Genomic DNA, 144,179 nt, shown 5'->3' with positions numbered 1-144,179 from the left:
ATGACTGTGGAAATGGTTGACATTAGAAAGATAACTGAACAAAGAAAATAAAATTGGAAATTCTAGTAGAGACAAACAAGAATTATATTTTTAAACTGTGATATAAATATAATTCGAGTTTAAATGTGGCATAATTTAAAGAAGTTTCTGAAAGTATGACATTTGATTCACTTAAGTTGGATATCAAAGGAATGTTCTCAGAACAAAAGAGTCCAGAGGTTATGACTTTGAACTTATAAAATATAAAAATGTAATATTTTTATAAAATATAAAATGTAATAAAAATATAAAAATGTAACTTTCAAATCAATCTACACAAAAGACATAGGAAAGATGAATTACAATGAAGAACGAACTTGGCCTTAACCTTGAAAATTTTTATTTGAAAGTGTATAGTTAAGTAGAACATAAGGCAGAATAAAAACAAAAACCAAGAGCCTCAAGAAAGTTTTTGCAAAAACTAAATACTTCTCACCAATTCTGTAAGTATTCCTGTCACAACTACCATCATCATTATCGAAGCTACTTTGACAAGCCTCACAAGTATCCACCTTGCTTCTACCAGTGTCTTCCCTACACTTACTTACTCTTGACATAAACACTATACAAATCCTTCACCATCAACTCAGATCTTACCACTTCTCTGCACTGCATCTTGCAATGCTTCACATCGAAGCTAGAGTAAAAACAAAAAGGTTCTTATGGTGGTCCAATGACTTACGTCTTCTCACCCTCTTATCTCTGCTCTCACTGCCTACCAGACAGCCTTTGCTCACTCCATTCCAGCCATGATTGCCAATCCTGGAAGTACAGCACAATTGCTTTGTGAGTCCTTATCAGTCCCACAGTCTAGAATTCTCTTCTCTAAAATACCTATAGTCACTCATTCCCTGCCTTGATATCACTTCTCAATGAAGTCAAATATGACCGTCTAGTTTAAAATCAATACTCCCATGAGGCCAAAGAGATAGTTCAGGGGCTAAGGTGTAGGTTTCATGTGGCCTGCCTTGTTTGGTCCCCCAAATAATCCCCAGCACTTCAGGACCCCAGCAGCACCACATAATCAGACCCTTACACTGAATTACTATTCACTAAATATCAATAGATAATATATAAGTTGATGAGACAAAAATATAGACTCAAGTATATTACATAGAAATATATAAGCAACCTAGAAAAAAACTTTTATAAGTTCTTCAAGTATCAAAAACTAAGAAAATATAGAAGTGGAATCCTTATTCTTATTTTAGGCGGTGAATAGATAATAGATCATGGGTTTTTTCCTTTTTTTGATTGAATCGCTGTAATACAGTTACAAAGCTTTCATGACTGAGTTTCAGTCGTAAACGATTGATCACCCATCACTCCACCAGTGTACATTTCCCACCAGCAATGTACCCAGTATTCCTTCTGCCACCCCCACCTCACTACATTTATGGCAGGCACTTTCCTTTTCACTCTCTCTATTTTGGGACCATTATTGTTTGCAATACAGATACTGAGAGACCATCATGTTTGGTCCTTTGTCTACTTTCAGCACACATATCCATTCCCAGTGATCCCTCCAACCATCATTGACTTAGTGGACCCCTCTCCATCCTAGCTGCCTTCTCCCCCAGCACATGAGACAGGCTTTCAAACAGCAGAGCGACCCTCCTGGCCCTTGTCACTACTATCCTTAGGTGTTAGTCTCATACTATGTTATTTTATATTCCACAAATGAGTGCTGTCATTCTATGTATGTCCCTATCTTTCTGATTATTTTCCCTTAGCAAGATTTTAAATTTTGAGATGAAGAAATGGGAACAACAGCATGTAATTAAAAGTTTAGACATAATTACTGAAATAAAAAAGAGAAAAAGTTATTTAAAAGAGGCCATTACAATTATATGTATGCATATTGTTATAAACACAGAAATAGCATCTTGAAGTATAAATACCCACGTTCTTTCTATCACAACTTCTCAGAAAAGGCTTAAAGGGACTGGAGCAATAGTATAGCAGGTAGGTAATTTGTTTTGCTTGTGGCCAACCTGGGTTCGATTCCCAGCATCCCATAGGGTCCCTATGGGTATCACCAGGAGTAATTCCTGAATCCCAGAGTAATTCTTGAGTCCCATAGTAACTCCCAAGTATGACCAAAAAAACCATGGAAGAAATAAAGAGAAAGAAAAGGTTTGAAGTAATAAATGAATAAAACCAGTAATTATTCTAAAAATGAATGTAATCTATTTACTAAATAAAAACAGGTGTTTGCCTCTGGAAAATAAGACTCAAAAGTAGAGCAGAGGGGCTGGAGTGATAGCATAGCAGGTAGGGCGTTTGTCTTGCATGCGGCCGACCCGGGTTCAAATCCCAGCATCCCATATGGTCCCCTGAGCACCGCCAGGAGTAATTCCTGAGTGCAGAGCCAGGAGTAACCCCTGTGCATTGCCAGGTGTGACCCAAAAACAAAAAAAAAGTAGAGTAGAGAGGTATGATTTCTTTTTTGTGTAAATTCTTCAGTACTATTTTACTTTTAGCATGCATTTGTATTACTTTTGGTGAATGTTAAAAACAGAAAAACACAATTGAGTAAAGGAAAAGAACAAACAGCTCTAGGTTCAACCTAGCACATAACTGATATTCAGTAGATCCCCTAAAGCATCCTGTCATCATGGCCAAAATGATGCTGGCTGTGGAAATTTCCCCTGGGTGTTACCAGATGTCACCATGGCAATAACAAGCAAGATAAGGTGAAATAGCTAAACATTTGATTCAAAACACTGTACTTTCCTGATACATACTTGTATGGATTTCAAAATGTTCCTCTATTATCTAAAATAGTCTCTGTGACAGCCATGTCTTCCTCTCCAGTCCAGCTGGCAGCTGTTAGAAAATCTGTCCAGTATTTTAGCTTTTAACCCTGTTTTCTCCTCTCTGGAATCTGTGGACTGTCTTGGCCTTTTTATGAGTTCACCAAATGCAAAAGGGACATGCCAAACCAAACATCATTATTAAGAACTGTGAGATTTATGCTTTATCTTAAAAGAATGTTGGTTACAACATGAATACTCATTATTAAAGCCAGCTGAGGCCCCAGTCATTGTTGGGTGGTGTAACTATACGCCCCCAAGGTCTCCCCGAGCAGGGAACAACCTACTTCTTCCATTTCACACAGTTCCCTGCAGGACTTACCCTTGCCTTGTGGATTGGTAAGAAAGGGAACAGGGAGGAACGTTCTGATAGAAAGAAATAAGCTACACAAAGATCTCTGAGGCTTTTTTTATAATTTTCACAAAAGTCAAGGATTGAAACTAAAAGTGCTGCTTAGACTTGTTCATGGATCAGACACAGCACCTTCCCATCCCTAGCAAACCCGAGAAGGGTATTGCAGAGTGCTTTTGGAAAGACCTCAGGGAAAAGAGAAATTCTTGTTGATTGCATCAGAGGCCACATAGAAAATAAAGTAAATACCAGAGAACAAAGGAAAGGGCTCATTTCTCTCCACAGTGGATCTCTAGGATGGGGATTATGCTGTTACCTCAGTTAAAAAGATCAACTTTCTACTGCAAAGGTAAATTGATCCATTCAGTGCATTTAAATCAGTAATTGATAAATTTTATCTTTGGTTGTATGTGCCTGTGTGTGCGTGTGTGTGCATGTGTGTGTGTGTGTTTGTGTGTGTTGATGTAGCAGCCCTCCATGGGTACATTTATTATGTATGGTATTTTTAATTTATTAAATATCTGACAATTAAAACATTAGAGGTCACCGATCAAGTTGACAATGTTAGTTTTAGAATCATTAATATTTTAATTTTTAAATTATTAACATTTTCTGAAAATGTTTATTTTATAAGGTTGAATTATCTATTGAGATCATTCCTGGCTCTTGAATAGAAAAAATGTTTCTATTACTGCCTCCCAATTTTCAAAAATAGTGGGACAACAGGTCATAGAGTAACTGATAAAGAGCACTTAAAAATTCCCAAAAAATGCAAATGTTTTTAAAGGGCTGTAACCAGAAAGCCACATCATGTCCTCCTCAATCTCAATTCCATCCAGATATCCAAACCAGAAACCTGGAAGCAATTCTTGTTCTCTTCTTCTGTTTCACTCTCCACACCCATTAATCCCTTACAAAAATCCTGTTGACTAGAATTCTAAAAGACATCATGAGCCTTTCTAGGCTCTCTGAGATGCTACATTATTTTGAGCTGCTGCAATCATTTTTAACGTGAAACTAATAAACACTTCATAATGCTTACTTTGGCTCAAACACTTCTCAAAATACTAGACTTAAGTCACTCCATCTTTCCCTTAAACAGCAGCATCATAGGCTGCTGGCTGGTGGCAATCCATTTCCAGGAATGAAATCATCATGTTCTGTAATTACTATAGAAAATATACAGATATATAAAACAACACAAAACAACAATTAATCTTGATAGCTCAAAAGGGCATATGAATAACATGCTTCTGATGATTTAGCATCAATCCCATTCTACAAATCATATTGTTCTCTGGATATTAAGCTAAATCATTGTTTTTTCTTTTTCTAGGGGCATCCTCAGAAGGCAATCAAAGAGACAGACAAGCAGGTGAGATAAATATTCAAGACTTGAAGAGTCATCAGCAGTTCTTTCTATTTTCAAATTTTTGTGGATAGATGGCAATTAAACCTTAATGGCTTTTAAAAACAGACACTTCTTCATCAGACAGCATATTGTTTATTCAACAACTTCTTTCCAATTAGGAGGTAACTAGAGTGTACTAAAAGATTTTCATTCTTTCTTTTCCTCCTTCCCTCCCTCCCTCCCTTCCTTCCTTCCTTCCTTCCTTCCTTCCTTCCTTCCTTCCTTCCTTCCTTTATTCTTTCATTCTTTCTTTCTTTTTCTTCCTTCCTTTCTTCCTTTCTTTCTTTTTTCTTTCTTTCTTTTCCTTTCTCTTTATTTCTCTCTTTCTTTCCTTCTTTCCTTATTCCTTTCTTTCTATTTTTCTTTTTTTCTTTCTCTCTCTCTTTTTCTTTCTTTCTTTCTTTCTTTCTTTCTTTCTTTCTTTCTTTCTTTCTTTCTTTCTTTCTTTCTTTCTTCCTCTCTCTTTTTAATTGAGCAAATGGAATAGTCTTTAATGCTCTCTGCTGCTTGAAATTAGGAGATCCTTATTCTCCCATTTGGTGCTCTTTCTCCTTGTCTTTTTTTGTAGTATGTTAGGGTAGATCTGGGAATGATCACTTCCTCATTATTTCTATCAAGCAGACTGGAGTTCTCTTTCCAAAACATTATGTCGTATGTTCAATGAAAAGACCACTAATTTTATAAACATATGCATTATCAAAGTTGTGGAAAATAAGCTCTTTCTCTAAATTTTTGAAGAATACTGATGCTCCACATCTAAAAGAACAAAAGCAACCACTGTTGGAGAGGATGTGGGGAGAAAGGGACCCTTCTACACTGCTGGTAGGAATGCCGACTAGTTCAGCCCTTTTGGAAAACAATATGGACGATTCTCAAAAAATTAGAGGTTGAGCTCCCATTTGACCCAGCAATACCGCTGCTGGGAATATATCCCAGAGGACAAAAAAGTATAGTCGAAATGACATCTGCACTTATATGTTAATCCCAGCACTGTTTACAATAGCCAGAATCTGGAAAAAACCTGAGTGCCCGAGAACAGATGACTGGTTGAAGAAACTTTGGTACATCTATACAATGGAATACTATGCAGCTGTTAGAAAAAATGAGGTCATGAAGTTTGCATATAAGTGGATCAGCCTGGAAAGTATCATGCTAAGTGAAATGAGTCAGAAAGAGAGAGACAGACATAGAAAGATTGCACTCATCTGTGGAATATAGAATAATAGACTAGGAGACTAACACCCAAGAATAGTAGAAATATGTACCAGGAGGTTGACTCCATGGCTTGGAGGCTGATCTCTCATTCTGGGCAACTCAGAGAAGGGAACACCAAGTAAAATGTGGTTGGAGGTCATGCGGGGGAAGGGTGATGTGTGCCGAATGTAGACTAGAGACTGAACGCAATGGCCACGCAACACCTTTATTGCAAACCACAACACCTAATCAGAGAGAGAGAACAAAAGGGAATACCCTGCCATAGTGGCAGTGTGTGGGGGGGGTGGGGAGACGGGACTGGGGAGGGTGGGAGGGATGCTGGGTTTACTGGTGGTAGAGAATGGGCACTGGTGAAGGGATGGGTTCTCGAACTTTGTATGGGGAAAACATGAGCACAAAAATGTATAAGTCTGTAACTGTACCCTCACGGTGATTCACTAATTAAAAATAAATAAATTATAAAAAATAAATAAAATTATTGATAAAGCAGTAAAAAAAAAGAATACTGATGCTCTAAAAAAGACTGAGGAAAAGAATTCAAACCAGAGCAACCTTAAGTTTTTTCTCTGAGCAGATCTTAACTTGTTGATTTAGATCAATGGGCTCAGAGTAGTAAATAATACGGCAGGTAGGGTCGTTGCCTTGCATATATCCAATTGGGGTTTGATCCATGGCACCCCATATGGTCTCCCAGCTCCCTAGAGTGACCCCTAAGCTCAGTGTCTAGAGTAAACCCTGAGCACTGCTTTCCACCCCCCTTTTGAATTTATTTAAATTGAGAGCAAGTGAAAAATCCAGGTTACATTTTTCTATCAACAGTACATTGTAAGATCACATGGAAACAGTGATGCCTCTAACTTTTATATATTTCCCAATTTTAATTATCAAGGAACAAATCATCACCAGATATATATTTACATAACAGTTTCAAGAAACAAATAATAAGAAAACCCAAACACCTTTAGGTTTGCAAGTCTATGTGGGAAAAAAAAGATTAGTGTGAGGAAATCCATTGCTTAAAGGTGGTTGAGTTTCTCAAAGAAGAAATCCAAGTGGCCAAAAGGCACATGAAAAAATTCTCTTCATCACTAAATATCAGGGAGATGCAGATTAAAACAACAATGAGATATCACCTCACACCAGAGACTGGCACACATCCAAAAGAACAAAAGCAACTCATGTTGGTGTGGATGTGGGGAGAGAGGGACTCTCCTTCATTGCTAGTGGGAATGCCTACTGATTCAGCCATTTTGCAAAACAGTATGGATGATTCTCAAAAGATTAGAAATTGGCTCCCATTTGACCCAGCAATACCACTTCTGGGAATATATCCCAGAGACGCAAAAAAGTATAGTAGAAATGACATCTGCACTTGTATGTTAATCCCAGCACTGTTTACAATAGCCAGAATCTGGAAAAAACCTGAGTGCCCGAGAACAGATGACTGGCTAAAGGAACTCTGGTATATCTACACAATGGAGTACTATGCAGATGTTAAAAAAAGATGAAGTCATGAAATTCTCATATGGATGCATCAACATGGAAATTATCATGTTTAGCGAAATGAGTCAGAAAGAGAGGGACGGACATAGAAAATTGCACTCATTTGTGGAATATAAAGTAACAGAATGGGAGACTAGCAACCAAGATTATTAAAGATAAGTACTGGAAGGATTACTCCACAGCTTAGAAACTGGCCTCACATACTGAGGGAAAAGTTAGAGAAGGGATCACCAAGGAAATGGTGTTAGGAGGATCTGCTCAGGATGGGAGATGCGCCCTGAAAGCAGACTATAAACTGAACATGATAACCACTCAATACCTCTATTGCAAGCCACAACACCCAAAAGGAGAGAGAGAGAGAGAGAGAGAGAGAGAGAGAGAGAGAGAGAGCAAAAAAGGAATGCCCTGCCCCAAAGGCAGGGTGGAGGGAAGAGCTGGTGGGGATGGTGGGAGGGATGCAGGGACCATTGGTGGTGGAAAATGGGCACTGGTGGAGGGATGGATACTTGACCATTGTATGACTGAAATGTAAGCATGGAAGTTTGTAAGTCTGTAACTGTACCTTATGGTGATTCACTAATAGAAAAAAAAGGTGGTTGAGTCTGTATTTTTTTTCTTAAAAGGGGGAGTTTTTATTATTTAATAATCTTAACAGTGGAGACCCTGAACAAGTCCCTATTTTTTAAAAATCACTCTATCACTGTATCACTGTCATCCCGTTGAGCATTGATTTGCTCGAGCGGGCACCAGTAACTTCTCTGTTCGTCCTAGCCCTGAGATTTTAGCAGCCTCTCTTTACGGTTATTCCCAGTGGTGCCATATTGGAGACTCTTTCAAGGTAAAGGGAATGAGACCTATCATTGTTACTGTATTTGGCATATCAAATAGGCCATGGAGAGCTTGCCTGGCTCTGCCATGCAGGCAGGATGCTCTTGATACCTTGCAGGTTCTCTGAGAGGGAGAACTAGGTTATAAGAGGTCGTATGGCTGCAAATGTGGCCGCGTGCTTCCAGGAGTGTTGTTTCTGAATCTTGGCCATTGATGGGATTATATGGCAGTTTGTGGGTGTGGCTGCCAAGCTACTGGAAAATGGGGGGTCTGGGTGGAGGAGGCCCAGTCCCAATCCAAGGAGGCTTGGAGATCTCAGTCCCGGGTTGGGTCCCACACACCTGGGTTCCTCTGCCAGTTCCTTCATGTATGAGGCTCATCTGAATGTGTGGAGAGAGGCCTTGAGCATGGCTGTGGCTGGGTACCGGAGGTCTTCAGTTGCCAGGGCTCTGCTGGGGTGGGGAGAGAAGCTCAACCTGCCTGCTCCAAGGGGCCCCTGTGAAGACAGCTAGGCACGGGGACAAGAGACTCTGTGTCACTCTCTTCCGGGAGCATTGTTTTTTTTAAAGAGTCACTTTAATTTTTACAACTTGAAGTCACATAAATAAGTGGTTCTGGGATACCAGAATAAGTGGTACCTAGGGATACCCCAGATGGTGAAAATGAGCTTCACTTCCTCTGTGTTAGGAGCCATGTACATTTCTGAATATGAAGAGGATCACAACTCAACAAAATCTCAAAAACAAAAACAAACAAAAAAATAGATCCAAGTAATTCTTATATGCTAGCAGACAGAAGAATGCTTTAAAGAAACCAAAACAAAAAAAGCAATGATTAAACAGAATATGGTTTCTGAGGCCTAATTAAATTGGCACAAGTCCAGAATATTTTGTTTAGCTAGTTACCCAGAAATCATCTTTTAAATTAACGTTATTTTCTTCTTTTATTCCAGAGACAGAACTTCCACAAACATTTTTGTTTTACTGGTGATATGTTTTGTTTATAAAATTTGAAAAAGGATCAATTATAATATAAAAAATAAAATAGCTTCTATGGAAATCAATAGAAAAGACCAAGCTGCCCTTCATATTACTAGCTCACAAGCAACAGGAAAACTGAAATGAATGAGAGTTATGGCAACAAAAATGGACGTTAATTTAGAAGTTTCAAGTTTTTAATCCTAGATTTTCTTTTTATGGTTTTCGTTTAGATCAAGTGACAACCTCCCTTAGCTGATTTTGTTACACAAAATGAAGGAAATTGGTGTCCAGTATTATTATTACTAAATACTTAAGACGTGGCTTGTGTGACAGATGAATTTAATTAAATCTTTTATTTAATTTTAATTGATTTATTTTGATGTTTGGTCTATACCCAATAGCGTTCAGGAATTACTTCTAGCTCAGAAATGCTTGGTACTGGGGATCCAACCCACAGCTCCTTCCTGTGAAGCATGTCCTTCTGTCCTTGAGTCGTCTCCTTAGCCATAAATACTAACTAAATTAAGCAATCATATGTGGCTACTGACTGTCCTATTGGAGAAGCCTTGCATTCATATATGCAGGTGCTGAGTGCTTGTGCTGAAATAATTGAAGGAGGTAGGCTATCACAATCTTCTTAACATCAAAGAATTAACATGAAAAAAGTTCAATAAATAATTGCTAATTCACGTGCTTCAATAAGCACAAGTAAAAATCACTCCACACAGGAGGGAGAAACTGCCAACTGAATCACTTCTGAGATTTTCTCAGCTTTGAATTTTTATAAACTTGCCAAATACTTAGAGCGCTAATTTATTGTCCAGCTCATTTTCAGTTCTTAGTATATCATTATAATTCAGAGAGTAGTTAACAAATATTATCAGTATTCTTACTCAGTAGATTGATTCATCCCAGTTTCAAATTCAACTTAGCTAGAAACATGATGTATGAAAAAAAGTGAACTTGATGTCTTAAAGGTGATCACAAAAATTGATAGTAAGTCTAAAATAGATTTTGGTTTTGTCTTCAGGAAGTAATTACCAGTTGGTGGGCTTGGTCAGATAGAATTGATAGTGTTTCTCATGTTATTTCAACTATCTAGATCCAAATCAGTAATACTGACTAAATAATTCAAAAGGGCAACAAAAGAACTAGACTTACTTGTCTTTTAAAAATTACTCATGAGATTTGTGGAATATAAAGTAACAGAATGGGAGACTAACACCCAAGAACAGTAGAGACAGTAGAGATATGTAACAGGAGGATTACGCCACAACTTAGAAACTGGCCTCGCATGCTGGGGGAAAAGGCAGCTCAGATAGAGAAGGGACCACCAAGTAAAGGGTGCTAGGAGGGACGGGAGATTCGGGTTGAAAGTAAACTATAGACTGGACATGATGGCCACTTAATACCTCTACTGAAAATCACAATGCCCAAAAGAAGAGAGAGAGAGAGAGAGAGAGAGAGAGAGAGAGAGAGAGAGAGAGAGAGCAAAAGAGAATGCCATGCCACAGAGGCAGGGTGGGGTGGGGGGGAGAATGGTGGGAGGGATGCTGAGACCACTGGGTAGAAAATGGGCTGGTGAAGGGATGGTCACTCAACCATTGTATGACTGAAATGCAAGCACGAAAAGTTTGTAAGTCTGTAACTGTACCTCACGGTGATTCATTAAAAAAAATTACTCATGAGGACTGTAGAGATATTTCACATAATCTTGTCTCCCAAGTCTATCAGGAGTGCGGAACCAGGAAAAAATCCTGAACACAGCTGGAGTAACCTAAAAACAAAAACAAAAACAAAAACAAAACAAACTAGCAAACAAAAACTACTCACACTATACTATAGAATTGTTCAGTTAGAAAAAAATACTTTGAAGAGATTTTCTTAGAAAATAACTTTGTGTCTCCAGAAATAAATACTTTTCCTTCTCAAAGTTTTTTTTATTGGTATTTAGCTACATTATTTTTACACTATTGCAAGAATAATTTATTTCAGTACTGTGCACTATTTTTCTGTGTATTAGCTCATGCCTTCTTTTATATTAAAGTCTTGTTTGCCTCCGTTATTTAATTGACCACATGCTTATTTATTCTTCTGCTCTTATTTATTGAATTGCTTACAGTTCCATGAGAGAATATACAAGCAAACGAATTGGATCTTGTCAAGAAGGTGAGGGTAGGAAAAATTAAAACATGTAAGAAAACTAAGACGTATTTATTGAACTGCTAAAGTACTTCAAAGGAGAAAGAAATTGCTCTTGGTGAAAATACTAGGGCACTGTGGAGAGTATGACCTTGACTTAAACCTTAATCCCTGAAGGAAATGTAGAATCTGTGAATGCAGGGAAGGAAGGAAAGGCTATTTCTGACTTGAACCAAAGAAGAGAGGCCAGAAAGTATGAGTTAAAAAGGGGAAAAGATTTTCTGAATTGAAACAAAGCCAAGAATTTCTGAGTTGAAACTTTGGAAAGTTGAGAAAACCATGTTGGAATTAGGCTGTGTCCAGAGATGAGTTTTATAAGCTAGGTTGGCAATCTTTGAGGGAAATATTTTCTTTATACTTTATAGACTTGTAGAAGGGCTTAATGCCCACTGGGTGAATACGACAATCTTCACACTCTTTCCTCTAAGGATACATTTTGGTAGCATTTTCAGTGGTTTTCCATACCAGAAAATACAAAATATATTATTTCAGTTCTGCCTTGGGGCAGGGATTGGCGTTCAGGAAGGAAACATTCACATTGTGGTGGTGGGAAGGTGTAAAGGTGGTGGGATTGTGTTTGAACATTAAATGTAATCAAATATTGTGAACTACTCTGTAAAATAAAAAAATTAAAATAAAATAAAATAAAAGCTAGGTTGGGTGTCTCAACTTTATTTTGTATACTATGAGACATAGGCTGGAGTGATAGCACAGAGGTAGAGCGTTTGCCTTGCACACGGCCGACCTGGGTTTGATTCCTCTGCCCTCTCAGAGAGGTACCAAGAGCTACTGAGAGTATCTCGCCTGCATGGCAGAGCCTGGCAAGCTTTCTGTGGCACATTCTATGTGCCCAAAACAGTAACAACAAGTATCACAATGGAGACGTTACTGATGCCCACTCAAGCAAATCGATGAGCAACGGGATGACAGTGACAGTGACTACGAGACATCTGAGAAATGTAACGAAAATCCAGAGTTTTCATTAAATCATTAATCTGACAGGGACATTTGGGATATAGTAGGCTGGGGAAGGGCTCTCTGCAGGAGTCAGTTAGAAGGCTGGTTATACAGCTGTGTAGTCAAGAGGACATGAGCCTCTGAATTAGGAGACAGACTAGCAGGTGTTAGAGAAGAAATGACTCCAGTGACTCTGGAGAGGTCACTGTAAAAACAAATCAATAGTTCCTGGAAACCTTTTGCATATGGTGATGGTATAGAGGAGGAATTTTTAAAAAAAATTATTCCAATATAACCTCTATGACAGTGAGCAAATTTCCTTTCAGCAAATGTAGGGAATGCTGGAGGAGAGATAAATTGATACTGATAGATATTTGTGCTCATGTAAAGAAGACACACTATATCAAGGATATCTATATATAAATATGTTAAGTTTATTTTAATTTATACCAGTGATAAAAGTATGAACTATATTGGGGAATGTCTCAGATTCTGTAGTAAGGAAATAATAAGATAACAATTAGTATCCAGATCGCTTGTATTCAAGATTTTTCCCTTTGCAACTTAAATATATTTATGTACTTAGATGGATGAGTTGGAGAAATGTCTCTTTTAACCTTAGTCTGACCTTCTTGGTTAGCCAAGTGTCTGTGGTATATAGATTTTTAAACTGCATTCAAAATTTTTAGCACAAGAAGACTCTTAAAATAGCACAAAAAATCTTCAATAGCAATACAAAAAAAAAAAAAACCCAGGACTTATGCCTTATCCATAGATGGACTTCATTTAAGATTTTAGCTTACATAATTGAAAACTTAAACTCAAGAAATTTCTGGATAATGGGGCTCGAGTGATAGCACAGCGGGTGGGGTGTTTGCCTTGCATGCGGCCGACCCGGGTTCGATTCCCAGCAACCCATATGGTCCCCTGAGCACGGCCAGGGGTAATTCCTGAGTACAGAGCCAGGAGTGACCCCTGAGCATGGCTGGGTGTGACCCAAAAAGCAAAAAAAAAGAAATTTCTAGATAATATCTAACATATTTAATATACTTTTAATAAATAGCCATTGACACTATCACTATTGGTATTAATGGAATCAAGTATAATCTCACAATTGGAAAGCATAATCTTTATTCAAACAATCTTAAGAAGGAATATTCAGGTTTCAGTAGAATTTTTTAAGACAAAAAAGAGGGGTTTAACAGCTATTTTCTTAGTACTTTTAAAGAGATGGAGAGAGAATGTTATGACAAATTAGTCCATTTGTAACAGAAACTGTTTTAAGCAGTGCTTTATATCTTTATATGCTTTATATCAGGTAGTTTAGGTTTATTGGGAACTTTCCTCTGTGTTTATTTGTAACTTCTTTCTTTGTGTTCTGTTGACTTGTAAATATTGTTTTTCCCTTCTCCTTGGGCATAGTTTGTTTATTCAGAGCCATGTCCTTTTGTATGGGCACAGGAAGACTAGCAAATGCTATGCTTTGTAACCTGGGAGTCACCCAAAGCAGGGTCCCTATGAGGGTCAGGATGGACCCAGGGCAAGCAGTGAGTTATGTGCTACCCTGGCATTGAGATGGGCCTAGCCAAAGTGCCTAATGCTTAACTGTAAGTCAAGAGCTTGGTCATGGACAGATGCTGTCATGATCCAAAAAGTAATAACTAGATTCGGACCCTACTAGAGTTAGGGTCCAAATCTGGCCTGAGCACTGTAGTCCAAGTCTGCAAGATGTTCCCAGGAGAGCTGCCCTGCAAGCCTCAATGTATCTCTTACTGGGTCCATACAAAAATAGCTAGTATAAAGATGTTGATGGAGTTTTTGGACTGAGGAAAGGAGAAAAACACCTTAATAAGTATTTTGCCTGTGGGGAGACAGGAAGGGCTCTGGAATGCCCCTCAGTGGTGTTTCCTTTGAAACTGGTGGGCCCTTAGAAAGGGCTTTCTTATGTTGATTTTACTACCAGACTGTGTGTAGCCCAAAGGGCAAGGTGAAGAGAGACAATTGGGGGTGGGGTGGGGGGCGAAGAGGAATGAAGGAGGAGAATCCAGAGAAGAGAGAATCCAGAGAGCAGGAATGGAGGAATGAGGAGCTAGGAAGGAAGAGTGCTGGGGGAGAGAGAGGAGAGAAGAGAAATAGGGAGCGCAGAGAGACTGGAACAGGCTCGTGGAGAGAATGGAATGAACGGCATCTGATTAATCAACCGGTTTGGCCCTTGTTTCCTCCTCCATCTGCCCCATGGCCCGGGCCCAGGACCGACCCCTGGCCCCCACTCCCCGCCCCCTCGGACCTGGGGTCGGCTGACAGGGAGAGCCGCCAGGGCTCTTCCCACCACACCCTCCCCACCCCCCCTTTCCCCCGCCAGATGTTTTTAACATCTTTCAATTTTAATTTTAAATCTGGAAAAGAATTGTCACAGTCATCCCGTTGCTCATCGGTTTACTTGAGTGGGCACCAGTAACGTCTCCATTGTGAGACTTGTTACTGTTTTTGGCATATCAAATACGCTACGGGTCGCTTACCAGGCTCTGTCGTGTGGGTGAGATACTCTTGGTAGCTTGCCAGACTCTGCGGCGAGAAGGGCAGAGGAATCGAACCCGGGTTGGCTGCATGCAAGGCAAACCCCCTACCGCTGTGCTATTGCTCCAGCCCCTGAGAAAGAATTATTATAGTAATATTAATATATTTAGTAGGACAATTTTGTCTGATTGATTTAGTGACACCTTCAACTTTATTCACGTAGTTAATTTTTTTGTGTGTGCAGCGGTACACCTGGCATATTTAGGAACCATGTGGTATTAGGAAAAAATCCGAGTGATGCCAGTGCAAAGCATTTGCTTCAGATATTTGAGTCATCTCTCCAGCTTCGGACTTGGTTTTCTTTGAAAGCCTTTATTCTTTTTTTTTCTTTTTTTAAATTTTTATTGAATCACCATGTGGAAAGTTACAAAGTTCTCAGGTTTATGTCTCAGTTATACAATATTCAAACACCCATCCCTTCACCAGTGCCCATATTCCACCACCAAAAACCCCAGTATACCCCCCTACCCCCAACTGTATAACTGATGAATTTCACTTCATTTTCTCTTTACCTTGATTACGTTCCATATTTCAACACAAAACTCACTATTGTTGTTGGAGTTTCCCCCCAAGAAAGAGCCCTACTACCAAGGAAGCATTTGATAATTAGTTTTCCATTGCTGAGAATGAAGAGATATGTAGCCCCACTGCTCCAAGTACATAACTCTTTTTTTTTCCTTTTTCCTTTCCCTTTTTCCCCCCCCCATCCCCCTTCCCGCACCTCATAGTATGGCGGACGCCACACCGTGTTTCTCCCCGAAAATGGGAAACAACCGGGAAAGAGGGATATTTCCTCTTCTTGGCCGGCATGGGGCTGTTGCTTAGTTCACAGTCCAGAGAAATGGCTGCTACTTTAATAACCTTCAATATTTCAACAAAAGTTCACTGTTATTATTTGGAGTTTCCCCCCCAAGTCAGACCTGTTAAACAGGAACCATTTCACATTGCTGACAATTAAGAGATGTTAAGTTTTGGATTTCTGTATAAAGTCCAGGGAAAATTCTGCCAGAAGTTGCATAGTCCAGCTCACAGTCCCATAAAGTCTTTAGGTGCAGAGGGTCCGTTTCACTCTTAGCAGCTCTGAATTTATCTGGGCCGAGGGCATGCCGGTTACACCCACTCCCCATGATTCCCTAGAAGCCCCAAGTGTAAAAATCGTATACCTCTGGGTTAGGAGTCTTAGAAGATGGCTCCTGCCATGTGGATGTTGCTGCCACTGCCATTTTCCGTGCAGGAAGACAGGGTGGGGAGGAAAGATCCACCCCTGAGCAGCACGGAGTTGTAGCCCAGTTCACAGTCCCAGTGCACTGCTATAAGAAGCTGCGCTGGATGCCCAAATGTGTTAGGTCTGGAATCAAAGTCTTTAGGTGCAGAGGGTCCAAAAGCCTTTATTCTTATCTCAGTAATACTAATACACACACAAAAAAATGTAATGTATGTCAGTATTTAGATATGAATAATGTCACTGTGTAAAACCTCAGGACTAAAGAAGGAAGGTGTACTTTATGGCAATATTTTCTTTAATGGGAAATTTTATGTTTTGCTTTCCAGGGAATTTTAGTTTTCAAACTACTACATCATGCTCTTTTATAACCATTCTTCCATAACTGCCATCTCATTTGATTTCATGTGATACAAAATTAAGGTAATTATTTTATTTAACACTCTTAGAATATGCCTTTCAAACAGTAATTACTGTAATATTTTCTGAATATTTAAACTTAGATCTACTTTACATAGCGATAAAACAATTCATATCTATGGCATCCGCCATATTATGGGACTTTTAAACAGGTATGAACTTGGTGGCGCAGGAAGGAGGAAAAAAAAATGTGTTTTGAACTTGAAACATTGGGACGCTTGGGCAGTCTCGGGCCGGGGCCGATACTGGCTCGAGCTCCGCCAAGATTCGACCCGGGTGACCATGCTTTTGCACAGCCGCTTTGCTGCTGAACGACCAAGATCCAGAGCCAGCTACATTACTTCTGGTCCCAGCAAGTGCTTGCAGCCATGTCTCCAGACTGTGAACTAAGCTTCTGCTCCATGTTGCCCCAGGAAGGGAAATGATGCAATTTCCAACATAAATCTCCCTGGACTTAATTACTAAAATACAGAAATCCTAAACTTTATATCTCTTCATTCTCATCAGTGGAAACTAATTATCAAATGTTTCCTTGTCAGTACAGCCGTATTTTGGGGGGATAAACTCCAACAAGGATAATGAGTTCTGTGTTGAAACTCCAACAACAATAGTGAGTTTTGTATTGAAATATGGAATGTAATCAAGGTAAAGAGAAAATGAAGTGAAATTTATCATTTATGCAGGCGGGGATAGGGGGTTTGGGCGGTGGGGGTGGGAGGTATACTGGGATTGCTTTTGGTGGTGGAATATGGGCGTTGGTGAAAGGACAGGTGTTTGAGCATTGTATAACTGAGACATAAGCCTGAGAACTTTGTAACTTTCCACACGGTGATTCAATAAAATAAATTAAAAAATAGATAAATAAATAAATAAATAATAATTAATATCTACAAATAGAATACAATGTGTCATAAACAAATGTTTCAAATTAATAACAATGCTTGAGTATTATTTCATACGGCAAATATTTTTGAGAATCATTTCTGTTCCAACTTCATAGTATAAAAATTCTTCTTTGGAAGACCTGGAATACCTGAATAGACCCATCAATGTTAAGGAAATTGAAACGGTAATCAAAAACCTCCCCAAAAACAAAAGCCCAGGCCCAGATGGTTTCACTGGCGAATTCTTCCAAACATTTAAAGAAGACCTATTGCCTGTTTTCCTCAAACTTTTCCAGGAAATTGAAAAAACAGGAACGCTCCCAAACAGTTTCTATGAAGCACATATCTCCCTAATACCAAAAGCAAACAAAGACACCACTAAGAAAGAAAATTACAGACCAATTTCCCTGATAAACACCGATGCGAAGATCCTCAACAAAATACTAGCAAATAGGATCCAACAACTCATCAAAAAGATCATACATCACGACCAAGTGGGATTCATCCCAGGGATGCAAGGATGGTTTAACATTCGGAAATCAATCAACATAATCCAGCATATCAACAAAAGTAAAGATAAAAACCATATGATCATATCAATAGATGCAGAGAAAGCATTTGACAAGATCCAACATCCTTTCATGATGAAAACCCTTGCCAAAATGGGGTTTGGAGGAACTTTCCTCAAGATAGTCGAAGCCATCTATCACAAGCCTACGGCAAGCATTATCCTCAACGGGGAAAAACTAAGGGCCTTTCCTCTGAGATCAGGCACAAGACAAGGATGCCCACTCTCACCACTCCTCTTCAATATAGTACTGGAAGTACTTGCGATAGCTATTAGACAAGAAAAAGAGATTAAGGGCATCCAGATAGGAAGGGAAGAAATCAAACTCTCACTATTTGCAGACGACATGATACTATATCTAGAGAAGCCTAAAACCTCTACTAAGAAACTCTTAGAAACAATAGACTTATACAGTAAAGTTGCAGGCTACAAAATCAATACCCAAAAATCCATGGCCTTCATATATGCAAACAATGAGGCAGAGGAAAGGGACATGAAAAAAGCAATCCCATTCACAATCGTGCCCCAGAAAATCAGGTACCTCGGAATCAGCTTAACCAAGGAAGTAAAAGACCTTTACAAAGAAAACTACATAACGCTACTCCATGAAATCAAAGAGGACATGAGGAAATGGAAACATATACCCTGCTCGTGGATAGGGAGAATCAATGTTGTCAAAATGGCAATACTCCCTAAAGCATTATACAGATTCAATGCGATCCCTATAAGTATACCCATGACATTCTTCAAAGAAATGGATCAAGCAATCCTAAAATTCATATGGAATAACAAACGTCCAAGGATAGCTAAAACAATTCTTGGGAAAAAGATGATGGGAGGCATCACCATCCCCAACCTCAAACTTTACTACAAAGCAGTAACAATTAAAACAGCATGGTACTGGAACAAAGGCAGAGCCGTAGACCAATGGAACAGGGTGGAATATCCCTACACACAACCCCAAATGTATGACCATCTAATCTTTGATAAGGGAGCAAGAGATGTGAAGTGGAGCAAGGAAAGCCTCTTTAACAAATGGTGCTGGCACAACTGGACAACCACATGCAAAAAAATGGGTTTAGACCTTGACCTGACACCATGCACAAAAGTCAGATCAAAATGGATTAAAGACCTCAACATTAGACCACAAACCATAAGGTACATTGAAGACAAGGTCGGCGAAACCCTCCACGATATTGAAGATAAACGTATCTTCAAAGGTGACACGGAACTAAGCAATCTAGTAAAAACAGAGATCAACAAATGGGACTACATTAAACTAAAAAGCTTCTGCACCGCAAGAGATACAGTGACCAGAATACAAAGACTATCCACAGAATGGGAAAGGATATTTACACAATACCCATCAGATAAGGGGTTGATATCAATGGTATATAAAGCACTGGTTGAACTCTACAAGAAGAAAACATCCAACCCCATCAAAAAATGGGGCGAAGAAATGAACAGAAACTTTACCAAGGAAGAAATACGAATGGCCAAAAGGCACATGAAAAAGTGCTCTGCATCACTAATCATCAGAGAGATGCAGATCAAAACAACTTTGAGATACCACCTCACACCACAGAGACTAGCACACATCCAAAAGAACAAAAGCAACCGCTGTTGGAGAGGATGTGGGGAGAAAGGGACCCTTCTTCACTGCTGGTGGGAATGCCGACTGGTTCAGCCCTTCTGGAAAACAATTTGGACGACTCTCAAAAAATTAGATATTGAATTCCCATTTGACCCAGCAATACCACTGCTGGGAATATATCCCAGAGAGGCAAAAAAGTACAATCGAAACAACATCTGCACATGTATGTTCATCGCAGCACTGTTTACAATAGCCAGAATCTGGAAAAAACCCGAATGCCCCAGAACGGATGACTGGTTGAGGAAACTTTGGTACATCTATACAATGGAATACTATGCAGCTGTTAGAAAAAAGGAGGTCAAGAATTTTGTAGTCAAGTGGATGGGCATGAAAAGTTTCATGCTGAGTGAAATGAGTCAGAAAGAGAGAGACAGACATAGAAAGATTGCACTCATCTATGGTATATAGAATAACAGAGTGGGAGACTAACACTCAAGAACTGTAGAAATAAGTACCAGGAGGTTGACTCCATGGCTTCGAGGCTGGCCTCACGTTCCGGGGAAAGGTCAACTCAGAGAAGCGATCACCAACTACATTGTAGTCGAAGGCCATGTGGGGGAAGGGAGTTGCGGGCTGAATGAGGGCTAGAGACTGAGCACAGCGGCCACTCAACACCTTTATTGCAAACCACAACAGCTAATTAGAGAGAGAAAACAGAAGGGAATGCCTTGCCACAGTGGCAGGGTGGGGTGGGGAGGAGATGGGATTGGGGAGGGTGGGAGGGACACTGGTTTTACGGGTGGTGGAGAATGGGCACTGGTGAAGGGATGGGTTCCAAACTTTGTATGAGGGAAGTATAAGCACAAAAGTGTATAAATCTGTAACTGTACCCTCACGGTGATTCTCTAATTAAAAATAAATAAATTTAAAAAAAAAAAATAAAAAATAAAATAAAATTCTGAGTTAAGTATGAATGCTCTATATTAAAGTACATTGAATTCAGAATTTTAAACTGGCTACTAATTTTCTAATAAAGGAAAATATGAACTACCATTTCATAACTAACTGAAAAAAAAATCACAAATAACCAAATTTGACATGAACTTTGGTTGATCTTAGACTCACCCTCCAAAATTATGAAAAAATAAATTTCTGTTCAGCTAAAAAAAAAAAAAATTCTTCTTTGGTACAACATATACATTTCAAGTTTCAGTGGCTTTAAAATTGTAATGCTTAAGTGAAATAAATTATACACAAAAGGTCAAATACTCTGTCGTTCATTTAAATGAAGTGCCTAGAGTATTCCATATGCCAAAAACAGTAATAACAAATCTCACAATGGAGACGTTATTGGTGCCCACTCGAGCAAATTGATGAACAACGGGACAACAATGCAACAGTGCTACCTAGAGTACTAATGGGAACAGAATTTTTATTTGGGTTGATATATAAGTTCTGTACATGGATGGTGATAATTGTGACATAACAATGTACTTAATGCCCCCAAACTGCACACTTAAAAATAATTCAGGTGATAAATTTTACATTGTATATATTTTACTATATTTTTTTATAAATACATTTACATTTTAGGACTAGAAATGGATCGCAGAGATGAAGTAGATCCTCAGCATCACAAAGATAAAAATATTTGAGAAAAAAAGGAAAAAACTAACCCCTGCTGCTAATTGCTTACTTACTTCACAGACCAGTCTCCCAGTCGGTGGCTTGGCAAGGGAATGAGGAGCTTTTCCACAAGCTGTCAGTGGCAGACCCTCTTTTTTATTTTCTTTTTGTCATCCTGGTGATGCATAGGAGTTACTCCTGGTTCTGCACTCAGGAATTACTCCTGTCGGTGCTCAGGGGACCATATGGGATGCTGGAAATCGAACCCAGGTTGGCCACATGCAAGGCAAACACCCTACCCACTGTGCTATCACTCCAGGCCCCGAGTGGCAGACCCTCTTATTCAAAACATGCTTCTCAAATTGTCTCAATAGCAACTATCCATTATCAGAAGGGGGAAAAGTGAAAAGATCATTGTCAGTGGTTTTTATGGCCCAGAACTGAAAGTCACAGATATCACAACCAATGAAATTCAGTCTTGCAGCAATTTTTATTCTCATGGGAGGCTGGAAAATAGAATTGGTAGAGTCATGAAAAGAAACACAGTGTGGTGATGACTTAGTTCTCTATGCCAAGGTGCTTCTCCCGGGACAGCCCCCATCCATTTCACTCATCCCCCCACTGGTGATGTGCTTGCTCAGTCCCCAAGCCACAAAAACCTCACCCAGTCACTTTAAACCGTGCTATGAACAGGCTCCAAGTGAAGATTAGACTGTATCACATATGTATATAGATCTACATCCTCCTGTGGCGTGGCCATTCACAACCCGGAATGATTTTTGCCCTCCAGGAAACATTTGGCAGTATCTGGAGATGTTATTGATTGTGAGTGGCAATTGGAAAGCAGGGAATGCTACTGGCATCTAGGGAGATGAAGCCAGGGTTGCTGCTACACCATGTGCAATGCCCGGGACAGCCCTCCACAACTAAGAATGATTTGCTCCAACAAGGCTCAGTGAGTGCCAAGAGAGAGAAGATCACCTATGAATTAATAAGGTATCTTTCCAGATCACACCCAGTGTATAATGAAGGAACAAATGCACAAATGCATTGCAGTTAAACACAAGTAGGAAGGGAGCAAAGGGGGATGTGGGGGACACTGCCTCTATGCCAGTGGAAATTTTTTTTGACTTGAGGCATTTGATAGCCCCAGATTGTCAGAGCGAGAAATTTCTAGGTTGCACCCTACTTCCATTCTTTGAAAGAAATCCACTGTGCTCTGTGATCACTGACCCTGCACTCTCAAACTATACTTGAAGTATAGTGCCAGGAACTGTCTCTTGTGGAGAGAACAGCTTTCATACACGTTCTTTGGAACTACAATTGCTCACAACTAAAAGATGCTCTCTGAGCCCTTTGCTTCTGGTCAGCACCATACACCAGTGACTCCAAAGTTCTTTCCTAAATGGAGAAATAGTGACAATTCTCCATTCTAATTCATTTATTTACCTTTTCACTTCTATGCCTATCTTCCTTTTTATTTTAGGGACATCAGAATAAAAGGTGAAAGCCACACCCTACCTCTAATCTGTGCTAATGGATCTCCATTGCTCAAAGCTATTTCAATCTTATTTTCTATTCTTCAAAATATACCGCAGTTTGCCCAGGCTCCCACAGCTCCACGTTCCTAATTCTGTATTTTTAAATTTATTCTTGATAACATGCTTATTATCACATGAACTCAATTCATTTTTCTAGTATCTTGCAAAAGGCAGGCTGTAATATTTAACTTCCTAACATTCCACTTTCCAATCTCATTGGGATCCATGGGCTTTGTAACTACCTTATTTGCATTCCAAATTATCCCAGACAATTATATTACCAAGTGTTTTGCCACTGGTTTCTATTTTCCAGCCTCTAATAATCTTTCTCTGGGTAACAATTGCCTGACTAGTTTTTTTATGATAGCACAACCAGGACTGGAGCAATAGCAGAGTGGGTAGGGCATTTGCCTTGCATGTGGTTGACCCAGGTTTGATTCCTCCGCCCCTCTCAGAAAGCCCGGCAATCTACCAGTAACAGTGGGATGGTGGGATGAGTGTGGCATCCAGGCTTCATATGGGCTCACCAGATGTTTCCAGTTACCAGGTTTCCATCCTAACTACATTGAGCATTAGGCAGAACAAGTTTGCCTTACGTAGTAAAAGCAAGAAATCCCCTAAATCTCTGTAGCCTTATACTATTGCATCAAACACAATATAATATACTATTCTATTAAATACAATATAATATGCTATTTCCTTCTCACTGACAAAAACTTTAATCTAAATATGGACAGCTGTTCTCGATGTGTTAGCACAGTGATCTGGGTTCTTCAATTTTGTGGCTACTGCATCTTTTTTTTAAATTGAGTCACCGTGAGAACAGTTACAGGGATTTTAGGATCGAGTCTCAGTCATACTGTGCTCAAACACCCATCCCTTCACCAGTGCACATGTTCCACCACCAATAACCCCAGCATATCCCCCTCCCACTCCCCTTCTGCCTGTGTGGCAGATGATTTTCACTTTACTCTTTCCCTACTTTGATTACGTTCAATTTTGGACAAGAAACTCACTATAATTATTTGGAGTTTTTCCCTCAACAGTCAGACCTGTTGGAATGGCATCATTAGATTGTATGTTTTCTATTGTTGGTAACAAAAAGCATATGATGTTGCATGGTCACGAAAGCGGCCGCCCAAATTTGGAATTCTGGTATTAAGTCCAGAGGTATTTCTGCCAGCAGCCGCTGCATTACGAGATTCGTTTCTGTGGCGCTGGGATCATGGCTGTTCAGGAGCGGAGGAGCCGTACATGGGAGACCGTTCGGGGTTTTATTTGGGCAGAAGGCAGGGCCGGTTCTGCCTCCCCCATCGCAAGACTGCCCATGCATCCCATCCCATCACTGCAAACTCCTATCTCTCTGTCCAATTGGTTCTGAACATTGGTGGTTGCCATGCTGTCCAGGGGGGAAAAGGACAGAGACTCTTCCCCTCCTGGGGCTGCATGGGGCCATAGCCTAGTTCAGAGCCCAGGAGTATATCTGCCATCAGCCGCTGCATTTCTGAGATTGGTTTCTGTGCCTCTGAGATAATGGACGCTCAGGGGTGGCGGAGCCATTCCTGAGCATATATTCTGTACATCAGGGAAAGTCGTGCGTGGCTGCATAAGCGGCTTCGTGATTTGGAGATGTCCCAGTTCCGCATACCGGAGCCGTGTTAATAGAAGCTCAGTGTCACCGGGGCTCCATCTGGAGAAGGCGTGCTGGCTGTACCTTCTCCGTCTGGCACCCAGTGTTGTTGGCCTTGTCTGGGGTCCGGAGCGATCTCCAGCTTGTGGTGCTGCTGGAGCAGCCCTGATTCTTCACTGCTGATTGTGGCAAGATGACACCAAGGGTAGATCGAGGGCATGACTTCTGGCGGCCGGGGCAAATTGGAGACTAGGCTGGCGCTGTGTGGCTACTGCACCTTAACGCCGTGTCTCCTCCTTGGCTGTCGTGGTAAGGAAGAGACAATCTCAGTGTTTCTCAAAAGTTATTCACAAGCTCATCCTGGAAGTGAAACATTATTTCTCACCTTCTATTGACCAGAGCTACTTACTGCAAGGGGATTGGGAGATGAAATTCTTCTCTGCTCAGGAAGTAATAAGAGAAGCAGGTAACAGAGAATAATAGTAACGTTCAACACAAATGCTGTGACTTTGAATTCAGCAGTTTGTTAACTTCTACTCTTCCAGCATCCTGAAGGGCTTCAGAAGTACTCAATTACCTGATTGATAGCTTTTCATTTGGGTGGAGGGGAAGGGGATATCTAGAGTGATTTTGCATCCTCACGCTTTTACTATAAAGCTGAATAAGGTGATCATTTGCAAGCTTTCTATTCCCTCCATCCACTCTCTACCCTCTGTGGCCGAAGAAGCCATCCTCTCTGAACTGCATCTTCCAATCACCTTTGTCCACTGGCTTTGGTTTAGTTTGGGATTATGCAAGAGTTGAACTCAAATAAAAAATCAGTTATTCTACCAACAGAACTGGCTTATCGGAAATAATCACAGAGTAACTATATGCTTGGTCACCCTAAGTACCCAGCAAAGTATTTCATGGTTTTTTTTTTTACAAGCTGCACGTTTTAAAAATATGGAATGCACAATAGCCAGAATCTGGAAAAAAACAGAGTGCCCCAAAACAGATGACTAGTTAAAGAAACTCTGGTACATCTACACAATGGAATACTATGTAGCCATCAGAAAACATGAAGTCATGAAATTTGCATATAAATGGATCAACATGGAAAGTATCATGTTGAGTGAAATGAGTCAGAAAGAAAGAGACAGACATAGAAAGATTGCACTCATATGTGGAATATAATGTAACTGAGAAGTACAAGTTGGCAATGATGCAACTTCTGGCAGATATCTCTCTGGACTTAGTTACTAAAATACTAAAATACAGAAACCCAAAACCGAGAGGCCGCTAAGTGTGGTCACTCGACCTCATACCTCTTCATCCTCAGCAATGGAAAACAAATTATCTAATGCTTACTTTTCATCAGGTCTGACTTTAGGGGAGAGACTCTCCAAACAATAATAGTGAGTTTTGTTGAAATATTGAATGCAATCAAAGTGAAAGTAAAGTGAAATTTATTAGTTACACAGGCAGGGGGGCTAAGGATGGGGGGCTATGGTCGTGGGGGGTTAGGGGTGTGGGGGTGCGGGGTGGAGCTATACTGGGATTCTTGGTGGTGGAATATGTGCACTGGTGAAGGGATGGGTATTCGAGCATTGTATAACTGAGATTTAAACCTGAAAACTTTGTAACTTTCCACATGGTGACTCAATAAAAAAATTTAAAAAAAAAGAATAATTTATTGCTAACAAATTCAAGGCAAGTTTTGAAGTATAAATCTGCATAGATAAAATTTGTAAAAAAATTTAAAAACAATTTAGATGATATGAATAAATACTAATTTGCATTACATAGAAAAAAATATGGAATGCTTCATGAATTTGCGTGTCATAAAACATAAAAATATTTCATGTTTTTAATGACACTTCCTTTTCAGCTCCCCACTTATCGAACCTTAAAGAAGACCATATTCCCACAAGTACTCCACAGACTCAGAACCTGTAGCTTTGTGACTGCACGATAGGGCTTTGAGCTGTCTCTAAAGTACCTCATGACATGTCCCCTGACAGAACACCACCAAGTTCAAGAATGCTATTTTGCTCCATGAAAAGTAGAAAGAAACATCATCAATTACCTTGTGTGCACAATAAAAGCTGCAACCGTAGCTGATGTACTCTCCTAAGCCTCAACTTCTACCTTTCAGTCTCCCTGGACTGACTATTCGGGGGGGCGATATTTTGAGAAATTTCTCCTGTCCCAAGTCAGGAAGGATTCACATTCTTTGAAAAGGCAGTTGGGTAATGCAGCATCATGCTGAAACTCAAATACACGTTCTCTGATTAAAGGTCCCCTGGAGAGAAACTCTTGGGTACTGGAGCCTTCTTCCCTCTGCTGAGGCAAGCGTCTAACAGTTCTTGCTTTGGGAGATTCAGGGCAGTGTTAAGTCTTGGAGTTTACTGATCACACACGCCTGGCCACAACCTTTTGCTTCTCTAAACTCATTTAAATGAGTTTCTGTATATTCATTTTTTCTGTAGGTGCCAGCAGAATATCAGAATGCAGGGGATGAGAACTGTCAGGATATCTATCTCCTCTCCTTTCAACTCTGTACTAGGTGGTTCCTAACTTTGCTCATTTAAACACTCTAAGTACACTGTCTGCTTCATGCCTGGACCTTGACTCATGCAGGGAGTGGGGGTTAATAATTGAACTTGCGTCTAAGAGTCCTGGACTCTCTCCCTTTCACTGTTTTTACAGCTTTTAGATCCTTATGAACACACAAATCTAAATATATCATTGCTCTGCTTTCAAAATTCAGTGTCAGAGAAGGACAGTGGTTAAGGCATTTGCCTAGCATGCAGTGGGCATGGGATCAATCCTCAGCAGTGCCTGTGGTCCCCCAAGCCCACTCGGAGCACAGCAAGGTGGACCCAAATCCCCTTACCCCAAAGAAAGAAATATAGGACTAGTGGGCGTCGGGGGAAAACTGGGGACACTGGTGCTGAGAAATGTACACTGGTGGAGGGGCAGGTGTTGGAACACTATGTGTCTGAAACCTAATCATGAACAGTTTTGTAAGGGTCTATCTCACAATTATTCAATTAAAAATTTTAAAAAAGAAAAGAAATACAGGCCTAGAGAGCTAATACGGCAGGTAGGGCATTGCCCCGGGGTGAATACCTCACCCTGATCCATTCCCTGGCACCCCTGAGCCCCACCAGGAGTAAGTCCTGAACACTACTGGTTGTGACTCAGATAAAGCCCTCCAAAAAATAAATCAAAATAAAACTTCAGTGGCCCCCTATTATACCCGTCACCACTCCCCATGCTAAGCTACAGCCAGAGTGAACTGCTTTCACTTCCTCCTCTACATGATCTCTTCCTCCAAGCCTCTGCATAGCGGGCACCTTCTTCCTGGAAAGGCCTCCCCCCTCCCATTCTGATTATCAGATACCAGCTCAAGTGTCAGTCACCGCAGACAGTCTTCTAGAAACTCACTCCTGCCTAGAAATTATTGCACATGGTCAGCTGCTTTCAGTCCCCATTATAAGTAAATAGAACGCAGCACTTCATTGTAACTGCTGCTGTGTGCTTTCTCAGCTCTGTCCTCAGCAGGGAGTGGATGTCAGGTAGGTTCTCAATAAATCGGACAGTTCCTAAGTGTTATTGAAAAAGCTTGATTCCAACTCCCTTTTTACCCTCTGATCTTTCTCTTTTAATTAACTGACATTTTGGGAAATTTTTTAATTTTTACTCACCCATTCTTATGACTCTCTTCCATTTACTTCCCAGACCATTTGGTTCTTATTTCACTCTTGCCAAAGGTCTCTCTCCTTCTCCTCTCATATGCCCATTAGATGTTCTTCAGATTAATTCATTTTAATCATTGTTTAAAGTCAATCATAAGCAAGTACTCTAAATCCCAAATATTGTCACTTGTAACATTTCACCCCTTCTTCCTTTGGGGGCCACACTCATCTACACTCAGGCTCTGTGGGCAGGACTCATGTGTAGCAGAACCAAACACAGGTGTCAGGGGTTCAAACTGGGATCCATTGGATGCAAGGCAAGCACCTTACTCACTGTGTTATCTCTCTGACCCTCTTTCCTGCTTCCCTTCCTGGATGGCTTGCAGACAATTCCTATAAAGATGGTTCATCTCTTTCCTTCCCTGCCCTCATTCTCACTCCAAAGCTCATCTATCCATGTCATCATCCAAGTTATTAACCTCAAATTCCCCTGAACTCTTCCCACTGCTTTTCCCCTTTGTCCTATTGGGCAACAAGTTTATCCATTACAAGTCCACCAACCCTATCCCAACCTCCTAAACTCTGACTTTGGGTCTTTATATTTTTTCCACCTGGAAGATTCTTCCTTCTTCCCTCCCCCCACCCCCCACAATCTTACTTATTCTTTGAAAATCAGATCACTGCTTAACTTCAACTAACTTCAATTTTCTCCTAATTAACTCCTTGCTTCCTTTTTTGTTTTTAAATACAGAATGTCATATGTCAGTGCATGCAGTTATTAAAGTCTTAAAGGTAAGTGTGGTTTTTGTTTTATCAGTGGGTTTAGCCAAGTGACTAACATTTTAGGTAATTAAAAATATTTCAGGCCAGTTGGCCAAATCACCAGTAAGATAACCAGATTTCCTGAGCACCAATCAGGAGTACCTTTGCCCCCCTAAAAAAAGAACAGTTTTTAGAAACAGGAGATGGGACAGAGGGCTGGGGTGCTGCTTTGCAAATAGGAGCCCCTGATTCTGTCCTGAGCACAGTGTGGTCTTTTAACAGTTACAGCTCTGGAGCGCACTGCTGAGTGAGGTCCAAGTAATAGATATGAACATGTTTATGAATATGTGAAATGAGCAAACTGGATAAAAGAATCTCTTCAACCAAACACACATCAGAGATCAGCCCAAGAAATATTTACGTGAGAAGGAGGATTTCACTGGAATACACCAACATTATGTAACCAAGTAGACAACAGAAGCTGCAAAGGCAGGTCGTAGGGAGTTGCTAATGCATCTCGGGAGATTTTCTTTCTTCCCTGGCTTTTCAATCCTCATCGTGGACAGAGAACTTTCTCAACGGCGGTTAGTATTCGCAGAGAAGGCGCCTAGAAGGGCAGTTCAACCAGGCGGGCATGCCCTCCACACTTCAGGCCCTTTCCCCCGCCTGATCGCGCTCTTCTTTGCTACTTGTAGGCGCGTGGATTTCGAGTACCAGGCGGAAATGTGGCTTCAGAATTGCAATTTAGGAACAGCAGGGAGATTCTGAGAAACCCGATTCACCCAAGACTTCCAAACCCACGGCTCCAAGGCTATCACGGAGAACAGGGGAGGATAAAGGAGGCGGAGAAAAAAAAAATCTGTAGGAAAGGCCGGGAGGAAGGAAGCAAGCGCCTTTGGGGCAGAAGCGTCTCATTTCATCCCGGGAGGCGTGATGGCCGAAGTGCTGCGCGGGGCAGTTTCTCGGCGCCGCGCCCGCCCTCCCGCTTCCGCCCCGCTGCACTGCCGGCCGCGGCCACTGGGGGCTCTCGGGGGAGCGGCGGCGCGCGGAGGCGGCGGCTCGCGGCTGGGCTGCTCCCGGCTAGCAGACGCGCGGCGGCGGCGGTGGCGAGCGGGGCAGCGGCGGCGCTGGGCAGCCCGCGGACGCCCCCCGGTCCGGCGAGCTGCGGCGCGTGCGCTCCCCGCGGGCGGCCGGGGGTGGCGCGGCGGCGCCCGCGCTGCGGCGGGAGGCGGCGGCCGCGGCCCCGGGCGGCCCGCGGCACCCCCCAGCCGCGCCCCCGCGCGCCTCTCGCAGCCCCCGCCATGGGGCTGGGCGGGCCCGGGGTCCGGCCGAGCTGAAGCGGCGGCGCCGGCTCGCGCCCCCGGCTCGCCGGCGTCTGGCCGTCATGATGATGAAGAAGAAGAAGTTTAAGTTTAAGGTGGACTTCGAGCTCGAAGAGCTCTCCTCGGTGCCCTTCGTCAACGGGGTGCTCTTCTGCAAGATGCGGCTGCTGGACGGCGGCAGCTTCACGGCCGAGTCCCCCAGGTAACGCCCCGCAGGGACCCGGGGGGACGCGGCCCCCGGGGACACCCCCCACCCCGCAGTCAGCCCGGAATTCATCGATCCGGCCCCAGCGCCTGGCAAATGGATCCCATCTGGGACCCCCGTGGCTCCCGCCCTCCCCGCTCGCGGATGCTTTTCCCGGCAGCATCTGGCTCTCCCCTCCTAATTTCTCCAGGAACGGTCACCGGGGAGGGGATGCTTCTGGTTTCTCTTCGAGAGGTGTCCATGTTCGTGACATGCAAAATGGAACTTGAGCTGCGGCTGGAAGCACGAACAGAAAGAAGCCCGAGACGCCCGAGTGCCAAGAGCGGCCGGGGTGCAGGCTGACCCGCTCCTTCTCCCGGGCTGGGGGGCTCGCTGTGGGGGGTTCTGTCCTGCAGGGCCGTGGCCGGCGTCGCCCCTCCAGGCTGGTCGTTGGCGAGCCTGCGCCGCCGTGCATGGGAGATCTCGCTGAGCCTCCAGAGCGGCTCACTCCGAGTTACTCATCTGGAAGTGGCCGCTGCTGGGACACGACACCTGGAGCAGAGCCCGGGCCCTGCCCTGGCATTTTTTTTTTTTTTTGAAACGAGCCCCTGGGCACTCCCAGGCAGGCCCTTGGCAGGCTGCAGAATGAAGTAAGGAGTTCTCGGACTCCTTGAGTCATTTCAGGGTTATTCTTAGGCTGACGGATTTATCTGGTTTTTTAAAATTTAAATTGTATTTTAATTTTATTTAGGGGCTTTGGGATGCCACACAGGCTGGTGCTCCAGTGTTCCTTGGTCCCTGCTGCTTACAGGGAACTGTGGGGTGTTGGTGATCTTAGCTGGGTCTGCAGGGTGCAAGGCAAACGTCTTCCCACACTGTACTCACACTCCAGCTCCCTAAGTGTTCTTCAACAACATTTAACTATTTTTTGTTGATTTTATTTTGGGGTCCACACCCTGTGTGCCAGCTCTGGGATCACTGCTGTCAGCCCTTGGGGCTGTATGGGGTGTCAGGATGAGCCCTCATTGAGCACAGTGCAAGCTCCTCCAAGCGTCCTCCCTGCCAAATCGCACCAGTCCTTAACGTTTTTTAAAAAAGAAGAGCTCTCCTAGAGAAATATTAATGCTTTGATGTGAGTTGGGGAGGGCACAGTGTGGTGGTGTTTCATTTAGAAGGTTGTATCTCTAAAACATATACAGCCTTGTAAGACAGCATTACGTCAATTTGATGTATGCTTGGAACCCTAATAGCTCCTAATAGCTTTTCCACAATAAATAAAGTGGGCTTTAGAAAGCCCCTGGAATCCAGGAGGGAAGGACTAATAGTTAATGGTGATTTTGCCAACATTTATGGTTCCTATTGGGGAGGCCACACCCAGCAGTGCTCAGGGATCACTCCTGACAGGTTCAGGGAACCCCGGTCACCCCATGGAAATCTAACACCCTACCTACTATACTATCTCTCTGCACCCAATTTTTACCCTGAATGTTTTTTTCTTTTACCTACCTTTCCTATTAATGTAAAGAAAGTCATGTGAAGAAGTTGTGGTATTGGGACTAGAAGTCTGGCTTGGTAGTATTAAAGCCGGGAACCACATATGCTTTACTTAGTTCAAGAAGCACCGTTGAATCTCACAATTTTTAAAATGCACCTTCAAGAATAGTTTTAAAATGTAAATTGAGGATAGTAGTGCACTCATGTGGATATTCAGCGGATTTGTTATACAGCGGTCATTTTTAACTCATCGGTCAGATGATGGTGGTGCTGAAAATAGTGCAACAAATACTTTAGTGCTAGCTACAGTAGGTACTGCAGGTGCCGAAAACTGAAAACCCTTGGATGTCCTGTAGGTTCAAGTGACAGGGTTGCATCGACTCTGCACACAAACCTGTGCTCCTGGGCCAGTGGTGACACCTGCTGGTGGCTTCGCTGCCACCTACCTCTCTCAGATTGTTGGTTTTGCATGCTTCACACTAAATTACTCAATGCCTTTGCATATGTTGGTTAATTCTCCGAGGAAGTCTTGGAGGTCAGGAGTCCCATTTTTTTGGGCAAATAAACTGAGACCCAGAAAAGTATAACCAACTTTTCCAAGATCCCTACACCTGATAAGTGAAGTGCTGAGATTCTGAGATAAGTCTAACTTCAGATGCCAGGTAGAGGAGGAAGTTGTGCACCAAACTCAATAAGGCACTTTCTAATGGTTTTGACAAGCAAAGGAGAATCATTTTATATGTGCTCTGCAAGAGTTAGGTAGGAGAATGCAGAGTGATTTGACTTTAATCAAGGTCATTGGCTGAATCTTGGGGCCAGAGAGAGAGAGAATGCAGAGATTAAAGTGCTTGCCTTGCACATGACTGACCCTGGTTTTATCCCTAGACCCCATGTGGTTCCCTGAGCATTGCTGGGAGTGATCCCTGAGCACAGAGTCAGGAATAAGTCCACAGGGCCGCTAGGTGTAATCCCAAACAAAACAGTTTTAAAAAGAAGAGTGCTCTTGCGTGTGTGTGTGTGTGTGTGTGCGCGTGCTTGCGTGCTTGCACCTGAATCCTAGTTTTTACCACTGGTCTAACCTGTAGGTCATTAATCCTCTGGAAAGTTTTATCCACAAACTAGAAGCCATTGTTAATATGAAGTTGTTCTTAGAACAGCGGGTAGGGCGTTTGCCTTACACGCAGCCAACCCAGGTTCGATTCCTCCGTCCCTCTCAGAGAGCCGAGCAAGCTACCAAGAGTATCCCACCCGCACAACAGAGCCTGGCAAGCTACCCATGGCGTATTCGATATGCTAAAAACAGTAACAACAAGTTTCATAATGGAGATGTTATTGGTGCCCGTTCGAGCAAATCGATGAACTACGGGACTACAGTGCTACAATTAGAACTTTATTTGCTTTGGGGGAAGTTTGTTTTTGACGTAGGGGTACACCCCATAGTGCTAAGGGGCTTTGCGTGGCTCAGTGCCGAAGAGTAAGTTGGTGGTCCTGGGGGAACTATATGTGGTGTCAGGATTGAGGCAGTCTCTCCCACCTGCAAAGCATGCGTTAGGCCCAGTGAGCTCCCTCTGGCCCTGTTGTAATAATGGATTAATAAGATCTTTCCCAAACACATAACAATGCTTTGGCACCCAGTTGACATTTACAAAGAAAGCAAGCAACTTATTCAAGGAAATGTTTCTTTTAGATACTGTCCTTAATTCCTTTATGCAGTCAATGGCAAAAGAAAGATTTGTTGATTTAAGAAAGATATAAGGAAAAAGAAAATCTGAGGCGCCTTAAGATGTGAATATGCCATAAAGTTTCACTTTAGGGTGCAGATAGTGTGTCTCTAAATGTTAGATTTTAATTTTTTAGCGATAAACTTTGTGTCTCTTCTATAGTTAATGTGCTATAGCATTTCTCCCATTTGAAATAGGAAAAGATCTCTACATACAGAAAAAAGGTTAACATAGCAGGCTATGAGCCTACATAAAATAGAATTTATTTTGATAGAATAAAGCCTAGAAGTACATAGAAATTATAAATATACATGTCTTTGTACCAAAAATTAAATAGGAATTGAGTGATTGACAGGTTTCTAAGGACTGCCTGCCAGCTTTGCCAAGTCTGCCAGGAGCTATAAGAAGTTTTTAAAAAAAACAACTTAAAGACCCAGAGGGAATGATCTCAATTTAATGAAATTAGAGATATAATTGCTTGACAATAAGAGACAGTATGATATAGTGCTTAATCAATGGGTCAGGCATTATGTCAGCGTTGTTGAAATTCTGCTAGAAAAGGTTTATTGGGCTGGAGAGACTTGCCTTGTACACAGGGGCTAAAGCACTTGCCCTGTACACAGCCAATCCTGTTTTGATCCTGATACTTCTTATGGTCCCCCAAGCACTGCTAGGAGTCATCCCTGAACACAGAGTCAGGAGTGATCGAGAGCACCACCAGGTGTGGGGCACCCCACCTCCAAAAAAAAAAATTACTTACAGCTGTAATGGTTACTGGAAGCCACATTAGCGTTTTCAGCCGAACTAGTTGGGAGGAGGAATTTGCATTGACAAGAAAGGGAGTGGGAGGAAAGCCTGAGCAAGTCATCAGTAGGACTGGATGCTCCATCAGTCTGATTGGCTGCAGTTCACACTGAACACAGCAGACAATAAAGAGTTGAAAGCCTTTCAAGAGAATTTGCTTTCCACTGCTCATAGGATAATAATGCAATCTGAGATTGCTGCACAGTTATTAGATGTGGCAATTAAACTGGCTGGCGGGGTGATGCTGTTTGGGTTCAAGATATGAGATTTGTTCAAGGAGACGAATTAGGAGGCTATTAAAAATAAGCTGAATGCAGAGGTTTCTCAGGTAAGTGACTGATAATGTCATTGATGGTCACAGGGACATGACAGAGGCAAGTCAAGTTGAGAAGAAACTTTGTTCTGTTGAAGGGCATGTAGTAGATTGTGGAGAAGGAGAGGTATGTTACATGTTTACTATAAGGAGGAGATAGCCTGGTAAGCAGTTGGAAACACTATGAGTATTGTTTGTTTGAAGATTCTGGCCATTTCTAAATAAACCTGCTTACTAAAATATTCATCTAAAACGCCTTTGCACTGTTCAACTTTATTTATTAGTGAAAAATAAATGCTTCTCTTGTTTCTCCTGGAAAGATTTGTTCAGTGGAGGTGTTAGAAGAAAAAAAAATTTTAATTAGAAATAATTATTTGTAATATGGTATTAAACTGTTGGAGTAGAAGGTTGGATTTGACATGCTCATCCAATCCCTATATGACAAACTGAAATCAGGTTATTGCTGGTAAAATATTTTTGAAAACCAAACTAGAATTATCTAAATCTTTGTGGGACACTCTTGTCTTTGTAAAAGCATTAAGATGGCTTTTGAGATTTCACATGAACTTGTAGCAAAATGCCATGTGAGTTCAGGGAGTGTCCAGGAAACTAATGAGCACATCTGTGTATTGGATCATTTACTTGGTAAACAAGCCAAAGGGATTTCTTCTCTTTGGCCAAAGTACATCCTCATGTTTTCAAAATTTTAATTCCCTGCACATTGTGTACTTCTTTTCACAAATATTTTTCTTCTTGCAAAAGTAATGTAGATTTCTGTGGAAAACTTAGAAAACAAAAGAAAAAGGACTGCACAAAAATTGCTTATAAATGAACTTCCTGAACAGTTATTACTAACGTCTTTATTGATCTGTGAACATATATGCAATCTCCCAGATACTTTCTCTTAAATGCTTTTTTTAACTAGAAATGAATACTGCACTTATTTTTTTTCACTTAATGTATCTCCTCATATTAAATACTCAACGATCAATTTTTTTAGGAGAAGGATACCATTTCATTGTTCAACTTTCCATGATATATTGAACCAAGTCCCTTTTGGGAGTCTTTTTCCTTTCTTCTTTATTAAATGTCCTTTTTGATTTAGTTAGATATTTGTTTTGTTTTGTTTTGAGCCACACTCAGTGGTGCTTAGGGTTTACTCCTGGTTCTGCACTCAGGGATCACTCCTGGCATTGCTTGGAAACTGTCTGCGGTGCCAGGACTAAACTAAATCAGTTGTGTACAATGCAAGCAACCTATCCACTGTACTATCTCTCCAGCCCCTTATTAAAACTTTTATAAATAAACTACAGTAATCTTCCTTATGGAAAATTTTTGTGCACATCCTGATTGCTTATTTAAAATTAATAGAAGTGAAATTGAGTCAAGGAGCAAGTAGAGTTTTGCAGTTTTTGATACTATTATCCTTTTGATCTTCAAGGAATTAATGTTTTAAGATTAAAAAATTACCAATAGGCCACAAATATTAAAAAATAACACTACTAGAAAATGTTGTTTGAACATATATCACTTGATTTTTTTGGATCCTGAACAGAAATGAGGCCATTGATTCCAGCGGTTCTAATGGTAATTATATGATGATAAAGTAGGTAGCTAACCTGTAGTGAGCACTTTCCTCATGTGCCAGGAACTTTTCTAAGTCTTTATATTTAATTCTCAAATAATCATAAGAGGAAGGTACAATTACTACTGCTGCTTTTACTCTCATTTTTTACCTAAGGAAAGGGAAGTACAAAGAGGTACAGAAGTTTCACAGCTGGTAAAGGGCAGAGCTGGAAGGCTCACTGTCTCCAGCGTATATTCTTTTTTCTTCTTCAAAAAAATGGTTTTGGTGTTGAGGAGGCTCGGGGATGCTTTGGGGACCGCTCCTGCAGTTCTTGGCCAACTGGGTAAGTGGTTCAGTGCAAAGACCCAAGGAATGTGGTGCTGCTCAGACCTTGTAGTGCTGAAGGTGACTTGGGCCTCTGCAGCGGTGCAGGGGCTGCAGGGCTGCATACTGAATGCTCAGGAAAGCATGTCAGGGGACCCAGGATCTGACAGGAGTCAGCCACATGCAAGACAGAGTGTCTCAACCCCTCAACCAGCCTGCCAGGATATGCTCTTTTTTTTTTTTAATTTAATCACCGTGAGAACAGTTACAAAGCTTTCAGGATTAAGTCTCAGGCATACAATGATCAAACACCCATTTCTTCACCAGTGCACATGTTCCACCACCAAGAACCCCAGTATACCCCCCTTCCATCCCCCACACTGCCTGTGTGGCAGATGATTTTCACTTTACTCTCTCTTTACTTTACTCTCACTTTACTCTCTCTTTCACTTTACTCCTTTACTCTCTTTACTTTACTTTGATTACATTCAATTTTCGACAGAAAACCCACTTTTATTTAAAAAAAAAACTACTATTATTATTTGGAATTTTCCCCCAACAATCAGACCTGCCGAAAAGGAGTCATTAGATCATTTGTTTTCTGTTGCTGATAATGAAGAGCATATGAGGTTGCACGGCTGTGAAAGCAGCCGTGTGGTTTTGGAATTCTGGTGTTTTAGAATTAAGTCCAGAGGTGTCTCTGCCAACAGCCGCTGCGTTCCGAGATTGGTTTGTGTGCCTCGGGAATCATGGCTGGTAGGAGTGGAGGAGCCACTCATGGGTGGCCACTCGGGGTCTCATTTGGGCTGGGAGCAGGGCCGGTTCTGCCCCCCCCCATTGCGAGATTTTCCACGTGCCTCATCACTGCAGGCTCCTACCTCTCTGTCCAATTGGCTCTGAAAGGTGGCAGTCACCATGCTGCCACAAAGGGGAAAAGGCCAAGGGACAAAAACCCTTCCCCTCCCAGGGCAGCATGGGGCTGTAGCTTAGTTCACAGCCCAGGAGTATATCTGCCAGCAGCTGCTGCATTCTGAGAGTGATTTGTGTGCCTCTGGGATCATGGCTGCTCAGGGGCAGAGAAGCCGTTCCTGTGCATTTTTTGTATATCAGGAAAGGTTGGCGGCCACGCGGTTTGGAGAAATAGTCCTGGTCCCCACATACAAGAGCCATGTTAGTAGAAGCTCAGTATCGCTGGGATTCCATCTGGAGAAGGCGGGGAGACTGCACCCTCTCCATCTGGGGCACCCCAGTGTTATAGGCTCGGTTTGGGGTCCAGAGCATTCTCTGGTGTGTGATGCCTACCAGCCAGGATTCTTCACTGCTGAGTGAGGCAAGATGGCACCAGGGGAGTGTTGAACAAGGCGTGACTGCTGGGGTTATGGGTGGGCTGGAGCTGCCCAGCTCCAGTGCCCCCATGCAGTTTGGAGAAACAGTCCTGGTCCCCACATGCTGGAGCCATGTTAGTAGAAGCTCATTGTCGCCAGGATTCCATCTGAAGAAGGCGGGAAAACTGCACCTTCTCCATCTGGGGCGCCCTGGTGTTATTGGCTCACATTCTCCCAGGATATGCTCTTATAGCCCTAAATTGCTGCCTCTCAGAGCTTACATGTTTTCTCATTTTTATGTTTGAATAAAATCATTGACATATATGTAGTAGGAATTCTTCTGAAAACTGGTCTCAAAAAACTAGTTCTGGTAAGTGATACCACCATATAGATCACTAGACCTGGCCCCATTCAATTTGCCCCAAGGTTATTATTGACTAAGGAAAGATGCGTCTTTTTTCTCTCTGACAATGTAGGTTCCCCAGTCATAAATCTTCAACATGTATTCTTCAACATGTATTCTTATTGGGTAATTGTGCCATTTTTTTCTATTTTTAAAACCTGCGATTATAAAAATACTGCTAATGCCATTTTACACCACTAAGTTAATATTCAGCAAGCTGTGCACTGTAGCCAGTTTATAGTTACTGAAGAAATACATATAATTAAAGAAAATATGTGTCATAGCTTTACTAAGGATGACAAATGCACAGAGCTCTCCAGATTCAATATATGAGGAAGTTATGTAGGGAAGTGTATTCTGTTCTGTGTACACACTGATGATAAAGAATTAATGTTCTTTTTGGTGTGTCAGACTTTGAGAGCCATGGTCAAATAGAAATGTCACTGTCATCCCATTGCTCATCGATTTGCTCGAGCGGGCACCAGTAACATCTCCATTGTGAGACTTGTTGTTACTGTTTTTGGCATATCAAATATGCCACGGGAAGCTTGCCAGGCTCTGCCATATGGATGGGATACTCTCAGTAGCTTGCCGGGCTCTCTGAGAGGGACGGAGGAATCGAACCTGGGTCCAAGGCAAACCACCCTACCCGCTGTGCGGCCCCTCACCATGTTTTTTATTTGGGGGCATATTCAGTGGCACTCAGAGCTATATCACTGATGTCACCTTTAACCTTCCTTGCTCACCTTCTATACAGCGCTCATACAGACCTCACGACAGAATAGTCTTCATGTGTTTCTGAAGCAGCCCCCACTCTCTGCTCTAACCTGCAGCCCCCCACTAATCCAACAAAAGCTGACCTTGATCCCTGAGGATCATCCCACCCCCATCTCTCATTGCATTATGTGGTCGAGATTTTTGCCCTGTCCCTTTCTGCTCGATTCAGAAACAGTTGTTTCTTAAAACTTGACTCTCAGCCTCTGTAAACCTTGTCTCCACTTTACCTTCCACTTCTCTGGGGAAGTTACATGCGGACTTCTGACTCCACTGAATTCTCTTCTTGCTCACTCTTTATTCGGTAGACTATTTTTAGAGTGTATTTTCCCTCTAAAAATATTTTCTCCAGTTCAGTAGACTGTCTTTTCTTTGTGTGCATGGTTTTGTTTGCTGTGTGTGCTTAAGCCATGTAACTTGGTGTTATCTTGCTTGTTCTTGCTTTTGTTACCTTTGCTTTTGGTGCTAACTCCAAAAAACAGTTATTGCCACAGTCAATGTATATCACAAAACCTATGTTTTCTTTCTTTTTTTGTTTTGGTTTGGGGGGTGTGTGTGCAGCAGTGCTCTGAGTTTACTCCTGGCTCTTCCCTCAGGGATCACTCCTAGATCTCAGGGGACTGTACAGGGTGTTGGGGATTAAACCTGGGTCAGCTGTATGTTAGGCAAGTACCCTGCCTGCTGTACTATCTCTTCAGCCCCTAACACCTAAGTTTTCCTCTAGGAGTTTTATAGTTTGGGGTCTTAACATTGCAGTTTTTATTATATTGAGAGAGAGAGGGAGAGAGAGAGAGAGAGTTTTAATGTATGATGTAAAATAATGGACCAATTTTGGTTTATTTTGTATTTTTTAAATATGGAGGAAGGGCATGTGACTACTCAGTAGTAAACTGAAGATAAAAAGTACTTTTTTTAAATTTTGTTTTTTAATTGAGACACCGTTGAGAACAGTTACAGGGTTTTCAGGATCAAGTCTCAGTCATACAATGATCAAACACCCATCCCTTTACCAGTGCCCATGATCCACCACCAAGAACCCCAGACACCCTCCCTCCCTCTCCCCCTCTGCCTGTGTGGCAGATGATTTTCAATTGACTCTCTCATTGCTATAACGTTCAATTTTTGACCAAAAACTCACTATCATTATTTGGAATTTCCCCCCCAACAGTCAGACCTGTCAGAATGGCATCATTAAGGTCGTATGTTTTCTATTGTTGATAACAATGAGCATATGATGTTGCACGGTCATGAAATTGGCCACCCAGTTTTGGGATTCTGATATTAAATCCAGAGGTATTTCTGCCAGTGGCCGCTGCTTTCCAAGATTGGTTTGTGTGCCTCTGGGATCATGGCTGTTCAGGAGTGGGGGAGCTGTTCGTGGGAAGCCATTGGGGTCTCATTAGGGCAGGAAGCAAGGCCAGTTCTTCCCCCACCCCCATTGTGAGATTCCCCATGCGTCCCATCACTGCAAGCTCCTACCTCTCTGTCTAATTGGCACTAAACGGTGGTGGTTGCCATGCTGCCGAGAGAGGAAAAGGATGAGGACAAAAACCCTTTCCTTCCCAGGGCTGCACGGGACCTGAAGATAAAACGTTTTATTACAGGGACTGGAGCAAAGCACAGCAGGTAGAGCACTTGCCTTGCATGTGACTAACCCAGGTTCAATTCCCAGCACCCTGTATGGTCCCCCAAGCACCATCAAGAGTAATTCCTGAGTGCAGAGCCCGGAGTAACCACTGAGCATTGTTGAGTGTGGCCCCCAAAACAAAAGGTTTTACTAGAGGCATAAGCACAGAAACCAGAAGGTTGTGGAGTAAACAGGTAGGAAGCAACAAAGGCATGAAGTGTAACTGCTCTTCCCAGAAATTTGTTAATGAGGAAAAGGAGAAGTGAAAGAGGAGAAACAGAAACCAACGACCATTTTATTTTATGCATTCACTTTTAGGATGGATTACTTGGTAGTGGTTATAAACCTGGGCATTGACGTACAGTAAGATAAAAGAGGGATATAAGTATTTAAAAAAAAACCCTCCTCCATCTCCCCCCCCCCCAATTGAAAGTCCATCTTTCTTCTAAGACTTACTCCATCTTCATGAAATAAAAAACCGCTTACTATTCATAGTCATGATTTTGGACTTTCCTTGTTTCAGTTCGTTTGGGTGAGTCATCCCCCACATGCCACAAGAATAAACTCACTCAAATGACAGATTTTTTCCAGTTGAAATGTTGTAGATTTCCTTGTTGCTGTCTGCAGCTGCACAGCTGGTTTCAATAGCAGTTTCTGGAAATTCTCCGGAGCTGATCATCTAAACATAAAGCCATTAAGATTTTTATTTCCATTTGTTCTTTTTTTTTTTTAGGACAGCTTAGGGTCCCATAAGTTAATTTTTTGGTTGTTTTTGTTGTTGTTCTCAGGTCAGCCCCGGCAGTACTCAGGGTTTACTCCTGGCTCTGCACTCAGGAATCACCTCCTGGTGGTGCTCAGGGTACCATCATGGGATACAGGGGATTAAACTTGGGTTCGCCACATGCAAGGCAAACATCCTACCAGCTATACTATTGGTCCAGCCCCCAATATATTTTTTAAGTAAAACCTTTTCGCATCATCCTGAAAGTGAGTTCTCCTCACCTATGTCCACGTGGTAGAGTGACTTCAAGAAAGCTCCAGGGAATGTCGTACTGTGAGCATCACCATCTCAGCTGTGCCCAGATAGACACAGTAGGATAAATAACAACATCAGAAAAGTAGTTAGATTGTTCTGGGGGCCAGGTGTGGCCCAAAAAACAACCCCCCCAAAAAAAGATTCTTCCTAGTCCTCACACAAAAAAAAGAGAAAATGATATATTCCAAATTTTTTACTAGTAGGTCAAATTAATAAAGAATATTTCATAAACAACTGTAAATTATCTATTGATTTATATTAGTGACTTCTGTTAATAATATAAGAACACAGTTATTAAGTCACTAATATAGGTCTTATACATTTGTTATCTATTGAGATTATTATTGAGAACTATAACCTTCTCTTACTAATAAAGTGGATATAACCAGTAATAACTGAAGTCTTGGCACCTGCCACTTCCCAACCTGAAAGTCTGTAAATTAGTTTCAACTGATAGCAAGTCAGAATGAATCCGAGAGCCAGAAAGATAGGACAGCTGCTCTTTTGCCTTGCCTACAGCTAACCCCATGCACACATAATAGTCCCTGAGCCCTACCAGGAGTAAGCCCTGAGCACAGCCAGGTGTGGGGAACCTCCCCCCAAAAAATAAAAAAGACAAAAGGAAAAATGAATCAGAGCACTATCTTTGCTAAGGGAATCTATACAAGGCAGGCAATTATAAAATAATTGAGAAGCTGACTTTAAGACTCATTGCAGTTTCTCTAACTCAATTACACTCACCTCCAGGGTTTTAATCCATGGAAGGAATGGGGGGTCAGATGTGGCAAGCCAGTCGCCACTCGCAGTGATGCATAAAGCTGGGGTTTGCACTGGCTGTGATGGACCATTGGAAGCACCATAGCAGGACTGCCAGTCCAGGGCTCTCGCTGGGGTGTGGGTGCAGTCCTTCCACAAACAGCCCTGGTACTCTCTGGTGGCTGCCTGCATCTCTGCTGTAGAGCTCCCTTTGGGGTAGAGCGAGCTAGACTGTGTTGCAGTGCTTTTGGTTTTCATCGACTTCTTCCTCAGAATTTCTCCTTAGTATGGCATTTTCACTATTTTAAGAAGAACCATGACAACACCCTCACAGTAAAGCAGTAAAGCTTTAGTACAACTTTTAAGCTCTTTGTGCTATTTTGTTGCCTTACAACTGTGGCTTTGATTCTGTTAACCCTGCCACAAGAATGTAAATATTCTGGGGCTAGAGCAATAGTACAATGGGTAGGGCGTTTGCCTTGCACAGCAACCTGGGTTCGATTCCCAGCGTCCCATATGGCCCCCTGAGCACTGCCAATAACCCCTGATCATCGCCGAAAATAAAAATAAATAAATATTTTTCAGCCTTCTCTACAAATAGATCTGTCTCTGGAGGTCCTCTCCAGCTGGCGCTGAGGATTTCCTCCCTGCCATCTTAACCCCTGGGCCCTCACTGCAGACTGCTCTGACTGGTTGGTACTTACCGAGGGTCACGGGACCACACCTAGCAGTGCTCAGTGAGTCATGCAATGCAAGGCAGCAAACTTAGGACCATGTGTGTACAAAGCATAGCTCCATCCTTTTGAGCTATCTCCTGGGTCCTTTGGCTTTAGCTGCTTAGTGTCTTTACTAGAAAACTTACTTTGTTTCTGTTGAGTTCTTTTTGATCCACTTGTGAAAATACTGAAAGAGTACTAACACACAGCAAAGCGTCATTAAATTCCTCTTTGCCTTGCTTATTTTTTTTTTCTTTTTGGGTCACACCCAGCAATGCACAAGGGTTACTCCTGGCCCTGTGCTCAGGAATTAGTACCAGCAGTACTTGGGCGACCATATGGGATGATGGGAATTGAACCCGGGTCAGCTGTGTGCAAGGCAAATGCCCTACCCGCTGTGCTATTGCTCCAGCCCCCACCTTGCTTCTGAGTATCTGTCATTTGTATAGCAGCTGTGCTTTTGAGTGGCCCAGGACATTCTCACAGGAACAAGAGAATAGTTTTACTCAAGGGCTCATGAAATTCATCAAAGAAAAAACTTCCAGGTGTGATTAATAGACCTTATAGTCTAATAATTTACATAATGATGTATACACACGTACACATACTTAGATGTATAGACAAAAGTTTAATGTACCAAACTTTTTTTGTTTGGGGGCCATATCCAGCAATGCTCAGGGGTTACTCCTGGCTCTGCACTCAGGAATCACTCCTGGTGGTGCCTGCAATAACCATATGGAATGTTAGGGACCAAACCTGGGTTGGCTGCATGCAAGACAAGTGCTCTACCCACTTAAAGTGCCAAATGTGAGTTTTTATGCATTTGTAGATTCAGGCAACATATGTTTATCAGTTTATAACTATGAAACATTTCGTGAAAGAGGAAACTTATGTAGAGGGGTTTAATTCAGGTTTAATTTAATTAAACCTGAATGAAATTTTATTTAATCCCAGGTCTTCTGGATCTAATATTTGCTCCCCTCCTTTTTTATGCCATTTCGATGGAAGTTGGATGGCAGGAAAGGGGTAAAATGTGTTTGGGAGGGTTTCCCCACAATAGAGACTGGTGTGAAGTCATCAGAGGATAATGAGTCTGGGTAGAGACCAGTGAAATAAGGCAATGAAGAGTCAGCAAAGGAAAAATATATCATGAATCTGGGGTGGAGCAGTAGTACAGCAGGGAAGGTATTTGCCTTACACAATGCCAGTCCAGGTTCAGTCCCTGACATCCTATATGGTCCCCCAAGCCTGTCAGGAGTAATTCCTGAGTGCAGAGCTATGAGTAAGCCCTGAGCGACACTGGATATGATGCCAGAACCAAACATATATATGGGATCAAATATGGGAGGGTTAAAGGTTTATCATGGGCAGCTGAGTATGTGGATGATAAATTTGGCCTTCAGTCTACAGACCTAAAGGTACTGTACATTTATTGATTAAGTAAACTCATTGTTGGAATTCATGATGGAGGAAGCTTTTTATGACAGTTATTTCCACATGTTTGGGGACTTTTCAGAAACCATAAAAAATCCTATTGTTCAAAAGTAATATGTGAAAGAACATAAAGTAGACTGACTTGGTTTCTTGACTTTTCTTGATTCTTATGACCTTACTTGTTCATTTTTTGTATTCTTACAAAGTGTCCTGTTCAGAAACAGTGCCAGATGACCTTTTTTTGCATTGCTAGAAGTCTTCCTTTTGCCTTTGTCCAGGGCAGTTTGCTCTGCTCGTGGGATCCCTAGTTCATATCAGCTTCCAAAGCCTGTGAAGTTAAACCCACTGTCCTTTTGTCTCTTTGTCTCTAAGAAGTGTGAGGACATGTTTATTCCTGTGTACAAGGCCCAATTTTAATTTCCTATATTCTTGAAAGACTTCTCTTTTTTACACTATAGAAATTGGAAAGTTTATTTCTTTGGGCTTTTTTTTTAGTAAGCAGAGTGCGGGTGGATCATCTGTCCACTGCTTCAGCTTTGGTTCACCACCAGGGCCTGAGAGTGCAAAACTATTTGGCCCCTGCAGTGCCAGGGTCACTGGGCCAGGATGGTAGTGCCAGGACCTTCAGATGACACTGGCGGTGGTGGCAGTGTCTCACACACTGTCGGTGGTAGGGCAGGCTGGGAGGACACACCGAGTCACTGTGCTCACACATTTAGCTGTGATATCACAGCGGGTGAAGCATTTGCCTTGCACACAATTAACTTGGGTACCATCCCTGGAACCCCATATGGTCCCCTGATTACCACCATGAATGATCCCTGAGCACAAAGCCAGTAGTAAGCTCTGAGCACTGACAGTGTGCTCCTTCCAAAAAATTGATCTGTGACCAGAGGAGGCTGCTTAAAGAGTAAATATCTCTTGATGAACTGTTTTAAAAAGACCAGAAGGAATATATGTTGGTGAAGGCATGAAAAAAAGGAACCTGGTACACTGTTGTGGGATTATAAATTCTTCCACAGTCTGTGAGAAAATAGTAAGGACATTCATTGAAATAGTCAAAACAGACTTAATATGATCCAGTAATTCCTCTCATAGGTGTTTATCTGGAAAATACAAACTGTTAATTCCAAAAGATAAGGGGTCAGGGGATAGAATAGCAGGTAGGGTGGGTTCTTGGCATAGACCCGCACTACAGGGTCCCCTGAACATTGCTGGGTGCAGCATGGTGGTCCCCAAAGCTACTCCCTGTGGTACTTACAGAAAAATCTTTGAATTCTGACTGAGAATTGTGGTTCCCAGGGCCAGGGAGCAGGAGGGAGAGGAATCAGTAGATTGTGGTAGAGGGCTGTTGGCACTTTGGTGGTTGACATGTATGGTGTTTCAATAGGTATAAACCTGTATTCTTTTTTTTTTTTGCCTTTTGGGGTCACACTTGGTGATGCACAGGGGTCACTCCTGGTTCTACGCTCAGGAATTATCTCTGGCGGTGCTCAGGGAACCATATGGGATGCTGGGAATCAAACCTGGGTCAGCCATGTGCAAGGCAAACGCCCTACCCGCTATGCTATTGCTCCAGCCCCTAAACCTGTATTCTTAAAGCACTCATGGCAGTGTAAACCATTCCCTCAGATCACATTCAATGATCATACTGTTTAAAAGGCATAATTTAGCATACCTTTAGACATCTGAAATTAGAGCGCAAATGCCAAATTACCAAATGCCAATCTTTCTTACATGAGATGACAAAGATTTTTTAAATATACAACACATTGTTAATAAGCAAATATTTAGCAGACATTATTCAACAACCTGCCCAAGCTGTGTTTTATATCAATGAAATTCTACTTCTAGAGCAGTTCTGGGCAATGATGACGAACCTGCCTTCTTTAAATATACTAGGAGCCACCCTCCAGCCTGGGACCTGTAGATACTGTCTGGATCCCCTGCCCTTCACATTCTTAGGGACAGTACTTTCCAGTACCCTCCTTGAAATCCTCTCAGATCTTAGGCTTTTCCTCTTTACGGGTTCTTTCCTCTCAGCACTCTAGCAAGCCCTTACGTCTCTTGCATGTTAAGAGGAATCCTCCTCCTATTCCACATTCCCATCTGGCTGCCATCCATATTTTCTCCATTTCTAAAATATTTGGAAGCTTCTGACTATGTTTCCTGTCTCCACTTCCATAGTGATCAGCTTCCACTCCCACCTTTTTCTGAAACTACACTTAACAATGTTATCAGTGACCTCATTGTTGCTTCCTTTTTTCATCTTTATCTTATGTGCCCTCTCTACCATTGTTTGACATTGTTGAGCAATTTCTTCCTAAAAACAGGTTCCCTTGGTTTTGGTGATTACATGAGCTCTGCTTCTCTCTTTGCCGACTCTCTAGACGCCTGTGCCTGCTCCCCCTCCTATAATTGACAACATTCCCTAGAGTTCCATACTTTCCACCCCTCTTCTCCTCCTGTTCCACACACTTTCCCTGAATGTCTTCCTCCATCTCTAAGGAGCCAGTCACCACTTTCACATGCTACATTTGCTTTCAGTCCTGTCCTCTCATTATACTTCTAGATTTCTGTATTTTTTGCCCCTTTGGCAGTTTCCAGAGGAGGGCCTCTGTGACTCCTGTACCTCGCAGTGTTCAAAACTAGACCATTGGGGCTAGAGTAGGCAGTGGTCTACTCCCTGTAGGCTACTCCCTGTGGAGTAGCATGGGGGTAGGGCATTTGCCTTGCACACGGCCAAGCTGGGTTCAATTCCTAGGATCTCATATGGTCCCCTGTGCACTGCCAGGAATTAGAAGTAATTCCTGAGTGCATGAGCCAGGAGTAACCCCTGTGCATTACCGGGTGTGACCCCAAAAAAAGCAAAAAAAAACCCAAAAAAGCCCCCAAAACCTAGACCATTGTTTTTTTCACTGACCACATATGGCCCCCCTGAACACCTCCAGTATGTGGCCAACCCCTGGCCAGGGATCAAACCAGGGCCAACCACACACTAGTCAAGTGCCCTACCCACTGGACTGTCACTCTGGCCCTGTAGATTTTCTTGACCTCTTTTGAAACATAATGCCATGGCAATATCTTTTTAGTCTTGTGCTTATGTATTTCACAATCAGCCGCATTATCAATTTATCTTAGAAATACTTGGCTTTCTACACTACCAGCACAAATCATATTCTCTTGCTTTGTTTAGTGTAAGTGATTAGGCAACGTATAAAACTCATAGGAAATTAATGACTCATGTAACGGAAAGCATTTACTCATGTGACTTTTGTCTCAGTTGCCAAGTAGACTGTTTGTTTCTATGGCAACCAGTGAGCCTAACATACTGTCACGAACTAACTTCGCTGCCTTTGTTTGTATGATTTGGGCAAGCTTCTTAGAGCTGTGTGCATGTGGATGTGTGTAGATGTTTTTACAAACATTTTGAAGATCATCAAAAAGATTAAATATCGTAATCAAAAAAATGCTCTGAATGCCTTAGATGTGCACATTTTAATAGAAAATATGATGTTGTATTCTAGGGCTATTATTTTTATGTTGTGCAATAAAAATATAGTTCAGTTAGCATATTTTTCCACCTGACTTTTTGTTGTTGTTGTTTTGCATTTTGGGTCACACCTGGCAATGCACAGGGTTACTCCTGGCTTTGCACTCAGTAATTACTCCTGGAAATCATATGGGATGCTGGGAATTGAACCCAGGTTGTCCATGTGCAAAGCAAACATCCTACCTGCTGTACTATCGCTCTAGCCCCCCACCTGACTTTATTAAGAAAGTTCACAGTGGTCAATTTTTAATCTGGACCACTTCCAGTAGTGCCTGGAGGTAGGTACCCTGGGCCACCCCAAAGACACTAAGTCTGGTGATGAGAGCGTGCTGGTTCAGTACTTGGGCCTGGCAGTTCTTGTCCTTCAGGGCTATCCCAGTAGTAGGATTGAACTTGGGGCCTTACGCCTACTAGGTATGTGCTTGCTACCACTTAAGCTCTCTCTCTCTCTCTCCAGTCCAGTCAGTTTACTTATTTTAAGCTTACTAACCATCTTTGTCTGATTTTGTTTGGGACTGTAACAATGATCAGGTCTCCTCATTGAACTCAGGGATGACTCTTCTGGTGCCAGTGATCAAATCTGGGTCTGGCAATGGCCCCTACCCATTGTACTGTTTCTCTGACTTTAACCTAACAGAACGTAAACAGTTGTTCATAATACTGGTTCATTTGAAATATCAATCATAGAATCTTAGATCTTAGAATCTTAAAACTTAGATTATAGAATCTTCCAAAAGCAAGGTGAGAAATAAATAAAATTATGATCTTTTTCTGGGAGAGAGGCTGAGAGGCTGAGAAAGTCAACCCAGCCTGTCCTCACCTTGCCCTGGTGGCATTGTCCTGGGTACAGAATGGGAGACAACAGAGGCCAATCGGGTCGGGGGACAGCCGGGTCTCCCCGACAGCTAAATTGGATAAAGGTTCCTTCTAGAAGAAGTATTGACTAAACAAGTTAGTGGAAGTTGAAAGAGAAAGTAGATGATTGAAAGAAAACAAAGTAGCATGAACAGAGGCACAGCAAAGAGGAAAAGTGGGAAGCATTTGGGGAGCTGCAAACAGTGTGAGACAGCAGCAGGTAAGAGAGATGAGACTGAAGAGGCAAGGGCATGATGCTGGGAATGCGACCTACTCCTGCAAGATGCCAGGAAGCAGTCAAGGGTTCAAGCAGAGGAATAACATCACACTTGTGTTTTAGAAGCAGCTCTGATAGTAAGGAAGAAGGTAGATTTGAAGGAGGGCCTAAGGCAGCTGACATGTTTCAAGCAAGAACAATTAAGGGACTGAATTAAGATACTGTGCTGAACACAGAGAGGGATTGATTTAAGAATAGTCTTGAGGTAACATAAGCCAGAATTGGTAGCTGAGACTACTCATCTGATACCCATGCCTCACATTCATTCAGCAAATGCCCTTGCCGTTGTTTAGTTGGTTGGTTTTGGGTCACACCCGGCAATGCTCAGTGGTTACTCCTGGCTCTGCACTCAGGAATTACTCCAGCCAGTGCTCAGGGACTATATGGAATGTTCCAGCTCACCCTTGCTTTTTTATATCTCTACTCAAAATCTCTAGCAAATTTCAAGTATATGATATGGTATCATTAACTGCAGTTACCATGCTGTCCATTAGATCTCCAGAACCTAGTCATCTTCCATAATATAACATTGTACCCATTGACCAACATCATACCAGCTTTCCCCATTTCCCAGCTTGTGGCAGAGCAGGGCCCCTGCTCTGTGCTGCCCTGAGACTGATTGCTGTACAGGCCAGCTGGCAGGGAGCCAAGCCGTCTCTTCCTGTCTGGCCTGCTTCACTTAGCATGATGCCTTTCAGGGACTTCTCTATTGCCACATTTCCTCTTATCATATGACTGAATGACATTCCATTGTACATATCCCCCATGTTCTTCATCCATTCATCTGCTAACTTGGTTTTATATCTTAGACATTATAAATTAAGCTACAGTGAACACGGGCATGCAGGTATCTCTTCAAATTACTGGCTTCATCTTTTGGTATATATATTTAAGAGTGTGCTTGTTGATTCATATGGTGATTCTATTTTGTTCATTTTGTAAGAAACCTCCTACTGTTTTTCTGTGATGGCCATACCAATTTATATCCCTGCCAGTGGTATGCAGTGTTGCCTTTTCTCCACATTTTCACCAATATTTGATATATTGTATAGTAAGTCAGTCTAACAGGTCTGAGATGCTTTGATTTATATTTCCCCAGTGACTAGTGATGTTGAACTCTTTCACATGTACTTCACTTAAAAAAAGGTCCTTGCCCACTTCCTAATTGAGTTGTTTAATGTTTGGGTATTTTTATGTTTTCTTATAATTCTGTTGCTTATTTTTTATATCTGTCTTAAGTATATTTTAGTTGATTTGCATATATGGGTGAGGTAAAGGTCCAATTTCTTCTCTACATGGAGACACCAGCTTCACAGCTCAACTATCCTTTGTCATTTGTGTGTTCTTGCACCCTTGTCAAAGATCTGTAAATGGGTTTATTTCTATTCCACTGATCTGTATTTGCTTTTATGCCAATATCATAGTTTCAATTTCTATGAGCCCTACCAGGTTAGAAATCCTGTTATTCTTATATTCATATTTTCAATACCTGGTACATAACCAACACACCTAAAGCAATGTGTATTGTGTATTGAATGAATGAATAGTAAAATCTCAATTCATATTGATAAGTCAGTTCACTTTTTTCCAGTTTCCTATAGATAGTAAAAACCAAAGAATTTCATACCACAGTGGTAAGAATTTGTGGGGCCAGAATGATAGTACAGTGGGTCAGGTGTTTGCCTTGCACATGGCCACCTGGGTTTGATCCTCAGCATCCCATAGGGTCCCCCAAGCACCACAGGAGTAATTCTGAGTACAGATCCAGGAAAAACCCTTGAGCATTTCCAGGTGTAACACAAAAAAATAAAATTTTGCCTCCTGGTTACATATTAGTTTTTATATATCACATTTGCGTTATAGTCTTGAGTTAAAGAGTATGTTTTCTTTTTTAACATGTCATCAGTAATAGTTAATTAACCAAGTCTTTTAATTTTTTCCTATAGGGAGGTGGTGCAGGCAAACTGTGTTCACTGGAGGAAGAAGTTCTCATTTATGTGCAAAATGAGTGCAAGTGCCACCACAGGCATCCTGGACCCCTGTATCTACAGAGTATCTGTGAGAAAGGTATAAAAATAGCTGGTGACATCTCTACCTTCTGAAACCAAAATTAGTCCCGTCGTCACTTTGTTTAGCTCTACATTATCATTAGAGCTGTTAACCTATAATTCTACTTCTCACATGCACAGCAGTAATTTAACTTGCTGTGATAACTGTATTGAGGAATCTGAAGTTATAAATTAAAGCATTATTCAAGAACCTTCATGTTACTGTCACTAATCAGTGTTACCCTGACTTGTATTTGTTTGGGGACTGCAGAGGTCACTATGCCCTCATCATATCATTCCTTTTCTTTGTTAGGCATTGTTTTAGGGATTTTGCACATATTATTATATACAATAAACTGTAAATTTTACAACCATTTTCTTCCAAAACTTTTAGGATGAAGTATACAGACATGAAGTATAAATATGGGCAACAAGTTTAATGATAAAAATGATGTATGTTATATTTGGAAAAATAGTTATGTTTTCATTTTCAAGAAAATCAAAGTTATGAGAGGATTTTCCTTTCCTGTATTCACCTTCATCTAGCTATAGATGGCAGAGTAGGGAATCAAACCTTTCTGATTCAGGTACGTTTTCTTTTTTTTGGTTTGTTGGTTTTTGAACCACACTCTCAGTGCTCAGGGGCTTATTCCTGTCTCTGCACTCGGGGTTCACTACCAGTGGGCTCGAATCCCATATGGGATGTGGAGAATTGAACCCAGGTTTGGTGCATGCGAGGCAAGTGCCCTATCTGCTATTGTCTCTCCAGCCCTGTATTTTAATATATTTTCAAGTGTTACAGTGAAGCATATTACTAAAATTTTTTTTAAAAGAGGTAGTTATTCACCTTAATAAATATATGTATATGATCCTACGTTTTTTCCAAATAGAGGAATCCATTAGTTATCACTATTGTGAATTTAACTACTGGCTTGACAATGCAAACTTTATTCCTCAACTACAATAAAACAAACAAAAACCAGGGGCTTGAGAATTGTAGCAGATGAAAAGATTCTACTTTTTGGTTTCATGTTCTAGATTTTAGTAAACTGTTAGTGCTATGAAATGTATGTTTGTGTTTTACATTCCCTTATGTTGTTTAACTATCCTGGTAAAATCTGATATATATTTTTGTATTTGGTTTGTGTGGATTTTGGGGGAAGGGGAAGGGAGACGGAGAAGTGGTGGGCATAATCAGTGGTACTCAGGACTTACTTTTTGGCTCTGCACTCACAGATCTCTTGTAGCGGGGCCTTGAGGGGATCATATGTGGTTTCAGGGATTGAACCTGGGTCTGCATGAAAGGCAGGTGCTAGAGATAGCAAGTGCTATCTCTTTGGGCACTTTGCTTTTTCTAGGAATTTTTGTCTTACAGAAGTTTAGACCTGTAAAATAGCATTACTTGGAGGGGGGGGGAATCAAATAAAAGCTTCTGTAAAGGAAGTATACTGCAGTCAGAGTACATATGGCATTGTGAGTATGTAATGTGTTGTTTACTTTGAAAAATTAAGCAATTCTGATTTTTTTAAAATACCAATTTCCTTTTCCCAAGACAATTCTAGTAACTGCTTGCTTGTGGGATTGTAAGTGTTAGCTGAGATATAAATGAAGCTTCCTACCTTCTTTTCTTTCTAAATTGCCACTATAGCTCTTACATTGAAACCTTTCATAAGTGGAGTTCTAATCACAATCTTTGGAAGATGATGTGTTAGCCTTTGAATTTGAAGATAAGGAAAATTTATGCCCAGTCTAAAACATAACTAATAATTTAAAGGAATCCAGAGTCTGTTTTATAAAATACTCAAGTTGTTGTGCTACTGCCGTACATAGCAGGCCCCAAGAGCTGTGCTTCTAAGATGAATGGCCTGGCTTGAAACAGAGCACCCCTCTGTCTGAGACAGAAAATCTAGACCAAATATTTAAAAAGCACTTCTTGAAAGCATCAGAAGCTGCCAACGCAGTAAGGCCTTGGGAGACCTCAAACTCTAGACAAAGGCAGTGTAAAGAGACTAGCTGTCTTTGGGCACTGCCAGTACCTGCACAGTATTGGCTAGTGTGCAAGCAGCCATGCATAAGAGGCTAACTTGAAAGCAGTTGACTTAGAGACTAAGAAACTGATTTGATGTTCAACCAATTTTATAAGAGTAAGGAGACAAAAATAGGAATCTGGGGGCCCATCGGCAGATGGGTTTTTGCAAATGCACCAAGTGTTGGGACTGCTTAAGCGTTTCATCTTAGAAGGAGGATAAGATAGAAGATAGATATAAACTGGCCTTTATACAGACAAAAATTCAACTTACAATCAGCTCAGTCCTTATTTGGAGGTAGGTTGTCTGCCTTACTAACTTGCCTGATGCAAATGTATATCTTCTCTGACAAAAATAACAGCCTGAGCCTCAAGTTATTTCTTCAAGTTATCATGCACAAAATGACCAAATATGATAGACATGCTATGACTAGAATCAAATAGCAAGTAGGAGATAACAATGGAACCATGGACAATTAGGAGAAGATCCAAGATAAACTCAGAATCACAACCAATCACAATCACAATATCCCGTTAATCACCGATTTCTCGGGCAGGCTCAGTAACATCTCATTTCGTCCTTTCCCTGAGATCTTAGAAGTCTATTTGGACTTGACCCTCCTAACGATGTTGCACTGGGGGCTCTTCAGGGTCAAGGGAATGAGATCCAGCTTGTTACTGGATTTTGCATATGAATACACCATGGGGAGCTTGCAAAGCTGGAAACTCTCAGAAGATTGCCAGTTTCTCCCAGAGGGAGAAGAAGGCTAAAGATATCGCTTCTGAGAGCTTGCTTTTAAGTCTCTCTGGATGTTGGCCATTTATGGGATTACACACACCTGGGTTCCTCTGCCGGTACCTTCATGCATGAGGCCTGTCCGAACGTGTAGAGAGGAGCCTCCAGCATGGCTGCAGCTAGGTTCCAGTGGTCTTCAGCCGCTGGGAGCTCTGCTTGGGGTGGGGAGGGAAGCTGGAGCCCATCTCCTCCTAGGGGCCCCGGGGAAGACAGCCAGGTGTGGGGCAAGAGACCCTCTGCAAACTTTCAGAATAATTGAAATAAGTGAACATGTGAGGAATCTCATTAGAGAACTGGAATCTATTTTTTTCCTAAAGGAAGAAATTGAGTTCCAGAACTTTAAATTACAATAGCTGAAGTTTAAAAATAGATAAGAATAGGTCTCAGTTGATGGATTTAGTAATAGGTTTACCACAACTGAAGAGAACTTGGCTAAACGGGACAATATGATAAAATAAAAGGAGTCAGGGAGATGGTACAGAGATTAAGGCACGTGCCTTGCATACAGCTTGACTCCCATTTAATCCCCGGCACCCTGTGGTCCCTAGAGCATCACTGGGTAGCCCTGGAGGGCCTTGAGCACCATTGGGGTGGCACAGGTGATCCTCAGCACTGCAGGGCCCGAGCAGCACTGCATCCTGGAGCTCTTTCTTCGGTTGGCCAAGAATCGCCCTAGAGCACCCAAAATACCAAGACTGAATCACAGAAAAGATCATGGGAAGCAGGGAATAGTTTTAAAAGCTAGCATGGATGTAATTGAAACCTCGAAGAAGAAGAGAGAGAATGTGGCTGGGAATCTTCTAAAACAGATGAAAAAAGATTTTTTTTTTTTTTGCTTTTTGGGTCACACCCGGCGATGCACAGGGGTTACTCCTGGCTCTGCACTCAGGAACTACCCCTGGCGGTGCTCAGGGGACCATATGGGATGCTGGGAATCAACCCGGGTCGTCCGAGTGCAAAGCAAATGCCCTACCTGCTGTACTATCGCTCCAGCCCCTAAAAACAGATTTTCAAATATATGAGTTCCTTTTAGGGGAAGCAGCAAGGTTTAGCACATTTAAATGACAGTGCTCTGTGGAATGTGGAAAGTTTTGGTGATGTGGTTGGAGACACTGAACCAGTTAGGACCCGTTAGGTCATAGTTTGGTGTTTAGGTTTCATTCAAATGATAATTGAAATCTTTCATCTACCTAAGGATTGTACTGGGGTGGGGCTGTTTGCAGGAGGCCACTTCCGGTATACCCTCATGGTGCTGATCTCACGGTGATATGACCCGCAGTGTTAGGGCCACCATAAACCAAGTCTGTCCAATGCTGGTGAGAGATTCCGATAAAGATAGAGCCTTTAATTTCACTTAAACTGGAGCTGAAATTTGGTCATATGTAGCATATAAAAAGATAGAGAAAGGGAATAAACAATAGCCCATGATAACAGACCCTGAAAGTCTGTATGGGACTGAGTTTGCTACATGGAAGGAGGGTGAGGGACTGAGAGAAAGTGGTGGAGCAACACTGGCATCCTGATGGTGGATGTGGTGTAGTGATAACCATATTCCTGAAATTTCAGTATTAGTACTATTCTTAATCATGGTCCCTATATTAAAAAGAAATTGAAATGGAGATCTTTGGTAATCATAAGAGCCATTGCAGAGTGAGTGAGAACAGAAGCCCAATACGAGTAGTTTGACCAGAGCGGGGGATATGGCAAGTTTAGCTCCGTGCTCTGAGGACTGCAAGTGTTAGGGGAGGAAGAAATCATTAGCTAGAAGAGAAATGATCAGCTGGAGAAGAGTTCCATTTGTTTGTTCAATGAAGATGTTGAACAACAATCAAATTAACAATGACATAACAAAGAAGGAAAATTGTGAGCTCACCAGGGGCTCCCAGAGGCAGCAGAGTTTAAAGAGTAATAGGGTTTTCCACAGATTGTTCCTTAATTCACTGATGTTCACTACTTTAAAGATGGGAAAGGCAGATTGTGCTTTATGTATCTGGTTTTTGCACTGTTCAGCAAACACATTTTAAAAAGTGGGTGGAAAGAGAGGGATTTGGCACCATTTATAATAGCAAACACATAGAGTATATTGTCTGCTGGGCATTTTCTGACTATTGCTCACATAATTCTCCCATCTGTGAGATATCCAGAATTCAAGGAAATTATTAAATTAATGTACAGTTATGCATTTTAGCTAAAATGTTAAATTTTAATTTTTTATTATATTTTCCACTTCTGCCAGTCTTCATCACATGAAATTAAAAGGGTTTCTATTATACTGACATGGGATAATTCCTACTATAAGTGGGGGAAAGATAAGACTTAAAACATTTTGTGTAGTATGGCATTGAGTAAAAGGGTGAAATTTATATCTGTGTCAATATATATGGTCTCCTTAACAATGCCATAAAAATTTATAATAGTGATGTTCTTAGGGTCAGAGTTTAAAGTACTGAAATATTAATATAGTGTAACAGTGTGCTTCACTTGGGAAATGAAATAACCTTTCTTTTTTTGACAGATTTTTTTCTTAGAAAATAAATATTAGCCAGTCTTCTCACACATTACTTTTAATTTTATTTTAAATAAAAGTTCTGTGGGACATTAAAGTAGTTAGATTCACAGTCATCAGAATTTTACTGGCTATGATATTTGCCAGCATGTGAATATTTACTTCAGAATTATCTGACATATTTTCATTTTCAATCCTCAGTCATATAGTGTTTTCTGTCTTTGGCAGGAATTAAAAGGTGGAAAAGCTTATGCCAAGGTAAGTAGATATTCTTTAACTGGTTTTGAAATTTTTAACATCACTCCTTACACTGGATAAGCTTAAAATTAGTTTGCTTTTTCTCACTGCTGTTTCAGTTTGGCTGTTGTTAAAGCCACTTGAAAATTGAATAGTTGATTCAATAAAATTTTTTTAAAAAAGAAAATTGAGTAGTTGGATTCAGCAACAAAAAATCTATCAATGGCTTTTCTAAATACTGATTATGAGATGTTATTTTAAAATTTTACCTTCCCTGCTATATAGCTATTAATACAATCACAGGAGTTTCATCTTTTGTTCATGTATTATGAACCACATTAGTTGATTTGTAAATATTGAACCATTCCTGTGCGTCCTGGAATAGATTCCATGTGGTTTTGATCCTTTTAATGTTAAATTTGGTTCACTTAGGGCAGACAGCTAATACAATGGATAAAAGTGCTTGCCCTGACATGCCTGATTTGGGTTTGATTCCCAGCACCATATCCAGTCCCCGACACCAGACAGAAGAGATCCCTAGGTGCAGAGTCAATAGTAAGACCTGAGCTGAATACATGCAGTGTGACCCTAAAAGCAGCTTCACCACCCACCGACAAATAAAACTGAATTCACATAGACTTTTTGGAGGGTCTTTGCATCAGTATTCACCAGGGATATCAATTTGTAGTTTTTCTTCTTTTGGGGAGGTGGGGAGACGGGGGATAATGTCTCTACTTTTATTATCAGTATAATGTTGACCTCATAAAAAATTCTTGGAAGAATTTCCTTTTTTTCCTTTTGGAAGGTCTTGAGAAGAAAATGTTAATGGGTTATCTTGGGAGTTTTAGTAAAACTCACTAGTAAAATCAAATGGACCAGGGCTTTTGCTTATAGTGAGTTTCTTCCTTGTATTGGCCTGTTCAGGATTTTTGTTTCCCTTGGTGCCATCTGAGAAAGTGTAAACTTCTAAATGTGCCTGCTGCATCTGTTTGTGGCATGAAGTTGTTCACGGTCATTTCTCATTCATTTTTGTACTTCTGTATATCTGTAAATTCTCCCCTTCCATTTTCGATCCTATTTATTAACATTCTCACTCTCACTCTTCCCCTTTCTCTCTCCTCCACTCCCTTCTCCCTCTCTCTCCCCCATTCCTTTCTCCCCCCTTTCGCCTCTCCTCTCTCTCTCCCTCCTTCCCTCTTAACCTCCCTCCCTCCCTATCTAAGGGTATGTCATTCTGGCTTACCCATTCTGTGAACCAGCTCTTGGTTCATTGATCTTTTGTGTTGTCATCTAGGAGATTTTTTGAGTGAGAAAACTTTCTAGATGCCCCCTTTCTAGATGGCCCTCTGAGGGTTTCCTGTATCTTTTTTTGAATTCCTGAACCAGCTATGAGCAATAGGAATGGAGCCCATGGTTAGACTAAGTACAGTTTAACAATGAATTAAAGGTTGGGTTTCCTTTCTTGAATGGAAGAGTGGACCCTTGAATCAAGGTTTAAGGTTCTACCAGCAGGGAATAGCAGGACATAGAATAGTAGGTGTTCATGCAGCAGGGCCTGCTCTGATGGGCAGAGCACCGCCCCCCCCCCACCTCTACCACATCCCTGCCCCATTTCCTCCTTCTAAAAGGCTTTTGAGCCCCTCCCTTCTCTCCAGTCCCAAGACCAATCCTTAGGTTTTGCCTTCATTATTTCCTGTTTGAGATATATCTCCTGCTTGTACATCCATCTTATGGCCAGAGTGATGGTTCTAAAATTCAGATTTGACTATATAGTTGCCCCAGCTTTAGTGCTGTTGCCTATAAAGTAAAAGTAAGTGTTTAATATACCATATCTAGGTTTGCAAGTTCTTCTCTATTTCATTTCCTCCAGCAGTTAAGGTGTTCTCCCCCCTAACCCCCATCCCTCCCTCCATTCTGCTCAGTCCTTTTGCTTTCTTACACTGCCTGAAGGGCTGTGCTATTTTAGCTTCTCTCCCTTGTGACTTGATGTTTTCCTTGCCATGCAAATGCAAAATTCTTTTTGTCCTGCCAACTCCTGTATCATTAAAGACAGCTTAGTTATCCCTCCCCACTGAAACCTTTCCCTCTTTCTTGCTCTACTTACTCTACCATACTTTTCCTAAGAAATTTGTTTTCTAGGTTTTCATTGTAAACTAGGCATTTCTTGAGAATAGAAGATAACTTAGTGTCCCAGAGTAAAATTTTCAAGGTCTAACAAGATGCTCAGAAATTTTTACCAAATGATATAGCATCAGCCACAGAGGGGGAAATAAAAAAGCTAGTGTTCTGTCTGAATGTCATTTTCAAGAACAGTTAGTGTGGCCAAACAGTTAGTGTGAGTTACTCTCTGGTAACTCACAAAAATATAAGATAGTCTCACCTCTCCTGTTCATTACTGTTCTGCAGTGCTGAGAACAGAATCTGGTACATTAGAAGGTACTTAAGAAATGCGGACCTTGGCCATTAGTGTCCTTTAGCCTAAAATATCACATTGTTATATACCCTATCATTGGATATGCTTTCTTTCCAACTCTTTTCTTTCATTTACCTTATTCTTTTTAAATTTTGTTAGTTTTTTTTTTAATTTAACCAATGTGAGATACAGTTACAAGGTTGTTCATGATTGGGTTTCAGTCATACAATATTCCAATACCTATCCTTCACCAGTGTTCATTTCCCATCACCAGTGTCCCCAATTTCCTTCCTACCACCCCCCACAACTGCCCTACCCCACTCCAGCCTCTATGACACACACTTTGCTTCTTTCTCTCTCTCACTCATATAGTAGGACAATGATAATCAGAAATGATCACTCTGGACAAGAACTGAATGCTAGAAGTAGATAAAGGGACATACATGAACCTCTCAGTACCTATATTGCAAACCATAATTCTCTTCTTTTTGAATTGCGTAGGAGAATTTATAATAATGAAGATGTCTATGCATTAGGCATATAGTGATCCTGTCCTACACTCTCCACCAAAGTGCTAATATTCCTTGGTCCCTTGCCCCCTTCTTGCTGTCCCACCCCTCTTAGATTGGTAGCCAGAGTTCTGTTGTCAGAGTTGTAGATCTTGTTTTTGTTGGACATCATCTGTTCTTGCTTTGTTTCTTTAAGTACTGCATGTGAATCAGACCATCCAGGTTTTGCCTTTCTCCCTTAATCAGGATGCTTTCTGAAAGGGGACTGATCAGATGGTTACATGATGTTTAGTGACACTCCAGTATCAGCATTCCAACCATGGAAAGGCCAGTGGACTTTTTTTTTATTATTATTTTTAAAAGACATACATACATTTTTGTCACTTGTAGAAGCCATTCTTGGCCATGCTTGAGGTCACCCAGGCAAAAAATGAAGGTGCTCAAGGGATCATGTGGTGCCAGGTATTGAACCCAGGGCCATGCACATACCCGCCTCGAGTCCCGTCTTGTCTATGCAGCAAATGTTTTATTAACTTCCTACTTGTACTTGGTATTTTTTCTAGAATTATTTCAAGTGTGGATATACACCAGTGAATACAGCAAACAAAAACACTTGCATTTTGTGACTTACATTAAAATGGATGGTTTGGAAGAGAGACAGTCAATAAAACAAATAAGAAATGTATAGTGGGGGTTGGGGGGGAATGGAGACAGATGGTACAGCAGGTAAGCGCTTGCCTACATGATTTCCAGCTCTCCGTATGGTCCCCTAAGCCCACCAGGAGTGATCCCTGAGCACAAAACCAGAAATAAGCCCTGCACACAGTTGGGTGTGGCCCAAAAGCAAAATTGAAATTAAAATAAATGTGTATACATGTCATACAGTGATAACTGCTAAGAAGAAAAATCAAGCAGGTGAGGAAAGAAAGAGCTCCAGGAGAGAAGAGTGAGGAGGAGAGGAGAATTTTCGAATGGTCTAGAAAGGCACATTTAGAGGAATACTTAAGCAAGCCCCTCACCACTTATAAGTTTGCCTTGCATATTATCCCGGAGCTGAATCTCACCTTTTCAAATCTACTTCCTTGATTTCCCAAAGCTGTATCCATACCAGCTCTCTCTCTGGCTACCCAGAAGTACAGCTCAAACTTGTTCCTCCCCTTCATTATTACCCAATTGGGTGCCCATTTTCTGCAGCCATCAAAAAATGCTTTTCTTTTATGTTGCCCGACCTTATTTCTCCCTTACAAGTGGTACAATTAATCCAATTATGTCATTATTTTTTAAAGAAAGTCTATGCAACAGAACTAAGTATATGTAGTCTTTAATTAACAATTAATTAGCCACATCTCCCTGAAGAGACAATAAGAAGTACTATACATTTCAAACCTTGCTATTATTTTAAGTTACCTACTCTAAGGTTTTAAAAATGCACAGTGGTTCACATATGAATGCATTAAAAATTATTCTAATTGCTGTCTGAAACATTTTAACTTTTAGACTGACACAAAAACACTGAATTATATATGTGTATATATATGTATATACACACACACACACACATATATATAGTCAATGTTAGAAGGCCCCAATTCCCAAGTGCAATTAAGTCAAGAACATACGAGCCCCAGGTAATGGCTCCATAATTTTCATTTGGTTACTCTGACCTCACTGCCTCTCTCATAGCGGTCCAGCAGGCCAGCCAAAACCTGAATGGTCTGAGCATGTGGAGACCAGAATGGCTCTTTGATCCTTCATTAGCACACATTTCAGCTCCTGTGGTATCCTTTCTCTTTGAAACCACTCCCCTGCTTTCCAGCTGGCTGCCACCTTGCTTTCTGTTCACTCAGAAAATAAAAGCAACCAAAAGAGCACTTAACTCCCACAAGCTCTTAGTGCCAGCCTCTTCCCCCTCAGCACTCTTATCCAAACCCCACACCCACTGTTCCACCAGCTGCATTCGGACCTGAGGCCAAACCATTCTCCTTACCTCAGTCCCACTTCTTCAGGACTTTTCCCCCTCTCTCTGCATTCTGAACTTCCCCTTCTGTTGGATCATTCCTATCAGTACACAAGCAAGCTAGATTTTCTCCCATATTTCTTCCACATTGACATGTGGGTGCAGGTGGTCTCATGGTGGGTCAGCTGGTATTTCCCTGCGGTTTTGAGTACCACCGCTAGTGGCAATGGTTTGGCCATCTAATGTGCATCATTTTTACTGTAACATATTCAAACATGTATAAAAGGAGTTTAGGGTTTTCATTTTTGTTGTGTCTTTTTAGCCACACTCGGTGTTCCTGGGGGGTGCATTTGCAGCTGTGTGCATTGGGTCACTCTCGGGGCCCCTGTGGTGTGGGGGATGGAACCAGTATCAGCTATGTGTAAGGAAAGGAAGCATTTCATTGTGTACAGCATGATACATATTTAGCCTTAGAATCTCTGGTTTCAAAGATGGAATCATTGAACACGAGAGTAGAACTGCAATCAGGGATCTAGCTCTTCTGTAGGTAAAGAACATACTTCACATGTGTGAGGTCCTAGGCTCGATTCCTGGAAGGACCAAGAATGTAATAATAAATTTTTAAAAGAAGTGATGCAATTTAAAAACCACATGAAGCAAATAATAGAATAGGTATGAAGGGCTGAAAAATTAGAGATGACTGAAGTGTGAGAAGACCAGAGCGAGGGTTGGATGTTTATTTTAAGGAGAATAATGACAGATATTCTATTAATATAATTCTCTTTCTCTTCATAGCTGGGCTTTGCAGATCTAAATCTGGCTGAGTTTGCTGGATCAAGAAATACCACTCGTCGCTGTTTACTGGAAGGCTATGATACCAAAAATACAAGACAGGATAATTCCATTCTTGAAGTAAGCACATTTCAAGGTTTGCCTATCACCAGCTGAGTTTCTCAGCCTTGAAATAAATATAGGGGAATACAGTCAAGGGCAAGATGGGATTCAGTCCAGAAATCATAGGCTAACTACATCACCGAACTGCTTACCTCCTGGAGGACAAAAAAAGATCCAGATCACAGTAACCTGGGTTTTCCTTCCTCATCCTTAGGCTTTTGTCTCCGCTGGTGTGAAAATTCAGGGGAAAGGCACAACCTCCACAGCAAAAGGACAGTGAACACCTGGAAATGTATCTGGGTCCCCTGCAGGCAGTTTCCAGAGCAGTTGTGAGGGACACATAGAAGACAGTACTTTGGTGAAGGGACGGGTGCTGAAACTTGGTATGACCCAATCATGAAGAACTTTGTAACTGTGTCTCACTGCGATTCGTTGAAAAAGGAAGAAAAGTTTCTCTCAGAACCAGAGAAGTGACAGGTGTCTGTGTGCTTTCTGAATACCCCCAGGAGTGTGTTGTAGTGACCACATAGAATGTACATACACTTCCCAGAGCTGGGGGGAGTACTCCATGAGGCCAGGTGAGGAAATATTTGTAAAATGTCTCATCCAGAAAATCTCACTGGGTAAGCGTTCCATTTTAGTTAGGTTACTCCATAATGTTAACTTAACATTTTAGTTAGGTTACTCCATAATGTTAAGTGAAAGGGGAAAAAAAAATCTAGTTAAGGGGGACAAAGAATTACCCTATTTTTAGACAAGAACTGCATGCTGAAAGGAGGAAATGTGATATGCATGATAACCCTTCGTAACAGTATCGCAAACCACAGTGCCTAAAAGGAAAAAAGTAGGGAAAAAGAAGAAAAGTGTCTGCCATAAAGGCTGGCTGGGGTGGGGGGAGGAACGAAGAGAAATGTGACATTGGTGCTAGGAAACACACTGGCAAAGAGATAGGTGTTGGAAAATTGTATGACAGAAACTCAATCATGAACAACTTTGTAACTGAGTCTCATGGTGATTCAATTGAAAAAAAATTATTCTACATTTCCACATTTTGTTTTCAGTAACGTATTTCATTCGAAAGAGAATGCATGAAATGTTTTTTATACCAGTTCATCCTTGCACAAATTTAGCATCTTTGAAATAAATAGTGTTGGGGTGAGGAGGAAATAGTACAGTGGGTAGGGGCTGGAGCAATAGCACAGCAGGTAGGGCGTTTGCCTTGCACGCGGCCGACCCAGGTTTGATTCCCAGCATCCCATATGGTCCCCAGGAGTAATTCCTGAGTGCAGAGCCAGGAGTAACCACTGTGCATCACCGGGTGTGACCCAAAAAGCAAAAAAATATTTTTAAAAAATAGTACAGTGGGTAAAGCATCTGCCTTGCACACAGCTAACTGAAGTTCAATCCCTGGCATACCGTACGGTCCCCTAAGCCCTGACAGGAGTGATTCCCTGAGCAGAGTCATGAGTAAGCGCTGAACACTGACCTAGGTGTGGCCCAAAATCAAACAAAATGAACAGGTCATGGAAATATTATGTATAGTAGTAAATATAGTTAATAATACCAAATTACATATTTGAAAGTTTTCATCACAATGGAAAAATTTCAGTGTTTTCCAGAGTGGGTGATACCACCTCACCAGAGGTGCTGGAACAATATGGGGGGCTTAGTAGCCTGGGGCGCAGTTAAATAAATTCACCCCCAGGGAAGCAGAGTGACTTTTTGTTTTTCCAAAAAGCAGGTGATAGGCCAAATGAGTTTAGGTACATTTCACATAACTATGGTACAGGCAGGATTTAAACTAATCACAAAGCTCTTTTCCAAATATATCTAAATATTGATTCATTATTACGTAGCAGAAACTAATGGTACTTGTTATAACTTTTTTATAAAGTTGACGTAGCAGCTATTCTATATTCCCAAATATATTCATGCATATATTTAATATTTCTTTTTAAAAAAATACCTTGATGTATAAAATTCAGTTTGCAAGTTGGTTTTATGGTTGTAAGGTAGAAAGGGTTCAAGAGAGGAGGCGACTAAGACACCAAAGCTGAAGTTCAGCTGAGAAATTGATTTATGTGTCTCCAGTTATCGTCTTTTCCATGTTCAGGTTGAGTTTGGCCTAAGCATTAGATTCAGCAAAACAGTCTGCACTTTTCATTCTTCTATTTTTTGGTGGGAAAGGGCGGGGGGGTCCCACATCTGGCAATCTTCGGGGTTACTCCTGACTCTGTACTCAGGGATTACCCTGGGCAATGTTCTGGGGACCATTTGGAATGGCAGGGATAGAACCCAGGTTGGCCATGTGCAAGGCAACCATATTATCGATCCAGCCTGTGTTCATGTTTATACCAGTCCTGACAAGCCCTGACATTCTTGGGTTTGTTTTTTGTTTTTTGTTTTTTCTGATGTTATATATAAAACAAAAATCTTTCTCTGACAGTGTTTTCATTAACAGTAGAAATAACTTCAATTTCTGACCCCTCTATTCCTTGGGGTCATCTCAGGCTTCCCACTTAGTTACCCACACTCTCTCTCCCACTTTGACCTATAAAGCTTCCCATCTTATAGGTCATGCCGATCAGCTCTTATTTACACTCTCCCTTCCTTGATTCTGTGAACACGTGAGAGTTGCCTTTCCTCTCCAACTGAACAAACATGGGCCCAGCGTCACAACTTTCTCTTACTCATTTTGCCAGTGTTTTTGAGGTGGCCTCACCATCTGCATACAGAGTCTGTTCTTTGTACTGTCTTCTCTGTTTCCTTCCCTTCGGCTACTCTTCTGTAGTGCTGTTGGAAGCCAGATTGTAGAGTTGCATGAAAGAAAGAAAAGGTGGTAAGGAAACCAGCCCAGTAGATAGAAACTGCTACACATTTGATGAGTTTAGCATTAAAAAAAAAAGAATGGAAAAGAAGCATTGTGTGAGGAGATACAAATGAAAGGAAATTGTCTTAAGAATTCCTGTCAGGCCTGGGAGTAGTTCTAGTGGTAGAGCATGGACCTGGCATATGCAGGACCCGAGTTTGGTCCCCAGCATGGCATGCCCCCAGCACAGCTGGGTGTCACCCCCAGAGGCCACCAAACTCTGCCAAATACGGCTTTGTAAGGAAAAATACATATGAGCTATTTGATGCAGGTATATAGGTAAATGGTCATGTTATGTATGTTATGTGTATCTGTCATAGTCTTCACTGAGACCATAAATTGTGGTATAGTTTTGCATCACTCACTGGTATTTCAATCAACAATGAATGACATGCACAAGAGTGGTCTGCATAGACTATCCCAGTGGTTTTCAGGCTTTTTACATCTGCAGACCAGATCCAGAACTCTGGCCACTGATTGAAAGCTACAGGCAGTTAAGCAGCAGTGACTTTTTCACAGACTGGCAGGAAATTTCTTCAGATGGGTGGCTGAAACTACACACGTAGTCTCACGCTGTTGTCACCCCACTTACACAGTTTCACCAGAGGCCCCCATGAAATATCCTGAGGGCCTGAGGTAGGGGCTGTGGCCCCCAGTTGAGAAATATTGGTCTGTCTGCTTTTGTGTAGTTGCGATCTGCTGCATTTGCAAGACAAAATTGACTTCTCAGAAAGTATCTTTATCTTTAAGCAACATACCAGTGGTTTCGGATCTTTCCTCTCCCTTCACTATCTACCCGATTTTGAAACATGAGTCTCCTGAGCTCAGAATGAAATTATCTACCACTCATAGAAGTTGTTTTAATTTCAATGAAATAGAATAATAAATTCTTGGCACATAGTTCTCAAATCATGATTACCATGAGCTGTGACTCAAACCTGGATGAGTTGCATGCCAAGTATGTACCTGAACCCCTGTACTATCTCTCTGCCCCTTATCAGTCATTTTTTTTTTTGTTTTTGCTTTTTTGGGTCACACCCAGCGATGCTCAGGGGTTACTCCTGGCTCTGCACTCAGGAATTACTCCTGGCGGTGCTCAGGGGACTATATGGGATGCCGGGGATCGAACCCGGGTCGGCCGCGTGCAAGGCAAACGCCCTACCCGCTGTGCTATCGCTCCGGCCCCTATCAGTCATTTTTAATATATTTTATAAAGATAAAAAAACTGGACAAGATGCTGCAATAAGAATGCAGAGATTTCAAACTGTAGCTTCTCCACTGAGCTCTTCTGTAATCAAGGTATTTCTTTTTCTTACATTTAGGTTTTGATCAGTATGCAGCTGATGTCTGGCGACCCATGTTTTAAAACGTAAGTTGATACCTGATAAATGTGTCATTTATCTAAAAGTACAAAAGTGACTTATTTAAATATTTGCATTCATGTCTTATGTGGTCTTAGAGGCTAATACTATAGGTGGTTTTATCTAAGAGGCTGACCTCACCCCACCTAGAAATTACTTTTTCTTTAGTTATTTATATTTATATTTTTATTTATTTTATTTTTTATTTTTAAAATATTTTTTAAATTTTTATTTATTTTTTTATTGAATCACCATGTGGAAATTTACAAAGCTTTCAGGCTTAAGTCTCAGTTATACAATGCTTGAACACCATCTCTTCACCAGTGCACATATTCCACCACCAAGAATCACAGTGTACCTCCCCCTACCCCCACCTCCCCAGCCCCCCACCCTGCCTGTGTAGCTGATAAATTTCACTTTACTTTCACTTTACTTTGATTACATTCAATATTTCAACAAAAAACTCACTATTTTTGTTTGGAGTTTCTCCCCCCAAAGTCGGACCTGCTGAAAAGGAAGCATTTGATAATTTGTTTTCCATTGCTGAGAATGAAGAGATATGAGGTCAAGTGGCCGCAATAGTGGCTGCACGGTTTTGGATTTGCGCTCAGGGATCACTCCTGATGATCCTGATGGACTTGGGGGATCATACATGATGCTGAGAACTAAACATGGTTCATCAACATGCAAAGAAAGTGCCTTACCCAATGTTCTATGGCTCTAGCACCAACAACTGAAGTAATTTAAAGGCAGTGGTTTCCAACTACTGGTCCACAGGCCCAAGTCAAGTGTGAGTAAAAGTAACTGCGGCTAACTTATGCACCTGGATCATGTTATGGCTACAATAAATTTTCCCCAAACTGCCAAGAAGTTTCTGTGGATCGGCCTCAGTACACAGATCAGGACTTAAAAGTGTGGTGAGGCCAATAGATAAGAATTTAGGTTAAGAGTAATAAATTACTTCACTTGTTGGTGCTAGAGCCATAGAACATTGGGTAAGGCACTTTCATTGCATATTGCTGAACCATGTTTGGTTCTCGGCATCATGTATGATCCCCCAAGTCCATCAGGATCATCAGGAGTGATCCCTGAGCACAAAGCCAGGAGTAAGCCCTAAGCACAGTCGGGTGTGGCCCAGAAAACAAACTATATTACTGAAACTGTTGATCTTTTGTTATTACCAGTTTCTGGGTGAAATTATATACACTAAAAATAATTTGGGGAGTCAGAATGATAATACAGCAGATAGGGTACTTGCATTGGACACAGCTCTCCCAGGTTTGATCCCCAGCATTGCTTATGGCCCGCAAGCACTGCCAGGAGTAAACCCTGAGCGCAGAGCTAGGCGTATGTTGTGATCATCACACCAACAGGTGTGACCCAAAAAAACAAAACAAAACAAAAACCAAAATAATTTTGCTGTGCCAGGAACCAAATCCAGGGCCAAATAGTCAGATCGTGCACTCTTAACCCCTGAGCCACATTCCTGATCCTAAAATAAGATATTGTTTCTTTAACCTCAGTGGACTTTTTTTTCATTTCACAAAGTAATACCTACTAAGTGCCTTCCTATGTGCTAGGCTGTATCCTAAATACTAGAAAAACAGCACTGGGAAAATAAATAAACAGGGCCCCTGGTATCTTGGAACTTGTGTAGTAAGCTGGACATGAGAAACAAACCAACAGGCAGTTGTATGCTTTAAAGATAGCAATGCATGTTAGGGTAAGAAGCAGGTTAAATGAGCCACAGCAGGGAGAAGGGCTGCTATTCTACAGGGGGCAGTAAGAGGCATCTGTAAAAATGATATTTGAACAGAGACCCAAAGAAGGTGGGACACGTTAAAAATAAATAAAATAAAATATGCTTCTACATTTGGCAGAATAAAAAAGAAGGTGGGACACGAGCCATGCCAGTATTGGGGGAAAGAGCAATTGAGGGAGAGGGAACCAGGACAAAGGGAAAGAGGAGCATGCTTGGCATGCACAAGCAACTGCCAGGAGTTGGGCACATCTAGAACCGAGTGAATGAGAGGGGGTAACAGGAGATAGATCAGATGATCAGGCATCTTGTAATAATGGAGTGAGATTAAAAAGATGCTCACTTGGTGCTGAAGCAATAGCACAGCAGGTAGGGCGTTTGCCTTGCATGCGGTTGACCCGGGTTCAATTCCCAACATCCCATATGGTCCCCCAAGCACTGCCAGGAGTAATTCCTGGGTGCATATACCAGGAGTAACCCCTGTTCATTTTTCCTACTTACAGCTGTTGAATAGAGAATCAGTAGTCTGGGAGCAGTGCACGAGGCAAGGGCAGAAATTGGGAAGCTAGTTTCAGTGGTCTATGACTTGGAGCTTGAGTAAGTAGAACTGCGGTGTTTCTGTTATAGCAGTAATAGTCCATTTATTTACATGAAAGGTTGTAAGAGGAACAAGTTGGAAGTTTGAGTGATGGACAGTTAACGTTTGAGATCCCTTTTGATCACCCAACCCAGGCACGTCAAGTTAGCAGATGGATCTGTCACTGTAGAATTTGGGGGAGGGAGGCACAGGCATGTAGCTCAGTGTAGGAGCACTTGCCTACCACAGATGAAGAATGGGAATTGACCTTTGGGTCTTGCAGTTCAGAGATGATTGGTAGCTTCAACAAGTGCTTCGGTAAAATGCCCCTAGCCTGAAAGTCTTATTAAAGAGAAGCTGGGGTGATGGATGGAACTGGAGGTAAGGAGTATACACAATTCTTATGAACAAACTTGCTGAAAAAAAAAAAAAAACAGAGTCGTAAGAGGGTGTTTATTTTTTTAAGGTAGATTGTATTATAGGGTATTCATGGACTATCTAAACATTGCAGTAGAGAGGGAGAAATGTGTTAGAGGAAAGGGACAGCCTCTACAACAGTGTCCTTCAAGGGTCAGAGATGAGGGCAGAGTCTGAGGCTACAGGCGTAGATACGTGAGCAGTGAGAGTTTTAAGAAGTTACTTCCGTTATACAATGCTCGAACACCCATCCCTTTACCAGTGCACATATTCCACCACCAAGAATCACAGTATAGCTCCACCCCATCCCCCACACCCCTAGCCCCCCCCTTGCCTGTGTAACTGATAAATTTCACTTTACTTTCACTTTGATTGCATTCAGTATTTCAACAAAACTCACTATTATTGTTTGGAGAGTCTCCCCCTAAAGTCAGACCTGCTGAAAAGGAAGCATTTGACAATTTGTTTTCCATTGCTGAGAATGAAGAGGTATGAGGTCGAGTGACCGCACCTAGTGGCCTCACGGTTTTGGGTTTCTGTATTTTAGTATTTCAGTAACTAAGTCCAGAGAAATATCTGCCAGGAATTGCATCACTGCAAACTTGCTCTTCTCAATTATATTATATTCCACGTATGAGTGCAATCTTTCTATGTCTGTCTCTTTCTTTCTGACTCATTTCACTCAACATGATACTTTCCATGTTGATCCATTTATATGCAAACTTCATGACTTCGTGTTTTCTGATGGCTACATAGTATTCCATTGTGTAGATGTGCCAGAGTTTCTTTAACCAGTCATCTGTTTTGGAGCACTCTGGTTTTTTCCAGATTCTGGCTATTGTAAACAGTGCTGCAATGAACATAGACATACATATGCCATCTCTACTATACCGTTTTGCCTCTCCAGGATATATTCCCAGGAGTGGTATTGCTGGGTCAAATGGAAGCTCAATTTCTAATTTTTTGAGAATCGTCCATATTGTTTTCCAAAAGGGCTGAACCAGTCGGCATTCCCACCAGCAGTGAAGAAGAGTCCCTTTCTCCTCGCATCCACGCCAACACCGGTTGCTTTTGTTTTTTGGCATGTGGGCCAGTCTCTGTGGTGTGAGATGATATCTCATGGTTGTTTTGATCTGCATTTCCCTGATGATTAGTGATGTGGAATATTTTCTCATGTGCCTCTGAGCCATAATCACTCATTTTTTAAAAAAAAATTAATCATAGTATATTGTAGAGCATTCTCAAATTCTGTTTTTCAAAACAATGTTGTTGAGACAAAATAAATTCCATTCAAATTAGCAAAAAAACAAAAAGAAGTTACTTCTAACTTGCTTCTGATTTCTCAGTGAAATAGGAAACCTGGTGATTATTAAAGTGAGGAAAGGCAAGTGGAGGTGAGGGTCTCAGGAAAGATAAGTGCATATAAACACACCTCTCAGAGTAAGAGATTGTCTAGCAGCAATTCTAGAGACTTAATAATGAAAAGGAAAGTTAATTTGGTATCCTTTAAAAGTTGGAGGGGAAAAAATGTAGAGTAAAAAAGGACTGAAAACAGTAAGTGCCCTATACACCAATTCAGAGTTCAGATCATTCTCACATGCTGGTTTGTACTAGTACCTCCAATCCTACAGGATATTCTTACCATACCATTTTTAAGGATATTGGTGTAATCCAAACAGGTGAGGAAATTTAAGAAACAGAGCAATGAAGTGTTGAAGTGTCTTATCTGCTTGCACAGTATCAGTATAAATTAAATAACTACTGAAAAGATTCACTGTTTTCTTACTTTTATCTGCCTACATTTCTCATAAATATTTTTTTGACTAACAAGATTATGGCAGTTTCTTAGCATTCTCAGATTTAAATTCTCATCTTGATATTTTACAAGCAGATTGATAAAGATTGCATGATTTTTCTGAAACAAATTTTATACTGTGTTGCCAATGTTTTTGAGTAAAACAGCTGGTAAGTCAGCCTCCACCACCTGCTCTAAACTCCATTTGTCATTCCCTACACATCAGCAAATATCCACCAACTTTTGTGACAGTGAAACTGACTCGAGGGAAACTATTACTGATGCTGACAAAGAAAACGGGTATTTTGAATGAAAAATTATGTACCATACTAGCGTTTGATAATTTGGTTGCAGATTTGTGGATGATGCAACTGTCTTCAAAGGCAGACTTGGGAGCATTCATATTCTAGAAGGAAAGAAATTACATTTGTCAGCTAGTAAGAAAAATAGCTATTAATGCATCCCAGTTTAATTCTTAAAATAACTCTGTGATTTATTACCTATATTTTTCAGAGGAGGCACAGCTGGCAGTGCTTGGGGGCCACCAAAGACCACCAGTGCCACACCTGGTGGTACGTAGGACTCATGTAGTACTGGGAATCAAACCCCAGTGTCTGCCACACTCTGACCATGTGCTCTCCTACTTGAACTATATCCACCCCCACCCCGCTCCTGATTATCCACATTTTTAAGTGAGGACATTGAGGCTCAGAGGGTAAACATCTGGTTTGTCCAAACTCCCTCCTAGGATTCACTCATTCATTTTGTAAATGTGTGTTCATTGTCTCACATACACCAACATTTATCAAACTTAAACCAGCCTCTGTTTTGAAGGATTCACTTTTTATGTGAATGGTATACACACAGCAGCAATATTATTGAGGCATAGAAAACAGGGACCAGAAAGATAGTAGAGTGGTAGGGTGCTTGCCTTGCATGCTGTTGACCTGGGTTCAATCCCTAGCATCCCATATTAGTCCTCCAAGTATTGCCAGGAGTAATTCCTGAGCTTTGAGCCAGGGGTAAACCCTGAACATCACCAGGTATGGCCCAAAATACAAAGAGAAGAAAGAAGACAGCAGGGACCCCAACTTCTTCCATTGAGAAACAGGAGAATCCCCCCCTGAGGGAGTGATACTGAGCTCATTTTGAAGGACAAATAGGAAGTTACTGAGCAGAGGAGACTCTATAGCAAGTTTCTAAGTGGAGAAAACAGCTTCCATTGTCTGGCATTGTTGTAGAGCAGGTACTATTTACTAAATGTTAGTGTCACTTTAGGTTGTTTTTCACGCAGTTCTTACTTGACTGTGAAATCACAACCCCATCTCTTTTGTTCTATATTGAATTCTTTACACAGTTTCTGATGAGGGATATGAAAAGGTCTTCAGAGCCGAAGAGGTAATAGAATAGACATGGGCACACTGTAGGGACTCTGTGATCCTGCAAACAGCGGCGTGAAGTTGTTCAGAGGGAGTGAGGAGAGCTGCCACGACTCAGGAGGATTTTAGATTCTACATTTTTCCTTGCTCTCGATCCCTGACAGTTGATCGTGTTTCTACATGATGCCTAATTTCCCCCCTTTTTCAGGGTGGTTAGTGCCTGTAACTGAAATCATCATGGATTAAGGTTCTTAGATACTTTTTGAGACTACAGGGCTAGGGATGTGACGTGGAAGATGTCTCTGAAGATGCTCTAGGAGGCTGTGAGTCAGGCAGGGCAGCAGGGGTGGAGCAAGGAGGAGATGAGAGAAGAGAATGGACGTCGGGGAAGGGGACCCTCATTCAGTACTGGTGTGAATGTTGATGGACCCAGCCCTTTTGGAAAACAATATGAACACTCCTCAGAAAAGCAGAAAATGGACTTCCATATGACCCAGACATGCCATTTCTCGCATCTAACCCAAGGGAAACTCTACTCAGAAAAGAATTTTGTATCCCTTTGTTCACTGCAACACTATTCACAGTGGCCAGAATTTGGAAATTGCCAAATGCCCAAGAATAGATGACTGGATAAAGAAATGGTGGTACATATACACAGTGGGATATTACCTGGCCGTAGAAAAGATAAAATCGTGCAGTTTGCCACTACATGGATGGCTGAGTGAAGTTAGCTAGAGGGAAAGAGATTGATACCGAGTGATCTGCTTATATGCAAGATCTAAAGAAACATGGAAAGGAAATAGTGAGTGCACAAAAGAAATAGAAACAGAGGCTGGTTTCCTGTAGGAATCTCACCACAGGAAATGGGACTGCGACAGTGGCGGAGGGTGTGGTGCTAGAATGTTTGTGCATAAAACCATGCCAATAACAGTTTTTTTACTTTTTTTGTTTTTAACCATGGTGCTTAAGATGTGCAAAACCTCAGAAACACTGGAAAGTCTTTGCTGGGTGTTCTGATCGATCAGAAAACAGATTCTGGGGGCCAAGCTGTTGTACAGCCAAGTAGAGTGCTTGTCTTGCATGCAGTGACCCGGGTTCCATCCCCAGCATCCCATATGGTTCCTGAGTGTAGAGCCAGGAGTAAGCCCTGAGTACCTCCAGGTGTGGCCCAAAAACAAAAACAAGAAAACTAAAGAAAACAGATCCAAAGTGTGAAGGACATTGTAATGAGGCCATCTGAGGAAAAAAAAAGAACTGGTGTGCAGAAAACCATAGGCAGGCAGGCAGACATGAATCCATAGCAGGGATGAAGACTATTCTTGGTGTGTTCCTCTTACACGTTCACTTTTCTCAGAGATGGTTGAATGCAGCTTTTTTCCAGCAGGTGTTTTATGTGATTTTAAAATACAGCCTTTGGTAATGAATAGATTTATTTCTAGGCAGGAAGGCAGAGGGCCTTGTGTTGCCACCTTAAAGAGTTTGAGCTTTATTCCAACAAGCTGTTGAATTGCTTCAAATCGTAAAGTAACACTTTCACATATGTGTTTCAGAAAAACCACAAGGACAATAACATGGGTAGAGGCGGGGCAGTTAAGGTCAAAGCCTTGCAATTTCCCAGGAAAAGGTCCAAAAACCAAACTAATTAGTGGAGGCAGAGAAGGGATTGTGGATAGAGAGCACCTCAAGAGTGTGGGGGCAGGGGGGTGGTGGTGAAAGGGGAGGGCAGAGATAATGCAGCAGGTAGGGGATAGAGCTTTTTCCTTCCTCTGAGCCCAGTGCCCCCTTCTGTCTCACATTTTGTGTCAAAGACTCCCCCACCCCACCCCCCATGAATTTTACTCAGACCTCACTGGTTTAAGATGTTTGCGGGAAGCCTCCTCTCTCTCTTACCTGTTTTAACTTCCAAAATCAAAAAAGGTGTTTGTTGGTTTGTGTTGCCTTTTGCTGTCAGGGAGATGGCATTTCCAGCTGCATACCAAATGCCCAGCCAGTCTATTACCAGAGTTTCAGACATCCAGATTCACCCACAAATCAAGTTACTGACTTCTTTTTTTTTTTTTTTTTTTTTTTTTTTGCTTTTTGGGTCACACCCGGCGATGCACAGGGGTTGCTCCTGGCTCTGCACTCAGGAATTACCCTTGGCGGTGCTCAGGGGACCATGTGGGATGCTGGAAATCGAACCCGGGTCGGCCGCGTGCAAGGCAAACGCCCTACCCGCTGTGCTATTGCTCCAGCCCCAAGTTACTGACTTCTAATCCTTAGAAATCTTCACCCACAGGCCTCCCTCCACATCCATGTCCTTGCCAATCGCTGGGGAGTCGGAATCGCTGGAGGAAGATAGAAAAGGTGGAGAGACACTCAAAATCCATCTTGGAATTGGAGGTATGCATGTGGAGCTTCTTATTCTTCTTACCAAAACACGATCTACCTGATATCCTGAAAAATCCCCTGAAAGCTCTTCACAGATACCCAGTTCCGGAGGCATAAGGACTTGAGGTGAGGTGATGTTGGCAGTCTTATTGGACACAATTAAACAGTGGGTTGAGCCCAGGCTCACTGGCCCTGAAGCAGCATGCTCTCTCCAAGGTGAGCCACCAATGGTTACCACACACACACCCCACCTTTGTAACCTCCATTCCCAGTGCCATGGGGGACATTGCTGCCACGGCTCACTCAGGTGCTGCTTTTCCTCCCTGAATCCACTCAGTGTTGCCCAGCACAATACCCACGGTGCATGTTCTTCCCACCTGCTGGCATGGCAGATGGTTTTTTGATTTGGTTCATCTGGGCTGAACCTTGGTGGCACTGGGTTCCCAGCTGCTGCCCTGCTGTGTTCTAGGCCACATCTGAGGCACTTCTCCAGACAAAGTCCTGAAACGTCAGAAATCTGCCCCAGGAGTTAAAGGGGGAAAGCGGTAATTAGTCAGTGGAGAGAATGGGCTATTTCAAAGGTCAAAAACAACAACAACAACAAAAAGGACCAGGAAAATAATGCAGAGGGCTGGGACACATGCCTTGTATGTGTGAGGCCCTGGGTGTAAGCCTCTGCGTCACGGTGTGCAGCCCTCAGTGGCTCCCAGCTCCACTGGGCCTGAGCAGCAGCTACGCCAGCCCTGAGCAGGATCTGTCAGGCCCACACAGCCAGACCAGGTCCCACAAGAAGTGGCCTCAGGGCCCCTGAGCACCACTGGGGAGCCCCCTCCCTTCTCAGAAAAACACGCACACAGGTGAAGTAACACAATGAACATTCTGAAAGATAAAAGGCACAGCCTTTTCAAACCTTTAAGTTTTGTTTTAGATAATGAGGACCATAGAAGTTCCTACTTTGGGGTCACTGACTTATTTGGTCCTGTTAACCATTCTCCTTTTCAATATTTAACCTGAATTCTTTCTCATATGGGGACAAAAATAACTCTCTAGTCCTCCATCCTCCTCTGGGCTTGTGGGCTTATGTGCTTCTTCCCCAGTCCTCTACCCCTCAGACTTTTAATTTTTGTGGAGGACAGGTGGGAGTGTATGTGTGAGTGTGTGAGTGTGTGAGTGTGTGTGTGTGTGTGTGTGTGTTGCCAGGGATTGTGCCCAGGGATTCGCATAAGCAAGGCAGATGCTTTGCCACTAAACCATATCCCCAGCCCCAACTTCATAGCCAAATTTCTAGAAGGAACTTGCTGCCCCCTTAACCCTAAACACAGTCAGGCTGGCATTCCTCCTTGCAGGCGTCTCCAGTAACACCACTGTTACTGTGAACACACTTGTGGTCTCATTGCCTCGGCCAGTTTCTCTTCCTTAAATCTTTTTTGTTCCTGCTCTCCCATCTCTTTGCTGCCCTCACTTTCACTTCCTTCGCATCATCTTCACCTCCACCTCCTTAAATCGTTGGGTTCCCTCTACTCATGCTCCTTGGGCCATGTCACTTACAACTGCATTCAAATATCATACCTATGTAAATCTATCTTTTTCCTAGGGCTGGAACAACAATACAGAGGGTAGGGAACGTGCTTTGCACATGTCTGACCCTAGTTCGATCCATGGCACCACATAAATATGCTGAGCCTGCCAAGAGTGATCCTAGAGCACAGAGCCAGGAGTAAGCCCTGAGATCTGTCAGGTGCGGCTTCCCCCCCCAAAAAAAAACAAGTAAATAAATAAATCTGATCTTGTGAATGTGAGTTCTGCACTTTGAGTGTAGAATTTGGTATTGACGTCACACCTCCCTTCTGACTCGAAGGTTCTTCCTCCTGAATGCTTTCCTCCTGAAAAATTTGATGCCACCTGCTCCACTGACATCTGTGCCTGTCGGTCACCACTTATGTTCTCAACATAGGCCTTATTGGTAATCCTGAATAATGTGGGGCAGTGACTAGCAAATGGGCGTGTCCTCAGGTGTCTCAGATCCCACAGATACAGCACAAGTCTCCCTGCACTTCCTGTTTCCTCAGTCTCCCTGACGAGCTGTTCTGCTCTGTAACTGAGTTCTGTTATTTGTGCCTGCGTCCGCCTCTGACTCTGCGCTGATGACAGTCTTCACTCCCCAAAGTGTCTTATCCTTTCTCAAGGCCATTAAATGATTTTTTTTCTTTAAACTCATCAGAGGGCTGAAGGATAGTACAGGGGTTAAAGCACTTACCTCGTGTATAGCTGACCCCAGTCCGAGCTCTGGCACCACACACAGCCAGAAGTGATCCCTGAACTCAGAGCCAGAAGTCAGGCCTGAGCACCACAGGGTGTGACACCCCCCCAAAAAAAGGAGAGAACCTTTTGCAGAACAGCCAGGTCCCTGCCGTGACTTACTTGTTGGCAGCTTTGTTGGCGCGTCTACATTGAATATCATTTATAGAACTGTGCTATAGTTGCAGTGTTACTCAGTGGGTCTCCTTTTGCCTCTGAGTGAAAAACAGCTCAGGTTTATAAATATTTCACCCCTGCAAAGGTGGCCACAGTTCTGCAGGCCGGGGAGGAAGTCATGGTTCATGAATACACGGTGGACATCTGGAATGTGCATTTTTTTTTTTTTTTTTGCTTTTTGGGTCACACCTGGCGATGCACAGGGGTTATTCCTGGCTCTGCACTCAGGAATTACCCCTGGCGGTGCTCAGGGGACCATATGGGATGCTGGGAATCAAACCCGGGTCGGCCGCGTGCAAGGCAAACGCCCTACCCGCTGTGCTATCTCTCCAGCCCCTGGAATGTGCACTTTTATCAGGGAACTGCTAGAAAAGGCTTTGGCACTGCCCTTGTTTGGTACATTTACTTTGAAACTGAATCCTGTCATCAGTTTCTTAAGATCTTTTTAATTCTGTGCTGCACCCATGCTGTGTTGATCTAAATCACAGACATTTGCCCAAATTATAGTCTAGCACCAGCAACACAAGTGTTAAAGCAACACTTTTAGTTTACTATTGCAAGTTTGAGAGCAAGATTTCTTTCTAAATCTGAGTTTTTTTGAGAATTCATTTTATTAGAGAAATGCTGACCATAAAAAATGGAAATATGGGGTGGCTAGAGAAATAGTATAGTGGGTAAGGCATTAGCCGTGCTCCCTGGGTTCAACCCCTGGCATCCTATATGGTTCCCAAGCACCCCCAGGAGTAATTCCTGAGTGCAGAGCCAGGAGTAACCCCTGAGCATCACCAGGTGTGACACTCCCCCAAAAAAGTTCTTTAAAAACTGAAATAGGACCCTCTGCGCCTAAAGACTTTGATTCCAGAGATCTAACACATTCGGGCATCCAGCGCAGCATCTAATAGCAATGCACTGGGACTGCGAACTGGGCAACAACTCTGTGCTCCAGGGGGTGGATTTTTTCCTCCCCACCCTGTCTTCCTGCACGGAAAACGGCGGGTTGGCGGCACCCACGTGGCAGGCGCCATCCTCTAAGACTCCAAACCCAGAGGTATTTGGTTTTTACTCTTGGGGCTCCCAGGAACCCATGGGAAGGGGGCGTAACCGGCACGCCCTCGGCCCAGATAAACCCGGAGCCGCTGAGCATGAAGCGGACCCTCTGTGCCTAAAGACTTTGATTCCAGAGACTTCTTACAGCAATGCACTGGGACTGTGAGCTGGGCTATGCAATTTCTGGCAGAATTTTCCCTGGACTTTATACAGAAATCCAAAACCAAGACTTAACATCTATAATTGTCAGCAATGTGAAACGGTTCCTTTTGAACAGGTCTGACTTGGGGGGGAAACTCCAAATAATAACAGTAAGTTTTTGTTGAAATATTGAAGGTTATTAATGTAGCAGCCACCTCTCTGGACTGTGAACTAAGCAACAGCCCCACGCTGGTCGACGCGGCGTGGTGTACACCATACTATGAGGTGCGGGAAGGGGGATGAGGGGGGGAAAAAAAAGGGAAAAGGAAAAAGGAAAAAAAAAAACAGAGTTATGTACTTGTAGCAGTGGGGCTACATATCTCTTCATTCTCAGCAATGGAAAACTAATTATCAAATGCTTTCTTGGTAGTGGGTCTGTCTCTCTTGGGTGGAAACTCCAACAACTATAGTGAGTTTTGTGTTGAATTATGGAATGTAATCAAGGTAAAGAGAAAATGAAGTGAAATTCATTATTTATACAGTAGGGGGTAGGGGGCGGGGGCGGGGGGTGTACTGGGGTTTTTGGTGGTAGAATATGGGCACTGGTGAAGGGATGGGTGTTTGAATATTGTGTAACTGAGACATAAACCTGAGAACTTTGTAACTTTCCACATGGTGATTTAATAAAAAGTTAAAAAAATTAAAAAATTTAAAAAATAATAATAAAAACTGAAATACATCTGTGGCCCCAAACACCTCCCCCTGGAAAAATTAATAACTTTAAGCTATTATTAAATATTATCAAAAATACTATGGTTCTTCATGACAGTTGTATTGCTTGTGATATGGTTGGTGGCTGTGCAATTGTTTAGATTTAAAGGGATTTCACTCACTTTGTAGCTTGCTTTTCTTGCTATTGAACTTGGAATTTTGTGAAATCCACAGACTGGTATATAAATAGGCCATGGACTTGTTCACTGTAATAGTAGCATCATGTTATGCCTACCTGCAGATCTCTCAGCAAAAAGTGCCTCTGTTCCAGATGAACTCGGTGCCTGTGGACATTCTCGAACATCAAGCTATGCAAGCCAGCAATCCAAAGTATCAGGTAGAAACTCAAGTGAAATTGAAATCTTGAGACTTGTGTTGCTTTCCCCAGATTTGGCATTGCTGTGGCATGGGAAAAGGGGGTCTGAGGGCAGCATGCTCAGGGTCCATCTCACATCCAGAGTGTCTCTTTCCGACAGGGTATAGCTCGTGCCACTCTCGGTCATCAAGTTTCTCTGAGCTCTGCCACAGGAGAAATACTTCTGTGGGTAGCACCTCAACAGGAGTTGAAAGTATTCTAGAGCCATGTGATGAAATGGAGCAAAAAATAGCTGAACCAAGTTTGGATACAGCTGACAAAGAAGACGCAGCCTCAGAAGCACTCGCCAGGTATCCTCTTGCTCTCCATTCAAATGGGGGAAAAGGGGGAAACAATTTTTGTGTCTTAACACAATAAAAAGGAGGGGAAAAATTGCCCCTTATTTTTCAAGATGCCCAGTGAAACAAGACTCTGTAGAATCTCAACTGAAGCGAGTAGATGACACCAGAGTGGATGCGGATGATATTGTGGAGAAAATACTACAAAGTCAGGACTTCAGCCTAGATTCCAGTGCAGAAGGTTGGTTGACAGCCTTTGAAGATGTAAAGATGGATTTAATCCAAGGATGGGTGATTCATGCATGGGTGATCCAAGCAGTAAGGAAGCAGAACAGGATGATGCTGATTGTAGTCAAATTAAATTTTGTCACCGTAAAAAGATGACATTGAGGATAGGGAGATAGCCCCTTCCACACAGCCAACCCGGGTTCAATTCCCGTTCTCTGATATGGTCCCTTGAGCCTGCCAAGGGGTGATTTCTGAGTGCAGAGCCAGAAATTACCCCTGTGCATTGCTGGGGGTGACCCAAATATATGTATATATACATATATATAAGACATTATATATATATATATATATTACATTAACTTTGCAGCTTATTTGTCCTGTTAAGGGAAAATTCATAAAATATTGTTATAAAAGACCTAAATGTTCTTTATTTTTTGAAGTATGTGCCAGTATTTGCTATGTTTATGTACCTAATGATGACTCTACACATTTGCTTTGTCACTACTGGACATATGTGCTTTAAGACACTATTAATTTGGAATGTTTAGCAGCGGTGTGGAAATGATAGAGAAAAGCAGAATTCTTTAGTCCCTCCTTAGCATTTTCACTGAAGCTGAAAATTTACATGCCTCCAATTTGAAAGGTATAATTACTTATGCTGGCATGAATAGAAAGCAGTTAACAATTGATTTAGTTTCATTATGTAGTTTGTTGTAAAGAGAAAAAATAAAAACCTTGTAGAAATTTATGGGGAAAGCTGCCTCCTTGACTCAGTTTTAAGAAAAATGGCTTTAGAAAAGTTGATGAGAAAGAGTTTTTTTAATTGCTTATTTGAAAGCATGTGCAGTTTTTATTTTTTTGAGTTTTTAAATTTCCTTTAAGAATGCTAAAATATCAGATGTGAAATGTATTATAATGTGAATATTATTTGACAATATGGTGATTGTTCCTATAACAAATATCTTAAATATGTATTTCCAGAGGAAGGACTGAGGTTATTTGTAGGCCCTGGAGGAAGTACAACCTTTGGCAATCACCATCTTCCCAACAGGTATGTGGGTCACCCCGTAGCTCACTGAAATAAAAAAGAGACTGAATTTTTCTTTATCTTTTGGTTTTGGGGCCACAAACCCTGGCGATGCTCAGGGCTTCCTCCTGGCTCCATTCTCTGAGATCATTCTGATGGAGGTGAGGGTACCATATGGTTCCAGGGATCAAACCTGGGTCGGCCACATGCAAGGCAAGCACCCTTCTTGCTGTACTTTGGCTCTAGCCCTGGATTTCTCCTTTAAGGTTTATGAGTTAAATATGACTGTTACAACTTTCATATTAAGCAGAGAATAGCTATATATGTTAGTGATTATATATATTTTCTATGCTATAGATATATGTGTGTGTGTATATATATATATACACACACATACATACATAATTAGTGGTTCCATAGGAGAATTGCAGCTCTTCGTCTAATGCTTCATTTTACATTAGAAATTACATTTTATCAGGTCATATTTTATTCCATTGAGTATGATTTCAGAATGTGGTGCAGCAGTGCATCAGGCAAGATGTTGAAAAGGGCATTTTGAAAACTCTTCACCTGGTGTTTTAGGAATAGTGAAACTAAATTTGCATTTTGTTCAGTGGCCTTATCTGTTCTGAGCATTCACATAGCCGCTCAGCAACAGACTCAAGTAGTGACCTTTCTTGTGGTCTCCTTTTGCTCACCCCCACTGGAGTCTAGACACACATCTCCAGAACTCAGTAAATTTACTGATACTGCAGTAAATTTGTAGGGGAGCTCAGCAAAGCAGCTCCCCTTTCAGTCGTTACTCAGATTCAGATGAAGATGACACACCTGCCCAGCTGCCCACTCTGGCCCTGCAGCACACATGAGACACTCCCAAGACGGGGGACACTGTAGGAATCCTGGTCACCCCCTGCCACCCAAAGCCTGTTCCCTGTCTCATGATGCTTCACAAGAGATCCAGCACAGCAGTGTTCTCCCTGAAGATAAATCGAGAATTGTCACTGGGGGGAGACTTTTATCCCAAACAACTCCTTCATTCTAATGCCCAGAGCTGGCAGCTGTAGTTCTTTCATTTCCTCTACCAGTACTCGTTTCCAGTAAATGCCTTTAGGTGTCCGGCAAAAACACAGGAAAACAAGTTGTTCCTGATGGAGATGAGGGGACCATATGACATATTGGCCCTGAATGATGGAAATAGTCGAGTGATGGAAATGCCTGACGGAAGCTCCAGTATCTTGACAAGCAAAGGCATGGGTACCAGGTGGAATCTTTCAGCAGTGTTATCTTTCCCTTCATGCAGCCTGCCACTTCATCTCTCCTTCTGATCACTCAAGAGGGGTCAAGGAAAAAGCAGAAAGGACCTCATCCAAAAGTAAATCCAGGGGCTGGAGAGATAGCACAGCGGGTAGGGCGTTTGCCTTGCACGCGGCCGACCCAGGTTCAATTCCCAGCATCCCATATGGTCCCCTGAACACCACCAGGGGTAATTCCTGAGTGCAGAGCCAAGAGTGACCCCTGTGTATCGCCAGGTGTGACCCAAAAAGAAAAACAAACAAACAAAAAAAAAGTAAATCCAGCTGCCATAAATCCAGGTTATACAGTCTTACAGGCTTATGGAAAATCTTTGTCTTCCCAAACCAAGAAACAGTAGCAGTAACATATATGATTATTCCATTATAGCTATAGTCAAAGTGCTAGGTACATCATCAGTAACAGAAATTCTTGATGGAGCCATTATTTAATTTAAATACATTAAATACTTTAACCAGGCTTGTAAATTTGAACACTTTAGTATTTGCCATGTTTCATTAGTAGAGTATATAATATATACACACATATATGTAAAAGCAAAGACTTAAATATATATATATTATATATATATAATCAAAGACTTAAACTGCTGTGACAAAAAAAAATTCCAGTGATTTGGCTGATGGGACAGCTTTGTCCCAGAATGTGATTTATTAACTCAGATACCCACTATTTTGTCCTTCACCATCCTTCTCACTTGTGATATCAAAATTGCCTGGTTACCAGGATAAGACAAGTTTAATTTTTTTATAGGCAAAGCAGAAATTGACCCAATTCCCTTCATGTTTCCTGGGGGAACTTGCAATCATGTGGCTTTACCAATTTACAAGGAAGTTTAAGAAATGTCATTTCCAATGGACTGGAGTGATAGTACAGTGAGTAGGTGCTTGCCTTGCACAAAGCCACGCTGGGTTCAGTCCCTGGTATCCGGTCTGCTGAGCATCACCAGGAGTGATTCCTGAGTTCAGATCCAGGAGTAACCCCTGAGCACCACCGGGTGTGGCCCCAAAACAAAAAATAAAATAAAAGTCATCTCCAAGGACAGCTGTGGAGGGTCTTGGGCACTTTGGCAGTGGTGATACTGCAGTAAATTTGTACATCAGAAGCATGAATGTTAGCACTGTTGTAACCATGCTACATAAGCTACAATTTTATTTTTAAAATTTTTTTAAAGAAATCAATGTGATCTCAGGGCTGGCGACAGGGGAATTACTCAAAAGGCTGAAGGACATGTTTTATACGTGTAATCACCCCTTAAATCCCTGGTCCTTGACTCAATCCAAGAGTAGCCCCTTGTGACCTCTGCCAAGTGGCCTCTCCCTGACTGAAGAAGGGGAGAGTAGCCAACAATCATCCAAACCAAACTAGTGGAGAAATAAACTCCTCTTCCAGATCATTTTCCCTTTAAATTTACATTATACAGATATAGCTCACAAGACAGACTGTGTCAAATGACACAAGCGTTATGACACCTGCATTTCATGTTCATGCTCTGGTCTCATGAAGGGACGTCTCAAGATAGTACCGTAGTTATGGGACTAGAAACTGCCATCCATTAACTCAGGGCAAACCCTGAGCCTCCAGAGTCAGTATGGATACTCTTTGATGAGACTGATTTTAGTATGTGTGTATGTCTGGGTTTGGTTTTGTTTTTTGGGGGAAAGCTCCCAGAAGAGAGCACCGCAGAATCTCCTACCCTTGTGCCAGGCTTTCTTCACTGGGGTCCCTTGGAGGGGGACAGGTTGAGTTTCCCTCCCCACCACAAGCAGAGCCTTGGCAGCCGAAACCCAGCCACAGCCATGCTCAAGGCCACTCTCCACACACTTGGTCAAGCCTCATGCATAAAGTAACCCACAGAGGAACTCAGGCATGTGGGACTCGGGGGTGAGATCGCCAAGCCTGCTCAGATCAGGACTGGGCCACTTCCACCCAGATCCCCCATTTTCCAGTAACTAAGCGGTCACACCCAGAAACTGCCCCTGGCAACAACATGTAATCCCATCAGTGGCCAAGATCCAGAGACTATAAAACAAAGCTCCCAGAAGAGCTCAGCCACTTAGTCTTGCCCACTGATGTGCCTAAAGCAGCACATTTGTTTGGTTTTAATATACTTGCTTGTATTCTCTGATATACATTCTCCGTCCCTCTCAGAGAGCCTGGCAAGCTTCCAAGAGTATCCCGCCCACATGGAAGAGCCTGGCAAGCTCCCCGTGGTATATTCTATATGCCAAATACAGTAACAATAGCAGGTCTCATTCCCCTGGCCCTGAAAGAGCCTTCAGTCGTTGGGAAAGGCAAGTAAGGAGAGGCTGCTAACATCTCAGGGCTGGGACGAATGGTGACGTTACTGGTGCCCACTCGAGCAAATCAGTGAACAACAGGATGACAGTGATATAGTGATTTGGGGGGGGAGGCTGTTTTTGTTTTTGCTTTTTGTTTAATATGTGTATATCTGGGTTGGGGGGTGTTGTTTGTGTGTTTCTTTTGGTTTTTGGTTGGTTTTGTTTGGGGGGGGGCTTTTTTTTGCTTTTTGGGACACATACAGAAGAGCTCAGATACTGCCCCCAGCTAAGTGTTGGAGGCTATTCTCGGTGGTTGTCAGGAAACAATGTGGTACTAGGAAATGAACCCTGACCTCCTTGTAAAGCATGCAGTGCAGCCTCTCAGTTCTGTCTCTGGACCCTGGTATGTGTGTGTATGTGTGTACACACTTAACAGATAACTTCACTAAGTTATCCAGATGAATATCATAGTGATAAGTCATGTTGCTATCATATACTCCTTTCCTTGATGTAATGAGGTCCCTAATCTCAGTGATGCTCTTCTCCAGAAAATGGCAGGGCTGTTAATATGACAATATCAGATTAATCTGAATTGAGAAACATACTATAAAATAACTTGCCAATGATTTTCAAAAAATATCAAGGTTTAGGAAAACAGATTGAGAAACTGTTACAGATCAGGAAGACCTGTTGTCTAAATGTAGTGTCCCAGGAACAAAGAAGGCCATTAGTGGAAAGACAGGTGAAATCCAGACAAGGTCTTATTTGATTAATCACATTGTGCTAATGTTGATCTCTTAAATTTTGACAAACTTAAGTTTTTATAAACATGTACCATTGTCTTGTGTTGGGTGCTAATATCCAGGGAAGCTGAACATCTGTAAGAGTTCTGTGTTGTCTGCAACTTTTCTGTCCAAAATTATTCCAAAATTGCCAAGCTTGTGCGGGGTGGAGGTGGGGTAAGAGGAGAGGAAAGGGAGGGGAAGGGTGTGTGTGTATGGACCGCACATACACAGTGGTGCCAGGGACTTGCTTACTCCTGGCACTGTGTTCCGATGCTTAGGGAACTATATGCTCTGTAGGAAAATCAAACAGGTCAGCTGTGTGTTTAAGGTTCAACACCTTAACCCGTATCCTGTCTGCCCCAGCAACTCTTTTGTTCTATTTTTTTTTAATTTTGCCTCTGTGTCTTGATAGGGTTTGGATTTTTAAAGTTATTAGATTATTATGGGACTGGAGTGGTAGCACAATGGGTAGGGCATTTGCCTTGCACGCAGCCGACCCGAGTTCTATTCTTCTGTCCCTCTCAGATAGCCCGGCAAGCTACCAAGAGTATCCCACCTGCACAGCAGAGCCTGATAAGCTCCCCGTGGCGTATTCAATATGCCAAAAACAGTAACAACAAGTCTCACAATGGAGACGTTACTGGTGCCCGCTCGAGCAAATCTATGAACAATGGGACGACAGTGCTACAGTTATCCATTAGATTATGAGAGTACCAGGGACAAATTAGATTATTATGAGAGTACTAGGGACAAATCAGATATGTGAACTAGAGATATTTAATACTGAAAGTGTTTTCTGTCTTGACATCAAGTCTGATGGAAATCCTCTCTATTAGAGATCGAGGGACCTGAGCGATAGTACAGCGGGTAGGGCATTTGCCTTGCTCGAGGCTGACTCGAGTTCAATCCCTGGCATCCCATATGGTCCCCCATGCACCACCAGGAGTAACCCCTGAGCATCACTGGATGTGACCCAAAAACCCAAAGAGAGAGAGAGAGAGATCTAGTGCCTCTGACATGGTTAAGGGGCATGGTCATCTAGAGCGACTTCAAGAGCAACAGCTCAGAATGTTAATTTTTTTAAATTTTTTTCCCCTGCCCTTTCAGAGTGGGGTCTGGAGCTTATGAACAAGTCGTGATCAAACGCTAGAAGTCAAGATCATGAGCCAAAGCTTCATTAATATATGACAGCTGAGTTCTGCAGGCACTTGATTCAAGCACTTGGGAGACCATGAACCCTACACATCGGGGGGAGCTGACGCCGAGTGATGTGAAGTGCCCCACTCTCCTCCTGCGCCCTCATGGGAGAGTGCTGCCATTCAGCCATGTGCTGTGTTCCTGGAAGCTTCTGGAGGCCCTGCATGTAATCAAAAAAACTCTACTATTTCTTGTAGAAAGAAAGTGGTGACCCACCCATTGGAGCTCTGATCATTTACTTTTATATTCAAGAGACAATAAGTGGATATAATTTAAACCCTCTAGCTTCAGTTCAGATAGTTATATGCTTCCTCCCAAGGAAACCTTCCATATTATGATACCTACAGTATTCTACTAAGTTTATTAACTCTCTTTGATGCCATAATTGATATATGGGTAAAATGTTAATGCTACAGTTTTAAACACATAAAATGCTTAATAATTCTAAGTGTATCCATTGTAAATTAAGTGACAAATGTGTTTTCAGTTCGAAATACATGAGTGGGCATGATGCCAGTACTATGCAGCGTGTCTCATGAGGTTTTCATAGTAGATGAGCAGCAGAACTCCCACCAGTGGTCTGTAAGACATTCAAGATACATTTGATATTTGGTGTGTTGGCTACCTAAGGCATCCTGGTATCAGAGCTGGTTTAACTACATGAATAACATCCGTCAGTTTTCAGAGTCAGATTTTAGAATAACAGAACTACAATGTGATCAGAAACAGTCTTTTCCCTGGGAGCTAAGACTTACTTGGAACTAAAAATTATTCCAAGGAGTAAGAGGCAGGGGTCCGCTACTTAATATGGCTAACCAGGTGGGTGCTTTTCCGTTTTCTCTCCCTGTGATCAGATACGATGTTTTCTTAAAGTTAGTAATTTTGAGGCAAGAATATACTATACCATGCATCAACTGCTGAGCTTTTTTAAAATAAGGCTCTCTGATCTGGATCCACTTTAACAGCACAGCAGATAAATGTTAGAGATTTTCTAGTCTTACATGACAGTTTGTGTGGAAGCTATTTTCTTTAAATGAGTCGCTAAAGAAAAAATGTAAATGTAAAAATGTATTTTAAAAAATCATTAATTTCCACTCTTTTCAAATCCATATCTGAGAAATGTAATGTTAGACTAGAATTGTTTTGGTCTAAATATTTTCATGTTGGCAAAATAAGGGAGGAAATATCTCATTTTTAAGGAGACATTATTTTAATACCCAAATTTAAAGATTTGAAAAGAAATCTAAATAGTTCATGTTAGGGTTATTTTTTTTAATCTTTCAAGGACTAAGCTTTCCAAATGAATTCAGTACTACTTTTTCAGATAGATGCTGAAATTTTTTTAAAAATACCCTTTTAAAAAATACCGTGTTGAGAGGGTTTGAGTCATTTAGCTATATTTTTTAAAATTTGTTTTGAAGGAAAAAATTGGCTTAAACATTTAGTCTCATAAATCTAAAAGACCTGCTGTCTGTAAATAAACAAATGAACTGGTCCACTCAGTATATCTTATGGAAAAATGAAGATTTTAATATCAATGTGAAGATACTGCTTAAGAGATATTTATTATAATGTCTTAAAACATTTTTCTATTTTACAAATATTATTTGAGGCTCTATTTTTATTGGTGCTTCTGCAAATGGTTTTGCAGCTTATCATGAGACAATAAAAATAAGGTTGTATGCAAGGTTTAGTGAGGACATTCTCAGTTACATCGAAGGTAACTGGACACCAGTCTGGACACCACACTTGTCTTACAGGTGCTTTGGCCTGATACCTTTATAATTTAGCAGCTGCCAGATATATCTCAATTTATGAAAATATAACATGTATTTAAATAAATGGGGACATTTATTAGGGATCAAAAGGAAAAGATGGCATGTCCTCTAGTTCATGGTAGTTTGGATTACTTTACTCTTATTTTGTATTCCACCAACATACTGTACAATCAAAATTTCATTATAGTCCTTTGAAAATGTCTGTGAACAGTTTCCTCAGTGTCTGCCCTAGTTTCTGCTTTTTATTTTCTTAAAACATGTACTATTAATATATTTACCATACTGCTGTTGAAAAAGATAATATGAATATTAAAGACCAAGTCCACTTTTGGTCCTGTCTTGGGTTGAGGGAAACAAATTGGAAAAAATATTTCAGTAAATTGATCTTTAAATATTAAAAGTCATATATCAAATCACCCAATCTTGGAAAATTTGCAGGTGTATATGGATTTCCCTTTTCTAACTTAGCCTCAAGTTATTTTCAAGCTATCTTTTTTGTGAACAGGAATAAATAAGTTGCTTGGGGAAAATCCATAGACCAGTAGAGAGCCCACTTCCTGTCCAGTGGAGAGTCCACCTCCTGTGACTTGAGCCAGTGACTGAGACCAGGAAGGATGTGAAGGATAGTAAGGCACAGAACAAAGCCCGGGGTTACCAGCTTACACATCGGTGACTGACACCTTCAAAGGCCTCTGGATTCAGAATAGCATTTATAACCTGAGAAAGTTCTGATCAGGAATCTAACATTTGCCCTCCCATCTCCCGTTCTAGCAAAATACTATATCCCAGTAATCAGACCCACATTTCTAGATTCTTATATTTGGGTGATTTTTTTTTGTTTTTGGGGGGTGGGGTTGCATGAAAATTGGGGACCACAAAGGACATTTGTTGCTAGAAAGAAAAAAATCCCAACTTGTACCAATCCAAACTTATTCAAGTTTGGGTAGTCAAAGGTTTCAGCAAGTTAAAACATCCAGAAATACTTTAGATGATGTGATTTCCATGCTAACTAGATCACTTTGCAAGCTCAAACTGGCTATGTGATTGAATACATCATTGAAGTATGACTTCCAATATAATGCTCTTAACAAGACAGGGCTCCTGTTATGGGGTTTTATTTTATTTTAAACTGGGGCAGTTCATAAATTAACCTTGGTCAATTCTCTTAAATGGTATATTATGTAAACATAATCAAGTCCTATTTATAGTTAAAACTGTTATACCACTATTCATTGGTTGGCTTAGGTACTCTGCATAATGTTAATAGCTGGGATGTTAAAGAATATGAAATCTAAAAATATAAAGGATAAAAAATATGTGCATACTAACCATGTAAAGACTGCTCTGGAAATAAAGGCCTTATTAGTCCCTTATATATGTGACTGTTTATAAGATTATAACAGTGTGATTTAAATGTCTGAGCGGTCGCTAGCTACTCCCCATTGTTAAAAAGTTGAAATTTCAATTTACACATAGAGTATACCCTGCATTTGCAGATTTTTGTATATATGATAGTTTTATGTGTATGTATCTCTTATGTATAACAGAAAATTCTCTGATATTTGTTGACCAAATCCTATTCAGAGAAAGCCATTCAGTTTAATTTTCTTTTTTTAAACACAATTTGGGAGGATAACCTTCCTTTCTCATCCTCTGGAAGGTTCATAAAATTGTGAGTAATCATGCAAATGTTTATCAAAAAACTTTTATTGAAGTGATTCCATCAGTATTCTGTTCTAATACTTGGTGAATGACCTTCATATTTATATATGTTTTAACTGTTAAATATAAATCCAAGAAACGTTTTCTTTTTTATTTAAAAAAATTTTATTGTAAAATATTTGTAATAATGTAATGGTGAATCTTATTATACACATTCAATAAATCATATCTTAAAGTTTACAATGTTGTATCTTAAAATTTTAGTTAAGATTCTGTCTAAAGGAGCCTGGGCAATAATGTAGTAATAATGATATGTGCTTTGCATGGATGAGACCCTGGTTTGACCCTGGGGACTGTGGGGTTCCTTAAATACCACTTAGAGTTCTGGAGGTTCCCCAGTGTCACTGGGTGAGGCCCTCACACCCTAAGTATTTTGGGGTTGGTCCTGCTGGTCTTTACCACTGCAGGACCCTTAGTCTGGGTCATCACTGGGCTCTAAGCATTGGACCCTTTTCCTGGAGTGATCCCAGGGCCCCCTAAGACTGCTTGGGAGCTCCCCACCCTTCCCCCAAAAAATACTGTAAAAATTGACCAACATAGCCTTCTCTAAGGCTTTCATTTTCTTTCTCACTAAGTGGTTGAGCACAGACTCCAGTGCCTCTGGTGAAAGACAGTTCTGTGAACTCTGAGGCAGTCTGTGCAGTGACCTGGGACCACAGCAAACCTGAAGCTGAATTCAAATTCCCCTCTGGACTTATTCTAACACAAGATAAAGATGTTTCAGTAAGTGCACCAGAGCAATAACACCTTCCACATAGCCAACCCAGGTTCGATCCCAGATGCCACATGAGTCCCCCGACCCCAGTCTTCTCACAAGTAATTTCTGAGTACAGTCAGGATGTGGCCCCAAAACCAAATAATACAGTAATAATGTCATCAAGCATTTCAGGTTGTGATGGTTCATGAGTTAATACTAGAAACATGCCATATAGTAGATACTTGGCATTGTTTTGTTTGAGGGTTAGAGTGTTAAGAGTGGGCTTTTATTTTTTTGCCATTATGTTTTTTATTGAGATAAAACATTTCATGACTGTGAATGTCTTATGGGTAGTTTTATGCCTTCTTTATGATGTCTTGAATTTATTTTTCCCTCAATCTGGAGGCCAGAATTTGAAAGTGCATCAGTAGTCCATATTCCAGCTTCTAATCGATGCTGGATATTTTTTAATACATTATCATTGGCTTATCTGTTCACAACATCATGAAATTCTGGGGTTTAAGCTTTGCACTTCTTTCTTTTGTTTTTGGGTCGCACCTGGCAGTGCTAAGACTAACTCCTGGCTCTGCACTCAGGGATCACTCCTGGTGAGGTTTGGGGGAGGAGGGCATATGGGATGCCAGGGATTGAACCCAGGTCAGCTTCATACTAGACAAGTGCCTCTGTACTCTCTTCGGCCACAAAGCTTTGAACTTCTAGATGCAATGTCACCCCCAGCAACAAAGTTCCAGCGCCACCACCCCACCAAAAAGCCCCCTTTGCTATTTCTTGCCAGTTCTTTTCCAATTTCTCTCTAATAACTATAGTTTTCACCACGTGTAGAAGTAGCTTTTTTCTAATCAGTTTTTTAGGAATTGATATGTGTTGCTTTTTTTGTTTTGGTTAGGTTTGGTTGGTGGTTTGGTTTTTTGGTTGGTTGGTTTGGGGCTGGCTCAGTGCTTACTCCTGCCTTTGCCCTCAGGGGTCACTCCTGGCGGGGCTTGGGGGACTATATGTGGTGGGCCAGCTCAAGGCTCTCCTAGCCCTGTTTTGTTTTGGTTTTGCACAGTATGTAGCTAAGGGAGCGCATTTACAAAGTGGGGAAGTCTGCCACCTTGTGGCACTGAAGTTCTCTGATCTGTTCAGATCGTCCTCTTCAAATACTCTCAAAAACAGCCTAAGACATTGTGTATGCAAAGCCATTAAGTAAAGAAAAATTGTTTTCTTTGGCATGGGATTAATATACATTCAGCTCTGTGAGAGTTCCTAATGGAGAGGACTAGGGAGTCAACAGAGACCAAACAGAGACAGCAGGGCAAAAAGGCAGCCAATCAATGAAATCAACTGCTGGTTCATGGGTAAGATGTGGAAAAGATATCTGGGAAAGATAATGAAAGGCCCAATTTAACCGATTCCTGCTGAGGCCACAGCAAACATTATTAACTGGAACAGGTGGAAAGTACTGTGCCATTGCAGGTCAAGAATGGAAGTTGAGGGACTGGAGAGATAGCACAGTGGGTAGGGCACCTACCTTGCACACAGCCGACTGGAGTTCAATTCCCAGCATCCCATATGGTCCCTGGAGCACCGCCAGGAGTAATTCTGAGTGCAGAACAGGAGTAACCTCAGTGTGGCCCCAAAACCAAAAGGGGCCCAAGCGATAGTACAGCAGGTAAGGTGCTTGCTTTGCACATGGCTGACCCGGGTTCATTCCTTGGCAGCATATACAGTCCTTCATATTCCACCAGGAGTAATCTGTGAGCATTTCCAGGTGGGGCTCCAAAACTCAAACAAAAAAAAATCAAGTTGATGGGGATAGTAAGAGCCCGACAGAGGGGCTGGGGAGATGGTTCAGGTGATAGAGCACACACCGGGATGCACAAGGCTCTGGGTTTGGTCCCTAATGCCACAGCTCCCCTCCCCGACCTCCAGCACAGTTGTGCATCATGCCAGAGACCCCCAGCACTGCTGGGCCTGCGAGAGCACTGTTCTTCCAGGCCAGGGAGCACAAGGAGTGATAAGCACTGCTGAGAGGCTGGACTGTTGCCAGGAAGAAGTTGACAACTACATGGGCAGAGGCAACAACAGTTCATTTTGAAATGATGAAAGGCAAGGAGCTACATGTCTGCAAGGCTTCAAAAACTAATTGCAAAGAAGTGACTTCAACACTTATTTGTGAGTCCTACCAGCTTGTTTTCTAGATTCCTGCAATTCTTCAAAGTGTTCCCAATTTCAGAAAATCCTCAGACATGTACATTAGGAGTTGGCAAGCCAGCAGCACCGGGCATGCTCTGTTCAAGGCAGACCACACAGTGCTCGGGCCCTGACATGTCAACGAAAGCTGAACACAACCTCTGTGGGGTTCTGTCGGCGCTTAACTCAGCAAGATGATTTTGCTTGGAGTTCTTTGAGGATCACTAGCATTGCTGAGAGCCTCTGTGGCAGTGAGCTATTTAGGGGTAAGGGGCTAGACTCAGAGCTGTAACATTAGAGGCTACTTTCAACTCTGGACTCAGGGCTTGGTCCCACACCTGCTTGCGGGGGCCCTGTGGGACCAGGGATTAAATCTGGGCCTCCTGTGTGCAAAGCTGCTTATGGAGCTCTCTGTCCAGTGTCTGAGAGTGAGACTGTCGCCAAGCTGCTTACGGGAAGGTCAGGAGTAAGAGGTAGGGAGAGAGAAGGGCTAGGAGGAGTGAGACCCCTCAAGGAGGAAGGAGGTGGGGCTGCCACTGAGAGATGTTTGTGAATCTTCTGGAAATGTTGCAGGGGCTGCATTTCACACCTTCACTTGTACAAAAGATGAGCATACAATGTTGGAAAAATTGAGCTTCTTGGAAAAATTCAGAAGGATTTTGAGATCGTCCAGACCATGGAAATACAAATTTGAGGTAAATTTTTCTCAGCGCTCACAAGTCAGCTCCAATTGGTATTCCCAGGTACCTGCAACACTGATTTCTCACCTACTCCAGGTGGGTGGACAATGGCAGTGAGGACTTTCTCTCCCCCGAAAAATTGTGCAGATTGAAGTCGACCTCCTACAGAACCCAATTTTTTCCTTTCATGCAGAGAAGTTTAATTTTGAAGAGAAAAAAAAATTACACTTTGGTTCTTTAGGACTCTATATTCACAAAGCTGTGGCACATCCAGGTAATTATCCTAAAAACCAAAAGGCCACTACTTCTTGCAAAACTAGAATTTAATTTATAGTTAACTGGGAAGAAACAGAAAAAACTTTAGATATATGTCTTGATAGTAAAATGTGGAGGTTGAGGCAAAGAAGGGACAGGGAGGGAGTGAAAACTAGAGAGAAATATTTCTTTTTATCCTTAGAATCATCTGAATTGTTAGCATGAACCTGTCTTAACCTTAACTTTTATTAGATTAAGTGGTAAAGCACATACCTGGCAACCATAAGGTCCTGGGTTTGATCCCCAATGCCACAAACCCCCACCTCAACATACTAGGACAAGTATTCTGTGAAAAGCACATGTAATTATAATATTGTTAATGATAGAGTTCTGGGGAGGGGAAAAACCAAACATGGCAGAGTGACAAAGAGAGTGTAACAGTTAAGGAACTTGCTTTACCTGTGCCCAACCTAGATTCAATCCCTGGTACCACATATGGTCATCTGAGCATTGTCAGGAGAGATCCCTGAGCATCATGGCTGTGGGCCAGAAACAGAACAACAAACCATAGAAAATGTAATTTATATAAAATGATAATCAACAATAAATGTTCTAGAAATGGCGGGCAGAGCCACTGTCCCTTCAAGAGCAGGGGTGAGTCTGAAAAGCAAGGGGAGGCTGAAGCATTCAGAGGGGTGGTCATTATTAAAAAATGTGTTTGCTTTTCATTCTACATAGTTCTGAAATATCTTAATTTTTATAACAACTTTCTTTCGTTTAAAATGTTTAGCTGGTTCGCCGGCCGAGAAGAGGAAATATCCCTCTTTCCCGGTTGTTTCCCATTTTCAGGGAGAAACGCAGCGTGGCATACACCATACTATGAGGCGCGGGAAGGGGGATGAGGGGGGAAAAAAAAAGAAAAGGAAAAAGGAAAGAAAAAGAGTTATGTACTTGGAGCAGTGGGGCTACATATCTCTTCATTCTCAGCAATGGAAAACTAATTATCAAATGCTTCCTTGGTAGTAGGGCTGTCTTTCTTGGGTGGAAACTCCAACAACAATAGTGAGTTTTGTGTTGAAATATGGAACGTAATCAAGGTAAAGAGAAAATGAAGTGAAATTCATCAGGTATACAGTCGGGGGTGGAGGGGTGGGGGTGGGGGGTATACTGGGGTTTTGGGTGGTGGAATATGGGCACTGGTGAAGGGATGGGTGTTTGAATATTGTATAACTGAGACATAAACCTGAGAACTTTGTAACTTTTCACATGGTGATTCAATAAAAAGTTAAATAAATAAATAAATAAATAAATAAATAAAATGTTTAGGTGGTTGTAGAAAAAAACTTGCCATTTGTAAATTGGCAAAGTTGTAGTTTGGAGGAAGATGTGTGAGGGTTGTTGGTTGTTGTTTGTTGAAGGGTATCTATGGAAAGGAGCAAGATTTCAAATACCTTGTGGCCAGAAATATTTTTTTTTTAAAAAAGGCAACAAAAGGACCTTCAAACTCCGGTCAAAATCTGACAGCCCTTTTGGCCAGATGTTTTATAGTAGCCTGGTCACAGCTGCTTCTCCACACCACAGCTCCTGCCACTCCCTGACTCTACAAGCAGAGTATTTGTTGGACTCTTGGTTTGCGGCACTAATGAACCTTATAGTATACAAAGAAAAGTCTGTATCAGGTAGTCCGTGAGGACAAACTTCAGGAAGAATGAACTCGTGATTTCAGTTTGTGCGGGAGGAGGCCAGTGCTTGAGGAAAAGCATGGCTCCTTCACAGTGGGCGCAGTCCTGCTCATTTATGAGTTTCCAGGAGAGAAGTGAATTGTGTTAGAGAAAGACAGGAGAAAGCACTAGCCTTGGCTAGAAATCTTGGTTCTAACACAGGAAAGCAATGTGGAAGAGGCAGCCCTAGGATAAAAATTGTGCAGAGGCCTGGAAAAAATAATGGCAGAGGAGGATTTGGGGTGGTTTTTGTTTGTTTTTTTTTTGCTTTTTGTGTGTTTTTAAAATTTTTTGGTGGGGGTTGGGGGCAGGGGGTGAGGGGGCATGAAAAATATCTTAATCATATGCATTCAGGAGGGGAAAAAGGTCAGTGTGAGACCTGGGCAGATTGGATGAAACCATCCATGGTTTTGTGATGAACAGAACAGTCCCTCCCAGAATCCCTTCTTTGCACACCACTCACACCAAATCCACCATCATCCACATAATTCTTGGCCCTTCAAAGTTCAGTTTGATAGTAGGTCACCGGGAGACATTTCCCAAGCACCCACTCTGTACAAAGCCCAGTGTTTAAGGACTGTCCTTTTGTGGCACAGACATCGAGGCAGTGGGAACATGGCCTTTCAACAAACAGCACTTTCCTGATTCCCCTATGGTAAGGAGTGGCCAAGAGACCTTGATGGGCTTCACAAGGAGCATCAGTGTTACCCACCGTCTTGCCGCCTACATTCCAGAACAGTGGGCACACTCTCTCCTGTCCCTGCTTTCTTGGTCTGCTTTAGAACATGCAGGTGGAAATTACAACTCAAACATTTGACCCAGAGATGCTTGCCAAGTACAGCACCACCGCAAGATGGATCTTGATTCCTTTGTTGGCAGAGGTACCACACTAGGTCAGCTCTGATTACAACAGAGTCCCACAGACCAGCTGCTGGCACCCCAATTCCAATCAGAAGCTCCAGAGAAAAGGATGCAAAGAAAAAACGTTCAACAAATTGGGGTGACTGTTTATGCAAAGGAGGACATCTGTCTCATCCATTACCTGCAGCCCTGCTTTGTATGTCTTTTCAGGCTAAGTATCACAGATTAGAATTTAACCAAAAGAAACAGAAAATTCTAGAAAGAGTGTGCGTTGCTTTAGTGTTGAACCCAAAGGCCTTTTACAAAAAGAGGCAAGTTCTCAACCTATGAGCCATATCCCCAGCCCCCAGACAGATTTCAAAGTAACCCTTACCCCCTTTGTAAAAAGTTTTAAATTGCTATTTATGATCCAATTTTTTTTTTTTTAAAAAAAAGTTTTTTAATGTCACATTCAACATATGCTAAAACACAGGAAACACAGTAACCAAGCACACTATGAACAAGCTCTATCTACCATTTTCCCCGCCCCCACCAAAAGCATATTTTTCCAAAAACAAAAAAAGTAATAACTGAGTTAGGAAAGCAGGTAACCTCAAAATCAAAAGTGACCTGAATGGTGCCTACAAAGTATCAATTCCTGAATTTCAGGAACCAAGGGCTGTCAGAAACTCTCCTCTTCATCAAGCAGATCAACCTTCACGGCAGAGCCATCGCTGTTCAACCCAACTGAGCCAGCAATGAGTGTTTTCAGCACCTCGATGTTATCACATAAGCGGTTCACCTTGGGATAAGCAAAGAGTCTTTCCAAAGGCACATAGAATTTGTTTCCTATGCAGAAAGGTTCGGGGGACTTTTCTATGTTGGTCTTCTCCGCCTCTGTGAAGACCGGTCCCAGGAGCGTGACACAGGCACGTGAGAGGCCAGCGTCTTTGGACTTATCACAAAATGCCCCTTCATCCTGTGGTTTCAGGCTTTGGACAAATGTATGTTTCATGCTTTGGACTTCTCGGAACACTTCATTAGTTAACACAAGCTGGCGGAATCGTTTTTGCTGCAAACTTGGGTAGATGGCTGTAAAAACCTGATGGAAGGGCAAACCAAAAAGCCGAAATATTTCAAATTAGGAGAAATTTCAAAATCATTAGGAGCTTTAACCAAATTAAGAATTAACTGGGCCCAAGCAGTGGAGAGAGAATTCAGTAGGCTGAATGTACATTCGGGTGCAGGAGGCAAGGGTTCCTTGGCACCTCCTGGAGCACTATCAGCTGCAGCCCCTTTCCTCACCACCACCACCAAAAAAATAAAAATCAATTTACTGGGGCAAGGGATGTGGGTCAGCACATGCTTTGCATGGATGGGTTCAATCCCCAGCATTGGAAAAAATTAATTATTTTTAGCTTAAAAAAGAATTGGGGCTGGAGAGATATGACAGTAGGTAGGGCATCTGCCTTGCATACAGCCAGGCCAGGTTCTATACCCAGCACCGCTCTGGTCTCCTAAGCCCACCAGGAGTGATCCTGAGCATAGAGTCAGGTATAAGTCCTGAACACAGCCAAGTGTTGCCCCAAAGCAGTTAAAACTGGTGATGAAAGCAGCGTAAGAGTCTTAATGGGGGGGCGCTGGAGAGATAGCACAGCGAATAAGGCGTTTGCCTTGCACACAGTCAACCCAGGTTCAAATCCCAGTCGTCCCATACGGTCCCCTGAGCACCTCCAGGAGTGCAGAGCCAGGAGTAACATCTGTGCATCGCCGAGTGTGACCCAAAAAGAAAAAGAAATAGCCTCAATGGGCTGAGTGCAAACCTGGAACGTATGAGGCTCTGGACTCAACCCCAGCACCACACCAACACAAGCACCAGGTCTGGCCCCCAACCACTTTCAGATAAAGCATTAACTGTCTACACCTATGTCAAAACTCTCAGTTAAATGGCTCCATTTTCATGGGAGTCAAATCACTGTCCACAGACATTCATGGTCTGATATGCTTTCAAAAGTCTAATTATCCTGCAGCACTGTACACAATAGCCAAAATCTGGAAACAACCCGAGAGCCCTAAAACAGATGACTGGTTAAAGAAACTTTGGTACATCTACACAATGGAATACTATGCAGCTGTTAGGAGAGATGAAGTCATGAAATTTGCTTATAAATGGATGGACATGGAGAGTATCATGCTAAGTGAAATGAGTCAGAAAGAGAGGGACAGACATAAGAAGACTGCACTCATTTGTGGAGTATAGAATAATATCACATGAGACTGACACCCAAGGACAGTAGAGACAACAGCCAGGAGGATTTCCCATAGCTGGAAGACTGCTTCACAAGCGGAGGGGAGAAGGCAGATGGAATACAGAAAGGATCACTAAGAAAATGATGGCTGGAGGAACCAGCTGGGATGGGAGATGCATGCCGAAAGTAGATAATGGAACAAACATGATGACCTCTCAATGTCTATGTTGCAAGCCATAATGCCCAAAAGTAGAGAGTATGGGGAATATTGTTGGCCATGGAGGCAGGGGGAGGGTGGGAAAGGGGGGGTATACCCAGAATATCGGTGGAGAGATGGGTCTTTGATCATTGTGAGATTATAACCCAAACATGAAAGCTTGTAACTATCTCATGGTGATTCAATAAAATTTTTTTAAAAATTAAAAAGTCTAATGATCCAAGTCTCCCTGTCATGCGCCTACCCACATGTTGCATACCCACATTCTTAAGTTGACATGAGAAAGCAAAAGCAAATAAGAAAAAGCAAAGATCACCGGAAGGAAAAGGTGGGGTTCTTTTTTCCTTAACCCCCTCCCCCACCCTTAAATCAAAAGTCTGAGAAGCCTGGAGGCTCAGTTCTGCCAGTTAGGGGAAGTGGGCTGTTAAGGAACCATGAGTAGTTTTCCTTCCCCGCCCCCCACCCGACCCTACCCCCGCCCCCAGCTCACACCAACACATCACTCCTTGTGGCACTGATGCTCTTCTTTCTTTCTCAAATGCTCTGAGACATGCTGGCTGAGCCTCAAGAGCCTTTGGAGACCAACTCTGACCATGGTTGGGGGCAATAAGGCTTTTCAGACCTCAAATTAATCAAATAATTAATCAAATTAATCAAAATAATCAAATAATAAAAAACCTCAAATAAATAAAATAATTTCATTCAGTGGGGGCCTCTCACCACCCTGATGTAGGTGCTCCTCCTCAAGGGCTACCTCACAAAGGATACTCACAGCTTTATAAGTAAGTTCGCCATGCTGCTCAGATTGGCACAGAGTGGCTGACTTGGTGAAGTTTTTCCGGAAGATTCCTATCTGGGTACAGTACCCAACTTCCTCAGCTCCTATGGGGGGCTCCCCCACACCAGTAAACTCCACCGAGTAATTGTAGAGGTTTGCCACATCTAAAGCCCTGAAATCCAAAGGAAGAGAGAATCCTTTTTATCTAATCTTAGAACTAGTGCAGTTCTAACTAAAGCACGTCCAGCAACAGAGCAGAATGCACTTGTGCGCAACACACACATCACAATGAACTACACTTCTGTTGCAAATTCCCTGAGCACCACATCATGCCATAGGATAGCGTATGCTTAGTTATGTGAAAAGTTTGAAGGCAACAACAGTGTCAGCATGTACAGGTATACAGAGGACAGAGGGAAGCTATGGAGCAGAATGGAGGGCAGCAATCCCAGTTCCTGGAGGCCAAAAACATGTTCAAATCCCTGAGTAGAGAAACCGCAATTGGAATAAAATAATTTCATTCGTAATTTTTATTGAATTTTATTGGCATAAAATAATTTCAGCAATGTCTGGATATTAAGATTTTCTTTGTAGGACTTTTTTTATTATCCATGAGATAGACCATTACAAAGCTTTCATGATTGGTTTCAGTCATACAGTGATCCAACATCCATCCTTCCACCAGTGTACATTTCCCACCACCAATGTCCCCTGTTTCCCTTCCACCATATCTCAACACCCACCCTCAGCCTGCCTCTATGTCAGGCACTTTTATTTTTTTAATCCTTCCTTTTGTGCACTATAGTTTGTAATACAAGAACTAAGAGGTCAACGTGTTTGTTCAGGGTGTTCAGTACTTTTATTAGGAATTGCTAGAGTAGCTATTTTAATTTCGTGGCACATTTGGGGTGTGGACGTGATTGCCAAGGCTTCCAGAAGTACAGGGAGGTGGGGGGAGGTAGCCCATCCCGACCCCAAGAAAGCCTGAAGATTTCACAAAACCCACATACCCAATGTTTTAGCAGATTATATCTTGGTGAGGCCCGTCCTGAGATGGTACAGTCTGGCTGGGGGCATGATGGCAATTTTGGATTGTGGGAGCAAGTGGCTGCCAGGGGTCTTGTGGATAGGCACCAGACTGACCTGCCCCCTGCTCTGTCTGTTCAGCCTTGTGAAAGTCTCAGGTAACTGCAGCTTTTGATCTCTTTCGAGATTTAGTTATGGATCTCTGAAGCAAGGCCAACAAACGAGCTTGTATAGCTAAGCCAGAAGTAGTTTGCGTGTATGGCTCCCAAAAACCTAATTTTTGGCCATTAAATTTCTCGGGAAACTTGGTTTTTAATTGTTGAGGTCTAGCCTGTTGTCAGGAGCCATACCCCCTTGTAGGACTTTGTAATTCCACTGGGCTCCCCCAGAACAAAAAAATAAACAAAAACACTTGTAAACATACCAGGTCTGAAACTGCATTCTGCTCCACTCAAATTTGTGGTCAGAATCTCTTAGAGTCACTGTTGGAAACAGGGGGTTGAACTCAGAGTTGGGTGTGCTGATGACGACCATCGCTGGAGACAGGTACCCAAATACAACTTTGGGAAACCTGGCCAGGTCTCTGGAATCCAAATGTTCTATTCTAAAATGGTTAATGGGAAAGATGTCAGAGGAGCTGACTTCACTTGCAGCCAAATTGATCTGGCAGAGTAATTCCTCTCTCTGTATTCATCTGCCCCTTCTTTGACTACATAAGAGTACTGAAGTGACCTAAAAACACTTATTCAGAAATCTCACCCATCCCACTAAGGTCTTTTGCAGTGCTCTCCAAGCCTCATGATCAGTACCATTACCAAAGTATTGGAGCAAATGCCTGCCTTATACAATGCACCAGTACACATGATACACCAGGACATATGATCACTACTGTGGCAGCATCTACAGTGAGGAAACAGACAAACCCAGAATGAGGGTTATTCCAGAAGGCAATTAGCAAATATTCTTCAGAAATAGTTAGGGCAAATAAGACAGCAAAGAACTGAGCAGCCCTAGTCCAGATGAAAGGAAACCAGTCTGAGGATCCAGGATTAGAGATCTTAGATTCTATCCCCCCAACACCACCTTCTCCCTAAGCAGCACTACTGGGTATGGCCCTGGTGGCCCCTAAGCACTGCCAGGTATACCCCCACAACAAGAGCAAAAATAACAGAATAAAAAAATAAAGGAAATATTACAGTTCAATGCACCATGCGATCCTGGATCATGTGAAGGGCATTAAAACTTTAATTACTATAAAATAACTTGATTGACCAACAGATGCAGACTGAGGATGAACTAAGACCGGATGGCAGCATGGATTTGTGTTGTTTCCTGACAGGATTACATGGTAGTTATGTTTTTAACTCATAAATAATGAATTAATAAGTAATCAATGTAATGAATGGTACAGGACAGAGTGAAATTCTCTGGCAGGAAGTACTCTTGAATTTTTCTTTTTGGGGTTTACACTTGGCAGTGCTCAGGGACCATGTGGAGTCTGGGTGAAGGTTGGAGTGCATGTGTCCAAAGCAAGTGCTCGAGTCCTGGGATAAGTATCTCCAGGCAAAGGAAACCCATTGATCAAAATGCCAGCATGACAATCTTGAAAGGGAGATAACATAGAATGGTGTTAAGTAAAAGGCTGGAATGATAGTACAGCGGGTAAGGCACTTGCCTTCATGTTACTAACCTGGGTTTGATCCTCAGGATCCCATGTGGACCCCTGAGCACCTCCAGAAATAATTCCTGAGTGCAGAGCCAGGAGTAACCCCTGAGTATCATGCGGTGAGTGACCCCTCCCCCAAAAAATCCAGTGAATTATAACTGACAAGAAATCATCTTTACAAATAAGAACTAAGATCATAGTTAAATATATACTCAAGATATAATCTACTATGACTAACTCATTCTGATGTTTCAAATAAATATATATATATAAATACTTACAATTCAATACACGTTATTAAGTCAAATCCAAGCAAACGAGAATCTTTCTCTACTGCGGAACCGTGATACAAGGTAATCGTCAAATTCAGATCCCGAGGACTTAGGAAATCCCCCATGAAAGGAGACAACTTACTCCTGCAAAGGAATCATTGAAGAAGAAACACTTTAACACAATATTTGTGAGAACTCTCTTACTATCTTCAGAATCCTGACCCTCCAATAATTGTCTTCCATTTACTGTAGTTGGACTGTGACTGTTTTCCATGATTCAGTGTATCAGCTCATACAACCCTGCCTCAGATCAAGGAGTAACAAGCCATAAGAAATAAACTTTATCTGATACTATTCTTATTTATAATACTTTTTGTTCCTGAGCTCACTTTAGATCTGTGTTTTGCCGACTCTGGTTTATTGGGGTAGGGGTAAGGGGGAGAGAGTTGTTTGGTTTTGTTTTGGAGGGACACACCACCAGTGCTTTGGGGAAATCATGCACTGTCGGGGACTGAATCTAGGGTCCCTACATGCAAAGCTTGAGGCTCTGTCCGTTGAGCTATTTCCCCCTCCCCTCCTACTTGTGCTTAGAAGAAATCCTGAAATATATATATAATTATGGAATTAGAATATAACTAAGGAGGGGCTGGAGCAATAGCATAGCAGGTAGGGCGTTTGCCTTGCATGCGGAAGACCCAGGTTCGATTCCCAGCATCCCATATGGTCCCCCGAGCACTGCCAGGAGTAATTCCTGAGTGCAGAGCCAGGAGTGACCCCTGTGCATCGCTGGGTGTGACTCAAAAAGAAAAAAAAAGAGAATATAACTAAGGAGCCACAGAAAGAAAGACAGACATAAATGAAGAGCTGCTGTGGTTCAAACTGAGAGGGCCTGGAGCCTTTGCCCCAGCCACGTGTAAGAAATATCACGCTATCCAACATTAGTTGGGTTTTGCCACTTGAAGTTTAATTTTTTAAGGTGTGGCTATTAGTTATTTAATTGAGGCCCTATTTCTACAATGGAAGAAAATTAGGTTTATTGGGGCCAGAGTGATAGCACAGTGGGTAATGCACTAGTCTTGCACAGGACCCCCTGGGTTTTATCCCTGGCACACCATATGGCTCCCTGAGCATAGAGCCAGGAATAAGCCCTGAGCACCACTGGGTGTGACTGCAAACAACCCCCCCCAAGAAAAGAGTTATTATTCACCATTACACACAGACAATCAGGATTATGGCAAATATTCATTTCGTGAGCTTGAGGCACTCAGTCAATATTTCAAAAGTTACATAAAATAACACTTCCAACTGGAATTACTAATGCCACAAGTTTGGGATTAGTGCGCAACTACTTCAGAAACTAGACATTACCCTTTCCATTGCAATTTATCTTCATCAATATCTACTCCAACAAGCAGTTCAATACAACTGTGGAATTTTAGCAGCCATATGAGTGAAGTGTCACCACAGCCCAAGTCAGCAACCTAGCAACGAGATAGAGGTTGGTTATTTCAAAGACATTTATAGCCAGAGAAAATAAATATGATCAAAACATTATTTCTGTACGCAGGGATCACTCCTGGCCAGTGTTAAGGGGATTACATGGGATGCCAAGAATGGAACTCAGGTTACCTGCATGCAAGGCAAAAGCCCTACCCTTGGTGCTATCACTCTGGCCCCGAAGACAAGTTTATGTGTTTACCTCCCTATGTTTATCACATAACAGTCATTTAACCAATTCTAGGCCAAATGAAATAAAATATAATACTGAATTCTCAACTACCCTCTGCAAAGAAAAAAACCCAAAAACCTAAAGCAAACCACCCAAAAACTCCATTTTAGATAGATGTTTTCATTGATTGCTGGTGCCCTCAAGCCACCAGATATAAATAAGTAATTGCAACATTGTGAAGACACAAGTAGCTCTGTGGTTAAAACAAGAAAACCTTTAACCAAGAACTTTACCCCAAGTCTTGAAAGTCAAGGAGAAAAATCAACTTTTGGAAACCCTCTTATTCATCCAGACCATCCAACTCACAGTTTTTAATTGCCAAGCATCTACCACGAGATGTGTATGTATACTATAAGAATTCTATAAAACCACCACTGTCCTCTGAAGTCAGTGTGGTGGGCCATGGGCTTCTCATCAAAAAAGAAGCATTGTGGGAGGCCAGATAGTAAGAGGACAGGGCACTTGCCTTGCCAGCAACTGCCCTGGTTTGATCCTCAGCATTCCAAACAGTCTCCTGAGCCCACCAGGAGTGATTCCTGAATGCAGAGCCAGAAGCAACCCCTGAGCACTGCCAGAAGTAGCCCCCCCTCCCACACACTCACAAAATAACAAAAACAAAAAAGAAGCACTGTAGCCCCAGGCTGATTGGCCTGAAGTTCTGAGTTACTTCTCTGAAACTGTGGAGAGCATCAGATCCAATGTAAAATGCCAAACTTATCTTCACATCCAAAATTGCCAGTATGGAATTTTCCCTGAGCACTACATTCTAGGTAAAGAGGTTAAAGGAACCACCTATGTTTTGTGTCCCCCCCTAACGTTCTTCCACCAGACCCACCATGCTGCCAGGGACTCCTAGACATTGCCTTGAATAACCAGTATAGTTATTAGTTCCAGTCAGTGACTGCAACAAAATACTGGTTAGCCTAACTTTGGGCAGTCTTCCTTCTTGTCCCTGGCCCCCTGAACTCTGGAGTGCATCCACAGGATTAAATGAAGCAGCCTTTCTTCAAGCATTGGTCCCAGAAAATTGGCCATTGACAAGGCAACATTTTCCATTACCTAATCCTACCATCCTCTTCTCTCACTTCCCCTCACCTAGTTCTGTCTAGCTTTATTCCTATCAAGAAAAATCACTTTCCGCTCTCTGCCCAGATGTGATCCCAAGCGGCTGCACACGAGCGGCCCCTCCATTCCTGAATGCCCATGATCCCGGAGGCCAACTAACTACTTTCGGCACACAGCATCTTCTTGCAGAAATGCCTCTAGACTGTGAACTAAGCTATGACCCCCATGCCGCCCCGGGAAGGAAAAGGTTTTTCTCTCTCGGCCTTTGCTTTCCCTGGTGGTGGCATGGTGACCACCATCTTATAAGGCCCACTAAACAGAGGTATGAGCTTGCAATGATGCGATTTCTGGCAGAAATCTCTCTGGACTTAGGTACTCGCTTTGTAGTGACATGGCGCGCAAGAGATCATGGGATGGGGGTGTTACCGGCACTCCCTCGGCCCAGATGAGATCCGGAGCAGCCACGCACGACACGTCCCCTCTGCTCCTTAAAGACTATGATCCAGGAGGTTCTACCAACCCATTTTGGCACCCAGAGACTTATAGAAATGCATCTAGGCTGTAAACTGAGCTAAAACAAAAGAAATACAAAACTGCATGACCGAGACGATTATCTCCTATAATCTTCATTCTCAGCCATGGAAAACAAACTATCAAATGATGCCTTTTCAGCAGGTTTGATTGTTGGGGGAAAATTCCGAATAATAATAGTCAGTTCTCTTGTTGAAATATTGAATGTATCCAAAGTATAGAGAGAATAAAGTGAAGATCATTGGCCACTCAGTTGTGGGAGGTTGGGGGGTTGGAGGGGGATATATTGGGGTTCTTGGTGGGGGAACAGGGGCACTGGTGAAGGGATGGGGGTTTGATCATTGTATGACTGAGACTTAAACCTTAAAGCTTTGTAACTTTTGTCACGGTGATTCAATAAAATAAAATTTAAAAAATCTCTCTGGACTCAATTACTAAAATACCAGAAATCCAAAACTGTTGTGGCCACACAACCTCACATGCTCTTCATTCTCAGCAATAGAAAACAAATTATCAAATGATGCCTTTTCAGCAGGTCTGATTGTTGGGGGAAAACTCCAAATAATAACAGTAAGTTTCCTGTTGAAATATTGATGTAATCAAAGTAAAGAGAAAGTAAAGTGAAAATCATCAGCCACACAGGTGGGGGGTGGGGGTGGGGGTGGGATGGGAGGTACACTGGGGTTCTTGGTGGTGGAACATATGCACTGGTGAAGGGATGGGTGTTTGATCATTGTATGACTGAGACTTAAGCCTGAAAGTCTTGTAACTTTTCACATGGTGATTTAATTTTAAAAAAAAGAAAAAGAAAAAACCCTTTCTAGGGCCAGGAGAGAGAGAGAGAGTAAGTAAGGCACTTGCACACAGCCAACCTGGGTTTGATCACTAGCCTCACACAAGATCCCCAGAGCACCAAGCACCACCAGGAGTGATTCCTGAGGGCAGAGCCAGGTGAAAATCCTGACTACCACTGGGTGTGGCCCAAAACCAAAGGAAAGGAACAACAACAACAAAAAAAACCCTTTCTGTGCAACTCTTGGGACACATGTAGATCTTATGGTCAGCATACTCTCTATTGGAATAATCCTTTCCCTGCCTTCAGAACTCTTTCTCAACAGTCTTTGCTCACCAGATCCTTATTGAGATTTTTTTTTTAATCTGAGACACCCTTAATCATTAAATGTTTGGGAAGATACATACCTTCTTGGGTTTATGTTTATTCACTAGATTTTTAACAAAATAGTACCGCTGTCTGTATAATGGAGGTTTAAACTCAATCACCTTCTTGCCAGCGACTTCTTCAAAATTACCATCAGTCACATTATTGCACTGAAAGTTTACGAACAAGAAAAGGTTTTAAAGCAAGTAGGGCCTTCGGAAATAAATCAGGAGCAAGATCACTCTCTCCCCCTCCACTCTTGTTGGCCCTTCAAACCCCACTGCATCCCTACAGTCACTGGGGGCAGGGTGGGGATGGGGGCAGGGGTACCACATTACCTTCAGTGGGCACCTGAGCCTCCCCTCACACTGTTTATTAACAATTTAGCATGATGCTCCCTACAGCTTACAGTCAGCTGAGGAAATATTACTTAGGAATGCATTTAATAAAACAACAATAAACTGCCAACCTACAAGAAACCAACCATTCATGGAAGGAACTCTCAAGGCCTATGCTTTAGCAGGCTGGAAACAAACCATTGACCTTCCCCGCCCTTCCAAATCTGTTAGGCACCTCTACCTGGACCCTGTCCATCTTTGGGCTACCACAATCAGTTTTAGCAAGAATTTTACTGTTTAGAAAGAATTCCCCTTAACTTCAAATCCAATTCCTCACTCCTCACCTGTGATATTTGGTTATTCTGACCCACCTTTATCAGGTACTCCCATACCTCGTTGTCTCCACTTTAATACCTTCTCATCCATAGGCCCCTGATTCGCTCGTACAATACAGAGTCCCCCTCTACCCCCAGCTGTTTCTATTAATTCTAAAAGTAAGTCCAGTCTTTCCTAGCTGCAATATTCTTATTGCAATAGGCCTAGATCTTCCTTTGTAAATCTTATTAATAAAAGTATCTTTACAAGTGTAAGAATTTTTATGTAATCTTCAGAGGGGTGAAAAAAGAAATATTAGTAATCTGCAATGGCTGTTACTGCTGTTCCTAAGAAGCAGTGCCAAAGGTATAGTCCAGTCTAAATATATTTTAGCCCAGAATAGTACTATGCAATAGAAATAAAATATATGCCAAACATGCAACTTGAAATGCTTGCCTAACTTTAGTGTTTAAGGTACAATTATAATATCTACCCCCAATATCTCAATTCTCATCTCCAGATGAAATCTGTATGTATTTATATTCTTGATTTTTTTCATATTACATGTCTTTCAAATTTCAGTGTATTTTACATTTAAGTCTTTCACTTTCAAATGTTTCATCACAAATACTGGACCTGGACTTAGGTTTCAAATCATTTACATTTAAAAAGTGGATTCACATATTCAAGCTATTCCAAACATAGTCAAAACTTTGCTATTAAATTGGGTCTCTGCTTTTAAATGAAAATAAAGTGTAAGTTCACTGTCTCTACAGCTCTAGCCCATTTCAAATGTGCCACAGTTAAGTGTAATAAGTGGAAAGTGAAGGTAGCTCAGTTCGGAGCTACAACCTAGGTACCATAAATGTGATTTTTTTAAATTTATTTTTTTGTTATAAATGTGATTTTTAAGCTCAGTCATCTTCCTCCAGAAACTTCTGAGTAATGCAGACTTATTGGCCAGATCCCAGCCCTCCTCATACAAAATATTTAGGTGCAGAAAATGTCCAGATTGAAAAAAAAACTTTAAAATAGAAAAACAGGGCCAGAGCAATAGCACAATTATATGCAGCTGACCCTGGTGCAATACCTGGCACCACATATTGGTGCACCACATATGGGTCCGCCAGGAGTGAGTGCCCAGTGCTGAGTGCTGCCAGGTGTAGCCCCACAAACTTAAAAAATAAAACAAAGTTAGAACAACACATTTGAGTTTTTTTAGACTTTGCCACTTAAAATATCAATTGATGATTTAAATATTTTTACTTTATATGCACCAAATGGGGTATTTTATTTCTTTATACATTAGCTCAACCAACAGGTGGGAAATGCTAGGGTCTAAATGTATTTGACCTGACAGTAAATCTCACAAATTAACTCTTCAGACTCAGATAGTTTAGAAGACACTTACCTCTAAGTCGCTTTGTTCCATTTTGTTTCCAGGAGTCGCTGAAACAAAAATGCAGATGTATCCTACTGGCTCTATGAATAGCACCCACTGGGCTGTAAATATAACACATAATTTTTTTAGAAGAAGCAGCTGGACTAAATATCTGCGTAAAATCAGTAAGGACGAGAGCCTGTGAGCTTTCTCCCTTCTCTCTATACATTACTTTAACTCACAGAATGAATTCAATTAAATATTGTTCCAGACGTGGCAAACAAGCTCAGAGGCCCCAAGTTAACTTGTGACCCCACCAAACGCAATGCACCAATGCATGAATATCCATTAATACCTGTTCTTTTCGTTTAGGGGTTCGTTTTGTTTGATACAAACTAATTTGTATTCAACTAACCATCCCCTCGGTTGTGACTATTTCAGCAAAGTCCTTGACGTCACTCAATTTGTTTTCAGTAATTCATTTGTCAAAACAAACCAAAAAAAGGGGGGGGATGGGGGGTGAGTGGGCGGGAGGAGGGAAGTGTCCTAAATTAAGTAAAAGAAAGAGACTTCAGCTCCTGGGCAAATTCCCCGACGGGCTCGGGCGGAAGTCTGGGTTTTCTATTGCACACTTAATTCCACTCAAACTTGTGGTCAAAAGTACGCAGCACGTCGGCCCGCAGGTTTAGCTGGGAGGTCTTTGGCCAGCAAGCAACATCCTTTACCTGCGAGTGAGGAGCTCGCCCGAAGGGTAGCAGGGGGTTGCGTGCAGCCGCCGCCGCATTTCCCTCGTATCACCGGCCGCGGCGCCCGCGCCCGCGCAGGCCCGCTGCGTGACGTTACCCGCCCTCGGCCGCACCTGCGCCGCCGCCCGCCGTCGGCCGGGCCCACCCGGCTCGCCCGGCGCCAGGCCCCAGCCCCAGGCTCCTACGGCTTCCAAGGCGTCGGTTTTGCTTTGCTTAACGGCCACTGGAGCGCATGCCCCGAAGCCACTTTCGACGTCTCCCGAACATTGGAAGGGGTCGGGGGCTACCCCCAACCTCCGCATCCCCCAACCCGCGCGGCTTGGGTGGCTGTTGGGTTCGGGTCGCGCCCTAGCGAGCTGCAAGATGCTGGAAACGGTCCCGACCCTTGGAAGGCAGAGGGCCGAGCGTCCAGCAGAGGCCCGTGGGTCAGAAGACCGTCCGCCGGGGCCGTCAGGGTAAAATTGGTGCTGTGACATCTGAACTCTCCGAAAAAAAAAACAACAACAACGTTTTTAAGCCCCTCAACTACCAACTGATTATTTTTGCATGCCAAGGACGCAGCTGACGGCTCAGCAAAGTGATATAACTTATCCTCCTTCTCCTGCAGAGTCACGCTGACAATACACATTGTGTGTATAATGAAAGAGTATAAGGAAGGGAGAGAAGAGATCGTGCCTTCTTTGGTGGAAGTATTCTAAAGACTCGAAAGCTAATGTTTACTAATAAAAGTGCTCCCCTATAGAAAATAGCAGTTCAATAGCATAAATAATACAGTAGAACTGTATTTTCAGATAAACTGCCATACATAAAATATATGGAATATCAGAAATGAATTACACAATTCTTGCTTTTGTGACTGAGTAAAATGTATGTAACTCTGACCAGAGGGATGGTGCAGAGGTTAAGGCCTAGAACAGCCTACCTGGTTCAATCCCCATGATTTCATATGGTTCCCAGGCACCAGAAGGAGTGGCCCCTGAGCACAGAGCCAGGAGTAAGCCTGTGCACCCTTGAGTGTGACCCAATGAAAGGGAGGGGGACCATGTAACTCAAGTGTGCTTCACTAAGACATTCCTGTGTTTCTGTCTTGTTGACAGGGTATAGTCTTGACTACAGAATACAAGTTTAAATAAAATCTTTTAAAGGTTAATAGATGAATTCAATTCTGAGTATTATTTAATAAGGAGGTCAGTGGCATAATAGCCTTGACAGCCTTGTATATAAGCAAACCTAGGGGCTGGAGTGATAGCACAGCGGGTAGGGTGTTTGCCTTGCATGCGGCAGACCCAGGTTTGATTCCCAGCATCCCATATGGTCCCCTGAGCACCGCCAGGGGTAATTCCTGAGTGCAGGAGCCAGGAGTGACCCCTGCGCATTGCCAGGTGTGACCCAAAGGCAAAAAAAAAAAAAAGCAAACCTAAACCCAAACCAGCTGATGCCTCCCAGTTAAGAAATCTAAACCCGGGGTCAGATAGTACATAGGGTAGAGCGCTTGCCTTGTACTGAGCCAACCAGGGTCGACCCTGGCCCCCACAGCACAGTAGGAGTAAACCCTGGAGTAAACCCTGAGTACAGCTGGGTATGCCCTTAAAAGAGAAAAAGAAAACTCTAAAAACCTAAGTACTATTATCTTAGATAGCCATCTAAGTTTTCCCAAATAAGACCACCGTGTCAGTTACAGCCAGTCGAATCATCTTGCTCTGCTTGAATATCTTCCCTATAAAACATTTTTTTCTAATGCCAAAGTTAATAGATACTGATAGTCCAGCAAAATAGTCCAGTGGGTAGGGCAATTGCCTTGTTGCAGCTGACCCAGATTTGATCCCCAGCACCCCATGTGGTCCCCTGAGCACTGCCAGGAGTGATTCCTGAGCACAGAGCCAGGAGTGACTCTAGAGCACTGCTGAATGTGCCCCCCCCCACACACACACACAAAAATGGGCTGACAGATTCAACCCCAGCACCACATATGGTCCCCAGTCTGCCAGGAATGATCTCTGAGTCTGTGATCCACGCGCCTCTCCCTCCCCCTCCCCCTATAACCCTATAAAATTGGTGTTTGCTTAAATTCTTAAAATATTTAGTTTATCTAAATATTATCTAAAATAACTAGTTTAGTATCTGCATAATCAAAATAATTGAAATTAGAGACTAAATAGATAATGGGACATCAATGTTCACATTATTCAGCACAGCTAGAGGTAGATATAACCCAAATGGCCCTCAGTGGATCAAGACCTAAGCTCAAAAAACAAACAAAACAAACAAACAAAAAACCTGTATATACATATGCAGTTGTTACTTGGCCTTTAACAGGAATGAGCTTGGCATGCAACTGCATGGAGGACGCTAAGTGAAATAAAGGAGCTCCAACAGGGCAAATACTACATTGTAAGAGGGGGGAAATTCAGTAGCATATTCTTATGACCTCACCCAGACTACTGCCCGCTATCTGAGGCACACAGGATTCCTGGGTTGAGGCTTCTGTCTCCCCTGATGGTTGGCTTGCTCAAGCTTCATGTCCAGTTACATCTCCAAATTGGCCTGTTTTGCCATTCTCCTGGTCTGCTTTCCTCTCGGAGCTGAACTTCAGTGGAGGTGCTGTCACTTCCTCCCTTCCCCATTTGGACCCTCCCCAAATCATCCTCTCTTCCACCTGTCATTCCCATCTGTTCCTTCGGCCGCTACTTAATTTAACCTTCATCATCGAATTGTCTCATCATAGCTAATCTTACCTTCCTCTGTTAGACGGTAAATTCCACTGAGATTTAATTTTTTATTCAGAATTAAAAAAAAATTTTTGCAGTTGGGAAGCAAATGACTTTAATAATACTTTCTTTAGAAATAATCTGAAGAATTATGCAGAATGCCAGAATCCTGGGCCCTAAGCCTGCCTCTCCCTGGCTGCTGGCCTGTGATAGCATAAACTCTCATCTCACCTTTCTTTCTATAACACCTCCCATCACCTTGAAAATAAACAAATATGACATCTTTTCTCTTTTGACTTTCATTGCCAAATAAACCCTGCTGGATACACTTTCTATCCGATCTCTGCCTTACCTATTTTTACTATTGCTGTGCAACCCCACCCCCCCTCCACCACCGCTCAACCAAGCAGCAGGAAGTATTTGTCACTGGTCCTTGACCTCCTTCTCAGAGATCTAGGATGTCTCTGTTCCCAGCTCCTTCCAGGAGACCCAAGAAAATTCTCAGTTTTGCACTGAAGGGCTCACGCCCACCACAGCCTGGATCCAGTGTCTTAAAGGCCAGGAAGACTCAGAAAACCAGAATAAATTTTAAATCAAAAAACCTTACATTATGGCTTGACTACTATTTTCTTTTTCTTTTTCTTTTTTAATTTTTTAATGAATCACCATGAGGTATAGTTACAGACTTACAAACTTTTGTGCATACGTTTGGGCTAGAGCGATAGCATAACAGGTAGGGTGTTTGCCTTGCATGCGTCTGGCCAGGGTTCAAATCCTCCACCCCTCTCAGAGAGCCTGGCAAGCTACCGAAAGTATCCTGCCCGCACCCGTACAGCAAAGCCTGGTAAGCTACCCATGGCGTATTTGATATGCCAAAAACAGTAACAAGTCTCACAATGGAGACGTTACTAGTGCCCACTCGAGCAAATCGATGAACAATGGGATGACAGTGCTACAGTGCTATGTTTCGGTTGATCCCTCCATACCTGTCCCTCCACCAGTGCCCATTCTCCACCAACAATGTTCCTAATATCCCTCCCACCACACAGACCCCATTCCCCCATCACCCCCACCTCTGTGGCAGGCGCATTCCCTTTTACTCTTTCCTTTTGGTGTTTGCAATACAAGTATAAAGTGGCCATCATGTTCGGTCTATAGTCTGTTTTCAGCATGCATCTCCCATCCTGAGTGAGCCCTCCATTTACTTGGTGTTCCCTTCTCTATCTCAGCTGCTATTTCCCCTCAGCATGTGAGGCCAGCTTCCAAGCCATGGATGAAACAATCCTCCTGGTCCTTATCTCTACTATCCTTGGGTGTTTGACTACTATTTTCTAATCTTTGAAATTTTCTTTTAACACCCACATTCTGAGTGTCACTTTTGGGCAATTAAAAATGAGTGAAAGGCCAGGGAAGAGACTCAGTGGTAAAATATATGCCTTACAGGTATGAAGGACTGGAGCGATAGCATAGCGGGTAGGGCATTTGCCTTGCACGCAGCCGACCCTGGTTCGATTCCTCCATCCCTCTAGGAGAGCCCAGCAAGCTACCAAGAGAATCCTGCCTGCATGGCAGAGCCTGGCAAGCTACCCGTGGCGTATTCAATATGCCAAAAACAGTAACAAGTCTCACAATGAAGACGTTACTGGTGCCCACTCGAGCAAATCAATGAACAACAGGACGACAGTGCTACAGGTATGAAACACTTGGTTTGATCCCTGACACTACAACAGAAAGAAGGGAAACAAGGAATTAAATGAAATGATTCAGTGCACCTATTATGGGTGGATCAAGTACGAGGTTGAATATAAAAGAGAAATAAAGGTCCTTCTCAATGGCTCCAAGTCCTGCAAATATAGGGGCTTGCTGTGCAATCACTAACCAAGTTATTATCCTGGACACCATTTTAAACCCAATACTCAAAACAGGAGAAAATATTTGGGGATCTTGAAAGACAGTCATTGTAATTTTCATGTAAAAGCAGCATAAGCTGTTTGTGATCAGAAAAAAATAAATTAAGAAATGCAACTTCTCAAAAAATAAATAAGTAAATAACCAAAAATACGTAAATTCTATTATATCCCCATGAAGAAAGAAGGAATATTTTCTTTTGAATCTGGTTGGACTTTGTGATTTCACCAGAGAATAGAATACCACAATAGCATTTGGGGGCTTGTGTGCTAAAAAAAAAAAATCTGTCAACTTCTACCTTCTATTTCTCAGCATACCTACTCATGGAACCCAGATGCCTGATTTAGGAAAATCAAGGACTCCCATAGGAAGGCCCCATCTAGAGAGAAATAAATCGACCCCCACCCCTGCTTCCTGCTTGACACCATCCACTTGTCAGCTCCCTTTGTGAGCAAATCATCCTGAAAGTGAATCCTCCAGATTCAATTAAGCTGCTGAATACTAGAGCAAATGTGCTCACTTCCCTTCCCCCAGTAACTGATCCTGGGATCTTATTTTGGTTACATAGGCTGGTGGTACTTGAGGGGGCCCAACTTCAACATCAATTGACACCCTGCAAATTCAGAAAACTGGATAGAAAGGTATTATCTTTGTTACAAAAAGTAAATTAGAAGTGTTAAAAATTATCAAGCAGGGGCTGGAGTGATATTACAGCGGGTAGGGCATTTGCCTTACACACAGCTAACCCGGGTTCAGTTCCCGGCATCCCATATGGTCCCCCAAGCACCGCCAGGAGTTCTGAGTGCAGATCCAGGAGTAATACCTGAGCATTGCTGGGTGTGACCCAAAAATTGGAAAAAAAAAAGAGAAAAGATCAGGCAGGCTGGGGTGACAGCTCAGAGGATTGAGTACATGCTTTGCATGCTGGGGCTTCAGGTTTGATCCCCCAACACTGCATACATCAAATCTTGTGGGGAATGATCTCCAAGCACCCTGGGGAGAGACCTCCCCACCCAAGCACCACACCAGGAATGGACCCCCAAGCACTGCTAGGTAGAATCTGACCCCAAAAGAAAGATTACCAAACTAAAAAACACTTGAATTATATGAGCAAAGTAGCAAATACCAGAGGGCAAGAGTTGGAGTGAATGAAAATTGAATAAAGGGAGTCAATTGCATAGTGGATGGAAATTAGACATGGTGGAAATCATACTATATAATATACAATGCCATGTAATGCCACACACAGATTGCTGTGCATCTAAACTCAGTATAATATTATAAACCAATATCACTCCAGTAAAATTTTTTGTTTTGGGGTCACACCTAGCAGTACTCAGAGCTACTCCTAGCTCAGTGCTCAAGGGAAGCTCTCAGTGATGTTTGGGGGACTGTGCAGAGACAGAGGTCACTTCTGGGGCTCCCACATGCAAAGCAAGTGCTCGAGCCCTTTGACCATCTTTCTATGGCCCAATAAAATGTTGTTAAAAGAAAAAATGGTCAAACATTGGAAATGATACAGGAGGATACTGCATGTCCTTTCTATGTCATTGCTGACCAGGATCTCTGGACAATTTTACAGTAGACACACCTATGTTTGGATTTACTATTTACTATTTGATTAGAGCCCAAACACTGACACTATATGTTTATACAAAGATTTATGTCAGTAGAAAAGAGAATCACAGAAGTATTTTCCAGATTCTATGGCATGTGGCCACTTTGCATCTTTTAGCAAAACTTGTTTCAACATCCTTAGCTCAAGTCTCCATTTCTCAACTTCCTCCCTTGACTTAGCCTTATCACATTACTAGTTCCTTCACTAATTAATGAATAGACTAAAGTTTTGATGGGTTCATTCCAAATTTATATAGGTGTCATATTTTTCAAACTCAATTTATTTAATTTACGGGGAAGGGGGAATGAGGGGCCACATCTGTAATGCTGATATACCAAAGATCAAATTTGAAGCAAAGCATTGCTCCAGCCTTTTTTTTAAAAAAAATAACTTTATTAAGTCATTAGTTATAGATATTCAATATTCCAACAGCAATCCCACCACCATTGCACCTCCCCACCATAATTTCCAATTTCCCAACCACTCTTGAGTCTGCCCCCATAGCAGGCCCTCAATAATTTATTTTACATTGCTTGCTATAAATAATTTACTAAAAGGATGATCCAAAAAATGTTTTTTTTAGAAGCAAGTTAGTGAAGACTGTTGTATTTCACCATGGAGTCCTTAAGTCCTGATATAAGACATTACTAAAATGTTACAGGTTAAGACTTCTGTGTTTACATTTTGTTAATTGAGATTGGTTGCTTCTACATTCCCTTCCTTCCAATCTGGTGTGCTACTCCTGGATTATCAGTGTTATAGAGTTTGAGATGTTACAAACTAAATCGTGGCCTCGCACTCCAGGGCATCCAAAATTTCTAACAGGTTGATACAGCAGGGTTAAAAATTCTTAATTGACTGGCAGCTCTGGGACATGTGCATAACTGCCAAGTCTGGAAGTACAGGGAGATGAAGGAAGGTGTTCTAGCCCTTTGAATTTCATCCCTTGTCCCCTTAAATTGTTTTTAAGTGTTTGCTTTAGCAAGCAGACGGTGTGGCTTCCCTTTGTAGTAACTTGCTAAGTGGACTTGCTAATGCTGATGAATAGCCCAGCAACACCATGTCCTGAAGCCCCATGCACCTCGGTGGCATAGAAGGCCTGGTTCAGCCTCCATGCAAGCAGGCAACTATATTGTTCTTCTGTAACAGCTGGTTTCCAAGCAACTTGGACAGCAGGCGTCTATGGGCATTTATTCAGGAAAAAATCTCTTCATGTGATAATGAAGTGGTAAGTACTCGATCAGGACCAGGGTCCTCAAGTCCTGATATGGGTGCCCAGATTGCTTGCCCTGCACAAAAGAGAATTCAAGCACAAGTCAGAGAAATAAAAGTATAGCAAAAAACTATTTTCAAAATAATTAAACTTGATTTTCCTAAGTGAGAATGAAAGATGTTCTACAGAGATCACCCTTTCTATGCCAATTTCAAATTTATAATTGCATAGGAAGAGGGAAATTAATTAGGGGAGGAATCATTCATGATATTTTTAGAGGAGGATTCTGGGGAGAGGTCTTGGAGTCAAAGTACCAGCCAGATTCTGATCGTACTTGGTCACTCCCAGGGGTTGCCATGGCAATTGTGATACAGGTGGGTGATTTATATTATGCAAATGTATTATAATAAGCTGGACATTGTCCAGCAGTGGAGTCTCTCCCCAAAGGTCCAACCTGGCTCTGGGCCTGGGATTCTGTACTCCAGTGGTTTTCTGGGCTCCTCAGATGGGCCCTGTGTCAAAGGCCTTCCTGCCTTTGGTCTGGTTTCAGTTCTGGGTCATGTTTTTCCCCAACTTACATCTCTAGGGCCCTTCTAGATCTCTGCCGGCAACAGGGTAAGCCTCCTGGTTTCAGTAATTCAACAACCACAATATCATTAAAGTTATTTGGTATTACCAGAAGATGTTGTTCTTCATATTGTACAGATCTTTTTGACAAGAATGCTACTGCATTCCCATCAAGTGAGGCTATAAAGCTACTCTCTGCCCTGTGTTCCTTAGACAAGCATTTCTCAACCTTTTTGCAACCATGGTCTCCTTCCCACTTTGTTTGCTTCCTGTGCCCTCTGTCCTGTCTTACTGATTAGTTCCCCAAGTGTTGGGGCTACCTTGTTTATGCGGTTTTCATGTGTGACCTCCCACTGGAATATCCTGGGGACCCACAGAAGGACATGTGGATCCCCACTGAGAAGCATTGATCGATCCCAGGATTTCTTACAACCCTGAATATTGTTGTAGCTTGGGAGAACACCCTACACTCTCCAAGAGGCTGGATTGTTCCTGTTCCCACCCAGTCTTCTTCTATACCTGTTGGGGGTGCCTGTGGGCCATAGATACCCCACGCACAATAGAAACAGAACTATGGCTACACACAAACAGAATCATGGCTATCTGAAGGATATCCAGAACAATTCTCAGAGTGGTGAGTGGATAAGGCTTCTTGGCACTTATGACCTAGACTCTTTTTTCTTGAAAAGAAACACTGGCATTTTATTCCCTTTTGTCTTAGAAACTGTCAATAGACCCCATAGCAAAGGGTGTTTATGGGGAGGGTGGGTCACACCCAGCTATACTAAGGGGCTATTCCTGGCTCTGCTCCCAGCAATGCTTGGGGGACTATGTACAGTGCCAGGAGTCAACGCTTTCTAGTCCTATCTTTCTCACCCCCTAAGAAGCACTTCATTTATTTTACTTTTGGTTGGGGGAAGGGGTGGGCCACACTCAGGAATTATTCCTGGCTCTGTGCTCAGGGATCACTCCTGGTCATGGGACCATATGTGGTGCTGGGGATAAAACCCAGGTGGGCTGAAAATAGTTGCTTTGGGTAGCAAGTTTGCTGACTTACCCTAGGAAGATTCACAAGATTGAAGACTCAGATGACTGGTTCTCAAGCAAAGAGAAATACTTTGGCGCAAGGCCTGGAGTAAACCAGGCACAAATGGGTAAGGACTCTCCCCAACAATCATGAGGGCTAACTCAGATCCTCTAAGAATGAGTTCTAACAACATATGGAAATCACTGCCAAGTAGGTATATTCTTGGAGACTCAGTAGTCAGGTTTTTCACTAGGGGCTGATCATGTGGACACCTCTGTTTTTCATGAACTCAAATGTTAGACTCCCAGAAGAAAAACATGTTCATCATAAACTCTATTGCACAGACAGTCTGAGCCTAGTGTGTATTGTAGAATAAAGGACATATTCTTTGTTCCAGGTTTCTAGGAGGGAACCTCTGAATCTTTGGAATTTCCTGAGGGACAGGAATGTCTTTGTTATTCCTGGTGTGCCTTGGTAGTTTATGTTAATGTGGTGACTCACAGTTGCACTTAATTTATTTGAGGAGGAGATACCAGCAGATACCCAGAGAGATCAACCAGCAATTGGAGGATTGGCTTTGAGTCATGTATTATCAACCTCACCTCTGAGAAGAAGACAGAGACTGGAGATGGAGTTCAATCATGGGGCCAATGATTCCATTAGTCACGCTTTGGTTTAAACCCCACTGAAAATCCCAGCCTTCCAAAACAGGGGTGACCTTTCCTGGTTGGAAATAAGCATAAACATGCTGGGAGGTGACACAACCTAAAAACATGAAAACTATGTAGTTACAATTCTCTGAGGCCTTCACCTCTCTTACCTCTCTACATTTGGCTGGTCCTACTTTATGCCCCTTAAAATAAAACTGTGGGGCTGAAGAGATTGTACCAGGGAAACTGCTCACCTTGCAAAGGGCCAAACCTGGTTTAATCCCTAGCACCACGTATGGTCCCTTAAGCATTGTCAGGACTGATCCTAGAACACAAGGATAGCCCCTGAGCACCACTGAGTATAGCTCCTAAGACCCCCCAAAAGACTGAAATAGAACTGTGAGTATAGGAATGAGCCAGATTTGATCTTGGCTCCACTTGGTCCCAAGCACAGAGCTAAGAATAGTAGTTGAGTACTACCAGATGTGGCTACCCTGCCCCCCCACACACAAGTAAGACCTGTAAGTATAATGCTTTCCTGAGCACTGTGAGTCATATTAGCAAGCTATGAAACCTGAAAGGATGGTGGGAATGCCCCGTTTATAGCCAGTAGGTCAGAAGAGCTGGTAGTTGTGTAATCTGAGAATTCAGAGCTTGCAGTTGATGTTTGAGTCCAGTCTTGTGGAGGATTTTGCCTTTAACCTGAGAAGTCAGAAAAGCCAGAGACCCATTTGGCAAAGAGGCCATTTTCAAAAAGGGTAAAGTTAACCTATTAATGTCTTTTCTCAAAGTGAGTGCTATCAAACCCAAGTTTGGTGCTCACCTCTTAGAGGCAAATATTCAAGGGTTGGTGTGAGGGGTCAGAGAAATAGTACAGGGGTTACAGAGAAATAGTACAGGGGTTCACAGGTGTGGCCCCAAAACAAAAAAATTCAAAATAAGAATAAGAGATATGGTTTTGTTCTCTTACCACCACACCCCAGCCCTGTCTTTAAGGGGGACAGTCTCAATATTTTCACCCATTCCTAATCCAGATAAGTTTTCTGATTTCTAATACTGAAACTCTTATATTTCAGCTCTTATGTACTTAGGGCCAATTTCAATTTCAATTGTTTCTTTGTCTCCCGAGCAGTAAAGGAGTTTGGAGGATTCATATCAGAGACCTGGGCTCTAGAGACTGTGGTCTTCATTCTAAGTCAGTTTCTCACCATCTGCTGCCTCTGTTCTTGTCCCAGGTGTTCAACTGTGCCTTAAGTGTACTTAACTCCCACTATCCACCTGCACTGAGTGTGGAAGCAGGGCAAGAGCAATTTGAACCATCTGAGCAGTGTTGCTGCTCTAGCTGCCACGCCATGAGGCAAGCAGAGGATGAAGTGCCCTGGAAGTAATCAAGGTCAGCCAAAAACTCTTGGGAAAGAATGTCTATGGGGTTTTACTCTCTCCTGCCCCTCCTCAGCCATTACCAAAGCAAAATATCTTACTCAGAGGAACATAAAGGGATTGAAGCTTATATACCCTTCTCACATGAAATACATATTTCGACGGCCACATCCAGAGTGCTCAGGGCTTACTCCTGGTTCCCTGGTTCTGTGCTCAGGGGTTACTCATGGTAGAACTTATCTGGTGCCTTAAATTGAACCAGGGTAAGTCACATGCAAGGCAAGCACCTTACCCACTCTATTTTCTAGCCCAAGGACAGTCTCTATTTTATTTTTTTCTCACAAAAGTTTTCCTGTCTGTGGGTGATAGCACAGCAGGTAGGGCGTTTGCCTTGCATGCAGCCGGCCTGGGTTCAATTCCCAGCATCCCATATGGTCCCCTGAGCACAGCCAGGGGTAATTCCTGAGTGCAGAGCCAGGAGTGACCCCTGAGCATTGCTGGGTGTAACCCAAAAAGCAAAAAAAAAAAAAAGTTTTCCTGTCCTTAAGGACTTTGAACCTGATATTGGCTTCTGTGGAACCTCACCAGGTTATGCTGGATCCTCCTGGGTATTACAAGAACAATCCCTGGCCTCCATACCAGAGGGGACATGATCATTCTGCCATGTCAATTCACTTATATCTCGGGAAGCATATGGATGTGGATATTTTATCTGTGGCTTTGAGACCTCTACTGTGTGTTAGCATGTGCATGTGTGTATGCGTATGTTTATGGGATTAGGGATCAAACCCTTTACCTTATACATACAAAATGTGTTTCACATTAAGCTGCATCCTTGCCACTATTGTGGGTTTTTTTGTTTGTTTTTTGGGCCACATCTGGCGATGCACAGGGGTTATTCCTGGCTCTGCACTCAGGAATTACTCCTGGCGGTGCTCAAGAGACCATATGGGATGCTGGGAATCGAACCCAGGTCGGCTACGTGCAAGGCAAATGCCCTACCCACTGTGCTATTGCTCCAGCCCTCACTATTGTGTTTTTTTTTCTTTTTTTTTCTTGTTTTTTTATTCCTCACTATTGTGTTTTGAAGAACAAACTTCTTAATGGTTGGTTCTGGTGCAGGCATCAATCACTGCTGATCAAAAAATATTAGTAACTCTTAACATTAAGTAATATGGCATCAGAACTATTCCTGTGTTTCATTATGAATATGTGAATACTGATAAACCTGACAATACTGAGTATGTGGATCTGGAGGGGTTTCATCAGGGTCCTGTAACTTTTATTTATTTATTTGTTTATTTATTTATTTATTGACTACTTTCCAAGCCAGATGTTAAATTGAGTGTTCAACAAAATTTTTTAAATTTTATTTTCAATTGAAATATGCAATTGACATATAACAGGATACTGGAATAAGCATTTTTAATGATCTCTTAGACATTTTTTGTATGTTTTGGGGACCACAATAGGAAGTGCTTGGAGACAATTCCCCAATCCAGTGCCTGGGATGGCGAGCGGGGGAGTCTCTGAGAGGTACTCAGGTGTCCTTAGTACCTAGGATCAAATCCAGGTCTCTCACAGAAAAACATATGCTCCAAGTCATCTCCCCGGCCCCTGGCCCATTCCCCTATTCCAACTTCACAGCCCAAGTACGAACCTGGGTCACCTCACAGGGCTCCTTCCCTATATCTCATTCTGTTCTTTTTGCTTTAGTGTCAAAGCAAACTGCTAAGTGCTTGAAGCTGCTCTCTGTTCTCCACTCAAATGCCTGTGAAAATTGGAAAACCTATCTCATCTTTGTACTGGCTGGCATTCAAATCAGTACTATTTCCCATCCAACAGGCTGTGGTTATGTAGCCAAATCACATGGGCTAAGTCTTGGTAAACTGGCTGATAAACCTTATTTGTGGAAATGAGTAGATGGATCTGGAGGGGTTTCATAAGAGTACTGTTACTTGATTTTTTCAATGACATGTTGGTTTCACTGTGAGACCAAATCCCAGAGAAGCTGCAATGGATATACAAACCCAGAGAAAAGGAACTTATTGTGACATTATTTTCTCTTGTGTCTTCCTTTCCCTTCCCCTGTACCTCTATGGTTTTTCAAAGCTTTTCTATAAAACCACTGGATATTTCTTGTTTCTTATTTACAACTTAAAATAAATCTGGTATCAAGTGTAGGACACATCTGCTGAGTAAATTGATCCCATCTGTAACCCTGGCCAGGCTGCATGCTTCATTTTATGGGTTGGCAGACACACAAAAACATCTCTGGCAAAACATTGTGTCAGAATTTAGATTCCTAAGAAGAAAAAGTCTAGTTAGAGATCTGGAGATAAAATAAGATGTAGTACATTTTTCAAGGTGAATTCTGAATTTAAGAAAAATGCTAAATGCTCACTAGAAAACAGTAGCAGTGGAGGCTAGAGTGACAGTATAGCAGGTAGGGCGTTTGCCTTGTACACGGCCAACCCAGGTTCAATTCCCAGCATCCCATATGGTTCCCTGAGCACCACCAGGAGTAATTCTTGAGAGCAGAACCAGGAGTAACCCCTGTGCATCACTGGGTGTGACCCAAAAAGAAAACAAATGAACAAACTAAAAAACTAAAAACAAATGTGATACCATCATCTGCATTGTTCTTATTTTATTATTTACTCCACAGTCACAAGCAATTCTGCAATCCAGCTACACTGGGAGAGGGGTCAGAGATAGGAAAATACCAAACCCAAAGAAACACAGGAGAAACGGAAGGATTGTAGGCCATTTGGAGCATACGAATGCCCTCTCTGGAGCAACAGAAGTGGTCTGGGGTAAAAGACAAACCATAATGATTAGACCTGTTCATAATCAGAAACCATTATTTTCTTGCTCATCATGTCATCCCTGAGGTCCACAATATTCATGCCATCTTACACCTTGCCAAAAAACACACACCACTCCATCTTGGCAGTGCAGATGAAAATCTGGAATGCTATGTTTTTGCCTTGAACAAGATGCCAGGACCTTCGTGCTTCAGGATGAAATTCTCATCATTAAATCTTCCCCCTAGAAGGACTTGCCCCTGGTGCCATTGTGGTGCATGAGCTCTCAATCCTGGGATGATTCTGGGCAAGCAGGAGCCTTTATTAAATCCATTCTCCCTAGTGCTCAGAGCTGGGGAACTGCCTGCTGTCTTTGGAACTCTGAACACAGCTTGAAGGGGACATGGCCCAAAGACTGGAGGCTTCCAGTGGTGTGGAACAGGGTTGACAGTGGCTGTACTGTGCAGCATTTTCAGGGGGCGGGCGCAGTGTCTGCAGACCACCAACCCTATTTATATAGCTGGGAAGACTATGGCAGGGGGAAAAAAAGTAACCTGCCCAAATTAAATAGTAGAGTCACCAAAATTTAAACCCTTGCATTTTGGCTCAGGAGTCTGCACTGTCAGAAGGGCTGCGGGAGAGAGGGGAAGGCATGCAGAGGAACTCAGCGACATCCAAATCCATCTTACAGCCCTGAAGTTTCAGTACCTAACAGTGTGGGGGTCATTTGGTGGAGCTTGTAGGGTGGGGGAATCACACTCCACTGCCCAGTGCAAGTTTCAGCTCTTTGAGCTTATCACCCAGTCTAGAATCTGTCCCTCTGAACAGCTATGTTCCTACTTTAATAGCAGCTTCCCAATTATGTAAAATAATGACTTTTTTCAGGTAATCCTTTCATGAACATTTCCCTAAAATACATAGTCCTGTGGGTAACTACCATGATCTAAACAATGGAGGCTGCTCTTGTGACTATATTATCTTACATTGTGATTACTGCCCTAATACAGTGGTGTTGTTTAGATGTACTGCCCTCCTTTATGTTATTTTCAACTTTCTCTGAAATGGGATCAACTGACTTCTTGGACTGTCCCCATGTTCACTGGAGATCTGAATCTGATTTACTCTCTAATCAGGTCACTGTCACTGTCACTGTCATCCCGTTTCTCATCGATTTGTTCGAGCGGGTACCAGTAAGGTCTCTCATTGAGAGACTTATTGTTACTGTTTTTGGCATATCCAATATTGCACGGGTAGCTTGCCAGGCTCTGCTGCGTAGGCTCGATACTCTCGGTAGCTTGCCGGGCTCTCCGAGAGGGGTGGAGGAATCAAACTCGGGTCGGCCGTGTGAAAAGTGAACGCCCAACCACTGTGCTACCGCTCCAGCCCCTCCAATCAGGTAGAACCAATAATTCATTAGTTTACTCGATAAATAAATATAGCAATATACCAAGACAAAATCCCTGTTAATTTCTTCTTTTAAAATTTTTTTTAAATTTTTTAAATTTTTTTTTAATTGAATCACCATGTGGAAAGTTACAAAGCGCTCAGGTTTAAGTCTCAATTATACAATGCTTGAACACCCATCCCTTCACCAGTGCACATATTCCACTACTAAGAATCCAAGAATCACAGTATACTTTCCCCCAATCCCTGTTAATTTCTTGAGTGGTGAGTGATGGAGCATCTTCTATTAGAATGTTTGGTCTTAATCCACAGGTCTAGAAAGAAAAGTTTATAAATTCCTTCCAATTTCTGGAGCAGCATGCCACTTTAATGCTAACTAGGTGACTCCAGGCAATGCCTTAATAGCTTCAGTTGGGAGGTGACTGCCAGATAAACCAAATCATAATTAGAGGGTCGAAGCTTTTAGGCTCAGCCTTGGCTGCTATTGCCCAAGATTTAATGAGTCATCTAATAGAACTGCCATAAAGCCCCTAAGCAATGGGGAACCAAGAGCTCTAGGCTGAAGAACACTTCTGTGTAAAGAGAGTACCATGTACCTCAAACCCCAAAGAAATAGAAGTTCTTGCACTATGGACCCTTCAGAACTTGATCTATGTATCTCTTCATCTGATTTTCCTTCATATCTGTTTTTCATAAAGAATGCTGTCTTTTAAAACAGGCTTTGTTAGTGTTATGAGTAGAGTTTTCCTTAAATATTTACCTAATAAATTCCTTAAAAATGTAGTACCTATAGGGGCTGGAGCAATAGCACAGTGGGTAGGGCATTTGCCTTGCACGCGGCTGACCTGGGTTCGATCCCCAGCATCCCATATGGTCGGTCCCCTGAGCACCGCCAGGAGTAATTCCTGAGTGCAGAGCCAGGAGTAACCCCTGTGCATCGTTGGGTGTGACCGAAAAAGCAAAAGAATATATAATAATAATAATTAAAAAATTGTAGTACTTATGACATGTCTATCACTGTGCCTAGTACTAGAAGGACTTGCTGAAAGGTCTAGAATCTCCCTCTGGTCGAAGATGACAAATTATGCTATGTCAGTGTTAGGAACCAGCCAGTTTTCGTTTTTATGCCTGGTCTGGCATAAAAACTACCAAAAAATTTCATTTCATCTTTGAAAAAAAATTAAGCACATACTCTAAGAGTGCCAAACTCTTCATCAAACGCACCAGTGATATCTTCCAGTCTTAGAGGCTCCACATGGGCTAGAAGGCACAACCAGAATGCCTTTTGCTCTTATTTACCTACTTAACTCCCATTAATTCTTAAATCTTAATTAAAATGTAATCAGATTAAGTGCTTTAAAATAATAACCAAGGAAACAGAAGTGCTTTTCTCCTACACTCCAACTCCCTTCCTCAACTCCCCCCCCCACCACACACACACACACACACACACACACACACACATTATGAAATTGCTATTTCTTGTCTAGTATTTCTCAGCTGAGGGCCATGTGGCCCCCCTGTGGGCCTAAAGAATCCCAGGGAAGCCACAGGTGAAAATCATGTACATAGCGGGTCATAGCACTAGACTAGAGGGTCAGCCTAGCAGGATAGGAGGATGACAGAATGAAACAGAGAAGGGAAAAGGATAAGGAACACTGCATGGGACAAGAGAGAGATAATATAGGTTATACATGCAAAGTACTTGCCTTGCATGCTGATGATTCTGGTTTGATCCCTGGCACCACACAGGCTCTTCCAAGCACTGCCAGGAGTAATCCTTCAGCACTTAGACTAGAGTAAACCCTGAAAGCTGCTGGGTGAGGCAAAAAAATAAAAGTAAAAAGCATATCATACAAAAGCTAATATCAAGATCATAGAATACATTCAACTCAACAATAAGACAAACTACCAAACAAACGAGCAAAAGATTTGAAGTTACTTGACAAGAGGAGATACACCTGAAAGGTATATCTTAAAAACCAATAGGCACCTGAAAAGACATTTAACATTAGTCTAAGGGAATTGTAAATTAAAACCACAGATAGGTAGGGCTACACATCCTTTATAATGGTTAATATTTGAGGAAATAAAAGCAAACACTATTCAGTAGAACTCTCATACACTGTTGGTTTGTATGTAAAATGGTGAAACCACTGAAAAACAGTATGAAACCTCCCCCAAGAACAAAAGCCCAGGTCTAGACAGTTATAGTATTGAGCTCTTCCAAACTCAAAAAGAGGGCCTACTATCGATTCTTCTCAAGTTCTCCCAGAAAATGAAAGAAACAGAAATTCTCCTGAATAGTTTATGTGAGACCAGTATTACCTTGATACAAAAAGTAGAAACATCACTAAAAACAACAATGAAACACAACAGATTAGTATCCCTAATGGGCACAGATGCAAAGATCTTTAAAAAAATTTTACATCTATATGGGGAAAAGGGGACCCTCCTATAGTGCTGGTGGGAATGCCGACTGGTTTAGCCCTTTTGGAAATAGTATGGTCGCTCCTCAAAAAATTAGAAATTGAGCTCCCATTTGACCCAGCAATACCACTTCTAGGAATATATCCCAGAGAGGCAAAAAAGTACAGTCAAAATGAGATCTGCACTCGAATGTTCACTGCAGCACTGTTTACAATAGCCAGAATATGGAAAAAACCTGAGTGCCTGAGAACGAATGACTGGTTAAAGAAACTTTGGTATATCTACACAATGGAATACTATGCTGCTGTTAGAAAAGATGAAGTCATGAACTTTGCATATAAATGGATCAACATGGAAAGTATCATGCTAAGTGAAATGAGTCAGAAAGAGAGAGACAGAAATAGAAAGATTGCACTCATCTGTGGAATATAAAATTAAATAACAGAATAGGAGACTAACACCCAATAATAGTAGAGATAAGTACCAGGAGGTTGGCTCCAAGTCTTGGAAGCTGGCCCCACATGCTGGAGGAAGGGGCAGCTCGCATAGAGAAGGGAACACCAGGTAAAGTGTGGTTTGAGGACCTGCATGGGATGGGAGATGCACTCTGAAAATAGAATATAGACCAAACACGATGGCCAAGTAGTGCCTCTGTTGCAAACCACAACACCCAAAAGGAGAGAGAGAGAGAACAAGGGGGAATGCCCTACCACAGAGGTGGGTTGGGGCGGGGGGGATGGGGTGGGAGGGTGGGAGGGATACTGGGAACATTGGTGGAGGGGACTGGGCACTGGTGGAGGGATATAAACAAAATGCAAACATGAAAGTTCACAAGTTTATAACTGTAACTCATGGTGATTCACTAATTTAAAAAAAATTAAAAATAAGATAAAATATCACTTAAGCTTAAAAAAAATTTTTACATCCTAGTAAGTCAAACACATTAAATGGACAATATTTCATGACCAAGTGGAATTTATCCTAGGGATTCAAGGATGGTTTGAAAAGTGCAAATAATTAATATGATGCACCATATTAATAAAAAGGAACCATAAAAACCACAAGAATATAGCATTTGGCTAGTTCAATTAGAGTGGGCTGTCCCTCAGAAACAAACAAACAAAAACAACCCCCCAAAACCCTCTTTTATATAGCTGGCAGAAGAGTCCACATGAGTTTGTCAATAGATGCAAAAAAAGTATTTGATAAAATCCACTACCCATTTATGATTTTTTAAAAAAGCCTTCAACAAAATGGGGCTTGTAGGAATTTAACCCAATATAATCAAGACCACTTATAAAAAACACACAGCTGACATTATACTTAGTGGGGGACAATTGAAAGCCTTTCCTCTAAGACCAAGCACAAGTCAAGAATGTCTACTCTCACTGCATTATTACTATTCAACATAATATTGGAAGGCTTCATCACAGCTGTAAGAAAATTAAAGGGATTTGAACTGGTAAAGAAGTTAAACCATAACTACTCATATATACATGGTATTGTATATAGAAAACCCTAATGATTCCAGCAAAAAACTTCTAGAAACTACATACCTATCCAGTAAAGGAGTAGGCTACAAAATCAACACACAGAAATATGTTGTGTTCTCATAAGTAATCAACACTATAAGTGAAAAAAATAGACCCTAATTCTCTGTGAATTGTGGTCCAGTTCAGTCTTCATAGAAAACGATGTGATCTCTAAAAAATTTAAAAAAAAAAAATTAAGAGTCAAAGTTCCACGTGACCCACCAATTTTCCTCCTTAGTATCAACCCCAAGAACACTAAATCATGAATCTGTAAGGATGGAGGCACACTGGTCCGTGTTCATCAGAGCAAAGGATTAGACAACGCTCAATGGTGTAGCTTAGCAACAGAGCACTTCAGCTGCATGTGTGATGTCCTGGGTTGCAGTCCCCAGCACGGCAAAAACAAAACCAAAAAAGCTACACATTATTTGGTTTTACCTTTACTTTTTCCCTGTTTTATTGATATAAAGCTTTACAAATTTCCATATTACTGTTTAATATTTGCAATGCTACTTCACTACCCCCACCACTAGAATGTCAGTAGCCCTCCAAGTTCCTTTTTTCCACCACACCCTCTTTGCACCCTCAGTTCAACATTCTTTTTTTTTTTTTCAGTTCAACATTCTGTTGGTAAATCTCGGGGTTTGTTTCTGTTGTTTGGGAGCCATAACCAGCCAATGCTCAGGGACTACTCCTGGCGCTGGGCTCCAGGGTCAAGCCTGGCATTGCTGGAGGACCAAGTCATGTTGGGGATGGAACCTAAGGCTTCCACATACAAAGCATGTGCTCCAACCCTTTGAAACTATCTCCCAGAAATACAATTTTTTAAAAATTTATTTTATTTTTTTATTGAATCACCATGTGGAAAATTACAATGCTTTCAGGTTTAAGTCTCAGTTATACAATGCTGAAACAACCATCCCTTCACCAGTGCCCATATTCCACCACCAAAAAAAAAAAAAAAAACCCCAAAACCCAGTATACTTGCCATCCTGGGCCCCCCCCCACCCCAAACTGATAAATTTGACTTTACTTTCTCTTTACTTTGGTTACATTCAATATTTCAACAAAAAACTCACTATAATTATTAGGAGTTCCCCACTAGAGTCAGACCTGTTGTGAAAAGATATGAGGTTTTTGGATTTCTGTATTTTAGCAACTAAGTCCAGGGAAATTTCTTCCAGATATTGGATCACTGCAAGCTTGTAACTCTCATCTGTGGTCCTCATAATATGGCGGTCACCACGCCCTTCACCCGTGGCAAGGAAAATGGCGAGAGAGAGAAAGAGAAATACCTTTCCCCTCCTGGGCAGGCATGGGGCCACGGCTTAGTTCTCAGTCTGGAGACATTCTGCAAGGAGCTGCCGATACCAAAAGTAGTTTAGCTGGCCTCTGGAATCATGCTCGTGCAGCTGCAGAGAGGCCGCACATGTGCGGCCCCGGGGATCACGTCAGCGGCGAGCCAGAAATAAAATGTTTAATTAGTATACATTCTCATGCTGTCATTGACTCCTTAAACATATGAGGCACTATCATAATCTGTCTCTTATTTGATGAAGACTTTAATATTAAGCTTTAAACTCTACTGAGATCTTCACACAGAATCAGAATGTCTATGTAAGAATATATAGCTCATACATGCTATTTACTTCATTAGGGTTTTTTTTCTTTTAGTTGTTTTTGACTTTGAGGCCACAATAGGCAATGCTCAGGGGCGCCTCAGAATTCTGTGCTGAAGGAGGGGGTCACTCCCCAGAGATGACCAGGGGACCATATAGGACCAGCCATAGAAAACAGCAGGCCTCCTACATGAAAGTAGATACTCAGATGTTGAGCTCTCTTTCCAGCTCCACAAAGGCTTTTTAAGCATCTTAAGAGATAGTAGGATTTAGCAATTGTTACTAGAGAGGCCCATAGATAGTACAAAGGATAAAGCACTTAAACACACACACAAAGAGCACAGAGCTAGGAGTAAGCCCTGAGCATAGCAGGGTATGGTCCCAAAATAACAACAGAAAAAAAGGGAGGGTGTCACTCGATGAGCTCAATGAAAGATTAAAAATTATAATATAATATAAAGAACTGGCTCTACAGTAAAATGAGATGCATGACAAATTCCTCAGTAACAGTATTGCAAGCCACAGCACGTAGAAGAGTAAAAAAAGGGGGGGGGGGCGGATGAGAGCTAGAGAAAAAGTGTCTGCCATAGAGGTAGGGGGGGTGTGGGAGGGAAACCAGGGGACACTGGTGGTGAGAAATGTACACTGGTGAAGGGATGGATGTTGGAACATTGGATAACTGAAATTCAATCATGAACAACTTTGTAACTGTGTATCTCATATTCAACAATAATTTAAAATTATTAAAAATAATTTTTATTTGATGGGCCAGAGTTAATAGTACAGCAGGTAAGGCTGTCCTATCATGCCTTGCATGATCCCTGACATCCCATGTGGTCCCTGGAGCTCCGACAAGATTAACTATAGAGCCAGGATTAAGCCCTGAGCATCATCGCTGGGTGCAGCCGCCCTCCCTACCTCCCCCACAAAAGAAAAAATTGACTCGCTTTTTCCCGTTGTATTTTGAATAATTAAAAAATGCACTTATATTAGTGATTTAATTTTAGGTACAGTGATGTGCAATATTGTTGCAGAAATTCCCACCAAAAGCCTGCAAAAAAACAAGCAGCAGTGTTAAAAAAAAAAAAGTGGAGAAACTCTTCCATTAAGCTAACAAGGTTTTGAGTACCAAAGAGTTGCAGTTTTTGAATATTTGGCAGTTTTCTGTGTCAGGGAGAATCAGGAATATTAGCATCTTAAAGCAGTCTTTGGGGCTATGATATAATTATCTAACCCTCAGATTCAAATGATTTCACCATCTTGGCACTGCAGGTACTTCACAGTGGCACTTCCTATCCAGCCTTACTCCCTTCACAAGGAAGTCCTGGCTCCTGTGAATTGTACTTTCTACCCTCTAAGAGGAGGAGATTGACTAGAGGGATAGCACAGCGGGTAGGGCGTTTGCCTTGCACCTGGTGACCCGGGTTCGATTCCTCTGGCCCTCTCGGAGAGCCCAGCAAGCTACCGAGAGTATCCTGTATCCTGCCGGCATAGCAGAGCCTGGCAAGCTACCCCTGGCATATTGGATATGCCAAAAACAGTAACAAATCTCACAGTGGAGACGTTACTGGTGCCCGCTGGAGCAAATCAAAGCGCAACAGGACAATAGTGCTATAGTGCTAGCCTCTAAGAAGCCTCTTCTGATTCCCATGTAGAATGGGTCTGTTCTAGGCCGATTAGTCTGTCCAGCCCGCTAACACCTACTTGCAAACACCTTCAGCTGCCCTCTCTGAACAAACATTCTTTTGTGCCCCCAAATATTCTTGAGATAAAAGTGACCAATTTCTACCCCTTTCCACTCCGCACACCCGCAGTGCCGACCCGACGTTGAACTCTGGGAATGGAAGAACTCGAGTATGCATCTAAGAAAAAGGTAAAGGCCTGCGCGTCCCACTGGGCGCTTCCGGGTAGTGTGCCTTTTAACAGCCCGGCAAAATGCTCCCCCCACCCTCCCCGTTCCTACAACTAAATACATTCAGGTTCAAACTCTAAGACCTTGGGTCACAGTAACAGTCCGACGAGAGTGGACAAAAAATATATACAGAACTGTAACACAGGGGTGCCATGAAGTCGATGGGAGGCCCTCACTACCGGCCATTCTTCGCAGAGAATCTCAAAACTGTGAGGTCAGGGGCCTCGGATACAGCGTGGGCGTCAGAATCGCGCATCCGCAAAAGCACAGTCATGCGAACTTTTTTTCCCCAGCAGCCCGTTTTCCAAGAGCCCGGCACATCAACACGAAAAGCTGCAAACAGGGTGTACGATGCCAGCTTCCCCGAGCCCAAACCCCAGAGGCAATCTGGCCAGCGCGGGTCTCCACCAGGCCACCGCAGCTGCCGCAGCGTGCCCCCGACGCGGCCAAAGAGGAAGCGGAAGCGCCCGCCCACCCGGCCGTCTCTGATTGGTCGCCGCCTCAGCTTGGCACTCTGGGGCGTGCGGCGTCACATCCGCCGGGGCCGCCATCTTATTCCCAGGGGCAGTTGGCGGAAGAGAACGCGTACCCCGGCCGCTGGCTCCTCTGCTGCCGGAGTTGTCGCCGCGCGGGTCTCGCCGTCGTCTCTTAGCCCGGGTTCCGTTCGGTTGGCACCCCGGTGCCCTCCCGACTCGGCTGGGGCTCAGCGAGGCGGCCCCCCCCTTTTCCGACGGCGTTCCATGGAGTAGGGTCCCGGACCGTTGTCCCGAAGAGCGAGAGCGCGCTGGGCCCCCTCCCCCTCCCTCTCCCTCCCTCCCTTCCGCCGCAACATGGCTAACAACAGCCCCGCGCTGACAGGCAACTCGCAGCCGCAGCACCAGGCGGCGGCGGCCGCGACGCAGCAGCAGCAGCAACAGCAGCAGCAGCAGTGCGGCGGCGGCGTCCCCAAGCCGGCGGTGTCGGGCAAGCAGGGCAACGTGCTGCCGCTGTGGGGCAACGAGAAGACCATGAACCTCAACCCCATGATCCTGACCAACATCCTGTCGTCGCCTTACTTCAAAGTGCAGCTCTACGAGCTCAAGACCTACCACGAGGTGGTGGACGAGATCTACTTCAAGGTGCGGGAACGCCGGGGTGAGGGGGGGTCGCGGCGGGGGCTGGCGGCGGGGCTCCCGGAGGAGGCGGGCGCGGGGCGGGGGATTCGTCGGCGTGGGGACTGTCCTCGGTGTTCCTTTGCAGCGCTCCGGCTCGCGCTCCTCCCGCAGCCCGCGAGAGAGGGGTCGGAGGAGAGGGGCACCGAGCTGCCGAGCCCCTGCAGGTTTCAGCTCGATTGCGCGGCTTGCCGGGGCCCGGGGCTCTGGCCCGTGCCGACTTGGGGGGGGGTTTTCGTCGGCCTGCGCCGGCCCCCGGTCCTGCTCCTCCGACCCCCGCAGGGGAACGACCTCTCGGCGTGTCGGGTGGGGTCGGGAGGGAGCGAGGGCGGGGAAGGTCACAGCGACGCAGGAGGGGACACTGTAGGCCTGCAGGACAGTCAGGATGAGTAAGTGGCGGCGGCAGCTACCTGTGCGTTGGGCGCCTTGTGCGAGGATCTGGGCCCTGGGCTTCTTCTGCCGCAGGGTCGGTGCTGGCTTGGCTGTGCTGGGGAGCTCACCTGGCGCCTCCTCACTGCACTCTTTTCTCAGTTCTTGTTTCGTTAGCAGGATTGACTCAGTCTTGCAGCGAGGCTCGGAGCAGCCCAGGGTCGCAGGTAGAGGTATGCACTATTAATCATGCTCGATCGCCATAAATGCATTTCCCCGGGTTAAATGAACGGCTAATTACCTTTTTTGTCTTTTTTTTTTTTTTTTTTTTGGCCATGGGGTTTTGGTCTTCTCCAACTAGATAGGTTCCCCCCCCAACAGCTTTTCAAATGCTGTAGTTTTACCGAACGACCCTTTTTTTTTTTTTTCAATTTGTGTGGTTACAAAAACACCCTATCCAGGTCCCTAAATATCACTATTCAAAAAATATTGATAATTTTAACGATCTAAATATGTCAAGTAGAGCCTCTCTTGCAGATTTTGGGGTCTCGGGTGGGGTTTTTTGTGGGAATGGGGGAGTTTATGTTGACTTCTGGTAAACCACAAAAAGTATCTTCTGTAGTTTGAACGGTGTGGAGGTGTTAACAAAAGGAATCTCTTTATTTTAATTTCTTATCTCGTGAACTTTAATTCCAAATTTAGTTATTGGGGGTCTTGAAGGAGTTTTAGGCACTAATCGCTGTAATAGAGTAGCAGTTTCAACCTTAGTTGTAGAAAGTACACTGAAATTTTATATCCTCTTACCAATGATATTTGTAAGGAATTCTAAGACTAATAAACTAGGTGGTGGTGCTGGTTTTAACTTTTAAAAGGTAAGACCTTCTACAGCATGGATAACAGTATGGCATATATTTCACTTTTAAAAAGTTGCAAATTGGGTTTCTGCTTTTTATAAGACAGCCTCAAATTATTTTAAATTTAGTTATAAAGCTAACGACTCAGGTTTTGGTATCAAGTGGCCCAGATCAATCATGGAAATAGGCTCCTAATTTTTGTCTGAATTTTGTATTGCATCCACTCTTTTGGCCAGCTTTTCTGTTATAGCTTGCAACATCATTTATGCAGCATGCTTGGAAAAGAAAAGTAGTAAAGCATTAAAGGGATCTCCTAAGCAAATAGTGTAGCACTTATACTTTTCTGTCTGAAGCCACTGAAAAACTATAAAGTGTAAACAAGGGTGCTGAAAACGGAATTTTAGAAATATGTGGTGATGAAACAGGGTTTTAATTTTTTTGTTTTTAAGAAGGATCATTCTAGAGGACTTTCTTAAGCTTTATTGTAGATATAATCTTAAAAGTATGCGGTTGTTTATAGTACCCACGTAAACAAAAATAACTCTATTTTTGATTATACAGTAAAATGCCTAGTCATACAAACTTTTTTTGATAGTTACATTCTAGTTAAAAACTGGTTACATAATTGGGTTGAAAATTACATACTGACTAACAAGAAGATGTGTAGGTGTGGCCTTTGCAATTTCATCTTTAATCAGGAATGAACACAATGCCTGATAATGGTGTTTAAAAGTATGAATAATCTACCATAATTTTGCATTAGAAGCAACTTGTGTGACTTTCAGAATAAATTTTTCAAGTGATTTTTCTTTATAAAGTAGAATTTTAAATCCTTGCTAACTTGGAACTATTAGGATACTTCAATGATTTTGAAATACATACCAAGTTGGAGTCTTACGTCCTTCGAGAATTAATTTTTAAGCGACTCAAGATAAAGTTTATGTATGATCAGATACTTATATGTGAGCATCTAAGATTTTGTTTCCAGAATCTTCACATATTGACTCTCAACGTTTTAACTCTCCACAAAGCTACCTTAATGATGTTTATTCTCTGTAAAATTGTTGTATAGCTTTATGAGGGTCCTTACAAAGTTTTTTAGAGATGGCTTATGCACTTGTATAGTCAAAATACCCAGCTCCTAAAATTTGGGGTTAGTTACTCTATTAAGGGTTTGAGTTTACTTTAGTCTTGCTTCAAAATTATTTTTGAAGTATGAATGTTTGTCGTGTTCCTCTTTTCTATTTCAGGTCACTCATGTGGAACCATGGGAGAAAGGAAGCAGGAAAACAGCAGGCCAGACAGGGATGTGCGGAGGGGTAAGTAGAAGTACGTGCATTTTTTTGAGTTTTTCTGTGTCTCATAACTTTCTATTTAGAAAACTTAAATCTTAATGTCAGTTACCTGCTCAAATGACAAGTTGGCAAATCTGAAATACTTTCAAATATCTTAAAATACTTTTAAGATAATGTATTTAAATATTTTATGAGTGGTGAATAGGGTTAGAAGAGAGTTAATGTTTTATGCTTTGTTCTTAGTTCTGGATTATATCCTATTCATTAATACCTACCAGGTGATATGTTAAGGATCGGTTGGTTATTTTACTACTACTTCTTAACTTCTCGTCCTAAAGGTTCGAGGTGTTGGAACAGGAGGCATTGTTTCTACAGCGTTTTGCCTGTTATATAAATTATTTACTCTGAAGTTAACTCGAAAGCAAGTGATGGGTCTCATAACACACACAGATTCTCCATATATTCGAGCCCTTGGATTTATGTACATAAGGTAAATCAAACATACATTTATCTATGTTTCTAATAAATATGCTAATTCACATAAACTTAATAATGCTGTTTTGTGATCTAGGTATACACAACCCCCTACAGACCTATGGGATTGGTTTGAATCCTTCCTTGATGATGAAGAGGTATGTCAGCAAGGGTAGTAATTAGCTTTCTTCTGTTTAATCTGATGTTTTGTTTAATTGGGAGATGAATATATTTTTAAGGATTTTCTGTAGTTAAGGTCTACTTCAGATACTTTTAGTGTCCTTTTACTAGACAAGAGTTGGTGTGTTTTCTATAGCTTAGGTTAAGTTTCATAAATTTTATTTTATGTTCAGAGTGTTTACATGTATTTTGATAACAACTGAAATTTTATCTATTCTAAGTAATTCTGTGCATATAAGTAACATTTTAAGCTGGACCATGCTTAAAGATTGAGGTGATGAAAGACATGCACTGCCTTTATGTGTATAACTTTAGAAAGTTAATATCATTTAGAAACTTAGTGTAAGGCCTTGAGTCTCTGCCTCAAAGCCCCAACACAGCTGGTGTGGCCTCAGAATAAATATGCATATAGAAGAGTAATGTAGCTTTTTTTCCCTTCTGGAACTTTACAGTTCTTACCCTGTAACTTCTTCCAAATACCATTTGCATAGATATGTTGAAATTAAAAATTGGGTGGGATTTTAAGCAGGCTGAGTTTAAATGATTGGTTGAAGATAACAGTGCACATGCTTTTCTGGCTTTCTGTTGCATTATCTGTAAATACAAACCTAGGAGAAAAACCTTTTGAATTAAGAACTACAAATCTAGTTTGCTATTCAGCTTAACAAGATTGGGCTTGTTATTCCTTCACAAAAGGAAACATTACTGTGTTCAATTTAAGTCTTAGGTGTTTTAATTTGTTTGTGTAGTGAAGACTGAGATCTCAGAAGATCCGTGGTATGGTCTGTATTACCCATATATTGCCCCTGCCAGTCCTTTTATGTTAGCTCCTTAAAGTCAACTATGACAGCCTATTTCAAAAGTTTTTGTACAAATCATTTGTTGAATTAAAGGATAGTTGTAATGGAAAATCTTTCCATTTTTGTTTCTGTTACTACATGCACACTTAAACATCCTTGTTAGACAAGGAGACTTTGTCACTGCATTTTGGGAGCCCTTTACTGAGCTGTTTGATAATCTCAGCAAAGTACCCCAAAAAGGTGTGGAGGATAATAAGTCTCCAGATTGTTTTTAGATGAGTTTTTTTGTTTTCCAGACTGGATTGCTTCTCCCTTCTATATTTAAATACCATGTCTCTCTTCACGATTGGTATTGTATTAGGGTTTGGGTTTTTTGGTTTTTTTTTTTTTTTAATCTGAGTGCTTCTATGTAATCTGTTACTTGTTTTCAAATCTGAGGATCTCTATTTAAGCTAACTTATTGTTTTCTTCCTTAGATATCTGCAGCGATTATATTTGGAATTACTGTATATCTGAACACTTAAATGTGTGTGAGTGCAAGCAGTTTTACCTTTAGCTCTTGTTTTCCTGTTTAGATAACAAATCTCACTTTCCTTGTGTGCTTGCACTATAGGTTTGGGACTGACAATAGCTGACTAACATGTCCTGAGCTGTGAGAGGGCATAGCAAGAAGGCCTTCATGCGGTAATGACCCTTTTCAGAGACAATGGTCATCATGGATTATGCGTTTCCAATTATTTGTTCATTTATTTATTTTCTACATAACTAAATTAGAAACCTCACTGCTTCATGGCAGTTGGTTTGCTATTGCTTCCAGTTTTATTAGGGCTTCATTTTATATTAGAGTTGTTAAAAGATACCCTTTAGAAAGGAATTGTCCGAAGTAGTTAATAATGTAGTTAGGTTACAGTGCTAGGAATGGTGTGTGCAAATATGTCCACAGAATATATACTTGGTGGGCATGTGGAATGTGAGTTTAAGTCCATTGTTCCACATAGCTTAGTAATGTAAGGGGCTGTTTGTGTCCGTGTTAACTTGAGTTGAGAGCAGTTCTCTTTATGCCCATGAGGCTGCAGGGTTTGTCTCACCTGCATGCACACACTATGCCCAAATATTTCTCCGTATCATTCATTACCAGATTAGAAGGATACACAAATTGAGATTCTTCTGTTAGAATTTTTTTTGTATTTGATATTACAAAGATGGTATTTTTTTTTATAGTATTCAAATATGTATTGAAGTAACCTTTTGACGGCTAGGGTATTCTTCTGTGTTTCTGTAGGACCTAGATGTGAAGGCTGGCGGAGGCTGTGTAATGACCATTGGAGAAATGCTGCGATCTTTTCTCACAAAACTCGAGTGGTTTTCTACCTTGTTTCCAAGAATTCCTGTTCCAGTTCAGAAGAATATTGATCAACAGATTAAAACCCGGCCCAGAAAAATAAAAAAAGATGGGAAGGAGGGCACAGAGGAAATAGACAGACATGTTGAACGCAGACGTTCGAGGTAGTGTAATAATTATATTATAAAATACTTGTTTAGAGATGGTAATAAGTATCATAAGTATTCCTCAGACTTTTTGCCACCTCTGCCCCCTACCAAACTTGTTTCTTTTTTGTGTCTTCCCGCCTTTCTTGGTTGGCCCCGTGGTCTTATGTTCTGCCCCTTCCCTCCATTTATATGGTAGTAGCCTGTAATCCCTTGGAGTATTCTGGGGGCCTCTAGGGACTATAAGGCTTATTTGAGAAACATTGTTTTAAATCAACACAGGTGCTCAGCGTTCCAATTTCTCTAATGTATTACTCAATGCTGCTTTCTTTCCCCCTTAAATATTAGGTCTCCTAGAAGATCACTGAGTCCACGGAGGTCCCCAAGAAGATCAAGAAGTAGAAGCCATCATCGGGAGGGCCATGGATCTTCTAGTTTTGACAGAGAATTGGAAAGAGAGAAAGAACGCCAGCGACTAGAGCGGGAAGCCAAAGAAAGGGAGAAAGAAAGGCGAAGATCCCGAAGTATTGATCGAGGGTTGGACCGCAGGCGTAGTAGGAGTAGAGAAAGACATAGAAGTCGTAGTCGAAGTCGTGATAGAAAAGGAGATAGAAGGGACAGGGATCGAGAAAGAGAGAAAGAAAATGAGAGGGGTAGGAGAAGAGATCGGGACTATGATAAGGAAAGAGGTAATGACCGAGAGAGAGAAAGAGAGCGATCAAGAGAACGATCCAAGGAACAAAGAAGTAGGGGTGAGGTAGAAGAGAAGAAACATAAAGAAGACAAGGACGATCGGCGGCATAGAGATGAAAAAAAAGATTCCAAAAAAGAGAAAAAACACAGTAGAAGTAGAAGCAGAGAACGAAAACACAGAAGTAGGAGTAGAAGTAGAAATGCAGGAAAACGAAGTAGGAGCAGGAGCAAAGAGAAATCAAGTAAACATAAAAACGAAAGTAAAGAAAAATCAAATAAACGAAGTAGAAGTGGAAGTCAAGGAAGAACTGACAGTGTTGAAAAATCAAGAAAACGGGAACATAGCCCCAGCAAAGAAAAATCTAGAAAGCGTAGCAAAAGCAAAGACCGTACTCACAAACGAGATCACAGTGATAGTAAGGACCAGTCTGACAAACATGATCGTCGAAGGAGCCAAAGTATAGAACCAGAGAGCCAAGAAAAACATAAAAACAAAGATGAGACTGTGTGAAAATTTTTTTGTAAAAGTGGATCACATTGAATCCTATAAATGTTTGATTAAATCTGCTTTTCCCCCCCTCCCAAGTTGAGATTGTGCAGTAGTTCCGCACTCTTCAAGCTCCTTGTAGGCTGCATTTTCATTTCCTCTTTTGTGTAGGGAAGTGCCTTTGTAATCCCGTTTACTGCATTGATGTTTTCACCCAGTTGTTGAGTTTGATACATGATGCACAGATTGTTCTTACATTTTTATTTGTTTTTGAAATGTACAGTCTGTACATATGTCCTAAAAATGTTTTAATTCCTTTGGCGTAGTTGCCATGTTGGTTAAATTTGTATAAGGCAATAAACTGCCACTAATTCTATTTTTGTTCTCTAGGTGTGGGATTATGGTTTGTGTATTAAAGTTAGCATGGCTGTGCTTTTCATAATAGAATGCTAAAGACTTTGAGAATGGATTTTGAATATCTATTATAGGAGAATTATGTGCTTTCAATGTACATGAAGGCAGCAATTGTAGGATTAACATTCTTGTCCACTGTATATTATCTTGGAAGGCTCTTATTAATATGTTCCACTTAATACTCTCCACAGTTAACTTTAGGGAGAATTTATGAGATGTTAGTTTCTGGTGCAGAGGTGTAAATTAGGCTGTGATTTGATCAAAAGTCCTTTTAGCATTCTACCTCAAAGGGACACTGATAGTATGCCTAAAATTTATTCACTTAGTTTTTCTTTTTTATTTGAAAAAAAAAACATGACATGTAATCTTTTTTTCTTGAATTCTTTTTCAGACTTGAAAGTACTATATTAAAAAGAATAATTAATGTCTGAAGCCTAGCATTCTTGCAGCAACTCTATACTAACGTGGAATTGGGAGAGGGTGGGGCAGATGAGTAGTTGATTCAAGCTTCCAAAGCATTTTTATAAATGGAAAATACTTAAATTATGAAACAGCTTGATATAGTGTCCTTTTTTTAAAATTCAAAACTTTTTTATCAATAATGGAGATTGCTGTTTGAGTTTTTAAAACAATCTAGAACAGAAGTATTAAAAGTAATGCTGTGCTGCATTATTTAAGATTATCAGCAAATTATTTGGTAGATTGTTCTTATGATTTGTATTCTGATTACAGAGCAACATCATGAGTGTGGAATAAATACTGGATTAAATCCGTTTACCTGGGTGTTGGCTTCCCCCCATTTGTTAACATTTTTAGAAGTATGTTTATTGTGGAGTTGATAAAAAATGTTAGCAGAAGCACACACTGTGTAGATTGATATCCTGGTGTTCAGATGGCAAATTTGACATTTAAAGAGATGTGTGGACTAATTGGGTATCTGTGATAGTCTTCACTTCCCTTTTGTCAGTGGGTTTCGTGTGTGACTGGGATGTTCTTTGAGTGATTATATTTTATGTCAAAGGTGCTTGTTGAGGTACTTTTCACTTGAAATTCATATTGGAATTATTTAAAAATTGGACTTGAAGGAACTTCTTAAAACTTACAGCTTACCTTGTCACTTTAAAGTGTTCCTGATAGCACACTCCATGGTAACATGTCTTATCACACTGTTCGTATTGACTCATAAATTCTCAAGTTACCCTGCAAGTGTTGGAACAAATAAGGACGCCTGAAATAGTCCATACATGAACTTCACTTACCTAGCATCAAAAAGCTATTAAATGAAATTGCTCTGAAAATCCTTTGCTTTTTTTTTTTATTTTAAGGATAGAAGATTTCAGTCATCTTATGATGAGCATCAACTGAATCAACCCTAGACAAAATGAACTATGTTCTTAAGTAATGAAAGATGTACATCTAAAAATATTTTTATCACACCTAAATGGTGTAGTACTACTTTGGATGTGCATGAAATGGCAATTCAAGGGAGTATTTTATAGTAAAAGTTTATTTCAAATACAGGTAAATCAGGAGTAGTTGATTACCTATGAATTTTTGGTGTAAAACATTTTGATAATGCCTAATTATATGCATGCTTTAACTTAGCTTTATCAGAATAGGAAAACAAGTGACTGAAAAATATCTCAGGATTATTACAAGAAAAAACTTGAAAAGCTTTTGATAGTGCTTGATGTAACTCGAGCTTCCAGCTTTGTTCTTGATGAAACTGCCTTTCAATGTACTATTGCATCTATTTTCTAATTTCAGTTTGTAATTTCTATACACAAGCTAGTATATTTCCAACTTTTGAGATTTTAATATAAGATGCCATTTTTATGTTGCCCAAGTGAGTGTCTTAGCTGGCTTTAGTCCCTTGGTTTTTCTGAAGCCATGATTCTAAACCTAAATTCTGGGTTCCTGGTTAAGAATGAAAATCCAGGAGAATAAAAGTGCTGGAATTGCATGCAAATTCAAAAGAGCTAAATTGCCCTGCTGTGTTTTTGTTGTTTTTTTTTCTTTTTTTTTTTAAGGGTTCTGATAGGTGTACAGTGGTTGAAAACGAATAGCAACCTTCCTGAAGTTGTCCCAAGGTAATAACTAATATATTAGTACTGTGTGTAAGGCAATGGGAACAGAACCTAGTACGTCACACAAGCGTATGTCTGCTGCCAGTGTGCCACATCCGTGGCCCCAAGAAGGCTCCTGATTGAACCCAGAACTTCACGTGTACAGTTAAGGTTATCTGCTGTCAAGCTGCAGTCCTGTCCCAGCCTTGGGTGTAGGGAGTGGCCTCTGCAGGAGACCATATGGTGCCTGGGATTCCCAAATGCAAAATGCCAGGCCCTTTTGAGCCATGGAATGGGGCGGGGCTGGGGGGGAGGAGTCCAGAGGTGTGGCATGATGGTGCACACCTGGTCATGCAAAGGCTGCTCATAGCTCAAGCTCTGTTCTTTGTGCCAATGGTAGTATTCAGACTGGTCCTGGGATTGAGTGAAACCAAAACCCCCTGCATTCAAAGCATGTGCTTGGCACTTTGGTTCTCCAGTCTTAAAACTGGAATATGGGGACAGGGGCAAGGGCTATACTATTGACTTAAGTCCTTAAAGGAATTGAGTGTATTTGGACAGTTAAGGTGAGGTCCAGATTTCAGTAACTAAAACTTCAACTTTCTTCAATGGCAGCTTCATTTAAACTGCTTGACCAGTTCTCATTGGT

General features: G+C 42.0%; 3 protein-coding genes and 1 long non-coding RNA gene across 5 annotated transcripts; 2 read left to right on the top strand and 2 right to left on the bottom strand.

Annotated features, from left to right (window-relative positions):
- The first annotated feature begins 30,094 nt into the window (after positions 1-30,094).
- EEIG2 (EEIG family member 2) lies at positions 30,095-90,803 on the top strand. Of its 2 annotated transcripts, XM_004620040.2 has the most exons (11): positions 30,097-30,334; positions 51,242-51,362; positions 56,900-56,929; positions 62,583-62,699; positions 66,873-66,919; positions 75,117-75,220; positions 79,884-79,979; positions 80,119-80,308; positions 80,410-80,537; positions 81,506-81,575; positions 87,037-90,803. In XM_004620040.2, exons 1-11 carry the CDS (start codon positions 30,195-30,197, stop codon positions 87,077-87,079), a joined length of 1,086 nt encoding a protein of 361 aa, XP_004620097.1. In that variant the 5' UTR covers positions 30,097-30,194; the 3' UTR covers positions 87,080-90,803. The 2 variants fall into 2 exon arrangements, with proteins under 2 accessions (XP_054995311.1, XP_004620097.1); XM_055139336.1 differs by lacking the exon at positions 56,900-56,929 and having other exon boundaries at positions 30,095-30,334.
- Positions 90,804-97,571: 6,768 nt separating this feature from the next.
- Positions 97,572-109,856, bottom strand: HENMT1 (HEN methyltransferase 1). The gene is made up of 7 exons (XM_004620014.2): positions 109,769-109,856; positions 107,746-107,874; positions 104,589-104,701; positions 103,230-103,364; positions 101,707-101,886; positions 100,251-100,428; positions 97,572-98,114 (listed from the first exon to the last, which is right to left on the bottom strand). Exons 1-7 carry the CDS (start codon positions 109,787-109,789, stop codon positions 97,695-97,697), a joined length of 1,176 nt encoding a protein of 391 aa, XP_004620071.1. The 5' UTR covers positions 109,790-109,856; the 3' UTR covers positions 97,572-97,694.
- An 18,824-nt stretch (positions 109,857-128,680) lies between these two features.
- Positions 128,681-133,284, bottom strand: LOC129404901 (uncharacterized). The gene is made up of 3 exons (XR_008630241.1): positions 133,169-133,284; positions 131,024-131,140; positions 128,681-128,780 (listed from the first exon to the last, which is right to left on the bottom strand). It is a non-coding gene; the product is annotated as an uncharacterized LOC129404901 (long non-coding RNA).
- A 542-nt stretch (positions 133,285-133,826) lies between these two features.
- On the top strand, positions 133,827-141,890 carry PRPF38B (pre-mRNA processing factor 38B). The gene is made up of 6 exons (XM_004620041.2): positions 133,827-134,377; positions 136,884-136,952; positions 137,267-137,418; positions 137,500-137,560; positions 139,665-139,888; positions 140,219-141,890. Exons 1-6 carry the CDS (start codon positions 134,090-134,092, stop codon positions 141,072-141,074), a joined length of 1,650 nt encoding a protein of 549 aa, XP_004620098.1. The 5' UTR covers positions 133,827-134,089; the 3' UTR covers positions 141,075-141,890.
- Positions 141,891-144,179: the final 2,289 nt, after the last annotated feature.

Source organism: Sorex araneus, chromosome 5, assembly GCF_027595985.1.
Source record: "Sorex araneus isolate mSorAra2 chromosome 5, mSorAra2.pri, whole genome shotgun sequence".
Classification (NCBI taxonomy): domain Eukaryota; kingdom Metazoa; phylum Chordata; class Mammalia; order Eulipotyphla; family Soricidae; genus Sorex; species Sorex araneus.
The sequence above is the reverse complement of the archived record's forward strand: the minus strand, read 5'-3'. Positions and strand labels throughout refer to the sequence as shown.

Excerpts from the sequence above, each read along its gene's own strand:
- EEIG2 (XM_004620040.2), top strand. The coding sequence starts at position 30,195 with ATGATGATGAAGAAGAAGAAGTTTAAGTTTAAGGTGGACTTCGAGCTC. Across the intron at positions 51,363-56,899 it reads ACAGAGTATCTGTGAGAAAG|GAATTAAAAGGTGGAAAAGC; the intron begins GTATAAAAATAG and ends TGTCTTTGGCAG. Across the intron at positions 79,980-80,118 it reads CCAGCAATCCAAAGTATCAG|GGTATAGCTCGTGCCACTCT; the intron begins GTAGAAACTCAA and ends TCTTTCCGACAG.
- HENMT1 (XM_004620014.2), bottom strand. The coding sequence starts at position 109,789 with ATGGAACAAAGCGACTTAGAG. Across the intron at positions 107,875-109,768 it reads TGGAACAAAGCGACTTAGAG|TGCAATAATGTGACTGATGG; the intron begins GTAAGTGTCTTC and ends GTAAACTTTCAG. Across the intron at positions 100,429-101,706 it reads AGAATGCAGTTTCAGACCTG|GGCTTTAGATGTGGCAAACC; the intron begins GTATGTTTACAA and ends TTTGGATTTCAG.
- PRPF38B (XM_004620041.2), top strand. The coding sequence starts at position 134,090 with ATGGCTAACAACAGCCCCGCGCTGACAGGCAACTCGCAGCCGCAGCAC. Across the intron at positions 136,953-137,266 it reads AGACAGGGATGTGCGGAGGG|GTTCGAGGTGTTGGAACAGG; the intron begins GTAAGTAGAAGT and ends CTCGTCCTAAAG. Across the intron at positions 137,419-137,499 it reads CTTGGATTTATGTACATAAG|GTATACACAACCCCCTACAG; the intron begins GTAAATCAAACA and ends TTTGTGATCTAG.